Source organism: Glycine max, chromosome 7, assembly GCF_000004515.6.
Source record: "Glycine max cultivar Williams 82 chromosome 7, Glycine_max_v4.0, whole genome shotgun sequence".
Classification (NCBI taxonomy): Eukaryota; Viridiplantae; Streptophyta; class Magnoliopsida; order Fabales; family Fabaceae; genus Glycine; species Glycine max.
The window spans coordinates 13,139,192-13,253,581 of record NC_038243.2 but is presented as its reverse complement, the minus strand read 5'-3'; the positions used below and the strand labels follow the sequence as shown (position 1 = coordinate 13,253,581).

The following is a 114,390-nucleotide window of genomic DNA, read 5'->3' as shown; positions in this document are numbered from 1 at the left end:
GTGCTAGTGTGACGACCACGAGTGCTCCAGAGATATCACCTCCTTCATCAGCTTTGCCGGTTTCTGCTTCAACTATGTTGGCAAGCATCGCCTTCTTCCTCTTCTCATCCAAGTGTCTCCTTAGATCACATCTACACTTCTTGTGATACTAATTCACTGTGGGGTATGGGTTATAGCCGAAGTAGAAAACCCCGATTGGATTTGTGTCTCCTTTGGACAAAAATCTTATTCAATTAGCTAGAGTTTAGAATGCAACTGATTCTGCGAAGGTCTTCCTCCAAAGAAGTCTGCGCGATTTTGGAGGAGAATGGACTACGACACCTGGAAGCTCTATGCAAAGTGGCATCCTTAGAGGTTGAGGTAGCCAAGTGGAGGGTCACTACTCGTACGGTTTGGAGAGTGGAGTGTCCTAAGGTGGCCAACACCACTATCGCCTTTGTTGAGGTCGTGAGGTCGAACCATTAGTTATCATCCAAGGTTGGCAGTGTTCTTTCCAAGCTATTGTGCACCATATTAGATGGTGATGAACTGTTTGAGCACTGCAAGGGCTTGTCGAGGGAGAAGAATGAATTGGCTGACAAGGTAGAGAACATTGCAGTAGAAAAGGATGAGCTTACCAAGGTGGTTGTTGATCTCCATGCCCGGTTGAAGGAATCAGAGTCTGAGCTGAGAGTGTCAAAGGATAGGGAGGCCACCAAAGAGCTTAAAGAGGAGTTGCTGGTGTACAAGAAGGACGTCATAGACCAACACAAAAAGGGCTTTTATCTACAATAATCCTACAATCCATCTCATAATATATACATATTATATAGCCCTAAGGAGATAACAAATTCCAAAGCAGATAGTAGACCAAATGCTTCTCATTTAAGCACAGTAAGAAACAACCTCTTCCAATTAGTCTTGGATATGACTATGTGAATGTTTAGTTTTCAGGTAGAAACGTAATTTTGAGGCATAAGTAATTTTATCAAAGGATCAAGACTCATGTTTTCACTTTTATCCATTGGATGTGAATTGAAACACACATAACATTTATAACTTCAATCCAAACATGCATGTCATGATCATATCTAATAAAGAAGTCAAACCCATTGTAGTTTGCATCATAAAAAAATAAAAATAAAAGTGGCATCCACATTGCATACAAATGTACCAAAATTGGGGGGAAGTCCAATGCAACAAATATGTGAATGATGAGTCTGGTATGGTTCAACGTTTAATCACAGGGTAGTCTTTAGCTTTAACCTTTAGACCAATCTTAAAAATATGCATATGCTTTATGCAAAATTGAGATATCAAAATTACCTTATCCTTACATAGTTTATTGTTTCTATTCCAGCTCTAAAGACTCTAAATAGCATTGCAATTCAATTCTAATTATGGCTACCATATTTCACATAAGATCAAAAAAATAATTGCGAGAAAGATTCAACATTAATCAACACAGTTGATTAATAGTTTCTCGCAAATTAAGATGATTCCAACAATCAACATTCATGAGGCAAGTTACTAGAATATGGCAGGTACTTTTACATTTATTTCACATAAGGTGCATATACTTGAACAAGCAACCTTATGACTTTGCAATTTAAGATGAATAGGTAGACAATCCTTACAGGCTCACCATAGCATCATCTTCACATGAGGTGGAACATTAAGCTTCCAAAAAATTCATCTAGTCCCTTGTGACAATAAGGGACTCATGTTGGATGAATTTCAGCATGATCAAAAGATAAGCATTTTTTATTATGTAAAGACCATTCTTTGTCCCCAACCAAATCCTTTTATCTTCTTTAATTGTTGACATCAAAGGTGTCCTTCTTATGGCTTTCATATCTTAGAGAAAAAACAATTGTTTTTAGCAATGCTATAACTTATAACTTAGTTCTTTATAAGTGACATTGAATTGTCTTATTTCGTTAGACAATTTTGGATAGTGAAAAAAAATCAACCATAAATGTAAAATTAAATAGGTGATCCCATGGAAAGTTTCATAGAAAAACATATTGAAAATTTTTGTGTCGATTTATGGGGATAGTCCTTGATCCTAAAAGTAATTTGTCATTACATGTATTACATATAAGATTTGCATATAATATATAATGATTGAAATTTTTTGTGTTGGTTTATGGGGATAGTCCTCGATCCTAAAAGCAATTTGTTGTTACATGTAATGCACTTAAGATTTACATCTAATATATAATACTACCTTCGTTCTTATATATAAGAAATAAATGAAAATATTTTTTTGTTCTTAAATATAATAAACATATGACCACTTTTAAATGCATTAATTGTTAATTTCCTTCTATTCTCTTATTTATTGTAAAAACTATTAATGAGATAAGTCATGTTCATTGGGGGGAAATGTTATTCCTTGAAGAATGAGTAGTGTCATTAAATGCAACCACCACATAAATCATTTAATTTAATGAGTGTTTTTGGAATAAAATCCAAATTTTTGATATTATTAATTAAAGTTAACAAAAATAATTACTTTTATTGATCTAAATGAATTAGGTATTTATTTCTTATGTATAGGAACAAAAGTAGTAATAATTATTCAAATATGTTTTAAAGAAAATATTTGAACAATTATTATAATTTTAAATTTTTAATCCTATATAATTTGTTTATAATGTTTTAAAAAATCACATAAATAAATATAATTTTGTATATTTTTGTTAAGATTATAATTTTATTAAAAAGTTAAAACTTAACTTAAAAAGTACACTTTAAAAAATTCTATGTACATTTTAACAAAATACTAGTATTTGAACATAACTTATATTTATATTTTATCCTATCATTATTTTTTATTTGTGTCAAAAACATGATTTTTTTTTACAGAATGTCAAATACATGATAGACTAAAGTTGAGTCCAAAAATGTGAAATTGTATAATTAACTATTGGCTTTTGCTATATTCACTTCATCTTTTTGCTAAGTACACTTCCATTTTTTTAATACTTTTTAGAACATAACTCCTATGAGAACACTTTCTTATATAAGAACAATCAATAACAATTATCATATCAAGATTAAAAAAAATAAGAGGATTAATATTAAAATATCTAAAAATTCAAATTAAAATCTAATATAACGATCAAATCTCTAAAAGATTTATTAAACAAACCATGTCCTAAAATATCTTAATTATTGTTAATTCATCACCATCACTATGACTATCATCACCTCCACTGCCATGACCATCATTGTCATTGTCGTTGCCGCCACCATCACTGTCAACGCCAATGATGGTGGTTGCGAAAATGACAATGACGATTATGGTGGTTGACGACAGTGATGGCAGCGACACCAGTCATGATGGTAGCTACAGTGATAGTCATGGTGGTGGTGGCAGCAACAGCGACAAAGGTCATGGTGGTGGAGGTGGTGGCGGTTGATGACAACAACAGTGATGATGACGACGATCATGGTGGTAGTTGTAACAGTGATCATGGTAGTGACAATGATAGTCATAGTGATGGTGATATGTTAATTGAGATATTTTAGGAATTGATAATTGAGATCTTTATGAATAGGTTTGTTGTTTGGTTAATCTTTTAGATATTTGATGATGTATTAGATTATAATTTGAAATTTTAAATATTTTAATCTTAATCATTTATTATTTTTAATCTTGATTTAATGATTGTTCTCATGTTCTCACATAAGATAGTCTTTTCACGTTAGTTGTAGTCATACTCTTTGTGCGCATAATATTGATAAATAATAATTATTTCATAATGTACTTTTGAACAATATTTTGTTTTTAACATTCAATGAAGTTGTTTTAAAAATATATTTTAATTTTAGAAAGTACTTTTCATAATTTTTAATAAATGAAGTTGTGTTCTAAAAGCACTTTCTAGAGTAATTTTTGTTTTTTCTTAACATTCTAGAAAGTACTTTCTAGAATACTATTTTATGTTCCATAAATTAATTTTCAGAATGTTAAAAAAAATACGAAAAATTCAAACAAAATACTAGAACCATTGAAAATCCCATATAAAAAAATTGTACAATACTTGACCAATTGAAGAGAAAACATATAATCAATGTTAGACCTACAATTTGTAAGACTCTAAGAAGCATTCTCTTGCAATAACTTTGGACAAAATTAAGATATAGTGGTATATTATTGCATATATAAAATGAAAGACATCAATGCCATTGGTATGAGTGAATAAAATAAATCAAGAAGAAAAGTGTTTGAGAGCATAAACATAATGCAATTGAATTTGAAAGATGAAAAAACTCTAATGCAAGAGTAAGAGAGGAGCAAAGGGAGACTAAAACAAAAGATCCAAGGGAGGGATAATAAAATAGATGAGAGAGTGTAATGAAAGAAAGGATGAGTGTGTTATTGTGCTGAAAATGAGAGTCAAGAGAGAAAAGAAGATTTGAAAGGGGAGGGTTAATTAACTAGTGGATTTAGCCGTTGCTATTGGCACCTCACTTATTTACTCATACACTTCCCCCCCCTAAAATACCATCATCTCTTTCTCGTTCGTGTATAATCCTATCGGCCATTCTCCTTCAACAACAAAATGAAAAAAACACCCTTCTGCTAAACAATGCTTTTATCCCATCTAATGAGCAATATAATTTATTTATTAGATTGTTGCTTAATAATTGTCCCGTTTAGTTTTTGCTTTTACCCCTTCCTTTTATTGTTTAGATGTCTATGTTTTTAGTTGAAAGTTTATTGGCGGGACAAATATTTCTCAAGAAAAGGTTTGTCGATTTTCAATTTTATAAGCCTCGTGTACTGTATTTCGCCATTCCATTTTTATGCATAAACAATTCTATTAGGAGCAATATTGTTGGCTTTAAATTTGATACCTGCACCGTCGCTTGTCTCGTAAGAAATACATACGATACATTTGTTAGCTAAATTCTTCTACAAATTTATGAGACATAGAAAGCAGCTAAGTGCAGTAATTTTTAGATACAATTCCTTTTCTATATAATGCGTCAAATTCTCATGTAAGAGATTAGATTTTATCTTTCTTCAAAAAAGCTTATAGTTAAAAATATAGGGAGAAAACTTTATGCGACCAAGTTCTTTTTGTGAAAAGTTAAACTAATTTAAACCTGGACCAAAGTTTACAGAATTCGAATTAATAGATACGCTTCATTATAAAGTGATGTATAATAGCTAATAAGTCCTCCATGCTATACTAAATATCTCTCTTGAATATGGTGAACATAGATTGGGTTGGACTCCGTTTGACTAAAACCAATCACTTAACCTAATAAAAAAAATTTCGGATTGGATTAAATTGAATTTGAGAAATTTTTTACCAAGCTCAACCAAAATTAATCCGGTCATAAATGATTTGGATTGTGTTTGGTCAACTGGGTCAAATTATTTTAAAAATAATTTTATTTTGCAAAATTTAAATTTAAATAAATTATGTAAAAATTAAAACAAATTGAATAATAAGTATCTATTAGTCTCAAATGGACTTTTTTAAAATTTAATTATTTTGTGGCTTATAACTATCATCCTTCATGTCCATAGTCAATTTGTCCAAAACATAATATATCTCACCATTTTGAAGGTATTTCTCATTTGAAGTACTTCACACACCCAACAATAATGATACAAAATAAAATTGAAAGCAATAATACAGTTTGTTGGACAATAAAATAAAATTGAATCTTAATTTTGTATATATTATTATTATTTTAAAATAATATATATGTTCAAATTGGGTTGGGTCATGGGTTTGAAATACAAAATTCATTACCCACCAATTTAGTATTGGGTTGGGTCAACTTTGACCTAAACACTTAAAAAATTCAAGCCAATATGTTCACATTAGGTTGGGTTCGCGGGTCACCTGGACCCATGAATATCCCTAATTTTGAAATCAACAATAACTAATACGTCTCGGTCAAGCGGTGCATTTTTACTTTTCATAAAATCTTAAATATGTTTTTGGGACCAAAAACATACTTGCACTTTTTTAACGTCTTTTAATTAATAGTACGTGTAAGTTTGCGTTTTTTTAATTTTGGTCTCTATAAGATATTTTGGTTATTTTTAGTCTTGTAAGCTTGCATTTTTTCAATTTTGGTCCATGTAAGTGTAAACTTATGAGGACTATAAAACGATTAAAATTGAAAAAATACAAGCTTATACAGACTATAAATGAATAAAAAATTTTGCAAGAATCCAAATAGAAAAAATGCAAACTAAGAGGAACTAAAATAAAGTCATAAGGAACAAAAATAAAAAATGATAACTTACATAAAACAAAAACATATTTAATATTTCACAAAAGAGGGAGGAATTAAAAAAAATTTAAAAAGAAAGAAAGAAAAGGTGCTTTAAGTAAAGAAGGAGATACGAATAGCACTTTAATATTTATAGAAAGTTGTAGCTATAATATAAAAGCCCATAATACACATTAATCTCCAAGAATAATTACCACATTAAAACAACCTTATGGTTTCCCTAAAATTTAGTATATCCCTAAGGTCGGAATAAAACGTGAGCCGCCAAGCATAAATATCACCTAACAACAGTATCAGAATTTTCTATTTTTCTTGCTTTATTTTATTCCACACGCATGCAAAAGCAACTTTTTAAAATTATTTACTACTATATTTTATTACTAACTCTCTCTCTCTCACTAAGCTACACCTTTTGTCTCTCTGATTTTTCTCAGCACACACTTGAAAGCGAGAACACCCTTGTTTGTTTTAGCTCCTAAGTTGGAAGCTTGTAGATTGATTTTCACTGCCAAGGTGTTGTTTTTGCTTTATCACACAGCATCAATTGTTAATCTTTGAGAAATTATTATTATTATTATTGTTTACTGTATAAAATTAGAAATTGTTGTTAGTGTTTGCAAAATGAAGGTCGAAGGGAACCACCAAATGGGACTTTGATTTCCTTTGAGACTAATGCATGCTAGATTGAAATCAGAGGATAAGGGTATCCCAATTCTTATTCACCAAAAAGCAATTGTTATGATTTGAACTTTGAAGTTATGCTTGTTATCTTATTTGAATTGGGGGAAGAAGGTCTTGAATCTGATTGATTGTGAATTAAATTTGTGTTATTTTATAGTACTCACGAGGTGAAGACTGAAAATCGATTAGTGTTATATCAATGCTGGTTTCTTTCTCAATTACCAAACTTTTTGTTTTTTTTACTTTGTTGAGTCCAGGGAGTGTAGTTTTGCATAGAAAGCTGCATCAGAGTTTTGCTTTGTTGAGTCCTGCTTTCACTTTGGGGTATAGTTGTTTTGGGGTTAGGTTTTCTGTGGTGTTTTGTGGTTTGTTTACTGGTCAAATTTGTCATGCATTTGAATTTGATTCGAAATCTTAATTTAGTTAGTGTTTTTTTTTCTCTTTCTTTTCTGCAAGTTGCTCTCTTTGGCATTTCCAGTTGCCAATGTATCAGTTTTGTTTTGAATAAATGAGGTAACCTGAACCTGAAAATTCTTGCTTCAAGTGGAGGGTTTGAAGTCTGAACTATATGGGAAGCTCATTTGATTTTTTTTTTTTTTTTGTTTCAGCAAAAGAAAGTGAGGGAATCTAACCCTTAATTGAACACAATGAGTTCATTTTACATGTCTCTGAACCCTTCAATTTCTCAATCGTGTTACAAACCCAAGCAATTTTTCAATTTGGAGAGAGAGAGTACTTTGGTGGGAAGAAGTCCTGTTATTCAGATTAGATGCCGGAGGGTTGTGAGTGCGTGTCTTAACGTGGATGTTGATGCACCTGATAGTGGGAAGACAGCATTGGAGAAAACCAAGGATGTGATCGAGATGGAAGGGAAGTTCTTGGTGGGGACATATGCAAGAACACCGGTGGTGCTTGAGAGGGGGGAAGGTTGCAAATTGTATGATGTTGAAGGGAGAGAATATTTAGATTTGAGTGCTGGGATTGCTGTCAATGCACTAGGGCACGGGGATGCAGATTGGTTGAAAGCTGTTGTTGAGCAAGCCGGTACTCTTACTCATACCAGCAACATATTCCACACAATACCTCAGGTTCGGGCATGTTATTATATGTTTGTGAGTTATATCAATGTCTTCATCTGCATAAAAGTCATGGGAAACTTTATGTTTACCTATCAGTACCTTAGGTATGGGCATACAGTGAGTTGTGTATTTGCATCTGAGTTTATTTCTATATCATCTTCAATTTGCATAGGTATCATGGAAAAAATCTGGAATAAACTACTGCTATTTATTTATTTTTGGTTTGTTTAAGACACTAGTTTTCTTAAAAACAATTAATCTGGGCAACAAATTTTCTATTTGTTTCATTAGTGGTTTATTATAAATAATTCAAACTTACATAATTTAGCCTTGTTTTGGATTTTTTGATCTGTGAAGTTGTGCATAATTTTGGAAAGCTTTGAAGAGATTTTTCAACGGTTGGAGCATTGGAGGTGGGAATGCTGGTTTTTATGATTGCTTAATGTGGTGTTTATCAACTATTATTTTAGCTTTAATGGAGATTATGGAAGTAATATTTTACTGGGTTTATGGTGACAAAGGACTAGATTGAAAAGTGTATGCACTTAATATTTTTTTTGAAAAATGTATGGAAAACTTTAAATTTGATGGTGGAACATGGTTCTCTTAATGGTGATCTACCATAGCTTCTGAGAAAAATTAGTTTCCAGGATTGAGTACTTGTTTTATTCCTTACCGTTCACTAAATGAAGAGAAACCCAGTTATTGTTATCAAGCTTTAGTAATCCTTAGAGTATAGTGCTTACACTGTTACAGAATTTTGTAATTCTATAAACTTTAATTTTTCTAGAACTTTAGTAGGGAAAGGAAAACTAAACCAATTTATGAAAATGAAAAAATGTCCCAAATGAATCATAGTGTACATTACATTGTCCTTAGTTATTAGTCTTCATAAGGTGTTAAAAGATTTAGGCTATGATTGATTCAGTTTTCATTTTTTAGTTTTAAAAGCTATTTTCTAAAATTGTTTTATACTACTTACTAGATTACTTCTCACTCAAAATTGATCAAGTTTTAAAAATTATATTCAAAACAAGAATTTTACAAAGCAAAAAACTGAAACAACTCAAAGATGTTTTCTTTCTCTTTTTCCTTACCAGGCTCTCTAATACATACTTTGATCCAGTCTGAGTTGATTATAGCAGTGGAGTGATTGCTCTCCTTGCAAAGACAATCCATCCTTCTCAACCAGACACTCACATCTCTTCTGGAATTTTTGTTGTGTTGTGCAGTGCAGTGATTGTTTTGCAAGGAAAACAAATTGATTACAAAAATTCCAATCAATGCCTGAAACACTTTCGGAATCAAAGCTCATAATCAACATGCTTGGAATACTTTCATCTCTTCTCCGTCTCTTTTTCTCTTTTTTAATTTTTTTTTATCAAACAATTAGTTTTCTAATTTTTTAGTTTAAGAAAACTAAAAGCTCTTTTAAAAAGGGTACTCAAACATGCCCTTATTTACATCCCTCTCCAATTTTGGACCCTATTGTTCATAGAATCCAGTATATTGTATTTTTCCAATATCAATTTTCTTCTTTCCCTTGTATGTTTGCATAAAGGCTAGTTAATCCTACTTTATATGAATCCTCTCTCACCGTTACTCAATAGAGTTTCAGATTTGAAGATTTCAGCTGCATATATTATATTGCTTTGGAGATTACAACGAAAGAGATTGTCACTGATCATTTGGGTTTTGTAATGTCACTCTTTTATTGTATCTACATTCTGAAAAGGAAAGAAAACAACTTGTTTAGTTTCTGCTTTATCCAATAAGTATATGGTTGTAATGTTATCATGCATGCATATATTATAACTTTATTTTTGTATCTATTTATTTGTAATTGTTTATAGTGGTTCTATTATGCTTTACTTTGGTTCATTTCTTGTAGCAGCATGTTTTGTGTCTGCACAGTGTTGCTTCTACCTTCATTTGTTTCTGTAATTATTTTGGAATTGATGCAGGTAGAACTTGCGAAGCGTCTTGTGGCTTCTTCTTTTGCTGATCGTGTGTTCTTTGCAAATTCTGGAACCGAAGCGAATGAAGCAGCTATTAAATTTGCAAGAAAATATCAGAGAGACACAACTACTGACGGCAAAGAGCCGGCAACAGAGTTCATAGCTTTTAGTAACTGCTTCCATGGGAGAACCCTGGGTGCACTTGCTTTGACAAGTAAAGTGCAATACAGGACACCTTTTGAACCTGTTATGCCTGGAGTGACCTTTCTAGAATATGGAAATGCTCAGGCCGCAGTAGAATTAATTAAGCAGGGCAAGATAGCTGCAGTTTTTGTAGAACCCATTCAAGGAGAAGGTGGAATTTACAGTGCCACAAAAGAATTTCTACAGTCTCTGCATAGTGCTTGTGATGAAGCTGGGGCACTTCTCGTTTTTGATGAGGTATCGAGCATCTAATATTGATATATAACTGTACTTGTATGGTAATAAGCAAATGCCTAGTGTTCCTGAAAATTTTTAAACAGAGATTTGCTCATATAACAGGCAACAGTATTAGTTTTCTCTTTTAATTTTTTTTTGAGTTGCTTTGGAAAAGATTGTCTAATATCTTACTCTTGATGACATTTTCACTTGAAATTGTTGGTTGGTTTATCTATGCCTTATTATTGATTGAATGATAGTGAGAAGAATGAGATTGTCTAGTACCATGACCTTCTATTAAATCCACAAAGATTTCTTAGTTCATAGTGCGGCAAAGTATAGCTGTCATATTTTGAAGTATATTTATAACATGTTTTAGTTATTCCATTTAGTTGTTAATATTATTGTATTTAATTATCATATGCTTTCCTGTGATTTTGTAGGTTCAATGTGGTTTAGGTAGATCAGGGTTTCTTTGGGCCCATGAGGCATTTGGTGTCTTCCCGGATATGATGACCCTTGCAAAGCCTCTTGCTGGAGGCCTACCTATTGGAGCAGTCCTAGTGACTGAGAGAGTTGCTTCTTCTATAAATTATGGTGACCATGGAAGCACTTTTGCTGGAAACCCTCTTGTTTGTAGTGCTGCCCTTGCTGTTTTTGATAAAATATCAAAACCTGATTTCCTGTCGTCTGTATCTAAGAAAGGCCTCTACTTCAAAGAATTACTCAAGCAGAAGTTAGGAGGAAACCAACATGTGAAAGAAATTCGTGGTGTTGGGCTAATCATAGGAATAGATTTAGATGTACCTGCCTCACCCTTTGTCGATGCATGCCGAAATTCTGGCCTTTTAGTATTAACTGCTGGAAAAGGAAATGTTGTCAGGCTTGTCCCACCATTGATCATAACAGAGAAAGAGCTCGAGCTAGCGGCCGACATTTTGTGCAAAACTTTACCAGTTCTTGATAACTAGGAGTGTAAGAGAAAGAGGTTTGGCTTTACAAGCAAAATAGAAAACTTAATTGGTTGTGTATTGTTGAGTAGCTTTTAGATGCCAAAACTTCATGGTTTCCCTTTCATTTAAGATGTCTCGATGGTAAGAATATTTCAGAAATATTGTAGCATTTCTTTGATTATGCGTCCCGGATCAGATGGTTTACATGGTCTATTCTCTTTCTGCAAGAGATTTATTTGGGTATTTTTTGTCATATAAAGTGTAATAATAACTACAAGGTCTTCTGAGTTCCCCTCATAACCGTAGATAAACTATCTTCTTTTGGTAGATGGCTGTTGTTCAGATTCTTCTTTCTCCGTTGGAAAAACTTCTAAAAAAGTCTACCTAGTTTTGTGGTACATTGACTTGTTTTGAATTTTCTTATTTGAAATGAACTTGTGTTGTGTTGCTAACTTTTGGTCTCTTCTTTATCTATATTTTTTCCCCAGAAAAAACTCCTTTAAAGTTATATTTATGTGTCTTGGGCAAATTAACTGAAACATATTTATTTGTTCATTTTAAAATTTAAAGATGGTTATTATTACTTCTTTTTTGGTTACTACTTACTAGTGTAGTTGATAAAATAAGGATTATATAATGCATCAATGGTGCAATCGGAGGATTACTTTTTTTTTATAAAAAAAACTGTCTTGTTATCCCTCTAGGCTCTAGCTATTATGTAAAACTGTACAACCTGTAGCTTGTCCTTGATTTATTTTGATAGAGTTAATTCTAAATCATTTAACGCTTCAATGCCTGCAAGATGGAGAAAAGAAAGATGGATAATTTTTTTTTTTTTTGAGAAGGAAAGATGAATAATTTTTTTTTTTTGAGAAGGAAAGATGAATATTTAATACAATGAGAAAATAAACAAATGAAAAAGATAAGATGGAACCTTAAAAACGATGAATAGAAGAAGCCATGAACCTTAAAAACGATGAAAAAGATAAGATGGAACCTTAAAAACGATGAATATTTAAAACTGCTGACTTTATAGTTTATAATGACCAAGAAACTTAGTCTTACAATTGAATCACGGAGATTCTGTAGTTTTATTGTGTAAACCGAAGGAGCAGGGAAAGGAAAAGAAGGTAGTGATGGAGATGAACACAGTGCAAGTTGTGTTGGTAGCAGTTGTTGTGGTGTTGATACATGTTTTCAATGTTTTATTGTTGAGGTCAAGATCACTGAGAGCAAAGCTTCATAGGCAAGGGATTCATGGTCCTTCACCTCACTTCTACTTTGGCAACATCCCAGAAATGAAGACCCTTTTGCTTCAAGTTCAGTCAGCACCAATCACTCAAGTCAAAGACAAAGATGATCATGATTCTCTTTCTCACAAATGGCCTTTCACCCTCTTCCCTCATATTCAAAAGTGGATCAGCCAATATGGTCAGTTACTTTGGCCAGTCTCATAAACATGTTGTTTCCTTCATTTTATTTGGAGAAATGAATCAACTATCAGTACTCTTTGCAAGTTAATATTTGGTTTTGAATGAACTAAAAAAAAGAAATATTGTTTTAAAAGTTTTCTAGTGAGATTTTGATTATAAAAATTGGAATGTTCTAAATGCAAAATGAAAGCACATACTTGATGTTTTTGTTTGACTTTTTGTTTTTGGGGTCTTTCATATTTTGAGTTTATTGGTTTATCTATGACCAAGCATATTGAAGGCTAAAACACTGAGTTGAGTTTGAGTTTACTAACAGTCTATTATAAACACTTCATGTTCTTGATCTGATAAAGTTGATAGAAATGTTCTATAGGGAGAAACCTTTTCAGATTCCATAGCAATGTATTTTACTGCTTCGGTGCCAAATTTTGGAATAGTTTCACTAGTTCAAAAGGCCCTATTGGCTACAGGCCTGAAAGAATCAAGTTCGCAATTCTCATGTAAAAGGTGAAGATGTTTACCCTACTTGTAGAAGAATGGGTAGAATGGTGTGTTTTAATGACAAGTTTAGACTTGTAATAATAAAAGCCATAATAAAAAATAATCACATACCAAAAAAGAAACCCAGAAAATAATAATACTTTGCAGGAAGTTCTAAAAAGGGTTGGCATAATACTAAATGAATATTTAGTCTCCTAGGACTAATAGGTGATATGATTTTATTGCCGTCCATTTAAAGTCCAACTTTTGATTTCAGTTTGACATGAATGCAGGTCCCATATACTTGTTTTCTTCTGGGACTATACAGTGGCTAATGGTGTCAGATATAGAGATGGTGAAGGAAATCATCATGTACACCTCTTTGAATCTGGGGAAGCCTTCTTATCTGTCCAAAGATATGGGGCCACTCTTGGGCCAAGGTATATTGACATCAAGTGGGCCAATTTGGGCTCATCAGAGGAAGATAATTGCCCCTGAACTATACCTTGATAAGGTGAAGGTAAGTGTATTCTACCCTACCCTGCTGAAGAGAAATGGAATGCTGCATTGGCCATAGAGAAGAAATAAATGCAGAGTTAATTTAAAATTTGGCCCATGAAAGTGACATCTTATGTTGCTTTGGTCCTTGAAAGTGCTCCATGTAGCCGAATGGCATCGTGCAATCCATGTAGCTAAGCTCACCTACTAGGATAAGAGTTTGTTGTTGTTGTTGTTAGTCCTTGAAAGTGCAAGTCAATACAAATCAATCCTTAAAATTGTCAACTTGCTGACAAGTTTACCCTATTCATGGACCAAAGCAACACAAATTGTCAATTTAGGGACCAAATTGTATGTTATCCAATTACGTATGTTGAAGTATTTTGACTTTGAAAACTAACCTAAAACTAATCTACAAGATAGCTAAAAAATGTCAGTTATACTGTATTACAATACGAATCTCATGATTTTCTTTTGCTGTAAATTATGTTGAAGGCAATGGTTAATCTGATAGTGGACTCAACAAATGTAACACTAAGGTCTTGGGAGGCTAGGCTTGAAAGTGAGGGAGCAGTTTCAGAGATTAAAATTGACGATGATTTGCGAAGTTTGTCAGCTGACATAATTGCTAGAACTTGTTTTGGGAGCAATTACATTGAAGGAAAAGAAATATTCTCAAAGCTTAGAGATCTTCAAAAACTCTTATCCAAGATTCATGTAGGAATTCCAGGCTTTCGGTATGTATGCTCATAAAAAGCTTTCATGCTCATCAATCATAAGAGATATAATGTGCATATTTTGCATTGTAATGCTTTCCTTTTACTTTCATCTTTATCATATATTTGTATGTTATGTTCTTTTTCTTGTTAGTGATGCTACTAAAGTGAAAAATGGTGCCATAATCTGTTTTAGATATTTGCCAAACAAAAGCAACAGACAGATGTGGAGATTGGAGAAAGAGATAAACTCAAAGATATCAAAGCTCATAAAACAACGCCAGGAGGAAACTCATGAGCAGGATCTATTACAAATGATACTTGAGGGCGCAAAGAATTGCGAGGGCAGTGATGGCCTATTATCAGACTCCATCTCATGTGACGTGTTCATGATAGATAATTGCAAAAATATATTCTTTGCTGGTCATGAGACTACTGCAATTACAGCCTCATGGTGCTTAATGCTGTTAGCTGCACACCAAGATTGGCAAGATCGTGCTCGTGCCGAGGTGCTTGAAGTTTGTGGAAAAGGTGCTCCAGATGCAAGTATGCTTAGAAGCCTGAAAACGGTATGTTGTACACCGTATGTGCTGAAACTAAATGTTTCCATGAAACATATTAAATTGATAAATTCATTGGTCCTTGGATTAATTTTCTTGGACTTCAACAACTCTGCATGGAATGAAATTTCAATTCAGAGATTTAGATTGGACACAATGCATGAATAACATTTAATGACATTGTAGTTGGAGAAATTTCATTGTACTTTTTAACCATTTCATTTGCATTCTAATCTCCCCAAGAGGAAGAAAACAAGTTGAGAGATCATCATAACATAGTAGATCTATCTGTGCTGTCCAAAGGATTTTATATAAAATTTTCTTGCTCATGATTTTGTTGGCATAAAACAGGCAGTACATGCAAAAAAGTGATACATAGTGTTGAAAATAGGATGGAACAGACAAAAAATAATCATGCTATTTGGCAATTCGTTTATAATAGCCTTGATGGTTTTAATTTGAGAAAAAAAGTAGGAGAGAAGGAAAAAGAACATAGAAGAACTCGAGTTTTAATTTGGAATAGCTAGTACAATATTTTTATTGAATAAGCCTCATATTTAAATACATTTAAATAACTAAATAAAAAGATCATACTCCATTATCTTAGGAATGGTTATTGCCCACTGATAATTAAAAAAAAACAAAATAAAAAGCTAATTTGAAATTTGAAACTAACTTATTCTCTAACAACACAATAACTAATTCAAATTAAAAATCAAAACCTTGACAGCATCTAAGGGTGCTGAAAAATTATTGCTTCCTTCACACGTGATTGAGTCTTCATTCTGCTCAATTCTTTCATCTTTCTCCTTCAAGTGTATCTTCTTGTTTGTATGCTCTTGTGTAATAGGTGCAAATTTTTCTTTATTTGAATTACTTTGGGACTTAGGGGCTGCTAATTTAGAATTTACTTGCTTTTCTTCAACTTTCTGCCTTTTGTGAGACAATTAAGTGATATTCTCTTTTATTGAAAAAAACAATTTGTTCCTCCTCCAACGGATTTAAAGCAAAGCTTTTTCCTCTCATCTTTACTTTGACAATATCCTTGTCTTTTGCGTCTTTAATTAAATAAATTTTGTTTTCGAACAACACCTTATAACCTTTCTCAACTAGTTGTCCAACACTCAACAAATTCTAATCAATTTCAGTAACATACAACACATCAAAAATGAGTTTTGTACCTTTGTTGGTTGAGATTGCTACAGTTCCCTTGCCATTCACACGGATGAACTTGCCATCTCCAACTCGAACCTTCAATATGCATATAATGCTTTGTTCCTTGAATAAATCCTTGTTGTTTGTCATGTGGTTAGTACAACCACTATCAATAAGCCAATTTTGACTTGATTCAATACTAGAGAAACCTGTAGCAGCAAACAGGTACTCCTCCTCCGGATCAACAACCTTTGTAGCTTCACTGTGTGGTTGATTCCTGTTTTTGCAAATAACAGTTTCATGTCCCATTTGATTACACTCACTGCACTTAGCATTATGTATTTTCTGGAGGATGTCCTTTCTTTATGTAGTGTTGTCAAGGCAGATAAGATTTCTTCCAATTTCCTTTTGCATTGGTTGATGCTGAGCTTGCTCCCATTCCATCTAAGTTCTTGTTTTTCTTGTATTTGTTTGCATTCTGGTGCTTGGCTGGTAAAACTCCTTTAACTTTTGATTCTTCCCTCATCAATCTTCTCTGATCTTGAGCATGCAAGGCATGTATCACCTCTGTTGAAGAGATCTTGGACAACTCATTTGTAGTCTCCAAAGTGGATATTGATGCTTCATATCTCTTAGGCACTGTAACCAGAATTTTTTCAGCAATTCTTGAATCTGCAAATATAGTGTCTAACAATTTAACCTTGTTAGTGATGCCAACCAACATGTTCGAGTACCCTATAATTGTCTCGGATTCCTTCATCTTTTGTACCTCAAATTTCTTCATCAAATTTAGTACTTACATGACACGAACGTGCTCATCCCCTTCATACTCTTCCAATCCCAAATTTCTTTGGGTGAATTGAGAGTCATGATCATCTTTTGAGTAACACTAGCAAATAGACATGTCTTTACCTTCGTCTTCTTGGTTTTTTTCTCCTTGTGATGCTTTATTTGGTCCATAATGGGATTTTCAGGCAGCAAGAGACACTTCATAATCCTCTTCCACAGCACCCCACAAATCCAAAGACTCCATGTAAGACTTCATTTTCATTTTCCAAAGGTCATAACTCTCGTCATCAAAGACAGGAGGAGCAATTTGCGAGAAACTAGATTCTCTCGAGAAGGGCGTGGGTTTTAAGTTGGAATAGCTGACACAATATTTTTATTGAATGAGGCTCATATTTAAATACATTTAAATAACTGAATAAAAGGATCATGCTCCATTATTTTAGGAATTGCTACTATCAATAATTGAAGAATAAAATCAGAAACTAATTTAAAATTTGAAACTAACTTATTCTCTAACAACACAATAACTAATTCAAATTAAAAATCAAAACTGCCTTGACAGCATCTAAGGTACATTTAACAACAAGCCTTTTCTGATTTTTTTGTGCCTCAAATTTTATTGTAATTATAGTTGATCATTTCCAAGTTTCATGAGCATTCTTACTGATCTGTGAAGGCCATATATAAAAATGTTACACTTGCAGTTGACCATGGTGATTCAAGAGACTTTGAGGCTTTATTCGCCAGCAGCCTTTGTTGTTAGAACAGCTCTCCAAGGTGTTAATTTAAAAGGCATCCTAATTCCAAAAGGAATGAATATTCAGATTCCAATCTCAGTGCTGCAACAAGACCCTCAACTCTGGGGGCCTGATGCTCACAAGTTTAATCCAGAAAGATTTTCAAATGGGGTGTTTGGAGCTTGCAAGGTTTCACAAGCTTATATGCCATTCGGAATAGGGGCTCGTGTCTGTGTTGGACAACACTTAGCCATGACAGAACTGAAGGTGATTTTGTCTCTCATTCTGTTGAAGTTTCACTTCTCTCTCTCATTAAGTTACTGCCATTCACCTGCCTTCCGTTTGGTTATAGAACCTGGCCAGGGAGTTGTTCTTAAGATGACAAGAATTTAAGCAACAATGTAACAGATGAATGATGAAAACATGCAGGTAATGGGATGGTTGATATAGTCATAAGACATCATTTCTCTAGCTGATGAATGCTAATAAGTTTTTTTTTTTATCCAAATTAGATAATAATATTTTTTTTTTATGAAAGGAAGATATTCTCATACTTCGAAGTTATGAGACGAAGATGATCAAAATTTATCATTTGATGAATTTTTTTAAAGATTAATTTAAATTAAAAAAAACTTAAAAAAATGCAATAACGCATATAACTTTTTTAGTATACATTTTGTTTTCTATTTCGTCCTTTTAAACATCATAAATCTCTAATTTAATTGATTTTAAATATTATAACTTTTGTATTTATTCTCTCTACAATGAGGATTAAATTAAAAAAAAATGTGATATCTGGCATGCATGATTAAGTAAAATATATAAAAAAATAAAACAAAAGACTATTGAATGGATGATTTAACGATTAAAATATTTTATGAATGTCTGATTTTAAAAAATAAATGAGGTATCAAATGATGGAATTATAGACTAAAAAATTAGTTAAATTTAAACTAATTTAATTTCTTTTTTCCATTAAGATACTGATTGATGTAGAAAATATTTTAACATTAAAACATAAAAATGTGGAAATAAAAGTTTTTCATGTTTGATAAAAGAGAATTAAAATATTTTTTCAAGCATGAGATTTTTATAGATATTAGGGGTGGGCAAGTAGGCTAACGGATTGGTTTGCAGGCCTATTTTTTTTTTTTTTTTTAAATGCAATTTTAAAATAGATATATATTTTCTTTTAAAAAAATAACCAAATTTTTAACAAATACTTAATTATAAAAGTTTTAATACAACCAAATAAATTTTCAACATAAATACAAAGATATTTTGGACTCAGCTTTTAAGATTAATTGAGTTTGGGTTGGATTTAATGGGTGGTTGAGGGTTTGCGGGCCAACCCACAAACTCTACGGGTCAAACCCACATAGCCCGCGAATCATGTGGAGCGGGCCTAAAATCCTATATAGCCATAAACTTTTTAAAAAAATTGATCCAAAGTCTACATGGATCGCAAGTCTTGCATACCAATTCATGGACTTAACCGATTTACCCACCCTAATAGATTTTCATTTATAAATAAGCACTCTTTTTTTAATCACTTTTTCTCAAGTATAGAACTTTCAAATACAACTATTAACCCTCTTTCTCTATACCCAAATTGAAAAGTATTGCCCAGGATTTTGCAATATCCTGACTAATTAGGTTGGGAATGTAGATGTCATTTTTTTATTTTTTAATTGAAGTATTAACCTTTTCTCCAATGTGAGTGCATAATAAAATACCTTCAATAAAAAGATGTAAAAAAATTTAATTTGTTAATAAAAAACATTTTTGTAATGATTTGTTTTACGTTAATATTTTTTTTCATGTCCTTTTTATTTAATCTTAAATATAATACTTATTGTATTTTTTTGTCTTATACAGCAATCTTTTCATTCTTACATATTATTCTTTTTAGTATTTCCTATCTATGATTAGAATTGAAATTGAAAATAAAATGAATACCGTGCATAGCACGGTTGGAAACTATAGTAAAAAACATACAATTGAATTACACAGATTTTGTTGTTTTGCTGTGGAAAATAAAGTTGCATAGTGGTGATGGAGATGAGCACCATGCAAGTTGTGCTGGGAATGGTTTTAGTATTGTTGATGCACGTCTTCAATGTTTTGGTGTTGAGGCCAAGATCACTGAGAGCAAAGCTTCACAGGCAAGGGATTCATGGTCCTTCACCTCACTTCTACTTTGGCAATATTCCAAAAATGAAGACCCTTTTGCTTCAAGTTCAGTTAGCACCAACCACTCAAGTCAATGATAAAGTTCAACGTGTTTCTCTTTCTCACAAATGGCCTTTTCCTCTCTTCCCTCATATTCAAAAGTGGATCAACCAATATGGTAAGTTACTTCTGTCTTGTCTTGTCTTATAAACATCATGTTTCATTCCTTCATTTTGTTTAGAGAAATGAATCAATAGTCACCATGGTTTTATATTGTGGTAGTGGGTAGAGGTTGCTGCTGATCTTTGACAATGCAGGTTAGTGTGGAAAAATGCAGCTGATGTGCCACAAATTGCAGTCGCGCTAAGTCTAAAAATTTCATGTTGTGGCTGCAATTGTTGTTGCAGACAATTTTTAAAGGGCAAAACATAAATACAATTGTATAGGTACTTTTGTTACTGTTCTCTAATCAGAATTGGAATTTTACACGTGTAATCTACGTTGACTTTTAATGTAAACCTTTATTGCGTGGATTATCGAGTGAAACTCCAAATTCTGATAGAAGTAACAACTAACAAAAGCATATAGAGCTGAATCAAAGCATTATCTTTCTCTAAAACCATGATAGTCTTTATCTTATACAGTTGATGGGTTTTCGAGTAAGAATTTGATTATAAAAATTAAAACATTCAAAATATAAGCGTACACTTGATGCTTTCATTTGAGTTTTAGAGCTCTTTCATATTTTCTGAGTTTATTGGTTAATCTGTTAAATTAATACAGCAAAGAATATAGACAGCAATGAAACATAAATCATAAACACCATAAGCAGAGAAAATGAGAGAGTAGAGCTATTTTCGTTTCTGCTGAACATCCATACTGTTTTGCATGTTTCCGTTCATTTTTAAGTGCAAATACATGAGAAATGACAGTCATTATGACACCCATACATGGTGTCATCAAAAGACATGCAACCACTCACATTAGAGAGTGCAATTTTGCCCAAATTAAAAGCAAACATAAAAACCACTAATAGGAACATGGCTTTGATTTGGTCTTGATAGAATATATGATACGATATTCTATCAGTATTGTTAGCCTAACTAATAAGTTTGAATTTGATAAAATATATTATCAAAATATATGATAAAATATTGTATCATTATTCTTAGTTTATCTTTAAGTTTGTAATCCTTTATATAAGCTAATGATACTTAACGAAAAGGAAGATTGAGCTAGCTTTTGGGGTTGAGTTAGGCCTCTCAGAGATAGCGCGTCATTTAAACCCTTTCTTTTTCTTCTCCATCAGCATGTCTCACTCAAACTCTATCTTTCACACTGCCCTAGCTGTCTTCAACATCAAAAATCATTTTCCAATACACCAACAGATATATAAACTACACTTCAAGTATTGAGGCAGTCGATGTGAAACTTGGATATTTCCCAATAGGTCTATTCACTTATGACATTCTCAATTTCAAACATAAAGAATAAGTTCACAATTATAATATAAAAAAGTGAATATATTTTCCCTAGTTGTACTTCTGTTTATAATAATGGGTAGAATGATACTTTGTAGGAAGTGCTGATATGAAAATAATAATCATAAAATCAAGTAGGTTGACATGAATTCATTGCCGTCCATTTTAAGTCCAAATTTTGATTTCAATTAGATTTATGCAGGTCCCTTATACTTGTTTTCTACTGGGACTGTACAGTGGCTAATGGTGACAAATACAGAGATGGTGAAGGAAATCATCATGTATCTCTTTGGATTTAGGGAAGTCTACTTATTTGTTCAAAGATCCGGGTCCACTCTTGGGCCAAGGTATATTGTCATCAAGTGGGCAAATTTTGGGCTCATCAGAGGAAGATAATTGCCGTGAACTATACCTTGATAAGGTGAAGTTAAGTGTATTATTGTACCCTTCCATGCTCAAGAGAAATGGAATACTACATTGGCCTTAGAGAAGAAAAAGAAATAGAGGGAGAGATAATATAAAATTGGCTAAAATATGTTTTTGGTCTTCATAAATTCATATTTTTTCAATATTGGTCCTTGTAATTTTTTTGTCAATTTTTAATCTTTATAAGTTTGTGCTTTTTCAATATTGATTTTTGTAAGATATTTTGTTCATTTTTGGTCCTACAAGTTTCCATTTTTCCAATTTTGGTCCCTATTAGCACGAACTTATGAGGACTATCAAGGAAAAAAAATTAGAATTTAAAAAGACTAAAATTGAAAAAACACAAACTTACAAAGACTAAAAACAAACAAATAAACTTACAAGGATCAAAATTAAAAAAACACCAACTTACAGGGATTAAAATTAAAAAAATAACTTAAAGGAAGGGACCAAAAATGAAAAAAGATTAACTTATATAGGGACCAAAAACCTGTTTAAGCTTATAAAATTTGTTCCTTGAAAGTGACAACTTATGTTGCTTTGGTCCTTGAAAGTTCTTGTCCATACAAATTGGTCCTTAAAAGTGTCAACTTGCTACCAAGTTTATCCAATTGATGGACACAGGCAACGCAAATTATCAAATTTAGGGATCAAATTTTATATTAACTCAATAAGAATGTTGAAGTATTTTGACCTTGAAAACTAATCTAAAAGTAATCTACAATAGAGCTAAATAATTTCAGTTATTCTACATTAGAATAGCAATTTCATAATTTGCTTTTGCTGCAAATCATGTTGAAGCCAATGGTTAATCTGATAGTTGACTCAATAAATATAACACTAAGGTCTTGGGAGGCTAGGCTTGAAAGTGAGGGAGCAATTTCAAAGATTAAACTCGACGAAGATCTCTGAAGTTTGTCAGCTGACATAATTTCCAGAACTTGTTTTAGTAGTAATTAATTACATTGAAGAAAAAGAGATATTCTCAAAGCTTAGAGATCTTCAAAAACTCTTGTCCAAAATACATGCTGGAATTCCAGGGTATCAGTATGCATCTTAACCATATATTTGGTGATTGGCGATTTTCAACAAATCTCAGCCATCATACAGAGAGTGTTAGAGAGTGTAAAAAAGAGTATCACTAGCATTCTTCATTTGCATTCTTGTTCTTGACAAATGTTGTCATAATCTGTTTTAGGTACTTGCCAAACAAAAGCAACAGACAGATGTGGAGATTGGAGAGAAAGATAAACTCAAATATATCAAAGCTCATAAAACAACGCCAGGAGGAAACTCATGAGCAGGATCTCTTACAAATGATACTTGAGGGTGCAAAGTATTGCAAGGGTAGTGATGGTCTCTTATCAAATTCCATCTCACATGACAGGTTTGTGATTGATAACTACAAAATTATATTCTTTGCCGGACATGAGATTATTGCCATCACAGAATCATGGTGCTTAATGCTGTTAGCTTTGCACCAAGATTGGCAAGACCGCGCTCGTGCTGAGGTGCTTGAAGTTTGTGGAATAGGTGCTCTAGATGCAATGCAAGTATGCTTAGAAGCTTAAAAACGGTATTTTATACACCGTTTGTGCTAAAGCTAAATGTTTCCATGAAATACATTAGAATATTAGGTTCATTGGCCCTTGAATTAGAGTTGTCTTTATCTTGGACATAAAACAACATGGCTAGGAAATGTTTCCAGATATTTGAATTGGACACAATGCATTAATAACATGTAATGAATTTGTAGTTGGAGAAATTTCATTATAATCTTTCCCATTTCAATTGCATCCTAGTGTACACAACAACAAAAAACAACAAAAACCTTATCTTACTAAGTGAGGTCAGTTATATGAATCCACACGGCATCTTGATATACACAAAAGGAGGAACAAGTTGAGAGATCATTAAGAGATAGAAGACCTATTGGTTTTGTTCAAAGGATTTTATATAAAATATTCTTGCTCAAGATTTTGTTGGCATAAAATGGGTAACACATGAGTGTTGAAAATAGGATGGAACAGACAAAAATTAATCATGCTATTTAGCAATTCTTTTATAAGTGCCCTATTCTAATTCAACATTTATTTGTGTCTCAATTGTTTATTTAGATGTTGTAAATCTTTTCAAAGTTGACCTTCTATAAAAATGTTACACGTGCAGTTAACCCTGGTGATTCAAGAGACTCTGAGGCTTTATTCACCACAAGCACATGTTGTTAGAACAGCTTTCCAAGACATTATTTTAAAAGGCATACTAGTTCCAAAAGGAATGAATATTCAGATTCCAGTCCCACTTCTGAATCAATACCCTCAACTCCCTGATGTTCACAAGTTCAATCCAGAAAGATTTGCAAATGGGGTGCTTGGAGCGTGCAAGGTTCCACAAGCCTATAATCCATTTGGAATAGGGCCTCGTGTGTGTTTGACAACACTTAGCCATGGCAGAACTGAAGGTGATTTTGTCTCTCATTCTGTTGAAGTTTCACTTCTCTCTCTCATTAAGTTACTGCCATTCACCTTCCTTCCGTTTGGTTATAGAACCTGGTCATGGAGTTGTTACTAAGATGACAAGAATTTAAGCAACAATGTAACTTTTCCCCCTTGTTCTTTAAGGTCCTATTCTGCTTTCTGCTTGGGAAATGGGATGCTTGATATAAGCACAAGGGAAATCATTTTTTCCATGTCAAAACTAATGAATTGATTTTTTATATGTAGGAATCGAAAACATGTATCAAGGATTTACAACAAACTCAACCAAGTGAGTTAGATCCTTTGGTAAAACTAATGAATTTGACATCACATGTATTGTCAAACTAATTAATTAATGCAGCAACAAATCATTAAATAACTATGTCAAATTTTTTACATCAGCCAGACAGCCACAAACCAAAATCAAACATAAAAAGACATAGTAATTATAAGAATGATTAAAAGTTATTGGTTACTTATTTTTATGATACATGGTCCATAAACATGTTTTTTTTTCTTTTTATGATGACGCAAGACACATTAACATTTAAAGATCAATATTTGTAAGCAATCTTTAATAGTTCAAAGCTAAGCTTTTTTGGTTTGGAAAACATGACCATATGATCTGAATCCTTTATCACTTTCACCTCAGCATATGGACCGGTGCTTTCAATTACCCACCTTTGAAAGTCCTCTGTGTGCAAATTATCTTTTTCACTGATGATGAAGACTTTAGATACCCTTCCATTCTTGTACTTTGTAACTGCAGTTTGTTTCATCAATAATTTAACATCGCTTGTAATGGGAGGTAAAGGTCTCACTAGACAGAAAGCAAGTGTCAAATCCTGCACAATACGTAATTGAACTTGACTTCATTAATGAGGAAATTACAATATTTTTTTATCATGGGGAACATTACATAGTACATAAAAAAGATAAAAATTTTATCAAAATTAAATCAAGTCCATGTCAATAAACTAAAATATAATTAATGAAGTGTTTATATATCATTTACAGATCAAAGAAAGTGGATAGTAGAACTCTTCCTAAAGTTCTTACCCAAAAATTAAAATTTTTACGTTGTTTTTTCTCTAATAAATAAATACCTTCTTTATGATTATACCATCTTAGTTAAAATCAAAATATATAGTAAACCTGTATGAATTGCAATTTTTTTTAAAAAAATATTTACCTCATTTGATGTCAATTGATAGAATCTGGATGCTAATAATTCAACTCCAAGCGATGAAAGAATTGGAGCTTTGTTAACCCCATCCAATATGAAAAATTCGTCCAAGTTAAGGGAAATCAATCTTCTCCTTCTCTACAATAGCCAACATAAAAATTCCTCAAAAGTGTCTAGTTTCACAATGGTAATTTAATAAAGTGTTATAATGCATTTATATCAATACATAAAAATAGTGCTTTGATGCATACAAAATGATAGATGGGAGTGGTTTCAATACAAACACATTGAGAGTACCTCTTGAAGAAAAGCTGGGTAGGTGAGATTTTGAGAGACAACAGTGGCAGTGATGAAAACTGCAACAGAGATTTTCTCAGGGTAATTTTCCATGGCAATAGATGCTGATAGCCCACCAAGACTGTGACCAACAAGAATCACCTTTTCCTCTGGAGGAAGAGAGGCCATGAATGTCATCAAAGGCTCATTGTACTCTGAAACTGAATGAACCTCTTGCCTTTGCTTTGGATTGACACCACAAGCAGCCATGTCTAGAGTTGTGACATTGTGACCTTCAGATTTCAGCTTATTGGCCACCTTATACCAACACCATGCACCATGAAGGCCTCCATGGACCAGCACAAAATGCATACCATTAACACAAAAAGACAGAAAAAATAAGACAAGGGCCACCAAAAAAGGCAAAAAGTATCTCTCCCGTTTACACATCTTCAAAATTTTGGCCTTGTTTTTCTTTCCTTCATTGATGACTTTGCTATATAGAAACTGAGTCTTGGTCTTCTCTTTTGCTTTGTCTACTGATCTAATGTTGTTTTCAGCTAGAATAGTTAATTGTTTAATCATATGTTTGTTAATTTTATAACAATTTCTTTTCTGATTGCCCCGTGCAGCACGGGCTAAAATCCTAAAACAACGTAGTATTTATATAAGCTAGCTAGCTCATTATGAAAGGCAAACCTTGCCAAATTAATTTAAAAATTATCATTTTCTTTCTTATTCTCTCTCCTCTCTTTCCTTTACTTTTTGGCTGCTGCATCGGAGAGGATCCAATCTGAAGAATAAAGCTAATTATTTTTCTGAGTAATCATTCTATGGGCTTATTTTATATTCATATAATTTTTTTCCAGTTTAAACCATTTGCATAAAGCGATGTGACAATATCTAATTTTAGTACATGGGTTACAACACTTAAAATTATCATGTTGAGTGTCAAATACATTAATTGATGCAAAATTATTTCAGTTTAATTAGTAGTATTAAATTTGAGTTTTGAATATATAATGGTATCATTCATAATTTTAAAAGGTATATATATATATATATATATATATATATATATATATATATATATATATATATATATATATGTCTCAATGCCTAATTTTTGGGCTATTTCAGGATTTAAGCCCAATAAAGAAGGAATCAAATAAAAAAAAGTTTAGGTTGAGTGAACTGTCAATCTCAAATGCCCAGAATTATATAACCAATTATTTTTTATATATAAAAAAAACACACAACATATAAAATACAATAAAAAAATCTTCAAATATTTAATTTTTATGCTCTTTTACAAAAATGGCAGAAAAAAAATACATTAGTAAAAATATAGATTGTGATTAGTTTTCAATTACCAATAAACTTACAATTGAATCACTGAGATTTTATTGTTTTGTGGTGTAAACTGAAGGAGCAGGTAGAGGAAGTTAGTCGTGATGGAGATGAGCACCATGCAAATTGTGTTGGTAGTGTTGTTGATGCCAAGATTACTGAGAGCAAAGCTTCAGAGGCAGTGGGATTCATGAGCTTTCACTTCACTTCTACTTTGTAACTTTGGCAACGATCCCAGAAATGGAGACCCTTTTGCTTCAAGGTCATTCAGCACCAACCACTCAAGTCAAAGACAAAGATCAACCTGTTTCTCTTTCAATGACATCTCATTGTTAAATCTAGGCTTAATATATTTTTCATCCTTGTAATTTAGTTTTTTTTTTCCGTCAATGTAAAAAAAATTATTTTAGTCTTTTTGTAAAATGTACTTGTTTTATTTTTTTTTTCTTTAAAACGCTCTAGACAATGTTTTGAATAAGAAAAAAAAGTTTTGAATAATGAAAAAGTACTATATAAAATATTTTAAAAATGAAAAAAAAAACATATTTTACAAAAACTAAAATAAAAAAGTTATGGAGACAAAAATGAAAAAAAATATATTTAAACACTAAAACTAATTAATTAATGCAGCAACAAATTATTAAACATATATGCCAATACATTAGTCGAAAATCAAAGTTAAACTTATATATATATATATATATATATATATATATATATATATATATATATATATATATATATATATATAGTAATATAAAATAATGACTACAAGTTATTGGGTACTTATTTTTATGATACATGGTCCATAAATTTGTTTTTTTTTTAATGAAGCACATTACATAAACATTTAAAGATTAATATTCATAAGCAATCTTTAATAGTTCAAAGCTAAGCTTTTTTGGTCTGGAAAACATGACCATATGATCTGAATCCTTTATCACTTTTACATCAGCATATGGACCAGTGCCTTCAATTATCCACCTTTGAAAGTCCTCTGTTTGTATATTATCTTTTTCAGCAATGATGAAGACTTTAGATACCCTTCCATTCTTGTACTTGGTCAATGCAGTTTGTTTTCTCAATAATTTAGCATCGCTTATAAAAAGAGGCAAAGGTCTCACCAGAGATAAAGCAAGTGTAAAATCCTGCAAAATATATGTAATAGGATTTGACTTCAGTAATAAGCAAATAACATTTTTAAACCCTGGGGAGCATTACATTGCACATACAAAGGATAAAATTTATCAAAACTAAATCAAGTCCATGTGACAATAAAAACAAAATAATTAATTATCATATTTCATTCATTAATTTTCCAATTGCACAAATGATTCTGGATCAAAGACAATGGACAATACATATATTTTTGGTTTAGTAAAGAAAGTAAAAGGGAAGAAAAGGATTAGAGTGAAAAATAATTATTTTTAGGTTATCAGGTAAAAGACAAAATGAAAGGAAAACCAATATTTTTTTCCCTTTTTCATTTGTTTAGTTGTGTAAAAGGTTAAAGGAAAAAAAAGAAAGAAAGAATTTACGTAAAATTACATAATCCTAAATAAAGAATGAAATGTAATATAAATAGAAGTATTTTTTTTATTATTGTATAAAAAAAGACACTCTTCTCTTTCTTTTCCAACAAAAAAGTCAAAACCTACAAATGCAATTGGACCCATATTTAGCTCATCTTCCTTGTTTTTTTTTTTCTCTGAATATACTTTTTCTTCTGTTTTTTTTTCTTCAATATACATCACTTTGCAATTTAATTTCCAATCTACACTATTTTGGATGTTTTGATTCACACTACTTTGTAAATGAACGTGGCCAAAGAAGTCGCAAAGCTGTAAATTCAAATGAATATGAATACACTCTTTCTCTCCTTTTTGTTTTTTTTTTAAATTTAAAATATTATAAATATAAATATTGTATCATATAATTTTTTATTTGGTTTTAAAATTACTTATTTATTAAATTAAATTTTATAATTTTTTTAAAGAAAATGATATTATTAAATATAATTATTTTTGTTTTATTATTTAATTTACTTAACATATTTTTTAGGTGAATATTTTTATTTAAAATCTAAATTTTCTAATATAATTATTTTTGATAAAATTATATTTCTAAATATAATTAGTTTGTTGATGTAATTAGATTTAATTAAAAATGATAAGACTTTTTGTTTAACAATTTATTTATAAAAGAACATTATATTGCATTATCAATAAAATACTTAAACAATTACACTTGGCTAAGGAAAAACTTAAGATGACAATATGTTAGAACAATTGTTTCTGTTATGACCATGTTGTCAGCAAATTCTGCATTTTTTTATATTTTCCCGTTCATTCTCTTCTTCGCCCATCTCAGTAGGAATGCAAGTTGAAACGAGACGACCCTTTGTAGTCCTCTTTCTCCTTGGATCAAGACCCCACTGATCTCCTTCATATTCTTGCCACATTGATTCGTGTGACACTAAACTAAAAGAGTTCTCGTAGACGTGCAAAATGTGTTGTAGAGTGAATAACATTGACACATAGTTCATGGGATCAAGATTGATAGATTTACAGGTAGTCATGACGTGAGAACACGCTAAGTGTTTAACCTGATATTCACCACAATCACACTCTTGAGATTGTAACATTACTCTAAACCTTCCAGGTGGTCTAGGTGTTTGAAGTGAAAATTGAGTCTCTATTATAATAAAAGTGTGATTGTGTCTGTCGAATTCATTTACAATGTGTGTATTAGATTCTTGTTGACCGTTATTCATTGCATTAGAGACAATTTCAGAAGACTGTGAGGCGGAGTTGATCATTGCCTGAGTTTGACAACCTCTAATAGCAAAGAGTTGTGTGGTCTTGAAATACGTCTCCTTAACCAAAGATGACACCGACAAATGTCTTGTGTTTTTTAACATGGAATTAACAGACTCAGACAAATTGATAGCCATGTGTCTCCAATGTTTCCCCTCATCGAAGCATTATACCCATTTGTTTGGGTAATTGATCAAGCCATTTAGATGCACTTGACTTATTCGCACGGATATTCCCAAGATGTAACTAAAAAAATATCAACAACACATAAATTTAACTACATTAAAACAAATATCTCGTTATTACATTAAAACAAGCGTGCACTCTTATTTTAACATAATAAAGAGATCAATTACACTAAAATGTCCAACAAAATGTATGAATCTACTATTACTACTAACCCCCAACAAAAACTATTTTCTAAATCAGCCAAGATCAGTCACTTCTCAAAACCACCCTTGTTGCCTACACCCCCTAACCCTGCTGAAACATCTAAGCCCAAAACACAAACTACAAGAAATCTTACATCTACCTATATGAGTGAAAGAAGAGCGGAGGGGTTGTGCTATTTCTGTGATGAGCCCTTTACACCAGAGCACAGTTTGACACACAAGAAATTACAGATACATGTTATGGAGGTTGATGATAATTCAGATTCAGAAGGGGAAGATGTTGTGAGAGAGGAGTTGGTTGTCTCTTCAGCTAGTGATCCACTAATATCAGCAAATGCTCTAACTGGAACTACTAGTTTCAGAACAATGTGAGTCACAGGTTATTACAGGAAAAAAAACCCTTCATATCCTCATTGACAGTGGTAGTACACATAACTTCTTAGATGCACATGTGGCCAAGAAATTAGGATGTAGAATTGAGGTGATTCCCTCTTTAAATGTAGTTGTGGTTGATGGAAATAAGGTACAGATTTTAAATGTGGTTAAGAGTTTTACATGGGTGATTCAGAATACCAGTTTCTCATTTGATATAATGTCGTTGCCCCTAGGCTGTTGTGATTTGGTGCTTGGGGTGGAGTGGTTGGTAACTTTGGGTGACATTACTTGGAACTTTGATAAGCTGACTATGGAGTTTGTTACGCAAGAAAGGAGACATGTGCTGAGAGGGGCTTCTAATGCTAAGCTGAAAACAGTGAAGAAGCAGCAATTGCACAAGGCACTTTCTTCTAGTGTGTGCATTTCTATGCCGCAGTTGTGTGAGGGAGAAGAAGACTTATTGTTGAATTCACTTACTACTCATGCACCTACATCTGCCATGCCTACTAGTGTTGCAGAATTGCTATGCAGTTTTGATGATATTTTCCTGGAACCTACCAATCTACCTCCTGTTAGGCATGCCCATGATCACAAGATTCCTCTAGTCCCAGGCGTTGTTCCTGTAAATAAAAGGCCATATAGATATGCTAAACACCAGAAAGACATCATTGATGGTCTAGTCAAGGAGTATCTGCACTCAGGCATAATACAAAACAGTAGCAGTCCTTATTCTAGCCCAGTTGTATTGGTGGGAAAAAGAGATTGTAGTTGGAGGCTTTGTGTGGATTATAAGGAGTTGAATAAGGCTACAGTGAAGAATAGATTCCCAATCCCTCTTGTGGATCATCTTTTAGATGAGTTGTATGGTTCCAAGTGGTTCTCTAAGGTAGACCTAAGATCTGGCTACAATTAGGTGAGAATGGATGAAAATGATGTGCACAAAATAGCATTTAAGACTCATGCAGGTCACTTTGAATACCTGGTTATGCCCTTTGGTTTAACAAATGAACCAAGTACATTTCAAGGTCTTATGAATGTTGTGTTTCAAGAATATTTGAGGAAGTTTCTGCTAGTATTTTTTATGATATTCTCATCTATAGTAAGTCATTAGAAGACCATGTGTCTCACTTACATACTGTCTTTTCTATAATGAGGTCTAATTCATTGTTTGCAAAGAGGTCTAAATGCTACTTTCTTGTAGCTAGAGTGGAATATCTGGATCATTTCATTTCAGGTGAGGGTGTTGCAACTGATCCAGCCAAAGTTGAAGCAGTTAAACAGTGGCCTCTGCCCCAATCCTTAAAGCAGTTGAGGGGATTTCTTGGGCTTGCAGGGTACAATAAAAGGTTTGTGTTTCGATATGGAAGTGTGGCAAAGCCCCTTAATGACATGCTTAAGAAGGATAACTTCTACTAGACTCAAGAAGCTAACTAAGTTAGCTTTCCAGAAATTGAAGGATCTATTAGTCTCAACACCTGTCCTTGCTTTACCTAATTTTGATAAGGAAATTTTAGTAGAAGCAGATGCCTCAGGTATGGGTATTGGAGCTGTCTTGATGCAGGACAATCATCCCACAGCCTTCATCAACAAGAGCTTGAATGTGCAGCAACAGTCCTTATCCACTTATGAGAAGGAGTTTCTAGTTGTTGTCTTTGTAGTGCAGAAGTGGAGACATTATTTGTTACCTAAGAAGTTAGTAATCAGAACCAATCATAGGAGCCTTAAGTATATTTTGGATCAGAGGTTAGCTACAACATTCCAGCAGAAATGGTTAGTAAAACTCATGGAATTTGCTTTTTCATAGAATACAAGTAGGGTCAAGAAAATTTGGTGGTTGATGCATTGTCTCGAGGAAGTTTAGTTGAGTGTAATGTTGTTTTTGTGGTTCAACTTGAATCAGATATCCTCACCAGAATTAAAGCTTCTTGGCAGTCTGATCTAGATGTTCAAAAGCTAAATTTTGAGTTGCAAAGTGATTCAAACTCCCATAAACACTTTTCCTGAGTAAGGGGGGAATTGAGGAGGAAAGGAAGGTTAGTAATTGGTAAAGATTTGGAATTAAGGAAAGATGTAACAGCCGTAACTTTTAATAAATAAATAAATAAATAAATAAGTAAAAGTAAATAGGTCATAATTTCTAATGTTAACCTAGAGCAGCTTTTAGAAAACACATTTTGTTCCTTTCTTCTTCTTCTTCTGACGCACAAGAACTCTAACAGAGCAACCGGAGGAGGAGCTCTAGAGAGCACCAAAGACGCCACAATTGTTAACGGAGAACATTTGAGCGACTACATCGAGGTAAAGGATGAGTTACTCACGCTTGGGGATTAGAATGAACATGTGTAGTGATCCCTAGAGGATCAATTTTTGGGTTATTTTGGGGTGTTTATGAAGTTTAATTATGTTTTCATGTTTAATCATGGATTGAGTGTGTTTGATGAACCAATTGGTGTTCTGATGCGAATTTGTTGTAGAATTGACGTGTTTCTGTGTTAGGTGTGTACCTTAGGAATTAGAATTCTTTATAATTAGCATAAAAATTGTGTGGTAGTTATTTTGTTTATACCAAATATGTTGGCCTTTCAATCTTCTTTATTTTTGCTTTTTTAAATATTTTTTTACACCGTAGTGTATACATGTATAGATATTGACACTCTTATTTCAGAAACTTCATATTTTGTTTTGCGTAGCTAATTTCTCATCATGAAATTCACATGTGTAACAATTATTGGATAATTGAATTGACTAAAATCATTTGAAGAAATTAACTAAAGCTCTGTTCACATTGTAATTAGGCATTTTTTTTATGTTGGCGAATTAGTTGAAATATGTTTAGAATATGGGTATACATGTTTTTCATATAAAACAATATAGATATATATAGAATTACATATAATTGTGCATTAATATGTTATATATATTTGTTTATAAGTCTTGAAGTTAGAGGTGTTATGTTATTTTTATTATACATTGTTATCTAATTGTTAAGTATATTTTGTAATTAGTTAAATTGTAGACATGAGATATGGTTGTGAATGAGAGTATGATTAATATTTGTTGTGATATTACTTGTCTTGTGAGTTATGAGTTATACAGTAACACGACCAGTGTTTACCTCGAGAAAATTTGTATGCGTAGTGTTAAAGGAAAATTGTAGGATTCCTAGTTAGGATCCTGAAGGGTTGAACTGTAGCGCAACTTGTTAAACATGTTTGAAATATAAGTGTGAGGTTGTTGGTATTGTATAATTCATGAACATTGTCTGCGTGCAAAAAAAATTATTTAGGGGTTGGACCTGAATCAGGAGGGAGAGGCCCTGACGAACTCTTTAGAGTGTAGGCCTTGGGGGTCACCCAGTTTGAGTGCTCCTTTAAGTTTGTGCCAATCCCACATGGTTGGAGCATTCTCGCAAAACAGCGTGACCCTGACTGGTCTCTCTATGATTTTACTTAGTGAGAGTGATCTACCCATTGTGTGGTGTGTCTTGTTATGTACTCCCAGGCGCCCCAGTGTGATTTTTCACTGATATGATACCACATTACATATAGGCTTGAGTCTTAGTATAATTGTTGCATAACGCTTGTGTCTGACTTCCATTGAGTTAACAATTGTGGTTTGATATTATTTTCTGGAGTGTGTGAACTTGAATGGATGTGAATAATGTGTGTGATTTTATGAAGTGATGTTATTTATACAAATTCAGCTTTAAGTATTATATATTTTACATGCTCTAATGTTTTAGTATATATGAATGTGATAACTCATTCCCAGTGTGTGTTTGTGTTTGGGATGATTGTCATTTTGTTCAGGTGAACCATAACATGATGAGTTCCACGCTAGAGATGGAGAGACTTAGTCTGTGATAGGGACATGCTCTGATAAGTGTGACATTGGGGCATAGGATTGTGCTTCGCATGTTATAATTTCCGTGAATGATATGATTGTGTTACATTTTCTATTTTAATTTTTTTAATTCAGCATGGACAGCCTTGTTTTGAGCCGGGATAACTTTGTTTTTATTCGAACAAAAAAAAAATCCGCATGATTTTATTTCCTTTTATTCGTTATTTGTGAGGGTATAGGGTGTTACAAAAGATATTCTGAAGTGGTTACATTCTTTAGCTTGTGGAGGCCACTCTGGTAGAGATGCAACCTTGCAAAGGGTCAAGGCAGTTGTCTTTTGGAAAGGAATATCCAAGGATGTTAAGTTGTTCATTCATCGGTGTAGTACTTGTCAAAGGTGCAAATATGACTCTGCTGCATATCCTGGACTGCTGCAACCTTTACCTATACCTGAGCATGTATGGCAGCACATTACAATGGATTTCATTGAAGGACTTCCTGACTCATGGGGCAAACAAGTTATTTTTGTGGTGGTGGATAGACTCAGTAAGGCTGCACACTTCATGGCTCTCCATCATCCTTATTCTGCTGCTGATGTAGTTCAATGTTTCATGGACAATGTCTTTAAACTGCATGGGTTTCCTGACTCTATTACAAGTGACAGGGATCCTATCTTTGTTAGTTGGTTTTGGCAAGAGTTTATGGCTTACCAAGGCGTGCAATTCCAGTTGTCTACTGCCTATCACCCATAAACAGATAGGCAGAGTAAAGTGGTTAATAGGTGCTTGGAAACTTACTTGAGATGTATGTGTTCTGACAATCCTAAACAATGGTCTAAGTGGCTTCCCTTAGCTAAATGGTGGTACAACACAACCTACCACAGTTCAATTAAAGCCAACCCCTATGAAATAGTGTATGGACAAGCCCCACCTGCCTACCTGAGTGAATCTAAGGTTGAATTGGTTGATAGAAGTTTGCAGAAGAGGGAGGAAATGCTTAAATTGGTGAAGTTTCACATGAGAAGGGCTCAGGATAGGATGAAACAACTAGCAAATAAGCATAGATCTAACCGAAAGTTGTAGATTGGAGTTTTGGTTTATGTAAAGCTACATCCCTATAGAGAGGTCTCTGTAGCTTTCAGAAGCAATGCTAAATTGGCCCCTAAATACTATGGTCCTTATCCTGTTCTGGATCATATTGGTGTAGTGGCTTACAAGGTTCAACTTCTGCCTAATTCTTTGATCCACAATGTGTTCCATATCTCCCAACTCAAGAAGTTTATAGGGGAGGCATCAACATTTGTTAATTGCCCAAGTACTGATAAAGAAACCAGTCACAAGGAGCCTGAGGTTATACTCAATAGGATGACGGTAAAAAGAGGCAACAAGGCGGTGACAAAGGTGCTCATCAAGTGGAAACATCAGTTTCCAGAGGATGCCACATGGGAATTTTACTATGATCTAAAGAAAAAGTTTCCAGAATTCAATCCTTGAGGTCAAGGATTTGCTTGAGAAAGAGGAATTGATGCAGGATCATTACTATAATTTGTAATTAGATTGCATATTAGATGATAATAGGAGGCTGAGGGAGTTAGTTAGCAGTGCCACGTGTCATTAGATAGTTAATTCTGTTAGGTTTTCCAGTTGGGAAGTTGTTAGGAGGTAGTTAGTAATAACTTGCTATATAGCAAGTTGTTGTGAAGGCTCATTTTTACGTTTGGAAAATTTCCAATATCCTTGTAACCCTATGCATTCTTCATTCTATATCAATAATATCATAATCTCTTGTTTGGGATTCTTTTCTACATTTCTAGTTCTTCGAGTTGATCCAAAATCCTAGTACTATATCACAATGTCTCTTCTTCTCTCTTTCTCTTATTGTCTCTCCTCTATTTCATTGTCTATCCTTAACAAGATTCGATCTTGAGGACCACACGTTTCTGGATCTTAAGGGCACATGAAAAATTAGATGAAGAAAGGATAATAGTTGGATCTAATTCATAGTTTGTGCCAGAGGGATTGTGATACTATGGATGCTTGTTGATGGTGGTTGTGGGTGGAGCTGAGAGGATGACGAAAAATCAATAATTTGGAATTAGTTTTGGGAAATTTCTTTTTTCTATTTTGCAACAGGGTTTTAAAATCATAAAAAAAAAAAAAAAACAACTCAACGCTAAAATTGGTTTTGATTTTACAAAATTTCAAAACTAAAAACAAGCAACCACCCAAAAGGGGCTTTAGATAATTGGTTGTAAATGAGACTAGTCAGAATTGTACCTCTTGAAGATAACCTAGGAAGGTGAGGTTTTGAGAGACAACGGTTGCAGTGACGAAAACTGCAACAGTGATTTTTTCAGGTTATTTTTCCATGGCAAATAGATACTGATACCCCACCAAGACTGTGACCAACAAGAATCACCTTTTCCTCTGGAAGAAGAGAGGCCAAGAATGTGATCAAAGGCTCATTGTATTCTGAAAATGAATTAACCCCTTGCACCTGCTTCGGATTGATACCAGCAGCAGCCAAGTCTAGAGTTGTGACATTGTGACCAGCTGATTTCAATTGATTAACCACCTTATACCAACACCATGCACCATGAAGGCCTCCATGGACCAGCACAAAGTGCTTACCATTTACACAAAATGAGTGAGAATAAAACAAGGATCACCAAAAAGCACCTTTCCAATTTAAACATCTTCATGATTTTGCCCTTGTCTTTCCTTCCTTCATTGATGACTTTGCTAAAACAATGTAGTATTTATATATGATTAGCTCATTATGAAATACTAACATTACTAAGTTAATTTAAAAATCATGTTGAATATTCGCTATTCTTATAACAATTGTGAAAGACTAACATTACCAAGTTAATTTAAAAATCAGTTGAATATTCTCTATTCTTATAACAATTATGAAAGACTAACATTACCAAGTTAATTTAAAAATTATCATGTTGAATATTCTTGTCATTTATATGCATCGTCAGCTCTTTGCTAACTATTTTTCCGTGTAATAATTCAACAGGCTTGTTTTATATTCATATCATTGTTTTGTTTTCAAAAGACGATGTGATATATAATATTATTCTAGGAATTAATTTATTGTTAAGTATAACATCCTTCATGGTCAACACTGATTTTTCTGTCTATTTGTTTTTGTGCAGAAGTTATTCATGACTTTAACATGTATCTGTTGTGAGTCAATACCTAATTTTTGAGCCATTTCAGGATTTGAGCCGAATTTAGGATGTAACAAAAAGAAGGAAGCAGATAAACAAAAATGTTTGCGGACAGTGGTACGAGTCTCACACATGTCCAGAAATATAAATTCAAATTCTTTAAAAATTAAAACACACAAACATAGAAAATACAGTAAAAAAAAAAAAAACAAGATGAAATAAAATTGTTGAAAATGGTGTTGTAGCCGTGCAGCATGTGGGAGGTGCCTGATAGATATAATGTAGTGTTTTCAACACTTTGTGGTGGAATAAAAATGATATATTTTGTATTCAAAATACATTGCAACAGTAAAAAATGAGTTATTGAAGCATTAATATTTTCTACAATTGTGGGAAGATTACATATTTTATATCGAGACTAATTTCTACTAGATCAATCAAATCATAAGAACAAAAAATCCTTTTCTGCCGGTCAAGCTTGGATACTTTATTTTATGTTTGATAACTTTGCTCTTAGGCAAATACTTGTATTTATTATTAACTAATTATTATAACCATTAAATTTTAAGAAAATAAATAATAAAAATAAAAAATAACTTGGTCCATTCTATATATATATATACCAATTTTAGACTAAATTATTTTGGCAATAAATCATTCTAGATTGGCTTTTAATAATAAACAATAAGCATACCTTCTACGTTTCATTTAATCAAGGGGACAAAAGTCCAAGTGAAACCTTCCTTTCATAACAGGGATTTATTTTTAAAAATAATATTTAAATTAAAAATTATATTTGGAGCATTCCATGATTCCAAAATTGAATTAATAGTGCAATTTTGTGATGTTGACAGTTAGGATAACTACTAAAAGCTGATCGCATAAAAGAGACTTCGATCATAACTTAATTGGCAATTTTGCTTTCTTTCGCCCCACAAAACCTATTACCAAGTAAAAATTATACCGAGTTTTAATTATCACGGTACAAAATATTTTATATTAACATAAAACTACTTTCTCTTATTTTCTCTATTGCTTTTCATTTTTTGAACATTAATGAAAAACAACCAAAGACGATATGAAAATAATATTCTTGACGCTCATTGAACCTTTTATATCTACAAAGAAATATGTAAAGGTCATCAAGCAGGCATAGCAAAAACGCCTAAAATTTCTGATGTCCGAAAAATAATTTAAAACAAAGAAAATCCCATAGATAAAACTCTACCGACCCATCTCACAGAGAAAACCATTCTCTGCAAAATTGAGTACTACCCCCAAAAAAGCACGAGCCAACTAATTTTTACCCTCTACAAAAAAAAATAAAAAATACAATGAGCGTCACTACCATCTAAATAAATTTTTCCAACTTCCTTGATGTTTTAGCATTAGGTGGCCGGAAAGTTTCCAACCTCAAGTTAGAGCCTGAACAGATCTTGTTTAGAACCGCATCCCCCTTCTCGCTTTGAATTACCTCCAACGTGCTTCCCAGAACATCAGCTGCAAGTCCAACTTCTAAGAGACTACCTGGCTCCTCTCCACCATCATGTATTAACTGCCCAATGTCCTTCAAAGTAACTACACTCTCTGTTATGGCTATCGCAAAAATTCGGCCAAGAAACTCTGCTGCTCTGGGGGCATCATTAACAGCATCCTCCAATGTACTGAGAACAGATTCAAACCTATCCAACATACAAAGGAATGAATAATATGACCTTTGTCTTCACAATAAATGAATTCTCTCTGCTAGTCACTATATGGTTAAATAAATCTTACCCTTTGATGAGCTGGTCTTGATTCAAAGTGCCATGCTGAGATTTCACAAGGTTGACAAGTAGTTTGGCCAAAAGATCTCTTTCTGCGTCCTTTCTCTCAAATGAATCCGTGACCCATAGAGAAACCATGGAAGGATGGAAGCTCGGAGAGTTCAAATCTTTGACACATAAAGCAAGTTCGTTCTCATCTCTAGCACTGAAAATTGCATATATTTCACTCAGATGATTAAATGACAAGAAAACAGGAAAACAAATTCATCAGTATAAATTCAAAAAAAGGGGAAAAAATAAAACACATCAGCATACATTGTGAATCTAACTTGGCTAATAGAATACTACAAACTAACAATTAACATTGGCCAATAAAAAAAAATAGAATACTACAAGCATAACATATAAAATTCAATCATGACAAAGTTGCACAAAAAAAAAAATCCTGAATTTGACGTAGGAGCAGAAGAAGCTTCACATAATCTCCTTTCTAAATCCAGCAAAAACATGGGATGATTCAGTATCTCACTCCAACTGCTACTATGATATTCACCAGAAAAATTGAAAAATTCTTATATACAGATGATTTTACTTAAAGGATGATGTGTGCAGTAAGGTCACAAAAGCTGTAACCAGGATGATAAAAGTACCACAGAAAAACATTACCTGTAGTATTCCCTTATTGCTGACAAGGACATGTCCCTCAGTCGTTCTTCTGGCCAAATCTTCTCTGAAGAAGCATTCTGAGAGACTATTGACCCTTGCAAATGAGCAAGAGGTTCAAGATTCCGATCTTCACTCCTCAAGCCTCTGTTGCCATGGTTTACATTATGCTCTGGAGCACTTGATTGATCATAAGCAGATGGCCCTGAAGACCTATCAGTACCATATCTTGAAACATGATCCTCCCTTGAGCTATATGGTGTGCGCTCTGATAAATTGCTGTGACCATTAAGACCTGTATTCATTCTATGAGAGTCTCCATGGACAGGAAGCACATCAGATATTGGTAAATTGGAAATTGCTGTTGATCCTCTCGTAGACATTCCCCTAGCAAGACCACCTTGGGGCCCCAAGTTTATAGAATCATCTCCTGAGGGTCTTTGAGGCAATGGAACTGCCAAGGTCCTAGCCTCATAAGATTGTCGTTCCTCAAATCGAGCATCCTGAAAAGCACCATACCCACGAACTTGAGTAGGAAGACCACGCAGTCCACCCATTTGAGAATTGGGAGAAGACAGCATAGAAGATCCTCGTGGACCAAAATCCATGGGATTCCGTCTAGCTGATTGATTGTTGCCAAGACCACGACCTGACCTACCAGCTTGGGCCTGCCTCTCCTGAGCGGCATCCCTGTGTACCTCCTCAATCTTCTTTGGACCTTCTACTTTCCTCCTTTGTTGCCATTTATTCTTTCTCAAATCAATGGAATCTTTCAACATGAACCTCACCCTAGAAGATAAATTCATGTTGTTTGATAATAATTTCATCCTTTCAAAATATGCATCCATATGTTCCTTGGCTTTTGGATGATCAATCATCTCCCCAATAGTACTCATTAGCTTGCACAAAGCTTCAATGTCTTCTTCATATGGATCCTGATACTGACCCAGTAACTTCTTGATACACTCATGCATTATCCTCTCCGTCAACATTTTCTTCTTATATAGTTCTCCAATCAATCTGATGTTTCCCAACATGCGTCTTCTTGCCTTAACTCTTCTTTCTTCCCTTTCCTCAGCAGACTGCTTAACCTCACCCTCGTCAGCCTTATTTGCTGCTTCTTCTTCTCTTTCACCCCTCTCAAATTCCTCCTGGCACTTGTTTAATAATAACCTTTTAAAAGTTATCTTTTCATTGTCCTCACTAAAATCAGGCAACTCAGAAGCCAGATGCAAACAGAAGTTGGCATACATTTCACAAAAGGTAGGTTCCATCAGAGCCTTCTCAAAGATTTGTGAGATGACACCAGTGAGGGTGACTGCATTGTCAATATTAACTGCTTTCACCTGTTCAAAAAGTCTATCAAAATTCTGCGGAGTTAGTTTGTTCAAGATAGCCTTCAACTGCCTCTGCTTTACCTCTTCCACATCTGATGCTTTACCCACTTCATACTTATTCTCAGCTTTGTGCATCATCTGTAAAGGAGTTTGGGTAGGAGAAGGAATTAAACCCCTCTGCTGGAAGCTAGCAGAACGCTGCCACCTCTCCCCATCAGGGTTATTTCTTCCACCATGATTTCCCACCGATTGCATTGGCCCAGAAAGGATCCCTCCAACATATTGTGGTGGTGTCTGTGCACGAGAGTTCCTTAAGACACCAAAATTCCCTCCTTGGCCAGATCGAAATCCCACATTACCTCCAATGCCATCCAAACCACGTCCAGAACGAAAAGCACCAGAAACTCTACTCCATCTGTCATCCTCCATTACCACATCCCCACGGCGATCCATCCGAGACATCCCACCGGGTCTATCTACAATTCTTCCAGGACTAGGATGTGAATCACGCTCAAAAACATGAGAACTACCAATATTGCCACTCATCAAAGCTTCAATGTCTGCGGTGACTTTAAAACCTTCAGGAAGATCAGTGCACTGATCTGCAAATTTCAGAAGGAAATCACGTGAATACTTTTTGGCTGTACTTCCACTTCCATCACCAACTTGTTGAGATTTATCATGAACCTCCAGTTTGGGGGTAGACATGTCAGCAGCATCCTCCCAGTCATCGAGTTCAGCTTTACTGTGACTACATTTTTCACTTGCTAAAGCATCTGACTGAGCAGCATCTTTTGGCAACTGCTTCAAAGTGGTGGTGGTAGCACTTTCTGTGCTCTCAGAACTTAAGACAGCTTCTTTCTTTTCCTCAGGTCCCTTGTATGCATTATAAAGATCAGACGTTGACCCAGCAGCATCTGCTTTCTGAAGTATCTCTCTTCTTTTCTTCTTCCCTTTAGATGTAGTTTTCGCTTTATTTGGTTCTATAATTGGTCTATCCTTGGTACTTGACTCATCGCCAGTATTCTCTGACCCATCCTTGACATGCTTTGATGTTGTTTCTGGAAGATCAGCAGACTGCAGATCTGATATGCCAAATTTTCCTGAAACAAATCCATCAGTAACTACACCATCATTTCTGCTAAAAGAGACATCTCTAGAATAATGCAATGTGGTAGTAGTACACGTGCCTAAATTATCACCTATTACACATTTTGCATTATAACTTGCAGATTCATCCTGTATTCCTGTTATATAATTTTCAAGGTTAAGACCTCAGTTCTTACAATTGCAGCATCTTTTTCAGTTAGTTTAATTTCTGTTCCATTAAAGTAAATGTTTGGTCTGTATCCTTCAGGAGATGATGGCTCATCACTTTTATCATAATGCTTTAATCACAATGCTTTCTTTGGTTGTTTACCTTCAAATAATTTATCTATCTTATCAGGATTATTATTGTGCACTCTGTCAACAGTTTGTGCACAAGATCCTTCAGCTGAAACACAAGCAACAACTTCTGCAGACCCATTGGTTTTCACTTCAACAGCAGTAGAAGTGCTACTAGGTATTGTATTAGATGTTGGAAGATCTTCAGTGGTAAGTTCTGCAGAATGGTTTGTTTTAGTTCCTACAGGTTTGGAAACTCCGGTATCATATATTCCATGGTCAACAGCACAAAAAGGCACATTATCCGCTGTGGGAGATTGTACAGAAACCTGTGGGAAAAGACATAAAGTACTCATTATACTCAAGCACACAAAGATCACATGCATACTAAAAAGTACATCCACTATGTTCAAGTGTGTGTATCTGAATAATAATTCACTCAATACCTGATGGTGTGATAATTGACCTTTCTTCCCTGGTTTCTTATCCTTCAAAGAGTTGGACCTACTAAGAGATTCCCTCCCGCCTTCATTATTATCCACAACTGGGACAGAATCACTAGACAACTTGTACTGTGGTAAGGAGATTTCTGAACAAGTTTCAGACCCTTTTTGCAGCACAGAGGAGCTAGCATCACAAGATGCTGTTGAACTAGGGGATTCTGTATTTTGAACATCAGAAATACTGGAATTGGACAATGATGAGTCCACATTAGCAGACGTACCACTTGGCTTAATGGCCAGAGATGCAACCCCTGTTGGAGTGCTAGCTTTACTAATAGGTGGGGAACCAAGTGATGACGAATTCATGAAATTTGCACCTTGTGGACCATGGTTCACAGGATAATTAAATATCGGTGGCTGAGAATTAGGAGAGATCGGGCTACTTGTTAATGGAATAGAACTAGATGGATAATAGGGAGAATTGGTATTATATGAGCTGGAAGAATAATAGTTCACAGGATGAGAAGCTGGAAAAGATTTAACAGGTGATAGAGAAGGTATGTTAGGATGTGACCTAGCACCAGATGACCCACCATCTGAACATGCATCTGTCCTTTTATCAAGCCTCAGCTCTTCATGTGTCTCAGGATGAGTTATCTTTACAGTAGTTTTTCGAGGAGCAGCAAATTTTCCACCTTGCTGCTGGGGATATTGAGGACCGATGCCAATGCCCATGCTGCCTAATTGATGGGGCAACTGATGACCCATTTGAGGAGCAAAACTCATGTTTTGGCCTTGATGCATGATTCCCCGAGGATGCATTGGATGTGGTTGAAGACCTGGAACAAAAACTGGTCGTTGCACCTGTGTAGCATTGCCAATTGGTAAAGGCATTGGTATAGGCATCTGGAGGGATGCTGTTGACATACCGTGAGATTGAATCTGTGGATTAGCACTGCCAAACTGTAAAGGAGCCTGTGACTGGTGATATGGAGTTGGCATTGGAATCCCAGTTACAGGAACAGAGGGCTTTGGCATATGGCTTGCCGGTGTCAAAGCTGATACCTGAGGATCCTTTTTTGCCTTAGTACCCCCATTATGAGTCTCCCGGCTGTCCCCAGCATTAGATTGCTCAGTGACACCAGCATCCTTCCTAGGTGGTTGTTGCTGCTTTGGAACAGGAGGAATTGGCACCGAAGGCACAGATTTGTAAGAGTCGTGAAGAGCCTGAAAGTTAACGAATTATAAATCAAACAAAAACTTTCATTAGTATGAAAATACATAAAACAAGTTCAACTTCAATTAGTGAATACTAATATCTCTAATAATATCAATATCAATTAGACATACAAAAAGCATAACAGCATTCCTTTCTCAGATTCTATGTCTAAAATCTAAACCAGTTTGTGTTCCTACAATAGAATCTAAGAAAAATTATCTTTAGCTTGGAAGGGGTGGGTAGTGGCTGTACCTCTCTGTATGATAGTGCAAACATAAAGGAAAAAGAGGTGAAAAAGAATAAATTGCATACCTGATCACGCTTCTGCTCATCTATATTAGGAGGGGCTGAACTTGTACGAGCAGGAATCTGCATACAAGAACAAGAACATGATCAATTACTCACCCTAAAGTTCCACAAAATATGTAATGTGCCAGACATTAATCAATTATTATCCAAGAAACTTACTGCCATCCCATTAACAAAGCCAGGAGCAATGGATCCAAATTGAAAAGGGAATGCCTTAGACGCATCTCCTGGGACAGAAATAAATATTCAGATTACTCAAGTCTCACAACACACAACTAATTGCCAATAATAAGGAAAATTGTTTTCTAAGAAGACTATTTACTATGACCCAAGCTACAAGAGTTGCTAATCACAATCACATCTAATATACACAACAAAGACCTACAGGACTAACATACCCTTGGCAGGGCTTGAGGGAGGGACTGGATCAGAAATCAAGGGGGGCTGTAGAGAAGTTGGAGCTTTTGGAAGAATTCCAGCACTCGTATGTGCAGCTGATGATTCAGATGACTTTGTACCTGGCCCATCTGATGCTCCTATCATACAACATAAATGAATGAACTCCATAAAAAAAGACAACAATAATTTACCAAACATTCGATCACCTCAACATCAGTAGATTCTTCCATAATAAAGAGGGAAGGATCTTCCACAAATCCTACTGAACATAACCAGACACTAAAAAGCAATGAAGAGAAGAATCACATTTTTTTTCAAAAAATAAATAAATATTCTTCCTAAAGCTTACCATGTAATTGTGGCTGTACATGGGTACCATTGTTAATGGTTCGGGCAGTAGATGCACTATTGAACTCTGTTGAATGCCCAGGGGGGTTTACCCTAGATTGCCCACCTTGTGCATTATTAGACTTCTTGTTGAAACTAGAACAAGCAACACACGGAGTCAATAAAACAATAAGGAAGAAAAAAATTCTAATAAAAAACACTACTCATGATGGTGTGGGAAAAAATAATTTACAAATAACAAATCATCAAGCCACATGTCACAAAAACGAGAATTTGACAACTCTTTAATTTAAAAAAGATTTGTTACATATTTTCGATATAAAATGCATCCAAATTCCACAAAATCAACAAAAAAGAATTCCCAATCTACACCCTTCAACATTATTCTACAAACAATAAATAATTCCAATTTGTTACATATTTTATCACAATAATAATGTCAACACTTTATTATTTTCATCCATCATAGCACTAGACTTTACACTCAAACGCATCCAAATTCCCAACCAAAAAATCAATCTATACCTTTCAACTTTATTCTACAAACAATAATTAATTATAATTTGCTATATTTATCACAGTCACAATGTCAACATTTAACTCCTTTCATCCATCATAACACTACACTACATACTCTAAAAGGCATCCAAATTCAAAAAATAAAAATAAAAAAAGATTCCCACTCCACACCCTTAAACACTAATCTACAAACAATAATTGATTATAATTTGTTACATTTTATCACAATCACAATGCCAACACTTAATTCTTTTTATCCATATTATAACACATTAACACTACACACTACAAAACACATCCAATTTCCCAAAAAAAAAAAGAAGAATCCCAATCTACATCCTTCAACACTATTCTAAAAACAATAATTAATTATCATTTGTCATACATTTAATCACAATAACAGTTATTCCTTTCTTTCATCATAACACTAGACTTCGCACTCTAAAACGCATCCAAGTTCCAAAAAACAATCCCAACACTACTCTACAAACAACAATTGATTATAATTTGTTAAACATTTTTATCACAATCACAATGCCAACACTTGATTCTTTTTATCCATTACAACAAATTACCACCACACTTTACTCCATAAAACACATCCAAAATTCCAAATTCCATAAACAAAATAAAATCCCAATCCACACCGTCAACATTATTCCGAAAACATCAATCAAGGATTCAAAATTCAGTTATAAAAACAAAACTACAGACACAAATTGGCAAACCCTAACTGACCTCCGGCTAGAGGAGAGTGAATTGCTCGTCGGCGCGGTCCCGCCACCCCTGCCGTAGGAGCCCCTCTGCTGATTGAAGCTGGAGGATCGCCCGGGTTTTCGATAAACCGCATCGTTATTCTCCGACTTCGATTGATTGAAGGACATATATCCCAATCCCTTTCACAACAACAACACAGTTTTCACAAACAAAGAAACGAAAACAGAAGAAAAAACAGAGAGAAACTGAAACCGAATCTCTCTTTCAATTTTTGCTGACAGAACCAAACTTGCAGATCCGCGAAACCATCGAAATGCTCTCAATAACCGAAAAAACCAAATATTGCGACGCGGAAAAAGGGGGCAGAATGGTAAACAGACGCAAATTTTCAGGGAACAGAGGCTGAAGAGAGTGGGAGTGTGGGTAGGGTTTTGTTTTGTGAGAGAGAAAAAAAATTAAGAAAAAAATAAAAGAAAAAAAAAAAAAAAGAAGAGAGGAGGGGGGAGAAGAAGAGAAGAGAGACTGAGAGGGTAACCAGAAACCAGAATTTTTAGGAGTGAGAAATATTTTTTAGAGAGAGAAAGAGGTAACAAACTGAGCAGTGAGAGAAGGGTCAAAAGAAGAAATAGGTTTTTCAGGAGATCGTAGGGTTGCGGATTCTGTGACACCTATTCACATCCCCTTGTTTTTCTCTCTTTTATTTTTATACATCAAAAACAATATGTGAATTGCATTAAATTAAATGGTATTTATTTGTTTGATTGTTTAGTTTGGAACTTGATATTGTTGTTTTTCTGGCTTGTGTGGATCTGGTATCTTTGTCAACGTGACATTTGTGTCATCAGAAGATATATCATACGATGAAGTGTCATAAAACTGTGACCATTGTATTTAGTAGGGGAAGAAAAATAGTCCGTGTTTTTTATTTTTTTTAATAATAAAAATTAAATACAGTTAATAAAAAATATCAAATAATAATATAAAAATAATGAGAAGTTAATATAAGTTAGAACAACAATTTGAAATTTAAGAAGTAATTTAAAGTAAAATTATTCATGAGTACACCAAAATAGTTATAGATATTTTCAAAATTCGAAATATATATGCTTATTTAAGTTTAAAAATTATGTAAAGTCATGTAATAAAAAACAATAATTATATAGTGTTGGTGTAAAAACTGATATAACGTGAATAAAATTAATTATTAATATGACTTTTTTAAGATAATTACAGCAGAAGAAAAAAATTATCATATCATATGATATTACTTTACATTATTGGTATATAATTTATTTTTTATTTATTTTATTTTTTCATTGTATATTGTTAGAAAATGAAGTGTGATTTTGTTTTTTTAATAAATTTTAAAAATGTATAACTTATTTGTACTCATATGAGTAAATTACTTTAGAGTTTAATGATTATATATTAATAATGTAAATTGTCAATCAATCAGAAATTATCATTGATTTAATCACGTGAGTAATTATTATAAAATTTAATAAATTTATTATAAATTATAATTTGTATTTTACATGATTAGTACATAATCTATCATCTCATTATTTTATATAGAGAGAAAATATATTTTCATTTTTGCATTTATGACTCATCTTACATTTTTATTCTTTAGTGTTAAAAAATAAGGTAAAAAAACACAATAATTACAACAACAACAAAATAATTACCAATTAGTGTCAAATTGTTATAGCACAAGATATGTGGAAACAACTATTGAGTCATTCCCAAAAAAAAAAAAAAAGTCATTCCCCAAGATGGATGAATTGAAATCTAAAGAGCATGTAACACCATATATGTGAGTCCATGATTCTTTTTCATTTGTGGGAATTAAAGATAATGTCAAGGAGTTTCCAACAACATATGCACCCTTACTTAGTTAACCGACCTAAATCTTCTTGATTGAATTTATGATTATAATTCTAAATATAAATTAATTAATTTTAAAAATATATATCTTATTGCTTAACTTTTTGGTGTCATATAAATAAGGTCCTTATCTTCTATTCTATTAACTATCTATAAAAAGTAAGTTCTCCTACACAAGTGCAACCATTTTTGTTGTCATATGTCACCATTTTACTCTTCCTCATTTTTTTCCTCTTTCATCTCCTGCTTTCTTTTCTTTTTCTTCTTCTTCTCTCTCACTCCCACATACTCCTTAGAGCATTTTTAGTATCAGATCTTAAGCAAGGATCTTAAACTCAAGATCTGGTTTCACTAGATCTCCCAATAAAGGAATTAGACATATCTCTAGCATGAAGAATGAGTTTTTATACAAGAACCATGAAGATTGACACATTGTTTAAAAAAAATTTACTCTCTCTCTAAAAGCAAAATGCGGACCAACAGAAGGGGAACAAACCAAAAAAACAAACAAAAGGAGATGAAGAAAAAGAAGAAAACAAAATAAACCGACCAAAAAAACAACAAAGGTAAACAAACAAAAATTAGACATACTGGCGGAGGGGGATCGCGACAGAGTTCCGGAAAGGGGAAGGGGGGTCGTGATGGAGGGAAAGGGGGAAGAATAAGCACCTTATAAGATGAGGAGAGAGGAAGGAGGAAAAAAAGCCAATTAGTGAAAGGGAGGGAGAGGAGGAAAAAAAAACCAACGGTCACTTAATTATATTTAATTTATTAAATATTTAAAAGTGGAATCCATATATGACTTATTAAAAAGTTATCTAAGATTCCAAGATGAGATCTAACCTTAAAGAAAAAAACAATGAAGGTCTTTAGAGATCTTCAATCCTATGTGATGTAATATCCACTAATAAATAGTCTAAAATTCCAATTTGAGATCTATTACTAAAAAAATTATAAAGATCTTGAGATCTTCAATAACCAAAAAGTAGTCTAAGATCTCAATTTGAAATCTACCACTAAAAATGTTCTTAGTCATTTCTTTTCTCACATTTTTTCTTCCTTTTCTTTTTCATTTTTTCCTTCTTCATTGCTCTCACTCTTTATTGAATGTTTTTTATATTAACTATTCTTTTATTTATATTATATATTACCATTTTACATCTTTATTTATAAAAATATATATTTTATAATTTATAGTAACATATATAATCATAAAAATTAATATTACTTTTTTGTTGAAATGTTTATATAATAATATGCTAAATATTATATTACTAAATGATAAATTTCATCGATCAAACTTGACCCACTTTCCAACACAGTAACCTAGTTAGTTTAGGGGCATTCCAACCCCTAATTCCCTTAAAAAGTTTACCACTCTCATTTGTAGTTCTAACAATCTTCTTCTTCTTCTTCTTTAACAATAGTCTTTGTTATGATTTTATGTAACCTTTATTTCCCCCTTTACTTCATATTGATTATACATGAGTGAGAAATTTACTCACATCATTATTATGATTTTTTTTTTATTTAGAACCATTATTACCATGATGTGTTATAAAACTAGACTCGTATTTTTAATGCTCTTAGAGTTAAGTTAACCATTTAATATTTTTTTTCTATTTTTTTATTTAAATATTAATATATAAATATGAAATATATAATTTATAAGGAAATATTTGATAAGTTACTTTAATGAACTATCGTATTTGGTATATTTGATTTTATAATAATAACCTGATGAAAAAAATTAGTAATTAATATTCTTAATTTTAAAAAAATATATACATAATACTTAAAATTTTCATTTAAAATAAATTATAAACTGATTACAATTTTTTTAAGTATTTGTATTAATAATGAAATGCCAAGAGTAATGAGGGAAAAGAAAAAGTCTCCAGTTTTTTTTTTTTTTTTTGTGATTGTTTGATGTATATTTTATATTGAAAAATCACATGTAATCCATATTAAAAAAGAATCATGAGTAATGAGAGAAAAAGAAAAAAAAAGAAGAAGAAAGTCTCGAGGTTTTTTTGGGATTATTTGATGTATATTTTGTATTGAAAAATTACATGTAATTCATACTAAAAAAGAATCCATTGAAATCTTTATATTTTTAAATACTAGAGGACTTTTTTTTAAGTTGTAAAAAATCTTAATTGAATACCATTAAATTTCATTGTACTCCTTGAAAAATCCTAATAATCCTAATTGAATACTACAAGACTTATTCATGTAATTTAAAAGTCTTGATAGAATACCTCAAAACTATTTATTTTATAAAAAAAAAGCCTTTTAAAAATTTTCAAAATCCTAATCCAATGCACCCCATAAATTTTTCAACTTGTTTTTACCTTAAAAATGTTTATACTAAATTTCTCTTTATGCTTTCATGAAAAAAATTGATCCTCGTATCTTTTTTTATACTTTCTAAGATGCTAAATTAAAACATTTAATAAATTATTTAAACAAGGAAAGAGACGACCATAAAAAATTATTTAATTTTTTTGTTTATCATGATATTAGTATGAGGTAGACCCACCACAAGCCGTTACTAATGATTTTTCCCCTCCCAAAATAATTTATTCCATATCCAAAGGCTTCAGAGTTTGAACCATAAATCACTTGATTAAAAAACAAGTAATTACCATTGTTCTCAACCGTTGTTGATAAATATATTGAAATTAAAACCATCATAATAAAAAAATAATTTCACAATAATAATTTATATACTAATGTGACTTCAGGTGAATTGTTCTTTCTTATAAACTAAGTAGAAATGTTTACTTTCTTTTATAAGATAAATAAAATTCATCCCTATGTGTTATAATTTATATATATTTTTTATTTTAATATGTTGGCGTATACATATCAATGCATAAAAGAAAATTAAAATTTGCCTAAGTGTTAGAAAATCATGAATGATTTATTTAAGTTAGAAGATAATAAATAAAAAAATATTTTTTTAAAATTAATTTTAGATATTAATTCTGCATGAAAAAATAATTGTGATTATGTTTATTTAATTTGATCTAATTTTGCATGAGAAAGAATTGTGCAAAAGAAATTTTAACTTTTATTGGATTTTTTTTTTAATTCCTGAGTTCATTGTAAATTTTCCTACTTGTTTTCTTAAAAAATTGTTCATTCTCGTGTGTGGTGTTTTATATATTTTATTTTATGTGGTAAGTTAAGTCTAAATTTATCTTCACACTTTCATGAAAAAATTCATCCCCATTTGTTATATTCTTTTCATACTTCCTATTTTGTAAAATAAAATATTCAATCAATTATTTAAATAAAAACGAATAGGTGTGCACTACTAAAAAAAATTCTTTTTACGACACACATTCTAAGGCGATTCCAAGGAACCGATGTAGAATGTATGTTAGTGGCATTTTTGTAATTAACAACAATTTAACAACGACGGTCTTCGACACCCATCTTTGTAGCCATGTCGCGATGACATTTTGGTAATTTGAAGACGTAATTCTACGACGGGTGTCAATAGATAACCGTCTTTGTTGATTTTAAAAAAATAAAAAATGTGTTTCAATTTGTTTTTGTCGTAAAACGTTAGGTGTTTTCCCGCATTCTCCACGATGCCGTGTGCGAAGCTCAGAACCTCGAAGCTGACATCCGCTATGTCGTTACCTGCCTCGTTGGATCGTCGTGCCGTAGCCTGCCTTGTCGTGGTTGCCTGTGTCGCGGTTGGTTGTTTTGCATTGTGCCGTGCTCGCCCCGCCATGCCCTGCTATCCAAGGTAGGTGTGGTGTTTATTATTTCTCGCTTTACCCTTGTAGCTAGGTCGATGGAAGTACATGTTTTTTAGTATTAGTTTTGGTTGTTTGCATTGTGTCGTGGTTGGTTTTTTAGTGAACTTGGTTATATGATGAAAACATTTTGTTAAGCTAAAAAAATGTCATACCAATTGATTCCCTATGTGGTTGATAATATGATTCTATGATTTTGGTTTCCTAGTTCAAAAGTTTTAAAAAGAAATAAACAACTTCTATGTTTCTCATACCAGTTGATTTCCTAGTTAAAAACTTATATACTCTAGTAGGCTTGACTGTGATATCCACTCCCTTTCGTGATCTAAGGGTAGCACGGTAGATTGTTGGAGCAAGATCTACATTGGTTACTCTTTGTGTGAAAAATCATATTTTGATGCCTTTGTTGCTTTCCAAGCCAAATTGCCTTGTGGGGTAGTTATAGCATCGTGACCTCTGTGTATTATGAGAGAACAAACTAAAGCTGGTAAATGAAATGGCACATGCACATGTACATCACTAAGGCTGGCTTATTTTATAAGCTTTGTAGTTTTTTTTATAACCCTTTCAACACATGCACATGTACAATTAGTGTAATTTTCCCCCCTTCTTAAGTCATTTAAAAAGGATTTCTATTGTTTTTGCAGCTATATAGAGCAATGGCAATGAATTATGTGTTTTCCTGTTCCTTAGTCTACTTGTATGCACTATTATACATTATAGAAATTATAATGCATGTTCATTTAAGTGTCATGTTCCTTGTTTTGTTGAAGGTGTATAGCCAGCCTTCCACCGATAACAAATCTACCACTAACAACAAGGTCAACTTTACTGCTATTGAAAATGGTACCCGGGTTGTTGAAGCACCCTCAAGTTTATTTATGCATAAATAAACTTTGTCAGTTTTGTGCGGTTAAAAATTGGCCTATACTAGAGTCAAAGTTTGTTTACTTTGTTCATTGTGTTTTCTATGTTCTAGGTTAGTCCATTTGATAGTCTTTTGGATTGTCTTTGAGAATGTGATGTATGATATGCATCGAACAAAGACAACAATTATTGGTTTACTTTAGGGTAGTCGAGTGAAGATTGGGTTGTTGATCTATGTTTTGTTGTGTTGTGTAAATTGAGGGAAGAATTTCAGGTAAAAGTTTCATAAACCAACTGTATGAATATTTGGTTAATGAAATGGCAGGAAATATTCATGTCTTCTATTTCAAATATTCATCTCTCCATGGACTGTCTCCCTCTCATTCTCTCTAATTAAGAATAATTAAGAAGCATGGAAGTGGCAATTGTCTAACCCGTGCATCAAATGAATATGTAGTATCTATTTCCCTTATTGTTCTTCATATAGGAGCATCTTTCAAATTTCAAAATGCATTTGGAATCATTGTTCTGCAATGCAATATTATTGTGCATATGTGGTGTGTATATGATTTTTTATTTGTGTCTTTCCAATTATAAGTGGTTAACCAAAACAACATGTTTGGGTATATGCCTTTGGAATTATACGAATTCATTTTAATATGTTTTCATATTGTACTTTGTAGCTTCAAAAAAAGAAAAAAAAAGAAAGACCTCGTATTCCAAAAAAAAAAGAAAAAAAAACACATCTTAAGTCGGTTCTGGTGTGACCGATGTAGAATGCAAAAAAAAAATTAACATTTTACGTCGGTTCTGCCGTGATTGATGTAGAATGCAACGCATTCTAAGATGATCCTTGTCACATGACCATCATAGAATGCGTTGCATTCTGCATCAATCACGCGTAAATGACCGACGTAGAATGCAGACATACCTAAAACGATCCTTTTGAGACACCGGCATAGAATAATGCGCATTCTAAGATGGTCTTTGCGACTGTCGTAGAATAAGGGACATATTTTAATGACACCGGCTACGATGATGGTCATAGACCGATGTAGTAACCCTTAAATAACTGATGTAGAATGAAGGTTCTCTAGTAGTGGTGGAGCTTGTACAAATGATAACTTTAGAAATGAAAAATTAGTTTGTGTATACATAGAATGATCATATGAGCTATGCGATGCACATCGTTTCACATGATTGAAAACTCTTGAAATAAGTTGAGGGTCATATATTTCTTATCTATGATCATTGTATGTCAAAGTTAATGCTATGTCCAACAACCTTGAATCACATTAAAAACAAACATTAGTAAAACAACATGAATAAAACAACATGAATATTGTTTTTAATATACTTGTCTAACTGATAAACAATTTTAAGATATTTTATGTCTAGAAAGATATTGCAGTAATTACACATTTAAAAATATAGAAAATAAAAACTTTTACAATGACAATGTAACATTTCTCAAGTATTTTGCATAATTTGTGCAGGTATTTTTTTTAGGGTTCAAGGACAAAAGAGAGAAAGAAAGAATCTTAAAGAGACAAATCATAAAAGAATGACTAAGATTTAAATTGATTTATTGAATATACCTTTACTAATTTATGTAGTTTCTCCCCTCATAGTCCTAATATAAAAGGGGGGAAAAGATGAAAAATGATGATTCACATATTAGAATATGTGCATATTTCAAATTAAAAGCAAATAAAAGTTAGTTGTTGAAATGATTGCTTTTTTTTTTTTTCCTTAATAGTAGTAATCTTGGCTTTGTATACTGAGTTTACCTGAAATATAATACATGAGAATGATGAAATATAACACATGAGAATGATCATATACAAAAATCAAATGAAAAAGGATATATCATTTGGAAGAAATAATCACCATGATTTTTTAAGTGAAGAGAAGTGACCCCAAATTTTTGTCTCTTCAGTTATCACATAAATTGAAGAAAAAAGGGGAACGATTTTGACAAACCGCAAAACAGTCCGAGTAATTGAAAAACATTTGAAAAAAAAATTAAGGAAAGATGGATTCAATATGAAAATGAATGGAAAAGGAAATATGTTTTTGGAGAAATACTCACCGTGATTTAGGAGACAGAGAGGAGCAACAGTCCTAAATTTGTTTCTACTAACAAAATGCATGGAGGAGCACCATCGCTCCTTCTCTCGTTGTTTCTTCATTTTTTCCCTTTTCTCCCTCTATTTTTTTTGCCCCCGTCTTCAACTTCTATTCTGTTAAATATATATATATATATATATATATATATATATATATATATATATATAAACACATGCATTGTATATTACCTTTCGGTAGAGAAACCACAAAAAAATCATCTAAAAGAAATTGTTATAATGAAAATGAAATGGAGAAGGAAAAATCTAGAAAGGAATGTTATAGTAAAAACAAAATAAAAGTCCTTTTAAATATATATTCACTACCAAAATAAATCCTTTAGAACTCGCTACACTGCTTTCAATCTTGTGTCCCTTTATTTCTCTCAATTACAGTTAATTTATATGAGAAATGCTCATTGACAATTAAAATCGGTGAATTGTATTAAATTTTCAATTAAAATCTTATTAGTATATATTTCCAATTTCAAAATTCAATACATGTAAACATGTTCCTTTCTACATTTACTTTCCTTGCTGGACGTTCGGTTTCAACATTGTATTAAATTAAATAGCAAACATTCCATTCTAGAGCATTTTTAAAATGAAGAATCATAAACCTTTTCATTTATTTTGTTGATTGGAAACGTAAAGTTCCATATTCTTCAATCATTGAATAATTAAAACATACTATTTTATATTTAATGTAATAACTACATAATTAATTTTATCATTACACAAAAACTTGCTATTTTATATTTAGTTTAATAATTGCAAAATTAATTTTATTTAGTGCACATTTAATTGTTGCTGCACAATTAATTCAATTTAATTATCTCATACACTCATGTAAGGTGCCTATAAATGACTAATCTATCTAATTTTGGTAGAGAAAGTTTTAATACTGTTCCATTTTTCTTCCCTCATTTATTTGCTTTGACTTCCCTTCGTTTATACGTCCTTTCAGAAGAAATGAACTGGTTCATGAATAGGAAGGTCACTTTCTTCTCATTTCAGTTTCATTGATTTGGATGAATATAATTACACAAGGAGAGTTACACTACATATAAGACTGATTTTACATCGTGTCGAATATATATAACCTTGAATTTGCTCAAATCAGAATCTTTTCCTCCATTCTCTTGAAATTGTTATTATAGCAAAATTGTATACAATATGTTCATGACATTGAAAAATATGGATGTGTCTATATATCTATATATAAAAACTAAAAAGTATGCAATAAATCCTGCTTTAGTAGAAAAATATACTAATGCATTAACCTTCTCTCTGTTACATACAATGAAGCATAGCTAAGAAGTAAGAAGCTTAAAAATAGCCAAAGCATAAATTAGAAAAAAACTTTCTCTGTTACAAACCGCTTTCTCTAAGTTACAGATCATCATTGCCCATTATATATGTTACAAAACAACCCAGATTTTCTCCTTCACTTTGGTTCGGGTTCATCAGGTCGACCACCCCTATGAAAAATAGCCAAAGCACAAAGATACAATGTAAGAAAAAAAAACTCTTGTGTTACAAACAAGGTTTCTATATATTACAAACAATTATTTCCCATTTTGTTCCTTCATTTTCTTCTGCAACTTTTCATTGTATTCCTAGAGCTTGAATTCTCTTAACCAGTGACAAAGAGCAAGCATTTCTTTCTCTCCAATCTTCCCTGCTCTCCATGTTCTCTCCCATGATTAATTTGTCATTGCCATCAAGAATGCTTACTATCTGTCTAGTACTTGGTCTTAATTTTGGGTCAGAACGGGTGCATGCAACTCCTAAGCTTACCAATCTCATTAACTCCTTGAAATTGTACTCTCCATTTAGTCCTATATCTGCTAATGCCACAAGTGGCCTTTTTCTCACCTCAAATTCATGAACCTTCTTTACCAATAGCACCTCAGGTTGCCTAAAATCCACAGCCTTAAGTCCACTTACAATCTCAAGCACCACTACACCAAAACTATAAACATCAGCAGCTGCTGTTGCCTCACCGGATTCCACATATTCTGGTGACATGTAGCCGAAAATCCCACAAACCGACTTGCTCCTATTGCTGATTACATGATGGCCATGCTCATTCCTTGACAAAAACTCAGCCAGAGCAAAACTACCTAGTCTTGGGGTCATGTCAGGTTCAAGAGTCACTGCTGAAGAGGTTATGTTCCTGTGAATGACTTGTTCATCCCATTCCTCATGCAGATAGAGAAGTGCAGATGCAAGTGATTTCACTATGTTATACCTATGATGCCATTTGAGGACAGAATTGCTATTTTTAGTACCATTCTTATGATGGTGAAGTTGGTGACTGAGAAATCTTCTAGCTGAGTAATCATACACCACTAGCATCTCTCCTTGCTCAGTGCACCACCCTCTAAGCTGCACCAAATTCCTGTGGCGAAGCTTTGCCAAGTTCCTTAGCTCATTGGAAAATCTTTGGCGCAATGCAGGGCAAGTCTTCAAGCCAAGGCGTTTCACCATGACATGGTAGTGGCCATCAAGGATGCCATGGTATGCAGTTCCAAAGTCTAGCTCAGCCACCCTTTTGGACTCTGAGAAGTTATCTGTGGCTGAAACAATCTCCTTGTATGGTATCACCCTAGGTGTTTCAACAAATGATGGCTGCTGATGCATCACTCTCTTGCTACTCTTAGTAGAGCTAGTTCCACTGTTTCTGTTTTCAGCTTCAGCAGTCACATATATAGTCTCTCCTATGGCTGTGACATACTTGGAATTGGAACTAGTATGATTGCTAGAACTTTCTGTTCCTGAGCTTGTGCCAGTGCCTTTTGTGCTGTTTGGACTAGTCTCAGAAGAGGAGGACAAAGAGATGTACATAGGATGAGAGTGAAATGAAGGGAGTGTTGGCAACTTGTTTGACATGTCAGAAAGTGCTTCCGCAATCCACTTCATGCTTGGCCTCAATTGAGGGTCATGGAGTGTGCACAAGAGGCTTATGTGAATCAAATTCTCCATCTCAAAAACCTTGTAGGAACCATCTTTCAGCCTTGTGTCCACAGCAGCAACAAGCCTTCTTTCATCACTAAGCCTTCTGACCCAATCAAGCAAGATGATTTTCTCATCAGGGTATGTGAGATCAATGGCCCTTCTCCCAGACACCACCTCCAACACAACTATCCCAAAGCTGAACACATCAGATTTTGAGGTAGCAATTTTCCTTCTCTGGAAGCTCTCAGGAGGTAAGTACCCAATTGTGCCACCAATCCTTGTGGTCTCACTCAGCCTGAAATGCTCAAACTTGCTTGATGTTGATGCTTTCCTTGTCTCATATTCATACTCAAGCTCATGCTCAAGCCATCTTGCCAAGCCAAAGTCCCCCAACCTAGCATTGTAGTGGGAATCAAGCATCACATTGCTGGTCTTCACATCCCTATGAATGATTTGAGTCTCCAACTGCTCGTGCAAATAGTGCAATGCAGATGCCAAACCCTTCACAATTTTCCCACGCCTCACCCACCCAAGTGGCTCCTCCTTCAAGTTCTTGCGAAACAGAACCCGGTCGAGGCTCGAATTAGGCATGTAGTCATACACAAGGTAAAGTTGATCCTCAAAAACACACCAACCCCTCAAGGGAACAAGGTTCTTGTGGCGAAGGTGTGCCACTGCTGCAAGTTCAGCTGCAAAAGTCTTCTCGAATTGACCACCTTTCCCAGCCAAGCAACACTTCACAGCCACCACTGTTTCATCACTTGGCATCACAGCTTTGTACACTTTGCCAAACCCTCCACTTCCTAGAACCTCCTCCTCAGAGAAACCCCTTGATCCTATGTAGAGCTCAGCATAGCTGAAAATCCTTGGATTAATGTTGCTGTCCCTTCCAATCTTGGAAGAGAGTTGCACACCCTCCATGTCATGAAACACACAAGAACTCTTGATCTGCTTGGTTTTTATTCTTGCCCCATGTTGGCATAGGTTCCACCACTTTGTGTCACACAACCTAGTCAAAGAGCCATGAAGGGTAGCAACAACATGGCCTCCACGTGCACCTTGAGGGTGTTTTTTGGACTTAGCTTTTTTCTGTGCCCCTTTAATATTTGTTTGTGGGGTTGCATGAAGTGGATCTAGTTTATCATAATCTGAGGGCATGATAAGGCACAGATGAGTGAGCTGCATAGTTTGTGTTGTGAGAATGAATATTGAAAGCAAAAGCAATTAGGACATGGAGATGATGATGGCAATGAATTATGTTGTGGCATTAATGTTAAAGGTGTGAATGTGTTGAAATTAAAGATATATTGGGAAGTTTGGGTATTTGATAATGATGGGAATTGTTAATGGGACGTGTATGGGATTATTCAACACGTTAAGTTTGCACGGTTGAAATATTCAGTGCAACCATTTGCCAAATTGGAACCTACCACCACCTCTGATATGACGTCGCCAAAATCATTATTCTTTTTTTATTCTTTTGTTTTATGTCTGTTTGTTTCGTGCTACAGGATTCTTTTTCCGTATGGGAAATAATATCTGTTTAGATGTTCGGTGGAATATCACGATTTTGTTTGTAAAAGACACTCACTAGTTGAGAGAAAAATATTTTTACAAACAGCATGTAATTTCGACTCTTGAGCAATATAAGAATTTGTGTCTATTAGAACGGATTCAATATATTACTTAGGCTTGATTGTTTCCGTTCTATATTAAGGGAAATCTTCAGAATTATACTATTGACCCATCATCGTGACCAATCTTACGTTGGTTGAAATGAAATTGAGCTCAAATATTTTTACATAAAGTTTTAAGATTGAGTATTATAGTTGGAGAGATAACGTAGTTAAAAGAATAGATTCATTAAAAATAGTCTATTATTCGATGAATATTATTCATAGTAAAAAATAGATATTTTTTACCAATAACATAAAAAAATACTTTACAGTCATCAACTTAATCGGTGGAAATATTAGATGACTAATATAATTTGGTTATGTGTTTATATATTTAAGTGTATAGTAAGTATACTTGTAAAAATATTATAACTAATGCATAAACATGACATTGTGATTAAGTTATTTGAGTTTTATTAGGTTACATCTTCTAGCTTTATTTTGTTTGTTAATCTAAGTTCCTAAGAAGGTGATATTAATCTAGGAATTAGTCTTTGTATGAAAATTAAGAAAAAGCTAAATAAATTGTTTGGTTTGAAAAAAAAAATGTTTTTTGTTATTATATATTTTGCTAGCTGCTAGTTTGTTGAAGTTTGTGCAGAATAAAAAACAATAAAAATAAAAAATAAAATAAAAAACAATAAAAAAAATTCCCCACAATTTTCTATATAAACATACGAAAATAGAAAAAAAAATAAAACAATAGAAAAAAAAATCTTTAACCAAACCTCCTTAAGTTTTAGCTCTTATTTTTTTTTTATTGTTTTATGAATCAATCAAAATGAAAGAGTTAGTTTTATATATTTTGTAAAACTGATTTACCAAGTTGGTTAAACTGAGTTGAACTAGTTTCTGAAACACTTAATTAATTGACGATGAAGGAATAATTTAGGACAAAAGTAAAAAGGTTATATGAACATGCAAAAGATATTCTTGTGAAAAGTAAACGTTAATATAAAGGAGAAAGAAAAGTGTCAATGAAAATGAAGAAGCAACAGAAAAAACTAACATTAGTTTTGGCTGTATGCCAACGAAGTCTTTGTCAGCTGCTTACAAAAAACAGGTATATAAGCCTTTTCCCAAATTAAATAAAAATGAAAAAAAAAACAAGGTATCGTACTTTTGGATATTTATATAAAACTCTAGGTTGTTCACACATCTGTTTTCACGAGTTAGTTTTTCATTGAAAATCTTGAGCTTGTTTGCGTAAGTTTTTGGAAAAACCCAGTTGCCATGTGTTTGTTTCGGTTTTAAATTACGATATATATATATATATATATATATATATATATATATATATATATATATATATATATATATATATATATATATATATATATGTATGTATGTATATATAAATTATTTCAATCGTGGATTAATCTTTTTAGTGTTCTTTTGTTTTTTGAGAATTTGTCTTTTGTTTTACTAAAAAAAATGAAATAAAAAATTTAAAATGATCACAAGTGAACATATATGTCATTAGTAAATAACTAAATATATATTACCCATTAATTTTGAGACCCTATTTTCCTCTTGAATATAATAACTTAGTGATTAGCCTTCTTTCCTTAAGATTGAATATCAGAGATTAAAATTTAGTACTCTAGAGGATGGCGTGCAACTCTTAACAAAGAAGAAAGATATTTCGTGGTAAAAGTAAAAGTTAATAAAACAGGAAATGGAAAAAATATGAATGTAAATGATGGAAAATCAGAAAATTACGTTAGTGTTGGCTATATACATCAACGGATGTCTCAATCTTTTTTTTTTTTTTTATCATAAAAAATTTAGATAAGTTGGATCCCAACACTCACGTAAACACTTATGGGTGTGTTACAGTAATGAATTATCTACTAACAAAATTTTCATATTAATAATAAAAATTAAATATATGTTCTTGTGAACAATGAGTTCACTATTTACCGATAAAAATAACCTTTGTTCTTACTGAATGTCTCAATATATTTCTTATCATAGACATGCTTTTTTTAATTAAGAAAAATGTTCATTATTTTGATATTTAAATAAAATCCCTAAGCATTAATGTATGTTGACAAAAGTTCTAATGTAAATTGTATACATGATTCATGAAAAGTACTTTGTTGAAAGAGATAAACTTCACTTGACTTTTTGTATACATGATAAAAGATAAATTCTAGGTAGCTAAAAGGTTAGTTTTTTATGACTATTACTTCTGTATGAAGATGAAAAATTTGAAAAATACATGAAACTCAGTTTGTTACTGAATTTATTTAAACTCTTTATCTACAACACAAATTTTAATATGTATTTCTGTGTATACATATGAATATGATGCGCATTAACATTTTACAAAAAATAATGTTATTTATATTTGAATTTTCTATAATATTTTTCTAAAGAAACTAATAATGTAAAACGTTAATCTAAAAGTCATACGAATAATAATTTTCCATTAATTTACCATCTAATTTCTTAACACTGATAATGTAGAAGTTTTTTTTAACAATCATATTGTCATACATTTTTTATTATAAATTATACGAGTGTTTTGAATTTTTTTATCAGTAATATCAAAGATAGTATTAGAATATTTATAATAATCAGGATGTTCAAACCAAACCAAATCACTTGTAAAGCCTCAAATCTGATCCCAAAAACAATAAAAAACCACTTAAACAAATGCCATAAAAACAAAAAATATAAAAAAATCATATATTTTTTATAATTTGGTTTGATTTTTGGATCTTGTTATAAAAAATCAAACCAAAAGAACAAACCATATATTATAATTATATTAATTTTATTATGATAATTAATAATAAGTGTTAAATAATTCATTACTTTTCATTTATTTTATAAACTTTTATATATTAAAAAGGATGTAATATAGTTAAAAAATAATATTAAATACCAAATGATGTACAAATTACTATTATATTACAAAAAAGAGTGTATATTATTTTTATATTAATGATAGATAGAAGTAAAGATAATAATTTTTAACTAAAGTATGTTAAAAAAATTATAAAAATAAAACTCATTTTTAAAATTATATAACATATATAATAATTATGTAAGTTTAATTGATAAATTTAAATTATGATAATGAATTAAAAGAACACAAAACTGAAAGGAATCAAATTAAGCAAGATTGATTTGATTTTGTTTGAATCTAATTTTATATTTAAATCAAATTGTATTTATATTTTATGTTTAATTCCGATAATTTTTTTTGGCTAAAAATTAAACTAAATTACACCACAAACACCCCTACTAATAACTTTAAGTAACTTATTCAATCAACCGTGTGCTAGATCGCATCACATACGAGTGTATTGACTTGAGAATGAATAAATTTTTTTATAATTAAAAACAATCTGTTTAATAATAAAAGAAAGTATCTGTTTGAAGGTAGGTACTATAAAAGTTTTATTTTAAAATCAAATAAATTCCTCTGAACTCAACAAAAGATAAGTGTACAACCGTTTGGTTGAATTTAGGCCAACTCCTCTAATCAGTGAATTTAGGCCAACCCCAGTACACACTTGCCTAAAATTAAAGCAGGTCTATATCAGAATAGAATCATACCAACCAACCATGGAAAATCTCGAACAAAACCACCCACAAGTAGCAGTTTAGTTTACTTAACCTGCTTCCACCAAAGTGTACTTTCAACTGCTCAATACAATCATGCATTAAGAAATTGAAAGGTGAAAAACAATAATTTTAATTCCTTTAAATATTATGCTTTTCAATTTAATCTACCTGTTTTTTTTTTAAGAAAATACAATTTAGTTCTCATAAAAAATCTTTTCCATAGTCTTTTATTTATGCTGTCTATCAAGTATCTATCTACATGTCTCTTAAGAATGATGAATCAAATAATAACGCATCACGTTTAGAAAATTTAAATGGCAATTCATGATGTTTAGAGAAACTAATGAAAAACCTGTGATAATTAGAAGAATCAAATTGACAAGCAAAAGTCACTGTAATCTTACTTCATAGTTGAGGCTTTTATTTCAATTAAGAGGCACTGCAATTTTTCCTTTTAAAATTTTTGGTATTATTTCGTTTTTGATCTATTTTCTTATTGCCCATCTTATAGACCACATAAAGAGAGAAATTGTTCTAACATTTCCTAACAATGGTATCGAACTTGCTTGGTTCAAAGGATATTATCACATTCATTCAAGACTAAGAATATTGCCACTTATGTTAAAGATTAAGTTCAAATTGACTATAGAAAATTACTTTTGTTGGAAGCCAATGCAGAGAACCAATTTTATTGGAAAGATTTGCAAAAAACAAATTACAAACAAGAATAACCTAAAAGGAAAGACTGACAAAGAATAGGAACTTCTAACTGAAGAGCAATTACTATATATATAATTTTAGGATGGGAAAGTTAAAAATGTTTTCCACAAGGGAAACTTTTTTCAAACCGTTGGATTTTATAAATTTTAATCTGATGGCTAATTTTTTTTTTCTCCTCTTCTTGTCTTCCACCAATTGCCCTTTCTTCCTCTCCCCTCTCCTTTCTTCTCTCTGATATGTTACAGCGCTGCCAAACTCAACTTTCCGGTGACGCCGGTCAGCGAGGTTTCAGATCCTTGCAAGAACCTTTCAATTTAACATACCACAACCACAACACAAAGCAAAACAATCCTTGCAAAATAGAAACATAAAAAAATAAACATAATCATCTCAGCTTTTCTTCAACGTCTCCGCCACCGCATCCTCCTTTTTCTTTCAAATTTGAGGTTGGTGATAAAGAAGAGAAGATCAGTGCCTTGCAGTTTGGAGAAAGGGGAGAAAACGGTGAATTTCGTAGGGGCAAGGGAGAGGGTACTTTGGGAAGAAAGGAGTTAAAAAGCAAAAAGAAAAAATAAATAATAAAAGGAATCTGAACCATTAATTTAAAAGCAGAAAGATCTAATGGTCCAAAAAAACTTCCCCAGCCAACTTCAAATTTTCATTTTTTGAGAGAAAAACAAAAACCACACATTACTCTTTGCAGTGCAAAATAACTAGGGAAAATATGTCATTGTCATTACTTGCAAAAAAATGGAAATAGAAAATAAACACAGCACACCAATGTAGTTAGGTGTTTATCGAAGAAATGTTCAGTTTTGGGGTGAAATTTCAATTTATCTGTCATCACCATGACACATATCCTTCTGTAGTTCCGCATGATTACAAGATAATGATCACAAGAAATTATAACTCCCCCACAGCAACAAAACAAAGAATATGAAGATTGAACAGCAGAGCAGTAAGGTGAGACAGCAATGACCCACATCATTGATGTTTAGAGTTAATAATAAGAAATTTAATATTCGGCGACTACTAATGATCTATTGTTAATAAAACAGTATTAAGTAAGCGACCAAATGGTAACCAACAATCGAATATAAAATCCTAAAGAGAAAGAATAAAAGTGAACAATAACAAAATATAAGACTAATATTATCCATTCGAAAAGGTTCAGGAAAAAAAAAAGAAAATTAACTTAATTTAGTTTAAAATAATGTGCAGACAAAAACAATAAACTCAAATTTAATCTTACAAAAATATGGTCCAAAGACTAATATTTCTGAGTAACAAACAGTCTATGCAGTAACACTAGACAAAAAGGCTCTTCCTGATTGGTGGTTAGCCAACGGTCCATGGCACCCAAAAAGCTGCAAAATCACAAAACAGAACTTGCAAGTTAGAAGGACAATTACATACGCTAATAATAACCAACAAAAGGTACCAATTGAAGAGGCAAATTTTATTCCGAAACACAGTTGAATGCATTCCCCAAGATGCAAGTTAACGAGTAAAAACATCCTCAGCATGATGGAATTTATGTGCCATACAGTTTCAACCACAGTATATTGCATTGTCGAGCAGCTCCACATTACCTTGGCATTCACACCATCAGGCACAATCCTGTGCTCTGACTTGAACTTCAAATAATCATTATGGCCAAACTTGGTGAACCTGTTGGAAATTTTCAATAAACCTTATACAATACCAAATGAGTACCAAAACACATTACATCAAATTATCAATAGGTTTTAAGGAATACCTGGATCTATAGAGCTTGATTAACATGCAACGGAGTCTAACAGTGGTCATGAACAATTGGTTTAATGACCTTTCTCAACCAAATCACCTCCTTCCTTATGGGACATTTGTTTTCTCTTCAGATGGGGAGAGGAGAAACTGTTTGTTGATTTGGTGTATTGGGGACCATAACTATGCCTTATGTGGGTTCTCATTATCTCCTAATGGGCCAAACTGGTTTTCGTTCATTAAGTCCATATCAATTATCTATTGGCAGTCTAATGGGCTCACTTAAATAGATCACTTTATATTGAACCCATTTAAATATAAATAACTAATATAAATGTTATAATATAATATGTAGCCCATATTAATTAATTAGGAATTATAAAATTCCTAATAATCTTCCACTTGGGCTTCATATTAACCTTAGACATTTATATCACAAAATTTTTTAGGCGCGCAATCGTATGTTATTTACTTTTAGACTCCTTTTATACAATATGGTCCATCTCATATAGCAAGAGGAAACCACTGCAGTTTTCATCACAATTTAGCTTGACTAAGCCACAATGATCACCATTGTTACTCATACTCGATGACATATATCAAATATGGATAAGCGGCATGGAAATTATATACAATGTGATCTTAATCGTGTCTATTTCCAACTAGTCTAAACTTTATTCTTTGTAGAGATCAATCCAAAATGCAATACAAACATTGCACACAAAATGAACTCAAAATAAACATCAACTTTATTTTTGCAGAAAATTCAAATAATACAAATATCTAGAAAACATAAGATATAAAACATAAATGAGACTCCCACTAAACTAAGGTACTATCAGGAATTACACCCATATGAGCAGTGTGCTCGTGAAAAAAAAAACTTTAGTGTCATACTTTTAGCAAGTGAATCAGCTAGCATGGAATGAGTTCCTATATGTTCTATACAAATCTATATTTTTTGGATTCTTTATTTAACAACCAAATACTTTATGTCAATAAACTTTTATTTGGTTGAATCCTTAATAAGACTGTTAAGATATTGTCTCAATAAACACCTGATGGCTACTTAATGTTGGCGACAACAGGCAAATCGGTTACACTAATTTAGCAATCATAAAAAATTTTAGTATGATGTCTCATAGCAAACTATTAACTCCACCAACATGGTTAAATGTGGATCCTTATGTAGAGTGATTGCTATTAAGACATTCTGAAAAATCGAAGTCAGAATACCCAATGATATCTAAACTTCTAGACTTTCGATATGAAAACACGTAGTTTCTTGTTCTCTTCAATTAACGCATAATGCGCTTTACTACTTCTAGTGTTACATACCAAGATTACTCATATATCATCTTAGGACTCCCTTTTCAAACTCTAAATTTTACACATGCAGATTTGGGATTCACATAATATGAGTAATTTAAACCATAGTAGTAACAACAACAATAATTAAAGAAGAGAACAACAAACATGTAATGCACAAATAATCTTTATGGTAAATTTCAAGACCCAAACAAGACACCTAATGCACCATTAATCCTCAATCTTTGGATTGAAAAAAACTAACTGCAAGTGATACTCTCAATGCATTGATCAAACATTGGTGATAAGTCCTGTCAAACAAAGGTTGTCTTTGGACACTCCATTGCTCACATGGAAAACTTATATGATGATTATTCCGGTTAAATAATGATTGTCTTTGAACATTTCATTATTCACATGGAAAATCACACTATTTATAATCACCACATGTTTACCATTGCAAGCATGTAATTATTCTGTCAAATTGTGTCTTCCTTTGGGCCGAACACAATTCACATGAATAATTTCATACAACATCCATGTAAATTCAATCAAATAAATTTACGCAACAGAGGTTACTTTGGCAACATGTTGTTTCAATCAATTTAACCAAAAAATACAAGACAATTTAATACAATAAATGAGAGGTCTTAAAATTACACAAATTTTCTTAAAATTACACAATTTAACCAAAAGAATCCTTTAAAGATACTAGAGAAAAGGTTTCTTTATAGTCAATGTCTTTCTTATGAGAAAAGCCTTTAGCAACTAGATGGGCCTTATATCTCTCTATATTACCCCTTGAATCCTTCTTGATTTTAAATATCCATTTACAACCAATAGGTTTCACACCTTTAGACAATTCGACTAGATTCCAAAATTCATTGTCATTCATAGACTTCATCTCATCCTTCATGGCATCAATCCAATTTTGAGAGTTAGAACTGTGCATAGCTTGACAGAAGTTGATTGGATCATCCTCTGTTAAACCAACACCATCCTTATGTTCTTGGAGAAATATAATATAATCATTTGAGATTGCATTTCTCCTCTCTCTAATGGATCTCCTTAATGACACTTCTTGAGTTTGTTTAGGTTGCTTTAAAGGTATTTGAGGGGGAACCTCATTGTTGTCTTGTTCCGGAACAATGTCAATAGTTTGAACATTGTCTTCTATTACTGGAGTTGTGTCTTGAACAGTAATAGGTATGAGGACTTGATCACTATAAATAACAGGTTTTTCCTCAAAAACAACATTCTTTATGTTCTCTTCCTTCCAAAACTCAACTTCCTCAAGAAATCTCGCATTTCCCATCTTGAAAAAAGATCTTAAGATGGGATTGTAAAATTTATAGCCTTGAGAGCATTCAGCATAGCCAACAAAATAACAGCTAATTATTCTTGAGTCCAACTTTCTTTCATATGGCCTATAAGGCCGTGCCTCAGCTGGACAACCCCAAATGTGCAAATGTTTAATGCTTGGCCTTTCCAAGAAGTTGTAGGAAAAGGACCACAAATGAAATATTGTTGTCCATTCCAAGAAGTTGTAGGAAAAGGATCACAAATGTCTGTATGCACTAGTTCCAAGACGTCTTTTGCTCTTTTGGCACCTAATTTCCTTATGTTTGTTCGTTTTCCCTTTATGCATTCAATACAGACCTCAAAGTCTGATAAATTCAAAGAATCAAGAATTTAATCCAACACAAGTCTTTGAATTCTTTGTTTAGAGATATGGCCCAAACGCTTATGCCATAAGGTGACTGAATTCTTATTCAATTTTTCATTTTTTTGTACCATGTGAACTTATTTGCAGTATTTCATTATAGGAACTAACAACATAAAACATGTAAAGATTATCAATTAAAGAACCAGAACCAACCATATTTGAATTTTGGTAGAGACTAACTTTATTATTTCCAAATGAACAAGAAAATCCAAATTTGTCCAAACTAGAAATAGAAATCAAATTCTGTCTAAAAAATGGTACAACAAAAGTCTTAAACAAATCCAAATAAAATCCAGTTTTTTAAATGTAATCTAAAAGTTCCAATAGATTTCACTGCAACCTTCTTGCCATCACCCACAAAGATGAATCTTTCATCATCACTTGGTGGTCGGCTCCACAGGCAACCCTGCATAGTCATACTTATGTGAGTAGTAGCACCAGAATCTACCCACCAAGTATCTTTAGGTACAAAAGCCAAATTAACTTCTGAACAAACTAGAGTAAGAAATTTACCTTTCTTCACACGCCATGCAGCATACTTGGGACACTCTTTCTTCATGTGTCTCGACTTCTTGCAGAAGTAACAGGAAAATTCCTCATCCTTATTTTGTTTCTTTTGCTGAGAAGTCCCTTCGACAACACCCTTAGTCTTCTTCCTTTTCTTATTCTGAGAGGTCGAAGTCAAGTGAGCACTTTCAGTCCTATCTCTTTGGAGCCTCTCCTCCTCTTGCACACAGTGAGATATAAGCTCATTGAGGGACCATTTGTCCTTCTGAGTGTTATAACTCACTTTGAATTGCCCAAAGTGTGCAGGAAGCGAGATCAAAACCAAGTGCACGAGCAGGTCTTCGCCAAGCTCTAACTTAAGTGACTTTAGTTTTGATGCGAGATTGGACATCTCCATAATGTGCTCCCTTATGTTCCCTTTGCCTTTATACTTCATGGAGATGAGTTTAGCCAAAAGGTTACTCGTCTCCGCCTTTTCATTTTTGGCAAAGTATTGCTCAATTTCCTCAAGGAATTTCTTTGCACTTTGACCCTCAGAAATAGAGCCCCGAAACACCTCTGGAATAGAGCGCTTCATGATCATAAGGCACATTCGGTTGGACCGATCCCACTTCTCAATTTTTACCTCATTAGAGGTTTCCGAAGTGGAAATGGGTCGTTCCGTCCTCAATGCCAAGTCCAAATCCATACAGCCAAGAACAATTTCTACGACTTCCTTCCAAACTTTAAAATTTATCTCATTCAGCATTGGGATAGAATTCACTTGAGCAACATTTGCAGCACAGGTAATATTAACTAAAGAGAGAACAAAAATAATAACATGTTCACAAATAATCAAGCAAGTCATATAAAATATATATATAACAAGACATGCAAATATTTCCCATAACAGATCCATCACAAGATACCTATCACAATATTAATTCTAGTCTTTTGACAGAGAAATTAATTTATAATTGGTACTCTCAACGCAATGATCAAATATTGACAATTAGTTCTAACAAATAATAGCCTTTCTTTGGACCGACTATTATTCTCATGAAAAAAAAACTTAATAATTGTCACATATTTATCATTGCATGTATGTTATTATTTGGCCAAATTGCGTATTCCTTTGGGCCGAACACAATTCGCATAAATAATTTCATACTAACATCCATGCAATTTAATTAAATCAATTTACACAATAGAGGTTACTTTGGCAACATAATGGTTCAATCAATTTAATTAAAATTACTAGACACACAATTCAAATGGAAAGGATCTGTAATGGTTAAATTTGCACCCAATTGTGATAGCAGTAAATGTTTGAAAAAAATACATCATGGTAAACTAATTATACACCCGAAACAAACATATCACGATACTATCACAAATTTATACCAACCACATGAATAACATAAATTATTAGCTTATCACTGTTTCATAAAAGAAAACAGTTGGCCAAAAAAAAAAATAAACTATTCATATAAGACAAAAGACCATTGCCTTATTACTTATTCATATATATATGTGTGTGTGTGTGTGTGTGTGTGTGTGTGTGTGTGTGTGTGTATTTATGAAATTGTGTCACATACTAAATTCCAACACTAGATACATAGAACCTTTATCCCAAATAGAATAATATGTCAGCAAATGCAACACAAAAAAAATTGTACAACCCTGTAAATCAAATGTAGAGGCCTTTTATTAATTCTAAAGAGAAAAAAAAAATTATGGTCATAACACATAAATTTAGGGGTTTTACAATTTTATTGATCAAAATAGTTTCTCCCCAAAATAAAATTAGGGTTCATATAACTAAAAGGATCCAAATATAATACATATCAAACAAAGCTTTAAATCCCAATAATCTAACAGTAATGGTGGCTCTGATACCACTTATTGGGAATTTTCAATAAACCTTATACAATACTAAATGAGCAACAAAACACATTACGTCAGATTATTAAGAGGTTTTAAGGAATACCTGGATCCGTAGAGATTGATTAACACGCAGCGGAATCTGACAGTGGTCATGAACAATTGGTTTAATGACCTTCCTCAACCAAATCACCCCCTTCCTTATGGGACCTTTGTTTTCTCTTCAGATGGGGAGATGAGAAATCGTTTGTTGATTTGGTGTATTGGGGACCATAACCATGCCTTATGTTTTAAACCTATTAGGGTTCTCATTATCCCCTAATGGGCCAAACTGGTTTCCGCTCATTAAGCCTATATCAATTATCTGTTGGCAGTCTAATGGGCTCACTTAAATAGATCACTTTATATTAAACTCATTTAAATGTAAATAACTAATATAAATGTTATAATATAATATGTAGTCCATATTAATTAATTAGGAATTATAAAATTTCTTACAGAACCCCCTAAGCAAGAATTTAAAACAATAATCCCTAGAGTTAAAATCATACACAAAAGAAAAAGTGCAAATCTATCTACAATAAATACAAGTTACTTTCATAATTCAAATTGAACAACTGTGCCTCACTCGAGACGTTCTCCTTCTCCCAACTAACCAAATGCAGACAGAAAGGAAACTCATCAACACCTTTCCTTTTCATGCCAATATCATAAATCCTGATCTTGGGATCACGGCAAAACCGCGAATTTCGGGTATGGCTTGTTTTTAATTTGTCGGTAACACCTTGCAAGTCCTAAATCAAACACTATAACAACCATTCATGATAGCCAAATCCAGTTCTATAATTACAATAAACAAATACACACATTCAACAAATCATGAGATAGTAATTTAAGACAAAATAGAAAGCTAATGTTCCAATAAAATGAAATCACACATCTCAAGGTTAAATAAAACCTAGTTTTACATTCAACTAGCTGAATGCCCATGCGATGCACAGGGCGGCATTTTACTGTAAGTGACATAAACACTATGTAGATTGTTCGTAAAAAGGTTTGATTGTGTTGCAAACTTTTAAAAATTGTAGGAAATAATATGAAACAAACCTAGAAAATAGATAAAAATTGAAAACAAAGATGACCATCTAAAGAGACAGATTCAAACAATAAATAAAAAAAGTTATAAAAAAATGTTTCTGGATGTATAAACCAAGTTTGAGTGTGTATTAAAAGTTTTAGTCATCAATTGTATTGTTAAACAACAATCAATAGAATGAATGTGTAAAGATAAACATTAGTATTATCATATTTTCGTGCATCATTAAGGAATGGATAACGGGGAAAAAAGGAAAAAAATTAACACGTTCACAAAGGTCACCCAATGGAAAAATAAAAACAAATGCAAGACAAATAAGTGGAAGTTCAAATCCATGGATTTTCGTTTAAAATCCCCGAAGTAGCAATGATTGGGCAAATAATAGGAAGCATGTATGAGAAAAAACATAATAAAGTAAATTGCATATCATCCGGGCTGACGTCTTACTGTAAGTGGTATAAATATTGTGTAGATAGTTTTTTTAAAGGAATGAGTAATTGGTGATTGTAATTACAACAGATCGAGGATATATCAGATGTTTATTAAGAACAAATTGTAAATTATGTAAGGAGGTAGTTAATATATTGTTGGATACGCATGTCAAATGTTATTATCATGATTCCATGTAAATAACGTGGCAAGCAGTGCATGTTTTAAAATGATATTGTGAGAGGGATAAAAATACTAACATTGTTGGATGATAACAAAAGAAAAGATTGTTCAATACCGTAAGGTATTTAAGTTTGTTTGTTTAAAAATACAAAATAAATGTGTTCATTGAAGAGAAGTCAGTCATCAAGGTGGATGTCCTCCTTGTCCCATTCGATATCTTTCCTGATCAAAAGCTCCCATGCATGGTCATCAAATCGGAAGTAGAAGACAACTTCATCTCCCGAACATCAATTTTTTTTCATGAAGGTACTGGAACCATGGGTCAGCAATAGATGGCACACCATCGTGGATGGTGACCTGCCATTGGGTGTGTTTTCCTAGGCCCCGCTGAAGCGTAATATATTTTTTGGAACCATATACAAATTTGGAAGCCGGTGCTGGAAGAAACTGTATCAACACCGAAAAGAATAGTCATACAATTTGAACAATTTTTTCATTTCCCTTCATTTCTCACACTGCAAAAAGCTTCTCCCCCCCTTCCTATTTCCATCCCAGGCTGATGCACGGGTTGGAACTTTACTGTTAGTGGTATACATATTATGTGAACAAAAGACTCAAATGCTTATTAAGAACAAAATTTAAATCACGAAATTGATAAATTTAAAATCAAATGTATATGAATATATGAGGAGGTAGTTAATGTTGCTTCAATCCAAGTTTAATTTCAGTAAATTTGTTATCACGATTCCATGCAGATGAAAAGAAGTTAGTCTTCAAGGTGGATGTCCTCCTCCTCCCATTCAATTTCTTTTCTGATCAAAAGCTTCCATGCATGGTCATAAAACCGGAAGTAGAAGACAACTTCATCTCCTTCCATTCACAGGGGTAAGAAAGTTATTGTTAAGAGAGAGAGAAACTATTTTTAGGCCACATTTCTCGTCCTCTTTTCGATGTTCGTGTTGATAGAATACAACTAAAATTTTGCAAAAAGTGTTTCTCTACTGTTGAGACCAGGATAAGAAGGTGATCCATTGAGTAGTAGATAAATCCAAAGGTTGAGAAAAGTTTCCCACGATGCAGGACCTATGCCCCTTTCCCATGCTAGAAGGCACCCTACTTGTAGTTTTCTTATTCCTTTCCCTTTACTTCTTTTTTGTCTTCAGAGTTAATTGTCAATTGAACACTTCTAATATTTTCTTGTTTCAATATGTTTACTCCTCTTGGACACGTGCGGACGCCCGGGCTGATATCTTACTGTAAGTGGTATAAATATTGTGTAGATAGTTTTTTTTTAAAGGATTGAGTAATTGGTGATTGTAATTATCACAGAGGATATATCAATTGCTTATTAAGAACAAATTGTAAATTATGTAAGGAGGTAGTTAATATATTGTTGGATATGCATGTCAAACGTTGTTATCATGATTCCATGCAAATAACGTGACAGGTAGTGCGGGTTTAAAAATGATATTGTCAGAGGGATAAAGATACTAACGTAGTTGAATGATAACAAAAGAAAAGATGGTTCAATACCGTAAGGTATTTAAGTTTGTTTGTTTAAAAATACAAAATAAATTTGTTCATTGAAGAGAAGTCAGTGGTCAAGATGGATGTCCACCTCGTCCCATTCGATATCTTTCCTGATAAAAAACTTTCATGCATGGTCATCAAACCGAAAGTAGAAGACAACCTCATATCCAACCATCAATTTTTTTCATGAAGGTACTGGAACCATGAGTCAGCAATTGATGGCACACCATCATGGATGGGGACCTGCCATTGGGTGCGTTTTCCTAGGCCCCGTTGAAGTGTAACATATTTTTTGGAACCATATACAAATCTGGAAGCCGTTGCTGGAAGAAACTGTATCAACACCAAACAGAATGGTCATACAATTTGAACAATTTTTTTTATTTCCTTCATTTCTCGCACTGCAAAAAGCTTCTCCCCTTCCATTCCTATTTCCATCCCGTGATGATGCACGGGCTGGAACTTTACTGGTAGTGGTATAAATATTATGTGAACAAAAGACTCAGATGCTTATTAAGAACAAATTTTAAATCTCGAAATTGGTATTTTTTAAAATCAAATGTATATGAATATATGAGGTGGTAGTTAATGTTGCTTCAATCCAAGTTTAATTTCATTAAATTTGCTATCACGATTCCATGCAGATGAAAAGAAGTCAGTCTTCAAGGTGGATGTCCTCCTCCCATTCAATTTGTTTTCTGATCAAAAGCTCCCATGCATGGTCATAAAACTGGAAGTAGAAGACAATTTCATCTCCGACCATCAATTTTTTGATCAAGATATTGGAACCATGGGTCAGCAATTGATGGCACACCATCGTGGATGGTGACCTGCCGTTGGGTGCGTTTTCCTAGTCCCCGATGAAGCGTAATATATTTTTTGGAACCATATACAAATTTGGAAGCCGCTGCTGGAAGAAACTGTATCAACACCGAAAAGAATGGTCATACAATTTGAACTATTTTTTTATTTCCCTTCATTTCTCGCATTGCAAAAAGCTTCTCCCCTTCCCTTCCTATTTCCATTTTTTTCATTTTCTGTCGTTTCTTCATGCATTAAATGTGGCACAGTTATCACCACACCAAATATGCACATTTCCTTATTTTATTTTCATTCCGATCATTTCTACCTGTTGTGCATTAATTGTGGCACAATTATCGATGCACCATGCCGATACACAACAGGGACCTTCTATCTGCGGGAAAAAATTCTCGTGGGAAAAAAAACCAAAGCTCTACATAAAGAAGACAACTTTTTTTATAAAAAAAGAAAAAAGGTCTGCCACATGTCGCAATGACCTTAAACAGGCAGTCAAGGGCTTGTTTATAAGGGAAAAAATTCCCATGAAAAAAAAACCAAAGCTCTGCATAGAGAAGACAATTTTTTTTTAATTAAAAAAGAAAAAAGGTTTGGTACTCCAATTTGAGTATTAGAAAGTTGGAATAGTTAATGTTGAGCTACATGTAGGTAATAAAGTTTGATTTTAAGGTTACATGTTAATATTATATATTGTTTGATATTGTTAGGAATAAAAGAAAGGATGAACAATTAAAATATGTGAATCAAACAATTACATGATTGAATAATATAAACCTCACTAAGTCATGAAACATGAAAACACTAAGGCATGAAACACCAAGATGCAAAAAAAAGATATGAGATAAATATAAGTGTTGGCTATTAGCCCGTGCATTTAAAGTGTTGGCTAAGTTTTTTTTTGTCTCCTTTTTTATTGAATCCCCTCTACCATAAATTAAAGAAAGCAATTCTTGTTGCATGAAGAAAACATTGAGATTCCTTAAATGTTTTTTAATTATTTATAAATCATGTAATTAATTAAATCGTGATTAGTTAATCCAAAGAATATGTTTGATTCAAAATATACAATGATTCAATTTTGATTAATTCCAAATAATGTTGATTTTGTAATGTTTAAATTGATAGTATATTAGGAATAATTCAACGGCTAAATTATGAGTATTTTCCTATACTAACAAAATATGATAATTAATTTGAAGATTATGATTATTCCCATATCTAAACAAAATATTTAAAAATGATTATTAAGTACCTGTTAATGGTTTTTATACATTTTTCTAACTTTGTGTTTGATTTGCAGATGTATAAAATATATATACTTTAAAATATGAATTTGATTGATTCAAAAATATATTGTGATTCAATTTTGATTGTCTCAAACAATTTGATTGATTCCAGATCATTTGTAATTAATCGAAATAATTTTTAAAAGGAAAAATGACATATGATAACTGCATGTTTTAATTTTGATTGATTCCAAATAATAAATAATAAATACAATTAATTTTTTTTGTATTCATAGTAACATATCATTATATTGAATTTGATTATATAATAAATCAAATGCAATAATGACAAAAATATGATACAATGATTCATCAATTAATTACGTGTATATTAATATTTAATGAATTGTTATATATAGTAATCAATCATTATATGGTAATCAATGCAATGAAACTCATTATTTTTAAGATGCTCAATAATTGTATGTTACGATGATTTGATTCAATAACAATTAAAATAATTATAAAAAATTCAATCAAAATAATATGTTTACTATTACTAATAGAACCAACATTGAATAAATTAAATAAATATTAATCGATTACATGTTAATAATTGAATAAATAAATTAATAATATCAGTTAAAGTATTATATATTAACCTTAATGATATCATAATTCTAATTAAAAATTTGAAATTTTAAAATCTTGCATGATGAGTTTCAATTTTATAGAGACATTAAACATAAAATGTAGAGAAAAAAATATTTAAAATTACAACCAATGCATTTCAGAAAACCATCAATTTGCAAGCTCCTTTTACTTCCAAAATCCCAAAATTGCTATAAATTAAAATAGAGAAAGAACAAAATGTGATAAACAAAATACTCTTCACTATATGTGCCTCTCCTTCATAAATCAGGTTTATAATACTAGAATCAACTTTCGTAACTTCGTTATCATCAAAACGAAAAGATCATATCATACTTTTAATGAATTTTTTTTTCATACGAAAGTGAAATGAATAAAATTACTAATATTAAATAACTCAGTGTAACTAATATAAAAAATGTGTTTTCAATTTACATTTTTCAGCAAATTGTAAACAATAAAATGCATTGTCTCTGGAAATCATAATGATTAAATCACAACTTTAAACTGTTAAATCAAAGTAACATAAAAATTTCTCCATCAATCAAAATGGGGTCATCATCACTCTATTTTTCTCAGAACATGATAACTCTTTTTCATTTCCTCAGTTGCAGCTTCACCATCCTGTCAAAACAGAAATACTAAATGATATAAGAAACAATCTAAGGCTATCACAAAAACTGCAAGAAAAACAGAACTTTAATAAAGAAAATCACAACTGATATAATCCAAATATACTCAATTTTGTTTATGAATTGATAAAAAAAGCACTCGGTATCATAAAAATATATCAACTTCGTGAAAATGTCTTTGATCACATGGGTACAATAAAAATGACTTCAAGAAGACATTTTTATGATATCTACTTCCAGGTCCATATATTTTATTTATGGCATTCAAACGTTTTTTGATGGAAAGTATCAAATCAAAATACAAATTTAATAATAATAATAATAATAATTAAACAAAAAAAAAAAGCACGTTACCCACACATCCTTACCACATAGCTGCAGTTCTGCAAATTGTTCACATCATCTAGACAAAACAAAGGAAATATATAATAGATATTAGCATTCAAAAGGGAAAGTATCAACTTTGATGACTGATTTAACAAAATACCACAAAAATCAGATACCATAAAAATATAGCAACTCTGCCTTGAAAATGTCTTTAGCATAGCCATTATCACTTTTGTAGCAAAAATAAATCAGCAATAACTCTTGCAGCAAAAATGGCAGAAGATAATTTAATAAAAAAAGGGAAAAAAATATAAAAATGACACCTTTATTCTTCAACACATTCAGCACCGTTGTTAGCCTGTCCCAAAAATCAAACAACACAAAATTATACCACAAAAAATTAGACAAAAAGAAACGGGCAAAAAATAGATAAAAACAGAACCTTTATTCATCAACACTGCCCTGTGAATCATATTGTTGCAAAAAATCAGCAACAACTCTTGTAGCAAAAATGGTAGAAGATCATATTTTAAAAAAAATGAAAAAGAATAGAAGAGAAACAAAACGAAATCAACAACAAATCTTGTAGCAAAAATGACAGAAGATAATTTTTTTAAAAAAGGAAATCAGGAAAAAAAGGAAAAAATGACACCTTTATTCTTTAACACCTTCAGCACTATCGTTAGCCTGTCTCAAAAATCAAACCACAAAATCATAACTCTTATAGCAAAAATGACAGAAGATAATTTTTTTAAAAAAGGAAATTAGGAAAAAAAGGAAAAAAATAACACCTTTATTCTTCAACACCTTCAGCACTGTCCCAAAAATCAAACCACAAAATCATACCACAAAAAATTAGACAAAAAAACGGGAAAAAATAGATAAAAATGGAACCTTTATTCTTTAACACTGCTCTGTGAATCATATTGTTGCAAAATATCAACAACAACTCTTGTAGAAAAAATGGCAGAACATCATTTTTAAAAAAACAAACGAAAAAGAATAGAACAGAAACAAAAAGAAATCAGCAACAACTCTTGTAGCAAAAATGACACAAGATAAATTTTTTTAAAAAGGAAATTAGGAAAAAAAGCAAAAAAAAATGACACCTTTATTCTTCAACACCTTTAGCACTGTCGTTACGAACCTGTACTCATGTAGAAAACAAAATAAAGACAGAACACCTAAAAAAATTTAAGCTTTTGTGTTTACGAACCTGTACTCATGAAGTTTTTGGGATAAAAATCGCAACTTTAATGTGTTCTTCCACCTTCTTTGCATACAACATGCCAAAAAATATATTAAACCATTACACCACCAAAAAAGGACGAAAACACAAAAAGCTGGATATAGGAAGCAATGAGCACAGTGGAGAAGGTTCTGTAACAAAAAAAATTAAACTTTTGTATTGCGAGAAGTCAGAAAACAAAATAAAGGCAGAACACAAAAAAAAATTTAAGCTTTTGTGTTTTCGAACCTGTAGTCATGGAGTTTTTGAGATAAAAATGACAGCTTTAATGTGTTCTTCCAACTTCTATGCATACAACATGCCAAAAAATATATTGAACCATTACACCACCAAAAAAGGACGAAAACACAAAAAGCTGGGCATATGAAGCAATGAGCATGTTGGAGAAAGCTCATGAACACAAAAAAATGTAAACTTTTGTATTGCGAGAAGCCAGAAAACAAAATAAAGGCATAACACCCAAAATAATTTAAGCTTTTGTGTTTATGAACCTGTACTTTTGGATTTTTTGAGATAAAAATCGTAGCTTTAATGTGTTCTTCCACTTTCTCTCTGCATAAATAAACACACGTCTTCTACCATTGTAGTTCAAGAGGGAAAAAGAGAAGAACATAAGAAGGAGAAGAAGAAGAATAAGTGCGAAGTGAGAGAAAGGGGTTAGCACACAAATGAAAAAAAAAACATATGGGTTTGATAGTAAAAAGGAGCAATAAGGAAGTACCTTGTAGAGGAAACACATGTCTTCTACCATTGTAGTTCAAGAGAGAGTAAGAAAAGAATAGAGGAAAAAGAAGAAACGAGGAGTGAGAGAAAGGGATCATAAGAGAATGGGAATGAGAAAGGGTGAACGTAATGAGAATGAGAATGAAATGGGAATGGAAAAAGAAGAGATGAAAAAATCGGGCAGGACACGTGGAGGGAGGGGCAAAATAATGGGAAGAGAAAAAGAAAAAAAGCAAAAACGGGCAGAACAGGTGGATTGAAGTGGGAAAAGAAGGATTGAAGGGTTTATTTTTTTTTATTGGACAGGTGTCGGCAGGAGATACAACAGACAGTCAGGGCCTTCTTTGTATATAAGATAGAGATTTGCAGCAACCACAAACCGACAACACATATCATTATCAGCAGCATATTCCATTTTCTTAAAAACATTCCAAAAAATTTCTTCAACAAATCAAACGAAAAGTAAAATATTTACGAAAGGTAAAGGTTGTAAGTGCTTATTTGTCCCCATGGTTACGTCTGGGTTGAGGCAGAAACTAATTGTAGAAACCAGAAAGTCAGAAAGAAAGAGGGCTTTATTTATTTTATTTTTATTTTGTAGGCTAAATTATGAATTTTATTTTCAACTTTTGAAAAACTGAATTTTATTCTCGTTCATTTTATTTTAATATAATTATACTTTTTACTTTATTTTTTTTTGTTTTTTGGCAAGTTTTGTACCTAACATTTTTATTTTTTATCAATTTTTTTTTAATTTTTGTGTTTATTAATGGATAAATTATGGAATATAAGATTCACAAAAGTAAAATACATTAATTTATTAAAATAAAATATGTTAAAAATTAATAAGTTGAGGATAAAAATTGTAATGAAGCATATTTTATATTGAGACAAAAAGACTTAGGTTTACTCTCTGTGTCTCTTAAAAAAAAAACAATATAATTCTAAAGAAAAACAGCAAAGCTGACAGCAATAATAAATTTTATTTTATTTTTTTTAGAACAAATTGCATTGGTCTCTTTCATGTTTAAGACTTATTATACACATTTAATTTGTTGGACACCTAAACAAATATTTTTTAATTTTTGTAATTCCATTACGAAGAAACCTCGATCTTCCATAACAAGGGTAAGCTCTATTAACTACAAACCGAAGGAGTAATAAAGTAAAAAAACAAATATTTTGGTAAATTTTAAGTTTATTGAAATAAGTTAGAAAGAACCCAAGGGAGTTCATCAATTACTGTTCTAAGTTTAAATAAGCTTTTTTTTTAATGTCTCTAAGGTAATATATTAGGAATAGGATATATTGGTATTTTTTCCTCGAAACCAAATCACATATCCCCATTTTGTAACCCTTTTCCCTTTTTACCCCACCAAAGCAAAAAATGATTTTTCTGAAAAAAAATCATTTAATAAAAGAATTTTATTTTTTGTTTATAGTAGAAAGAATGTTAATTTTAAGCATGTTATTTTCTAATATAGGAATTTTTTAAGCAAAAGAGCATGCAGTACGGACTGCATGTTGAAAATATATTAACCAAAAGAAAAAGGAATAAACAAAGACACACGGTGGCAAACAATAAACCCGTGAAACAAAAGCCTAAACAAAACCTATAGATAGATAGGAAAAAGGAAGCAACAAAAAACAAGGATGTTATCTAGGGGTGAATATATGGACTGATGTGACCTGTTTAAAGTTGGGCCAACAAAACCCATGTTTTATACGAATTAAATAAATTTGGTTCGTAAAATAAATGATTTTTTTTAAGTCTATATCTAACCCATAATAAACTGACAGTTTGCAGTCTTAAGTTATTTTTAAAAAATGTAAAATTAAATTAATTTTTTCTTTTATTTTTTAGGCTAAAATATAAGATTTTTTTTATTAACTAAAAGAATATATTAAAAATGAGAATACAAGTAATCTGTTAAGTTCAAATAGTCTTAAATAAAATCTACAATATCATTAATGTCACAACATATCCAATAAATGCCAAAGTCCAAGCATCACATAAATACAAAAATTAAATATTCTTAAAGTCTTAACAATAGTCAAAATAGTTGAAATACAAACCAACTAAACATCCTTAGAGTCTTAACCATTAAAACATTCAAAGACACACAACTAAATCAAACATAAAACATTCTTAAATCAAATACACCAAACAAACATAATCAAGATTCAAGCATTTCCAATCACAACATTTGACTCCATGTTTGATGTAGCTTCACTATCCTTCTCAATCTGCACACTTTCATCTTCTTTTCCTACAACTTATCAGAACATCATAAGTATAAAGTAAGTATGCTAGCTAAAAAGATAAATAATAAATAATTTAATGTGACATCTTAGAAAGTAATATAACATTTACCATCAAATCCTAATCTCTAATTTCTAGTATATATCAAGGCTTGCACATTTTCAAGAAGAAATGCAGTTCGGTATTTATTAAGCACCCTAGAATCAATACTAAATGTTGATTTAGAAGCAATATTTGTAATTTGAATGCTTAAAATCTCACAAGCCATCAAAGCAAGTTCTAGAAACCTAGCTTTATTCTCCTTCCAATATTGCAAAAGATCCAAATTTGGATGATATTGAGAAGAAAGTTTTTGGTCTTCCAAATATGTGTCTAGATGAGATTTATCCACATCTGACAAAGTTTCATTCTCATATTGTATAAACTCCTACGCTATTTAAAAAAAAATAGTAAGTAAAGGTAAAAAAAAGAGTAAAGTAAACAAAATAAAAAGACTAAAACAGTAAAGAAAAACATGAACTTACATTCATAATAAGCCATTGTGATGTTGATGACTTTCCACTAGCAAAAGTATTAACAGATGAAGTCCCTTGTGATGAACTTTGACTTGAAGCAACATTGCAGGTTGTTTCTTTTTGCGAATACAACTTAACATACTCATTGTATAAAGTATACAACTTGTGCTTCACAATTTTCAACTTTGCTTCAAATCAAGACCAAGCTTTGAATAACAAAACCTCAAAAATCCAAACTTGAAACGAGGATCTAGAATGCACCCAAAGGATAGAACCATGCTATAATCACTCCAATATTTATCATTTTTTTTTCATTTTAGTTGCCATGGCTCTAATTGTCTCATCTTCATTAATCACATTTTTAATCAACAAGCATTCAATTTTCCATACTTGCATGAAATACAAATTGGATGTAGGATAAGAAGAACCAGATATCAACTCAGCGATTTTGATAGAATGGATGCAAAAATTCACATATTTTTTCACCTTTATCCCATTCTTCATTAGTAGGACAATTCACATATCCTCTATCTTCAAATTCAAGACTACTAAAAGTACGTTGGTACAAAAGTACACTTTTAAGCATAAAAAAGTAGAATTCCACCTAGTAACAACATCTAAACGCAAACCCACCCATCTTGGTATTAATATCACCCACTTTAGCAACACAATCTTTGAAAGCCTTCATTCTTCCCTCCAACCCCTTAACATACTTGATACTTTCTCTAATTTTATGAATACCACTACTGGTAACTTTAACCCCTCTTGAATAATAAGATTCAAAATGTGAGCAACACATCAGATATGAAAAGAATCACCACCACACAACAAACCATCAAAATGCCAAACAAGTTTTTCCTTCAAATAGTCTTGCATTTTATTATTAGAAGATGCATTATCTAAAGTCAATGAAAATATTTTCTGTTCAATCCCCCAATCTTCCAAGAAACTATAAATTATTTTGGTCATTTCATGCCCAAAATATGGAGGAGGAAAATGGAAAAAATTAGTATTTTAGTCAACAACTTCCAATTTCAAGTATAACAAGTCCACACATTTGCAGTCAACTTTATTCTACTAGGAAGTTTAGACAAAACATGTTTCAACTTTAGCTTATCATTGTCGTACAATTTGTTCACATTCAAAGTGGCAACATGCCTAAAGGGTATCTTAGCTTCACGAAACAAATACAATATCAAATTCCTAAATCTCTTATATTCAACAAAAGAGTATGTGAGATCTTGTTCAATTATCATCATAGAAATCTTCCAATCTAACACCTCTTGATAAATTATTCTACTTCTTAATTTTCTAGTATGATCAAGCACAAGTTTCCTGACATCATACTCTACAATTGAATGTGACTTTTTCTCACATCTTTTCATATGAAGAATTAAAGTTAAAGTTCCACTCAAACTCCCACCGCCCACAATGTCTTTCTCACAATACTTACACTTGACCCTCAATTTTCCATCAGGATGTTTAATAGGTTTGTCAAAAAAATTCCACACACCAGATGAGTGTCAGACTCATTAAGTTCATCTTCTTCAGTTTCATTAGGTAGAATATTATTTTCATCTACTTTAACATCATCTTCAACATTTTCATCCAACAAAGCCTCAAAAGAATCAATAGTTGAATAATTAAATAAAAATTTCTTATTAGGCTACTACAAATTAATTAAGAATTTACAAACAGAACACCCACAAACATTACAGAACACATGTGCTGCAATGATTAGTTCAATGTCAAGTACAATTAATTAAGAATTTACAAATAGAACACTCACAAACATTACAAAACAAGAACATATATGCCACAATGACTAGTGCAATGTCAAGTAAAAGGATTAGCTATATCTGTATCAAGCACATTAGCTCCCTATTTGTCAGGTCCAAATTCAACAAATAAAACACACATAAGTAGAGAGAAAAACTTAAAAGATTAGGCTTACAAATATTGTGAACACACTAAAAAATGATGGCTTAGAAGCACAATTGCTAACAAAGTTATTCCTGATTCCTAAAGCAAAAGTTCTAATAATTAGTAATTTAATATCATACATTTAGAATGTTTTTTAATTTAAAAATAAAGACAAAGAGTGGTGAAGAAAGTGACTGTACAAATGAATGAAGAGAGAAGATGCAAGGTGGCATGGTCATGTAGGCCTTGAGGTTAAGGACTTGAGGTGGGATGGCTCGTGGGGGAGTAAGGTCGTTGAACTGGATCATCGGACTTGCAATCACAGCTCACGATGGAGGAGGATGAGGGGCAGTGACTGTGTGTACTCGAAGGAGAAGAAAATGAAACTCCAAATTAGGTTTTTTGTGTATGTGAGTGATTGCTTGATGAGAATTACTTTTGAAATCAAATCAAAATTAAAAACAAAGTTTTGAAAAACTTTCGCTTCCAAGGATCATATCACAAAATTTTGCTTAAAACCAATATCTAATCAATCACCCGTACATAATATCATTTTGTTAAAGTTCTTTTCAAAATGAAATTTTCTTTAAACTCAGCAAATTGATCAAGAATACAATGAGAGAAAGAGAGAGAGAGATAAGATCAAGAAAAGAAATACACCAATTTTTATACTGGTCCACTCTCTATCTCTAAAGAAGCTACTCTAGTTATCTAATTTAATTTGAATTAGATTCGCACTATGTATTTTGAATTCTTACAAGCAATCACAATCAATCGCAGTTCCTATCCAGAAAAAGAGAATAACGTACCTAACCCTAGGGTCCTTTATGAATAAGAGCCTAAAAGACACCTACTCTTAGCCCAAACTAGAAAACCGTATTCCGACATGCCTTCAGAAACTCATGCATATGCTAACAACATGTAAAAACATATGAAAAACTGAGTCAAGGAGAGACACAACCTGGTCATTCAAATACAATAACCTATGCTTGATTGAATGGATCTCTTTTGGATCCCACAAGATGTTAACAACTCACTTTTACCGTGAACGCTTCAGAAACAAAGACTTGAATGCGTGAGTCGCACAAACTTATTCTAAAATACTTATTCTGATCTTTTAAAAGTGAGAACACAAGGTGGTATTTATAGAGAAAACAATTATAACCATGTGTAATCGATTAAATTGCCAATGTAATCGATTATGTCAAGGAAATAATCGATTAGATTATCATTTTAATCAATTAAAGTGTTCTTCCTAACACTTAGAAAAATTTCAAGAACAATGTAACCGCTTAGATTCTTGATTTAATCGATTAAAATGTTCTCGATCACTTTTAGGAACACTTTCAAGAACAAAGTAATCAATTACAATCACTTGGTAATTGATATTGATAACTGGTAATCGATTAAACCAAGATGAGGATCTCTCTGCAAACTTCAAAAGACTTGTGTAATCGATTACGAATAGCTTGGTAATCGATTAAGACAAAGAGTTTTATGCACTGAAGAAGTTTCTAACTTTAGAAACAATCTTCCTACCTCTACATGATGATGCATGATGTACATATGGATAAATAAAGACTAAGATGCAATAATCAATGCTAATGTCACTCAAAGAGTTGGGCATGTAAAAAGAAAACTTCTTCAAACTTAAAATCTTAATCTTCATGTTGCTCCCCTATCTCTAATAATCTCCGTCTTTTGGGCTTTGATGATGCCAAACTTGAATTGTCATTTGAGTGCATTTGGAGAGTCTTGAGAGAGACTTCTCTAAGAAAAAACCTCAAAGTATCTGTACACTAAGAGAAATTTTAAATTGTATATCATCATCATTAGAGTTGAGTTAACAAAAGACTGAGTAATCAAAAAACAGAGTAAGATAATAAGTATGCAATGCACTATTACTTCCTAATGTAATGTTTCTCCCCATTTTGGCACAAAAAGGCCAAAAAGTCATAGCTGCTAAAAAAAAGACAAATATATGATGTGAACTAGGAAAATATCATAGCATTTCATTCATTCAATAACCATTACATCGTAATCAGTACAAATATTATAAGAAAACATAACTACTTAATCAAACAACATAATAAATGACTAGAGAAATAAAGGTAGAATTAAAAACAAATAGAAAGGAAAATCAAACAGAAGAAACAAACACTTAAAATACAACTAAGCTTCATCTTCATCAGGGGTAAGGAGGTTGCTAAGGGTTAACCTAGTCTCAATGTTTTCCAGCCTAGAAGTTATATTCTCCAAAGAACTGTGAACTTCAGCTGAGTGCTCTTGATGGAGGTGAAGCATAGCCTCCATCTTTTGAATCATAAAAGACTCAAAAGAACTCCATTGATTTGCAGACTCATGTTAAGCTTCAGCTTCAACATCTTTTTCCATCTCATCAACGTTTCCAACTGTAGGCTCTCCAACCATTATCCATTCATGATCAACAAACCTCATTCCAAGCTTCTTAAGATGTCTTTCGATAATCTCACTAGAGGCTTTGGTAAAGTACACAATCTCATTAGAGATATCAACCTTGAAATAGTCAATGAATCTTGAGGGAAGTACAACATAAGGAAATTCATAATCCACCAGGCGACGACACTTTAGCACAATGTCTTCAATCAGTAGTACCCAATTCATCTTGATACCTAATTTCAAACCATAAGCTATCTATAGATCATCATTCATTACCCGAGCATGATTACTTCACCTAAGTTAGAGAATGTAGGTGATGAGGTATACTAATATTTTGTCCTCTGAAATCAGTCCACCAACTCCTAAACGATTCCTCAAATTTCTAGCAGGGTCAAGAAGCATTCCCCTATAGGTCTGCATCTTGTTGTACCCATTAGGAGTTTCATCAAACTTGCGGACTCCACCTATGTCCACTCTAACTACTTCCTTCAACACAACAACATCAATGACCATATCTACTACATTAACAATAGAGAAGAAGTTGCCTTCAAGGTTAAAACATGCATAAGTGTAGAAAACCTTGACTAGCTCTAGATAAAATGTCTCTTTCATCAGCACCTGCTTTGACAGTCCTTATACTTCCAACATATTGGAAAAGTTGAACCCTTATTGAGAGAACCATTCCAAGTCCAAATACGTGAGTACTGATGCAATCTTACCCACCAGGGCATTGGATAGAAGACTTCAAGAAGATTGGGCCAGAGATGCAAGAGAAGGCCCTAGGGTTCTCATGAGCCTTAGGGTTGATTTTGGGCCCATGGACTAAGTATGAGCCCACTTATCTTTGTACATATTAGATTAATGTTTCATTATTTTTTGGCCTTGTATTTAGGGCTCCATAGTGTAGGGAGGCTACCTTAGTAATGTAGGGTTTTTCTGCCCTTGTATTTTAGGGCATCTAGACTAGTTTTTGTATTAGGGGTAGTTTTGTAATTTCACATGCATTAAGTGCACTATTTAATGTGTGTGTGTGTGTTGGGAAATAAATTTAATTGAATTGAGAGAAGCCTAATCCAATTAAATTTTGAACCATCTTAAGGGGGAGGTGAGCATTCGCTTGCTACACCCTATTGCCACATCATATAGTCACACTTTGTGCATGTCCTTCATGCTTTACATGCCTCATGACACCTTAGCACACTTAGTGGAGAATCTTGGACTTGATCTTGGATTAGTGGGTTGAACCATAACTAAAATTCACTAATCATAATTAGTGAAATTTTGGATCCACCAATTCAAATTCAAATTCAAGTGAAATTTGAATAGAAATTCAAATTTTCCTCCAATTTTGTGTAACACTTAGTCTATAAATAGAGGCCTTGTGTGTGTATTTTTTGAACTTTGATCATTTGAGAATTACACTTCAAAGTTCAGACCTTATTTGAGGCACAAAATTTCGTGCTCCTTCTCTCCTTTTCCCTCCCCTCATCTTCTCTTACCTTCAAGCTCTTATCCATGACTTTCTATGGTGGTGAGCTTGTTCTTGACTCATCTTCTCCTTGAAGTAGCGTCTCCAATCATCTTTCTTCCTTCTCCATTCTGCTTCCATTCATCTTCAAGAAGTAAAAGACTCCATTGATGAAGAAGATCCAAGGCCTACAAGCTCCATAAGGAGCTACGTTAGGTACCTTTACATTTTTGACAACATATATCATTTTGTACTCATTCTTCTTGCTTTCATCTGTGAACTATGTGTCCAAGCAGTTAATAGCAGCCTGGGAGCACTCACCTTGCTTCCTCTTGGAGGTTTTTGCTTTCTTCTATGCTTTTGAAGGGTTTCTCACCATCTTGAAAAAGAGACAAAAGGTTTGAGAGTAGAAGATGTTTGGGTTCAGAGAGGGATGTAATGAGGGTTTTAGAAGATGTGTTGGTGTGATTTATGGATAGGATAAGGTTGGCTTTTAAGGAGAGGCTGAGGCATTTTGGTTGGCTGAGGTGGGTGGCGGGAGTAAATGCATTAATAATGGTGGTTGATGAGGTAAAGATGAAGAGATGTAACAAATTACAACACACAAAAACACGTAGGAAATCGATTACAATTACATAATAATCGATTAAATTGGCCTTTGTTTTCACCCAAAACCAAAAGCTGATATAAACAATCGATTAAAATGAGGAGTAATCGATTAAATATGATAGAAAAACTCCCTCTGAGGCCTTTATGATCGATTAAGACGTAATGTAATCGATTAAAATAGAACACAGCCAAAAGAGGTCATAAACCATAACAAGTAATCAATTAAACTGAAGCCGTAATCAATTACAACGAAACACAAAGCCAAAAAAAGTTGTAAGCCAAAGCATGTAATCGATTAATACGGTGCAATAATTGATTACAACAAAAAACCTTAAACCATAGAACCACTAAAGCATATATGGTAATTGATTTAATCATGGGGTAATCAATCAGAACAAAAACTTAAAAAAATTGATAAACACACAACAACACCGTGTAATCGATTGAAACGAGTACGTAATCTATTAAAACAATGAAAATCACGAAAAGACAGGGCAAAACATGGATTTTCAGAAAAATATTTTCAATCACATATCAAAATACAAAGATATTCAGGAAAAAAAAAAGACAGACATAGAGAGCATATATCAAGCTACATGTTCTAAAGCGTAACATTATTCAATACTAGATCCATCTAGGATACCTAGCTCATTCCTAATAAAGAAGAACCTATCTCTAGCAAGAGGTTTAGTAAAGATGTCAACTAGTTGATATTCACTATCAACAAACTCAATGCAATAATCACCTTTTGATACATGATTTCTAAGAAAATGATGCCTAATCTCTATATGTTTGGTTCTATAATGCATGACCGGATTTTTCGACAAATTAATAGCACTTGTGTTGCCACATTTCAAAGGGATGAGATCAAGAGTTATTCCAATTTCTTCTAGTTGTTGTTTCATCCAGAGACTTTGAGCATAACAACTTCCATTTGTAATATATTTTGCTTTTGCAGTGGATAGTGCCACACAGGTTTGTTTCTTGCAATTCCAAGATACAAGTAAACTTCTTAAGAGATGACATGTCCCACTTGTGCTTTTTCTATGTAGCTTGCATCCTACAAAGTCAAAATCTAAAAAGCCAATTAGACTTAAGGATGTACCTTTGGGATACCAGAAACCAACTTTGGTTGTGCCCTTAAGGTACTTTATGATCCTTTTGCTAACTATTAAGTGAGATTCCTTAAGATTAGCTTGATACCTTGTTCACAAGAAAACACTAAGCATAATATTTGGTCGACTTATAGTAAAGTAAATAAGTGAGCCAATCATGCCTTTGTACCTTGACTCATATACTGATTTACCTTTTTCATCCAAGTCAAGATAAGTGGATGTTGCCATTGGTGTTGATGCCTTTTTTCACTTTTCCATGTTGAATTTCTCAATCAATTCTATATAGTATTTGTTTGACATAGGAAGGTTCCATGTTTCATATGCTTGATTCAAAGTCCAAGGAAGAGGGTCAATTCTCCCATCATAGACATCTCAAATTCTTCCTACATAGAACCGGAAAATTCCTTACACAAAGCTTCATTAGTAGCACCAAAGATTATGTCATCAACATAAATTTACACAAGCAACAACTCATTGTTTGATCTCTTGATAAACAATGTTTTGTCAACCTCTTACAAAAGATTGTCCAATTAGGAAATTTCTCAATCTTTCATACCAAGATCTAGGTGCTTGTTTTAAATCATACAAAGCCTTTTCCAACTTGTAAACATGATTAGGATGTTCAAAGTCTACAAAACTTGGAGGTTGGTCTACTTATATATCTTTTTCAATGTATCCATTGAGAAAAGCAAATTTACACAAGCAACAACTCATTGTTTGATCTCTTGATAAACAATGTTTTGTCAACCTCTTACAAAAGATTGTCCAATTAGGAAATTGCTCAATCTTTCATACCAATATCTAGGTGCTTGTTTTAAACCATACAAAGCCTTTTCCCGCTTGTAAACATGATTGGGATGTTCAAAGTCTACAAAACTTGGAGGTTTGTCTACTTATATCTCTTCTTCAATGTATCCATTGAGAAAAACACTCTTCACATCCATTTGATATAATCTGAAATCCATAATACATGCAAAAGCAAGCAACAACCTAATAGCTTCCAACCTTGCAACAGGGGCATAGGTTTCGTCATAGTTAATGCCTTCCTCTTGGTTATATCCTTTAGCAACCAATCTGGCCTTGTTTCTAATTATGATGCCTAATTCATCAAGCTTGTTTCAAAACACCTATTTGGTTATGATTAGCTTGTGAAAGGCAGGTTTAGGGACTAAATCCCACACTTCATTCCTTTTAAACTAATTTAATTCTTCATGCATATCCAACAACCAATGCTCATCATATAAAGCTTCATCTATGTTTCTTAGTTCAATTTGAGAAACAAAAGCCATGTTATTGCATAAGATCCTAAGTCTAGAGCGAGTAAATACTCCCTTTGGTATTTCACTAATTATGTTATCCAAGGAGAGGTCTCTTTGAGTTCTCCATTTCCTTGGGAGGTCTTTAGGAGGTGTGGTAGTGATTTCCTTGCTTTGTTCAAGATCCTTAACTTTGGTTTCATCTTCAAGTGCAGTGTCCTTATCCTGAAAACCTGCATCTTCATCTTTAAAAGTATTTTCTTGAATAAGAGAGTTGGTTTCATCACACACAACATGTACGGATTCTTCCTCACACAAAGTTCTCCTATTAAACACTCTATATGTCTTGCTTTGCAATGAGTAACCAAGAAAAAATGCCGCATTGTCTTTTGCATCAAATTTGCCAAGAGATTCTTTTCCATTGTTTAAAACGAAGCATTTACATCCAAAAACCCTTAAATGAGTTATATTTGGTTTTCTTCCTTTGTAAAGCTCATAAGTCTTATAAGAAGCCTATTGAGAGTATAACAAACAGTACTCACAACATCAACTGGAAAGTACTTTTTCAGCTTTGTTTCATTTAGAAGAGTTCTAGCTCCTTCTTCAAGAGATTTATTTTTTCTCTCCACAACACCATTTTTTTGAGGTGTTCTTGGGGTGGATAAAGTGTGGTGAATTCCATTTTCTTCATAAATTTTTTCAAAATACTCATTTTGAAATTCACCTCCATGATCACTTCTAATTGAAACAATATCAAGACCTTTCTCATTTTGAATAACTTTGGCAAGTTTGCAAAAAACAACAAAAGCATCATTTATGGTTTTCAAAAACAAAGTCCAAGTAAACCTTGAATAATCATAAAAAATTACTAAGCCATAGTAGTTTCCACCTAAACTCATAGTTCTTGATGGTTCAAATAAATCTATATGAAGTACTTCAAGACGTTTTGAAGTTAAAACAACATTTTTACTTTGAAGAGTTTTTAACTTGTTTTCCCTTTTGACATGCTTCACACAATTTATTTTTCTCAAACTTGAGTTTTGGAATACCAAATACTAAATCCTTTTTAACTAGATGATTGAGATGATACATGTTTATATGTGCAGCCCTACGATGCCATAAACAAGAATCATCAATCTTGCTCAAGGTTATCAAACTCAAGAGTTTACGCAGACTCGTGAGAGTTCTATAGACTCGACTCGTGGGCTCAACTCGTAGACTCGTAAGAGTCTACTTCATATAAAAATAATAACAAAATATCTATAAATAACAGACTAATTAAACATTTCAATAATATAATAAAGCAAAATAGTAAATCACAGAGCTCAAAATATTTAAATAACCAAGTCTAGTAACAATACATCACTACTAGATAATAACTTACAGACGTTATAGTAGTGGTAGATCATTCTCATTGAGGGTTTGATGTTATTAGAGAACAAGGGTTTGATATTATTAAATTTGAGAATTTTGTATTTGAGAATAACACATTAAATGAAGGTATGTTGAATGCTAAACAGACAAAAAACAATAAAAAATGACTTACATTTTGGTCTAGTTTTTTAACTTGCTAACTTGTTGACTCGGTGGTAAACTCAAGAGTCTACCGAATTTACTTAGAGTTTATAGAGTTTGCCTAGAGTCTACTAAAAAAAGAGTTTACTCAAGAGTCAACTTGTAGAGGACAAGTGAACTCATAAACTCGTAAGAGTTAACGAGTTAACTCGAGAGTTTGATAACCATGATCTTGCTTACCTAGCAACTAAGTTCATAAAGTGATGCATGTTCAATATTCAACATGTAGATATTACCTATTCTTTTACCTTGAGAACAACCTAACCCGTTTTAGATTGTGCTTAAGTCCATCAACATATAAAACATTTTTTATTTATGTCTTGTGTTGATTTCCAATGTTTCATTCTCCCATAATTTTTCCCTTATTATTGTCTTCAAAAGTGACATATCCTTTTTCCTTTAACACAAGGTTAGTATGTCTGGACTTGTCACCTGTCATGTGCCTAGAGCAGCCACTATCCAAGTACCATAGTGAGTCTCTTGCTTTTAGGCACACCTAAGTTTCTTCAATGGTCGAGGAGTCATCCATTAAATCAGCCATCAAGCACACATTTGCAACTTCTTCACTAGAAGAATCTGAGGATGTGGATGCATTGTCTTCCCAAGCTATGTAGGCCTTTTTCTATTTTCCATCCTTCTTTTCTTTCTTTTCAACAAGTTTTTTTCTAATGTAGATAGGACATTCTGATTTGATGTGGCCTTGCTTCCCGCATTCAAAGCATTTGAAGGTGTTGTTGTTGCTTTCTACCTTTTTTGAAGATTTAGTGAATTTTCTATCTTTGGATCTTTTTAGAAATTTCCCAAACTTCTTCACCATCAAGCTTAAATTCTTTACATCTTCGTCATCACTAGAGCTTTCTTAACAATCTTCCTTTGAAGAACTAACCTTGAGTGGAATTCTTTTTTTTTTTGTTTCTTCTACAAGAGATTGTTGAATCAACTCAAGTTCATACACAAGCAATTTTCCAAAGAGAGCTTCCATCGACATTGTTACCAAGTCCTTTGATTCCTTGATTGCTGTGATCTTTGGTTCTCAAGTTCTTGTAAGACAATTGAGGATTTTGATGTTTAGTTCATCATCTTTAAACATTTTTCCAAGACCAAACAGGTGATTCACAATACGGGTGAATCTTGTTTGAAGTTTTGAAATGGTTTCAGCATTCTTCATTCTAAAAGCTTCATATTCAGATACAAGAGTGTGCTTTCTTGATCTTCCTACATCTATAGTACCTTCAGGAGTGACTTCAAGCATTTTCCATATTTCCTTTGCATTTTTGCACCTTGCAGTACCAAAAAATTCAACATAAGATAAATCAAAAGTTAAAATGTTTTTAGCTTTTTTTATCATCTTGCACTTTTGTTTTCTCATCATCTTTCATCTCATCTCATTCTTTGGGAACCGATTCATCATTCACTTCTTTAGTTTGTATAGATGGTTCTTTAACAATAGCATTCTATGCACCGGGATCAATTGATTGAATAAAGATTTCCATTTCTTTTGCCAAAACGGGAAATGCACTCCCTCAAACAATGGTGGTCGATTGAGAGAGACACCCTCGTTGAAAGTGATATGTTTAGAGCTCATTTTAGAAAAAACTGTTATCTTGAGCAACTTTCAAGATGTAGCTCTGATACCAATTGAAAAACATGATGGAACTCACAAACCAAGACAAGGAGGGTGAATTGGTTTTGAAATCAAATTAAACTTAAAAATAGATTTTTGAAAAACTTTTGCTTCCAAGAATTGTATCACAAACTTTTGCTTAAAACCAATATCTAATCAATCATCCGTACACAATATCCTTTTGTTAAAGTTTTTTTTTTTCAAAATGAAATTTTCTTTAAACTCAACAAATTGATCAAGAATACAATGAAAGAGAGAGAGGTAGTATCAAGAAAAGAAGTACACCAATTTTTATACTGGTTCACTCTCTATCTCTAGAGATGCTACTCTAGTTATCTAATTCATTCTGAATTAGATTTCCACTATGCACTTTGAATTCTTACAAGCAATGACAATCAATCTCAGTTCCTACCTAAAAAGGAGACTAAGGTACCTAACCCTAGGGTCCTTTGTGAATAAGAGCCTAAGAGACACTTACCCTTAGCCTAAACTAGGAAACCATATTCTAGCATGCCTTCAAAAACTCATGCATATGCTAACAACATGTAAAAACACATGAAAAACTGAGTCAAGGAGAGACACAACCTGGTCATTCAAATATAATAACCTATGCTTGATTGAATGGATATCTTATTGATCACACAAGATGTTAACAACTTGCTTTTACCATGAATGCTTCATAAACGAAGACTTGAATGTGTGAGTCACACAAAATTATTCTAAAATACTTATTTTGATCTCTGAAAAGAGAGAACACAAGGTGGTATTTATAGATAAAACCATTATAACCGTCTGTAATCGATTAAAGTGTTCTTTCCAACACCTGGAAAGCTTTCAAGAACAATGTAATCGTTTAGATTCTTGATTTAATCGATTAAAGAGTTCTGAATCACTTCAGGGAACACTTTCAATTGATTATTATCACTTGGTAATCGATTAAAGCAGATACTCATGAAAAACCAGACATGGTCTCAATTGAACTGTGTAATCGGTTACTGTTAATTGGTAATTGATTAAACCGAGACGAGGATCTCTTTGCAAGCTTCAAAGGACTCGTGTAATCAATTACGAATAGCTTGGTAATCGATTTAGACAAAGAGTTTTATGCACTGAAGAAGTTTCTAACTTTAGAAACAATTTTCCTACCTCTACATGATGATGCATGATGCATGATGATGCAACAATCAATACAAATGCCACTCAAAGAGTTGGGCATGTAAAAAGATAAAAATTCTAAAAACTTTAAAGTTTAATCTTCATGTTGCTCCCCTTATCTCTAACATAACTGACTCAGAGGAAAGTTGAATGAGTCGGAGAGGACTTTAGCAAAGGTTTTTCCTTGAAGGGGTGCGAGTGTCGTCTTTGGGAGCAATGTTAAGTTTTGGGCGGGAGGGCCAAGAAAGCCTCGAGGGCAATGATGGCGGTGGTAAAGACCTTGAATGAAAGGGCTTTGGGGGAAACCCTAGCACAGTTGCACAAGGACTGTGCAAGCCTAATATAGGAAATAGGAAATGGATATTAGAATAAAAAAATATCTGATGTTTATAGGCATGATAATTGTGGAATTTAGGTTTAATTGATAGTCAATTTTGACTATGATTGATTAGAATTCCTTTGCTTTACTGTTGTTTTTAATGAAATAATGAGAAATTTAATATCATGTTAATTTTTTACCAACAAGATTCAAAAGAAGTAAATTACAAGTGCTTTGGAGGAAAATTGATGCAAAAACTTGAAGATGAGACAACTTGCTTAATGCACAAGCCAGGCTCAGCGCACCTCCTCGCTTAGCAGTCAAGCTCAAGCTTAGCGTGAAGAAGACCTACGAAGAAGCTCAAAGGCACGCTTAGCGCGAAATCCCGCACTAAGCGCGTGAACACCTCACTAAGCCCAGACATTACCGCGCTCAGCGCATTATCGCCCCGCTAAGCCCAGAAGAACGCGCTTAGCGTGAGGTCATGTGGATTTTAAGCTACCTCGGGCCTATAAAAGGAGTAGGAAGCAAAAAAGAAAGATACACAAAGACTTAGAGTTCTCTAATGAATACATCCAATGCCTGAGCATCTATAATAGGGGAAACCCTCATTCTATAGCCATTTCCCCCTCTTCTTCCATTATCCATCCCTCTTATTCTTTTATCCACATCAGTCCTTAAAGTGTAAAGCCTCTCATAACAATGAGAGGCTAAATCCCCATTGTTGGGAGCCTAGCAACCAAAGGTCCTTGTAATGCAATCTTCCTTACTATCTATTTAATACAATGCCAATTTCCTTCAAAGTGTCCCGTGTGCTAGGCTATAAATAGAAACATGTGTAACACTTGTCATAACTTTAATGAATGAAAAACTTGTGAGACACACTTCAAAGTTCAACTTCTCTCTATAATTTCCTTCAATTCCCACGCCCCTTCTCTCTCTCATTCCTTTCCTTCATTAAAGCTTCCTCTCCAAGCTTCTTATCCAAGACACTCTCTTGGTGGTGAAACTTCTCCTTACATGGCTTATTCTCTAGTGGATGATGCCTCCTCTCACTTCTTCTCCTTTATCTTCTGCTACAACTTCATGGGTGAAAATCACCATTGAAGGAACTTATTGAAGCTCAAAGATCCAGCTTCCATAGAAGCTTCTCAAGCAGGCTTCCATCAGTTATCAACGGTTTTTTGACATGAGGCACAAAGATACAAGTGTTGACATCATAGATATGTGTTTAAAATAAGTTGTATACTTGTAAAAATTATGTAAGTCAATCGTGTAGAAGCAAAGCTTCATGGTGAATCAAAGGTGATTCAAAGGTGTTTTGATGATAACAATGATGATAACAAAAGATGATGACAAAGGAGATGACAAAAGCTCAAAGATCAATCAAAGAACAACTCAAGGGAATCAAAGATCAATCAAAGAACAACTCAAGTGAATCAAAGATCAATCAAAGAACAACTCAAGTGAATCAAGAACACTTCAAGAGTTCAAGATAAGAATCAAGAAGAATTCAAGACTCAAGAAGAAATTTTAGAGTCAAGAATCAAGATTCAAGATCTCAAGAATCAAGATCAAGATTCAAGAATCAAGAGAAGGCTTAATCAAGATAAGTATGAAAAGGTTTTCTCAAAAATTGAATAGCACATGGTTTTTCTCAAAACATGTTTACCAAAGAGTTTTTACTCTCTGGTAATCGATTACCATAATGTTATAATCGATTACCAGTAGCAAAATGGATTTGAAAAAGTTTTCAAATTGATTTTACAACGTTCCAATTATTTTCAAAAAGCTGTAATCGATTACAATGTTTTGGTAATCGATTACCAGTGCCTTTGAACGTTGAAATTCAAATTCAAATGTGAAGAGTCACATCTTTTCACATAAAAGCTTTGTATAATCGATTACACTGATTTGGTAATCGATTACCAGTGACTGTTTCTGAATAAATCAAAAGATGTAACTCTTCATAATGTTTTGACTTTTTCAAATTGGTTTTAAGTTTTTCTAAAAGTTATAACTCTTCTAAATGGTCTTCTTGACCAGACATGAAGAGTCTATAAAAGCAAGGCTTTGTTTTGTATTTTCAATGAATTCATTCTTTCAATCTTGAATACTTTTCCAATCAATCTCTTACAATCCTTTACAAGCCTTGAATCTCTTTGAACTTCTTCTTCTTCTTTGTACCAAAAGCTTTATGAAATTTTCTGGTTTTCCAAACCTTGAAAACTTGTGCTATTCATCTTTCCATTCTCTTATCCCTTTGCCAAAAAGAATTCGCCAAGGACTAACCGCCTGAATTCTTTTTGTGTCTCTTTTCTCCCTTTTCCAAAAGAACGAAGGACTAACCGTCTGAATTCTTTTGTGTCTCCCGTCTCCCTTGTCAAAGAATTCAAAATGACACAGTCTGAGAATTCTTTTGATTCTTCCCATTCCCTAATACAAAAGTATTCAAAGGACTAACCGCCTGAGAATTCTTTTGTATCCCCATTCACAAAGTATCAAAGGTTTAACAGCCTGAGATCTTTGTCTTAACACATTGAAGGGCACATCCTTTGTGGTACAAGTAGAGGGTACATCTAATTGGGTTTGACTGAAAACAAGAGAGGGTATATCTCTTGTGGATCAGTTCTAGTGGAGGATACATCCACTAGGTTCAAAGAGAACAAGGGAGGGTACATCCCTTGTGGATCTTTGCTTGTAAAAGGATTTTTACAAGGTTGAAAGAAATCTCAAGGACCGCAGGTTGCTTGGGGACTGGATGTAGGCATGGGTTGTTGCCGAACCAGTATAAAAACTCTTGTGTATTTGTCTCCTTCTTCCCTACTCTTTTACTTTCCGTTGTGCATTTAGTTTCTGCTTTTACTTTCTGTTAAGTTTCTCTTCTACTCTTCATTCTCTTAACAATTTAGTAAAATCCTTAGAAGAATAATTTTTTAATTAGTAAATGTTTAGGAATAATTAATTCAACCCCCCATTCTTAATTATTTTGAGGCCACTCGATCCAACAGATCGTTGAGTTGAATTAGGCTATAAATAGGCATAACGATAGTCACTTCTTTTAGGTTATGAAGATCAAACAAGCACCTTTACACCAACATGCTACACAAGGAAATGACTACCATTTACAAGAAAAAAGTATATGTTTGAACCCATACTTAAATGCATTTTACAATTTCTGCACTTTTGTTTCTTTGACCAATTTACATTTCATGCAAATCTCTTCTACACTTCTTCTCTAAACTCTTAAGTCCTTTCAATCGCTATTTCTTCTCTGAACTCTAAACTTATTTGTTTATTATTCTTTTTTTTACAATTTTACATTTTTTTTGCATTTAATTTCAATTTATATTTCAAAAGGATTTGACATTTTTGTCATTTTAGCTTTGTTGCATTTGAATTTCGATTTACTTTCAAGGCAATTTACTATACAAGTCATTTTCTTTCTATGCATTTTAACTTGTTTAACGATCAAATATATACAGCTTTTACTTATTTTGAAAACATATTTATTATAAAATACAAACTCATTCAAAAATTACTTTTATAACTACAACCAAGATAAGTAAATTTCTTACTTATAATCCAAGTATCTCTTAATTATTAAAAACACCTTTAGTTACAAAAACTAATTATCAAAATAACTATTTTGGAACATGATATGTGATACTTGATTATGTTAAAATCTTCCATGGATTTAATTGAACTTAACATTTCCTTTGATTGAAAGTTATACCAACATCTAGTTTAAATAAAAAAGAACTTACAATTACGATTTGTTACACTAAATAAAATTAGTTGTTTGTGATTGATAAGAATCAAATATGAAAATATGTCAAACTATATTTCAATTACCTAAACGAATTTCTACCATAAATAACTTTCTAAGAATAAACTATAATAGTATCTCACTCATACGTAACATTAAATAATGAATATATGATTGTACTATTTTTTTTTATTTATTGCTGGATGGGCCTAAAAAGCAGCCAAAAGTATAGGAAACAAGAAACTAACAGCTGAAAACAACAATCGAAAAGTCGGCTAGCAACAAAGAGTGAATAGAAACAGAGGCCCTATCCAAAAACTGGATGCCAACTCCACTGATCAACGCATTCCCATTTTCGAAAGAGCATCTGCAGGAGCCTTTGCCTCCCTTAAAATGTGTCTCACAGAGACATGGCTGAAAGAGGATATATATAGCCACCATGATAGACATAACAATAGAATGGCACGGGTGAAAAGGATGTATTCCAGACTTAATCAAGTCACTACTACAATTTTTACATATAACATCAAACCTTTAACATCGGTTATTCACATAACCGATGTTAACAAAAGAGCGGTGGCATTTTTGTAAATAAGTAGACTTAGTTAACATCGGTTTTGCCAAAACCGATGTTAAGGGGTCCATGGTAACATCAGCGATGTTACTATGGAGTACGTATGTGAGGTAAACATCGGTTATGTTAGTATGCCGTTGTTAACATCGGTTTTGTAAAAACTGATGTTATGGAGTCGATGTTAACATCGGTTTTATTATAACCGATGTTACGTAGTTGATGTTAACATCGGTTATTTTTAAAAAACCGATGTTGTTATCATTATATATTAAACTTCTGAAATTGCAGAACCCGCGCGCTTGAACCCTATCGTTCTTCTTCTTTCTCCTTTTGCCTGAGATCGTCTTTGTGTCAAAGTCGCCTGCGCTTCCATGAATGCAACCACATTGTGGAGATCGTGTTTGTGGAGATCGTCTTTGCCACTTATCCATTGAGGTACGTCCTTTCGTTTTAACATTAGGCATTCGTTGTTTTAACATTTGCTAACTTTCGCAGGTCGAAGAAAAGTAGGAAAGGAAAGAGTCCCGGAAAGGGTACTCCTAGGGCGTTATTGTTGTTTCTCCTTCTACCTGAGTTCGTTTTTGTCGCAAACTGGGTTGCGCTTCCGTGACTGCAACCACATTGCCGAGTTCGCGTTTGTGGAGTTCGTGTCTGCGCTTCCATCGAAGGTATGTCTCTGTTGTATGTTAATGATGAAAATCCATTTTTCAATGGTCAGTCTCTGTTGTGATGTTTCGAAACCCTAGTTAGGCACAAAGGGTTAATAGTAACTGAATGTGTAGTGATTTAGGACCATATGTAACTGCCTTAAGCAGTTATTGCAGAATAAATTATGGAGTAACAACAGGGGGGGTTAGGCAGTTTTTAGTGGGTTTTCAGGAAGGGAGAGACGAGGCTGTGAAATTTACATAGAGGGTTTCAGGGACAAAGCTTTGATTTACACAGAGGGTTTCAGTGACAAAGCTTTGATTTACATATTGAATTTCATCCAAATTTTTGACAAGTCATTGTTACTTCCATCAATATTGATATTGTATCATGCTTAATTATATGCATTTGCTTATTCTGATCATTGTGTGTTGTGTGATTATTTCTTCCATGCAGGTACATGATTCCTATTTGTTGTGAGAGTGAAATGATGGGCAGCAGCACCAACTGAGGTGAGTGTATATTTCCTTTTTTTTTTGTCTTTATCTTTGTTAGTTTGTTATATATTTTTTATTTTATATGTTTGAGTTTTAAATGTGTAAAAAATAGAAATAGAAAGGTTTGCTATCATTCTTTGAATGCCATCATCTACCTTTAATGATTCACATCTAAATTGGTCCCTGTTTAATTAAATTAATTAGTTATTGCTTTAGTTTGACTGGATAGAAGTATGATATGTTTTTTTTGGAAGGCAAATTATATATATGTATTAATATAGTCAAAAACAGTACAAGAGGTACTAGAAAAAGATGTTACAAAGCACCTCTGGTGCTGCCCTCCAAAAACCCAAGCTAACCCAACTAAAAGGATAACCCACTCGGATTAACCAAAGGAATCTGAGATATTAGAAGACCATTGGTTAAAACTAGTGTTAAAGCCTTTTTCTCTAGCTTTTAACCAAGACCAAGCTAAGAACAAAGCATCTTCCATGACTTTAGATGTGTCAAATGGTTTTTCATGGAAAATGAGGAGATTCCTATGCTGCCATATGGTACTGGTCAGAGCAACCCACCATCCACACCATGAACTATGGTTTATATGTGCTCCAAATCCATCACAGAATTGTAGAAAATGATCCACTGGAGAAGTTGGGAGAGGTCCCTGAGCCTGTACCCATGTCATCGACTCCCACCACAGGCCTACTATCCTCTTACAATTAAAAAATAGATGGCCCACCTCCTCCTGTTCTAGGCCACAGAGGGGACAAACAGTGTCCTGGATGATCACATTTCCTCTTATGAGATTAGCTCTAGTAGGGAGCCTGCCTTTAAGAAGCCTCCAAGTGAAAACTGCAGCTTTTGGGGGAATTTTCAATTTCCATAGTAATGTTGAGGATCTCAGTTCAGAGGCTGGAGTAGAGGGGGTTATCATTAATTTGTAGGCTGACTTTGTGGAATAAACACCACTAGGATCAGTTTTCCAAGTCATGATGTCCTTAACATGCCTCTGAATATGTATAGAGCTGATTTCTTCCATAAAATTGACAGTTAGATCACTTTCATGATCAAACAGATTCCTCCTCCATTTCAAGTCCCATCTCCAGTTATCTTGAGAGAAATTTCCCATCATTGAAATAAGGTCGGGTTGCTGTCTATTAATGAGAAACAGTTGATTGTATTTCTGTTGAAGAGTAGGACCTTCCCCTAACCATTTATCTTTCCAAAAGCTGACTTTATCCCCACACCCAACCTTCCAGCTCATGCATTGTTGAAAAATGCTTTGATCAGATGGGTGATAAAGCTTTCTTAGGTCCCTCCACCTGTATGAATGCCCCCCTTGAACACGAGCTAACTGAAAATCAGACCAGCCTCCATACTTAGAATTGATAATCCTAGCCCAAGGTTGTTGCAGATCAGAAACTAAGGCCCATATCCACTTTCCCAACAAAGCTATATTAAATTTAGAGATATCTTTAATCCCTAGACCCCCCTCAGACTTGGGCAGGCATACAGTCTCCCATTTTACCCAAGAAATTTTCCTATGGTCTTGGTCCCCCCCATAGAAAGTTCCTTTGCAAGGCTACCAGTTTATTTACTACCCTTTGTGGAATCTTGAAGAAGGATAATAAATAAATTGGTACAACATTGAGAACAAAATTTATTAGAGTTATCTTTCCTCCCATTGATATGTTTTTCTGGGCCCACTTAGATAGTTTAGACTCACATTTTTTGATTAAAGGCTCCCACACAACACTGCTGGAAGGTTTAGCCCCAATTGGAATACCCAAGTAGGTGAATGGGGTTTCCAATTGTCTACAATTCAGGGTTTGAGCTGCTTCATTGGTCCAAGTAACAACACCCCCTATAACACCAAACTGACTCTAAGCATAGTTAATATTCAAGCCCGAGACCATTTCATAACCTCTTAGCATGGCCTTCAACACCAAGACATTGTCCCATGTAGCCTCACCCACAAAAACAGTATCATCTGCATACTGTAGAATGTTTATGGGTTCATTTTTCATTCCAACCCTGTAGCTACTATAAAAATTCTTCCAGTCTGCTTCCCTCATTAGGCCTATGATGCCTTCCCCAACTATGTTAAAGAGTCAATGTATGATATGTATTCTTAAAAAATTGTCCATGAGCTGTTTGATAGAATGACTGAAAAAGGCTTTAAATACACTCTCAGTATAATGTCTTTTGAGAGTCAATGTATCACCATGAAGTGAGAGTCATATTGTTGATAAAAGGCTTTAAATACACTGGCTAATTTCTGTATGGTTTTTTTAGGGCTATCATTTACTACTGCTAATTGGCGTTGCTGTGGAAGCGCTTTGATTATATCTTTGAAGCCTCAAAGTCAGGTATTTATATCTTTGATTCGAAAACTAATTTGAAATTGTTGTTGTATGCATTACTGGTATATTTGTAACTTATGCTATGGCTGTCTACATGACCTTTCTTCAATTGGACTGATATGTTCATGCCTCTCTACATGACCTTTCTTTCATTGGACTGATATCTTTGAAGTATTTACTGTTATTTAAACTCTCAGAACTTGTTCATTGTTAGTGTTGAATGTTTTTGTAATTTTATCTGCTGCCCTTCTCTATATATATGTTGTGACTGCCACTGCCCTTCTTTCTCTCTTGCATTATCTTTTTTTTTATCAGTAAAATTATAATTTGTATTAATAACTGTGAGTACCAGAGGTACTAAATATACAAGGTAGAAACCAGCAGACTAGCAGAACCATAGGTCCTACGAATCAGGTGCCAATCTAAATAGAATACAATAACCCTGCACTACTACCCTAATCAAAAAATGTTGTTGATAAATAGAATTATGGTACACTTTGTTGATAAAACTGAATTAATGAGAGTGATTCTGCCCCGCATAGATAGACTTCTTTGTTTCCATTTTGCAAGCTTGGCTTCAAACTTCCTTATAATAGGCTGCCAAACACTCCAGCTCTTAGAAGACACCCCTACCTTGCAAGTATTTTGTTAAATAATGTGATTGTAGTAAATTTTTTATTAGATTTAATTAAATAAATGTTTAGTATTTTGTTCTTTCCTATTAGTCTGTTGATAGCTAACTGGAATAAAAGAAAAGCTAAATTGCAAGGAATAATTCTCATATCTTGTTATTTCATCATTACCCCTTTTTATAGCCATTTCATACAAGATATTTTGCTAAGTTGTTATAACAGAATTTTGAAATTGCATAACCACACAGGTATCAAGTAAAACGTGGAAAAAGCTTTAAGCGCAAAGTAGAAGGAATTCTAAAATCTGCTATCGGGCTTGCAGCTCCCCTGGTCCTTATACGAAGTCACTGAGGTACTTGGGCCTATGTGTGTTGCGTTTTGGTCTGTTATTGCCTCTGCTATTTGTAGTCATGATTTCCTCTTGGTTGGAATTATTGTCTGATGCTGTTATTTGTGTGATATATGGTACTGTTGTTAGTGTGTTGCTATCATCTGCATGTTTTTTTTTTATCGGAAAAAATATATAAATATTTCATTATGTAAATAGTGATGAAGTACCAGAGGTACTTTGTACATAGATAGGATCCCATAGATATGGTTCCTTAGAAAAAAACTAATACATTTTAATTAGGAACCATATTATGGCTAATACATCTGCTAAAGCCCCAATAAAAATCTACCCTCTAGTGATACAAAAAGCCTTGTTCATGTTGCATTCGATCTGCTATGATGCATGAAGTGGTCTTTTGGGAAAGCACCCACTGATTTGACCCATGAGACTGTCTCCCACCACAAGGGAAGTACCTTGCTGCAGTTGAAGAAAAGGTGCGCTGCATCTTCATCCAAATTGTTCCAGAACGGGCACAATGGATCAGCTATGTCCACTTGTCTTCCTCTTAAATTCATCTTCGTTGGTAAATGGTCTTTGATGAGCCTCCATGTAAATACCTTTGCCTTAGGTGGTATTTTAAGTCTCCACAGAAGCGAGAAACTCTCATCCTCTAATTCCCCCCTTATTTCCCCCAGCAGAAACTTATATGCAGTTTTGGTCGAATAGATTCCACTCGAGTCTTGCTTCCAAACCCATCAGTCCGCTCCTTGTTGTTGTACTGCTAGCCTTACTGTTTCCTCTAGGTATTCAGCAGCCATTGTAGCTTCATTATCAAATAAGTTTCCCCTCCATTTAAAGTTTCATTCCCACCGTTCCTCCTTATGACTTCCCAAGAGGCTGATAGGTTGCTGTTGTTGGTTAGAGATTTGATACAGCGTAGGGAAAATAATGTCGTATTGGAGAAAATAATGTTGTTCCTATGCTTCCATATCGAGTAAGTAAGAGCAAACCACCACCACTGCCATCTTTTTCCCTGCAACCCTGCAGAAGCTCCACAAATATGTTGATAGGTTTTGTTGTTTGTCTCCCCCTCCCCCTTTCCAATTCTGTTCTGCCTCCCTCAGTTACTCACATTCTTTGCCTTGCCTTGCTTACTAGTCCTATCCAGGCATTGGGGCTAAATAATAATAGAGATCAATCTAGGAGGAAAACTAAAACTGCAGAGAAAGGCTTATCCAAATGGTGAAGGGAAGTCGAAGTAATTTCTTTTCTTCTACATCAAAATTATCTACTTCTTTTCTTGAATGGATAATTTGCAATCATGTAAAAGGTACAATACATAGTGTAGGGGTTTCACAAATCCCTATGGGTAATTACAGAAATAAGACAAGAAAAAAATAGCAGAAAAATTAAGAAATCCTAATCTAATAAAAACAAGAAATGATAATTAAGAAATCCTAATTACAGAAATAAGCCACACACACAGCCACACACACAACCACAACCACACACACACACACACACACACACAGCCACAGACCCACACACAACCACACACACACACACCCATAGACCCACACACAGCCACACACACACACACACACCCACAGACACATACACATACATAACCACACACACAACCACAAACACATACACATACATAACCACACACACACACACACACACACACACACACACACACACACAGCTCCAACCACAAACAGACACACACACACACACACACACAACCACAAACAACCACACACACACACACACAGACATATACCCAACGATAATAATAAAGCATAAGCACCCTTCAAACCCAGCATTTTAAATTAGATATATAAACAACTGTTGATGTCTATATTTTCCTGTAATTGAATTTTACCTTTTGTATGTTCTTGTATGTGATCAGTGTAATTTGCTATATAAACAACTGTTGTTCATGCTGAGTGAACCTTAGATTCCCGTTTGAGACTCAATGCAATGACTCTTGCGGACAATTTGCATTAGTCATTGTATTTAGTCTTGAATTGTCCGTTTGGACAGTTTGGGGAGACTGGTATTTTTATGTTAGATTCATTCGTGAAGCTGATTATTATTTTCATTAATTTGATTAAATTTCGGTTCAATGCATTTCAAGTTATTCTCTGAGTGCATACTTGATTATCAGGAAATTCATTTCACCGATGTCAGGTCGTGTACTTGGAGACCAATGCGAAATGCTGCCGAAATTTAGTCAAATTTTTGTAAATAATGGTAACCCTGACGTTTGAAGCTAACATAAAAGACAGTTTTCCTAAATGGGATAGGGCCACACCTATAAATAAAAAAATTGAGATTTTCATGCATGGAATTGCTTAGATGGATCGAAGTTGGATGAATGAAAGTCGCATGAGCCCAGAATATGAGGATGGTGTCGAACAGTTTTTGCAATTTGCTTCAGAAAGAGGTCGACCGAATGAAGAAGGAAAATATTATTGTCCTTGCATCAACTGTTTGAATGGAAGACGACAATTACTCGATGACATACGAGACCATCTATTGTGTGATGGGATTAAGAAGAATTACACGACGTGGATATGGCATGGTGAAGTCACAGACATGCAGAGTGGGTCCCAATCTGAACCGTTTGATGTAGAAATGGGAGATCGGTTAGAGGACATGATTCGTGACGTTGGACAAGAGTCTTTCCAGCAAGCACACGCCCCTGTGTATGAAGGATTGCAGAGTGATTCTAAGAAGCCTTTGTATGCAGGGTGCAAGAATTCCTTAACCCTATTGTCTGCTGTGTTAAGTCTGGTTAATGTCAAGGCCAGGTATGGGTGGAGTGACAAAAGTTTCACCTCACTGCTTGAGGTAGTGCACAATCTGCTTCCAGAGGACAACACATTGCCTAAAAGTTACTATAAGGCGAAAAAGATATTATGTCCAATGGGTATGGAGTATCAGAAGATTCATGCTTGCTCCAATGATTGCATACTGTACAGGCATGAATTCCAAGAAATGTCCAAATGCCCTATCTGTGGGACTACAATCCCGGTTTCGTTAACCGTTGGATTGTCATGAAATTTGGATATGTTGTTCGAAATTCAGTTTAACACGCTTTTACCGTTGGGATTTGCGAGATAATATTTGTGGGGAGAGAAAAATAAATCGCATGATGACAATATAAGTGGAGGCTTCAATCTCTTCTCTGTCTCTTTGACGTTTGGGAACTCTATCGGAGCAGTTACAGAAAAAAAATTGGAGGAATCTCAGTAAACCGCTAGAGATGCTGCTATCACTAGCTGTAGACACGTGAGCCCGCTTAGAGGTAAGGGATGAGTTATTCACAATTGGGAATTAGTGAGAACATGTGTAGGGATCCTTAGAGATATCAATTAGAATGGGTTTTTGGGGTGTTTTTGCAATTTTCATTTTATCCTTATAATTATTACAGTGAATTATATATGTTTGACATACCAATTGTTGTGAAATTGATATGCTATTGTGTTGAGCGTGAACCCTATAAATCGAGTACTTTTTCTAATTAATATGAATTGATGAAATAAAGTAAGGAGAAATTTAGAGAGATATTGATTTTGTATTTTCTCTTTTTCTTGTTGTCTAGGTTTTTATATATAATTTAAAAAATTAATGTCATAATTGAAATTGACCAAAGTGTTCATATAATTATTTAGAATTTGTGCATTGAAAGATTACTTTGTAATTTGTGATTCAATATGATGTATGCTAGTTTATATATATATAGAGGTAGTTATTTATATTAATAATTTATGTAAATAATATTGTAGAGTGTTATAGTATGATTCCAAAAATTATTAAGTGTTGGAGTTTGAGAATATTATGGTTAAATTTCATGAACATGTGTATGTTGTACCTTATGAATATCATTGGAAATGTTATGAGATGGTTGATGTGATGTTATGAGATGTTAAAGTGTGGACATGATATTCGATTGTGAATAAGTGGATGCGTTAGCACTTGATGTTACATTAATTATATTGTGAGCTATGAATTATACAATAACCCGACCAGTGTTTATGCGCAGTGTTAAAGAGAAAGTGTAGGTTCCTAGTTAGGAACCAGTGTTAAATTGTAATGCAATTGTGTTAAACATGTTTGAAACATGAGTGTGAGGTCGTGTTATTGTATAATTCATGAGCAGTGCTTATAAATGAAATATGTGATGAATTGTGGAATAATATGTTGCCTTGAGATTATAATATTGTTATTGAGATTGAGTAAAAATGTAAAGTAGAACATGTGTTGAATTGTGAGATACGTGAAAGTATGTGATGGTGGATTGTGACATTATGAGATGTGAAATTGTGAATGAGTTTTGGTTGTGAATAAGTGTGTGATTAACTCTTCATGTGACATTATTTATGTTGTAAGCTGTGAATTGTACAATAACCCGATCAGTGTTATCTTGAGAAAAGTGTAAATACGCAGTATTAAAGAGAAAATGTAGGTTTCCTATTTAGGAACCAGTGTTAAAGAGAAAGTGTAGGTTCCTATTTAGGAACCTGTGTTAAATTGTAGCTCAATATATTGTACGTGTTTAACACACGAGTGTGAGGTCATGGGTATTGTATAATTCACGAGCAGTGTCTGTGTGCTAAAATGATTTTAGGGGTTGGACCTGAATCAGGAGGGAGAGGCCCTGAAGGACTCTTCGGAGTGTAGGCCTTGGGGGTTACCGGGTTTGAGTGTTCCTTTAAGCCTATGCTGATCCCATATGGTTGGAGCATTCTCGCAAAACATCGTGATCCTGACTGGTCTCCCTATGATCTTACTTAGTGAGAGTGACCTGACAAACCCATTGTGTGGTGTGTCTTGTTATGTACTCCTAAGCGCCCCAGGGTGGTTTTTCATTGACATGGTACCACATTGCATATAGGCTTGAGTCTTAGCATAACTGTTTCATACGCTTGCTAATTGTGTATATGAAATTGACGTGTTAGTATGTCTTGATCAGAGCGTGTGATTCTTGTGTAATGTGATTGATGATTGAACAGTGAACTTTGAATGACAAAGTGGTGGAATTACGTGAATTACGTGTAAGTAAGTTTTATTTGGTTTATATGATATGTATATGTAGTTGTCTTGTTTCTCTATTAGTTAGGAATGTGATAACTCACTCCCCGTGTGTTGTTTGTGTTTGGATCCTATGATGATCTTGAACTTTGTGTTCGGGGGAGCAGATGACTAGGTGTATTGCTTTAAGGAATCTTGTGCTGAAGGACATCAAGACACAACGCTCTGATAGGATGTGGCATTGGGGTATAGGGTTTTATATTAATTGTATGAAATCTTAGATGGTATTGTTTGAACCGAGATGACTTTATCATATATGTAGAAGAAAGTGAATGTGAACCTTTTATCCCTTTAAAAGGCTTGTATTTAAAATGTTTTAAAAAAATACTTTTAATTAATATTTGAATTTTTATTCCTTTGTTAGTATATATGTGAGGGGTAGAGGGTGTCACAATCTGTGCTTCTTCCTCGTCTATCAAGTCAATATCTTTCCTTTCAACTTTTGTTTTGTAGATTATAGTGTAGTTTACAAAAGCAAAGGTGAAAGGAAAGATATTGAGCTGGTAGAGGAGGAACATGCACGGATTGGTGTTGATCCTTCTAGTGAGACCTCCAATAAATCTGAGAATTATAAGGAGGAAGCACGGAAGAAAACACAGAAGCATAAACCAAAGAGGGTGGAGAGTGTCATCGCTGATGCAGAAGCCTTTGGTGATGACTGGAAAATTCTGATTGCTCTATGCATTGTGAAGCTGAAGCACTAGAACATACGAAGAAAAGAGATGCAGGCCATCAAAGTGTGTCATTGGAGAATAAGACAGGAGATTCAACTATGCTGAAGATGGGAGATTCAGCTAAAGTTGTGATAAAACAAGACATGAAGGGAAGAAGGCATAAATATGGGTTTAACAACAACAAACGTGAGAAGGCACAGAAGAAAAGGGTGGTGGATGATGAAACTGGCGACAAACATCAGCTGGATGAAGTCCTATGAAGATCCTCCTCATTCTCAAAGAGAGGAACGAGCAACAATTTGAAGGTTGTACATTCAGGAACTAAAGAATTCAAAATAGCTAGTAATAAGAGGGATTTGTTTTTGGGATTTTCTGAGCACCAAGAGCGGCTACGCAAGAAGCTTGCACTTGAGGAGGGAAGGATATTTGCAGGTAATGAACAACTTTCTTAACTATTTGTCCTTAAGATTTTACTGTTTCTTTTTGCTAATATGTAAATATAAATGGTATAAGGGTATCGCGTAAAAACATGGTCTATATTTACTTCTAAGATTGTTAGGGGTAAAAATGACCATGTCCATAAGCCATAGCCTTATATTATTTATATTTACATATAAGAAAAAAATACATTAAAATCTGAAGGACAAATTGTTAAGAAAGTTGTTCATTACCTGCAAATATCCTTCCCTCCTCAAGTGCAAGCTTCTTGCGTAGTCGCTCTTGGTGCTCAGAAAATCCCAAAAACAAATCCCTCTTATTACTAGCTATTTTGAATTCTTTAGTTCCTGAATGTACAACCTTCAAATTGTTGCTCGTTCCCCTCTGTCTTTTCTGCAAAAAGGAAAATCAATATAAAAAAAAACATGGATGAAGTCCTAAGAAAATATATATCAAAGAAAACATGGATGAAATCACAATTAAAAAGCACAACTACCAATCTTTCAGAGTCCTTTGGTTAATTTGTCTTGTCTCCTTATGTGGTGGGGTTTTGTTTAATAATATTATACTTTTTCCATCCAAAAAAAACTTATGACTGATCCTCTTTTCATTAATCCTATTTTGTATGTTATTGTATAAAAGATCATGGGTTCTCCACCTGCCTTCACTCCTCCTCCTCCTCCTCCTCCTCCTTCTTCTCCTTCTCCTCCTCGTCCTCCTCCTACTTCGGACGCATCGGCTTCGACGTCTGCCGTGAAGCGGACACGCAAAGCTTCACGTATACGATCTTTGTCCACTAGAACACAGGAAGAAATTAAAAACATATTTGGGGATTGTGGCACGTGATAAGGTGGACATCACCTACGAGAACTGAAAGGAGGTCCCTATTGCTTAGAAGGACCTGATTTGGGAGGATATTCAGGTATTTCTCTTTTCTTATTTGATTTTATGTAATTAATAGCCAAAAAATACTTTATTGTAACAAATAAACTTTGTTTCATGTTGTCAGGCAGAATTTGATATCCCAGAGGCTTCTGACAGTAGGACGAAAAGGAAGTTACTACAGACCGTGGGGGAGAGATGGAGGCAATTTAAATCAGACCTCACGAGGAAATGGGCCCTTGCAGCCGATCAGGATGGTGTTGAGGACACTGTCTGTGACAAATACGACATTAGCAAGGAAAAGTGGGCCCAGTTTTGCCAGACTCGCAGAGACCATTCTTGGGAGGTATGTTCCTTGCCATTAAAGTTGTTTTTCATATTAAACATGATGTTGTTATACTTCATTCTACCCATTTCAAACATTATTGTTTAATTTTTCCAGGATGTGCGCATCAAGGCACAGGCCATCCTGAAGCAGAATACTGCCCCCCACGTTTTGTCTCGTGGGGGTTATCATTATTTGGAGCAGAAGCTCCTGGCTGAGAAGACAAAGAAGAAGCTGCACAGTCAGGAAGCGTTGATGGCGTCATCGACCCTTCATCCCCGGTCAGACGCCACGTGAAGTGGAAGATGACCTGCACGAAGAAGACAGGGGAGATGATGACTGAGGCCACAAAGGAAATCGCTGAGAAGATTGTAAGTCATTTTCAACTAACCATTACAATTATGTTTGAATATTTTGAGAATGCCATGTACCACTGTGTGTTTTCTGTGCATGATTCGTTTGAGAAGCAGACCACACATGGATCGTTCGTCCCCCATGGACGTTAGGATGTTATGGCCGCTGCTATTGGACGTCCAGAGCACCTTGGACGTGTCCGTGCTGCTGGAGTCGGTGTCACCATCAAGCAATACTTTGGATCGGCTCCACGGATGTCCCGCAGCACTTCCTCCCTGCCTCCTGACGAATTACAGCAGCTGACCCAGCAGATCAGGGACTAGCTTGAGGAGTGCATCATAGAGAAAGTGACGAGGCAGGTCATGGCATCCTTCAGCCAGCTTCAGTCACAGATGCAATCTCAGGGACTTGCAGTGCCTCCTAAGCCTCTGGTTGGTCCTGGTCCCTCCGGTCCTCGAGTGAGCACAAAGGGGAGTTGTGTTGATCCCTCAGGAAATGATCTTAAGACGGGTGACTCTGACAGGTGCGGCTTGTTCATATAAGCAGATCCTGCCCGCCTGGTTGCCATGGGGAGAGTTTATGAGGGATCCACTCTTGTTAATACCACTCCTTTGTTGACTGGCCAAGTAAAGGTGAGTGTGGACGAGGTTAAAGATGCAGATGCTCCACTTCCTGTACTCACTGATGAGGTTTCCTTAGTGGGGCAGACACTTCACACCTTCCTTGCTTGGCCGACACATTTGGTCAAGTCTTTATCACACCAGGTACTTATTGTCCTTATTATATGTTTCTTTTTTTTAAATTAATTCATTAAGCGTGCCTCAAATTTGGCTATTTAACTTTGTTTCATGAACAAGTAGCTATGTCTCCGCCAAAACCACCTCCGATGCCCGATCTAGAGGTCGATGATCCGCTTTATCTGATGACATTGACCATCCCAGAGCTTTTCTTGAGGCCTTATCAGGTTAGATGGGATGCCACCATGTTTGGGGTCGTTAATCCATATTTCCCCCTGTACATAAAGCACGAAGACCTCTCCGAAATCGCACACGATGGTCGATGTCTCAGCATATCAGTGTTACAGTTGTGGATTCTGTAAGTCATTATATAAAAGGCTTTTATTTACCTAAGTTATGGCTCTCAATTCATAAATATTTAACTTTGACTTAA

The 114,390-nt window shown here is 33.4% G+C and overlaps 5 protein-coding genes, 2 long non-coding RNA genes and 1 pseudogene across 10 annotated transcripts; 4 read left to right on the top strand and 4 right to left on the bottom strand.

The window, feature by feature from the left end:
* The first annotated feature begins 6,544 nt into the window (after positions 1–6,544).
* LOC100797501 (acetylornithine aminotransferase, mitochondrial) lies at positions 6,545–11,617 on the top strand. 2 transcript variants are annotated; one of them, XM_006583453.4, is made up of 4 exons: positions 6,545–6,952; positions 7,539–8,018; positions 9,974–10,408; positions 10,831–11,617. In XM_006583453.4, exons 2-4 carry the CDS (start codon positions 7,578–7,580, stop codon positions 11,356–11,358), a joined length of 1,404 nt encoding a protein of 467 aa, XP_006583516.1. In that variant the 5' UTR covers positions 6,545–6,952; positions 7,539–7,577; the 3' UTR covers positions 11,359–11,617. The 2 variants fall into 2 exon arrangements, with proteins under 2 accessions (XP_006583516.1, XP_003529021.1); XM_003528973.5 differs by having other exon boundaries at positions 6,547–6,762.
* A 19-nt stretch (positions 11,618–11,636) lies between these two features.
* LOC100780335 (cytochrome P450 714C2) lies at positions 11,637–18,206 on the top strand. The gene is made up of 5 exons (XM_003530070.5): positions 11,637–12,771; positions 13,547–13,773; positions 14,247–14,488; positions 14,664–15,036; positions 17,676–18,206. Exons 1-5 carry the CDS (start codon positions 12,477–12,479, stop codon positions 18,099–18,101), a joined length of 1,563 nt encoding a protein of 520 aa, XP_003530118.1. The 5' UTR covers positions 11,637–12,476; the 3' UTR covers positions 18,102–18,206.
* A 1,552-nt stretch (positions 18,207–19,758) lies between these two features.
* On the top strand, positions 19,759–24,505 carry LOC100780871 (cytochrome P450 714C2-like; annotated as a pseudogene).
* A 107-nt stretch (positions 24,506–24,612) lies between these two features.
* LOC100798034 (probable esterase PIR7A) lies at positions 24,613–27,400 on the bottom strand. Of its 2 annotated transcripts, XM_014777943.2 has the most exons (4): positions 27,112–27,400; positions 25,748–26,073; positions 25,457–25,588; positions 24,613–25,109 (listed from the first exon to the last, which is right to left on the bottom strand). In XM_014777943.2, exons 2-4 carry the CDS (start codon positions 25,994–25,996, stop codon positions 24,819–24,821), a joined length of 672 nt encoding a protein of 223 aa, XP_014633429.1. In that variant the 5' UTR covers positions 25,997–26,073; positions 27,112–27,400; the 3' UTR covers positions 24,613–24,818. The 2 variants fall into 2 exon arrangements, with proteins under 2 accessions (XP_014633429.1, XP_003529022.2); XM_003528974.5 differs by lacking the exon at positions 27,112–27,400 and having other exon boundaries at positions 25,748–26,658.
* A 471-nt stretch (positions 27,401–27,871) lies between these two features.
* On the bottom strand, positions 27,872–37,281 carry LOC121175124 (uncharacterized). The gene is made up of 2 exons (XR_005892215.1): positions 36,779–37,281; positions 27,872–28,224 (listed from the first exon to the last, which is right to left on the bottom strand). It is a non-coding gene; the product is annotated as an uncharacterized lncRNA (long non-coding RNA).
* A 1,478-nt stretch (positions 37,282–38,759) lies between these two features.
* On the bottom strand, positions 38,760–47,443 carry LOC100798562 (eukaryotic translation initiation factor 4G). 2 transcript variants are annotated; one of them, XM_014777942.2, is made up of 10 exons: positions 46,808–47,443; positions 45,552–45,685; positions 45,202–45,330; positions 44,963–45,030; positions 44,807–44,863; positions 43,279–44,502; positions 42,867–43,161; positions 40,113–42,549; positions 39,457–39,651; positions 38,760–39,362 (listed from the first exon to the last, which is right to left on the bottom strand). In XM_014777942.2, the coding sequence occupies exons 1-10, from the start codon at positions 46,951–46,953 to the stop codon at positions 39,032–39,034; spliced, it is 5,016 nt and encodes a 1,671-aa protein (XP_014633428.1). In that variant the 5' UTR covers positions 46,954–47,443; the 3' UTR covers positions 38,760–39,031. The 2 variants fall into 2 exon arrangements, with proteins under 2 accessions (XP_014633428.1, XP_006583517.1); XM_006583454.3 differs by having other exon boundaries at positions 45,202–45,339; positions 46,808–47,442.
* A 9,227-nt stretch (positions 47,444–56,670) lies between these two features.
* Positions 56,671–59,681, bottom strand: LOC100781955 (receptor like protein kinase S.2). Its single transcript, XM_003530073.5, has one exon. It carries the CDS (start codon positions 59,583–59,585, stop codon positions 57,048–57,050), a length of 2,538 nt encoding a protein of 845 aa, XP_003530121.2. The 5' UTR covers positions 59,586–59,681; the 3' UTR covers positions 56,671–57,047.
* A 41,911-nt stretch (positions 59,682–101,592) lies between these two features.
* On the top strand, positions 101,593–112,360 carry LOC102666640 (uncharacterized). The gene is made up of 4 exons (XR_415125.3): positions 101,593–101,641; positions 102,078–102,133; positions 104,414–104,487; positions 112,302–112,360. It is a non-coding gene; the product is annotated as an uncharacterized lncRNA (long non-coding RNA).
* Positions 112,361–114,390: the final 2,030 nt, after the last annotated feature.

Bases quoted from the DNA above. Each gene is read 5' to 3' on its own strand.
- LOC100797501 (XM_006583453.4), top strand. From the start codon at position 7,578: ATGAGTTCATTTTACATGTCTCTGAACCCTTCAATTTCTCAATCGTGT. The intron at 8,019-9,973 runs GTTCGGGCATGT...GAATTGATGCAG, and splicing joins TATTCCACACAATACCTCAG to GTAGAACTTGCGAAGCGTCT. The intron at 10,409-10,830 runs GTATCGAGCATC...GTGATTTTGTAG, and splicing joins CACTTCTCGTTTTTGATGAG to GTTCAATGTGGTTTAGGTAG.
- LOC100780335 (XM_003530070.5), top strand. From the start codon at position 12,477: ATGGAGATGAACACAGTGCAAGTTGTGTTGGTAGCAGTTGTTGTGGTG. The intron at 12,772-13,546 runs GTCAGTTACTTT...ACATGAATGCAG, and splicing joins AAAGTGGATCAGCCAATATG to GTCCCATATACTTGTTTTCT. The intron at 15,037-17,675 runs GTATGTTGTACA...TTACACTTGCAG, and splicing joins TGCTTAGAAGCCTGAAAACG to TTGACCATGGTGATTCAAGA.
- LOC100798034 (XM_003528974.5), bottom strand. From the start codon at position 26,311: ATGATTAAACAATTAACTATTCTAGCTGAAAACAACATTAGATCAGTA. The intron at 25,589-25,747 runs GTACTCTCAATG...TGGCTATTGTAG, and splicing joins ACCCAGCTTTTCTTCAAGAG to AGAAGGAGAAGATTGATTTC. The intron at 25,110-25,456 runs GTAAATATTTTT...CGTATTGTGCAG, and splicing joins ATCAATTGACATCAAATGAG to GATTTGACACTTGCTTTCTG.
- LOC100798562 (XM_006583454.3), bottom strand. From the start codon at position 46,953: ATGTCCTTCAATCAATCGAAGTCGGAGAATAACGATGCGGTTTATCGA. The intron at 44,864-44,962 runs GTAAGTTTCTTG...TCTTGTATGCAG, and splicing joins GCTTTGTTAATGGGATGGCA to ATTCCTGCTCGTACAAGTTC. The intron at 43,162-43,278 runs GTATTGAGTGAA...CTTTTCCCACAG, and splicing joins GTCAATTATCACACCATCAG to GTTTCTGTACAATCTCCCAC.
- LOC100781955 (XM_003530073.5), bottom strand. From the start codon at position 59,585: ATGCAGCTCACTCATCTGTGCCTTATCATGCCCTCAGATTATGATAAA.